The 131,466-nt window shown below is 36.5% G+C and overlaps 2 protein-coding genes across 3 annotated transcripts; one reads left to right on the top strand and one right to left on the bottom strand.

The window, feature by feature from the left end:
* The first annotated feature begins 17 nt into the window (after window positions 1-17).
* On the top strand, window positions 18-4,518 carry LOC116177136. 2 transcript variants are annotated; one of them, XM_031496028.1, is made up of 3 exons: window positions 18-255; window positions 321-1,652; window positions 3,463-4,518. In XM_031496028.1, the coding sequence occupies exon 2, from the start codon at window positions 388-390 to the stop codon at window positions 1,645-1,647; it is 1,260 nt and encodes a 419-aa protein (XP_031351888.1). In that variant the 5' UTR covers window positions 18-255; window positions 321-387; the 3' UTR covers window positions 1,648-1,652; window positions 3,463-4,518. The 2 variants fall into 2 exon arrangements, with proteins under 2 accessions (XP_031351888.1, XP_031351880.1); XM_031496020.1 differs by having other exon boundaries at window positions 18-263.
* An 8,206-nt stretch (window positions 4,519-12,724) lies between these two features.
* On the bottom strand, window positions 12,725-69,811 carry LOC116159505 (probable JmjC domain-containing histone demethylation protein 2C). Its single transcript, XM_031472484.1, has 3 exons — window positions 69,618-69,811; window positions 43,066-43,179; window positions 12,725-12,950 (listed from the first exon to the last, which is right to left on the bottom strand). The coding sequence occupies exons 2-3, from the start codon at window positions 43,165-43,167 to the stop codon at window positions 12,732-12,734; spliced, it is 321 nt and encodes a 106-aa protein (XP_031328344.1). The 5' UTR covers window positions 43,168-43,179; window positions 69,618-69,811; the 3' UTR covers window positions 12,725-12,731.
* Window positions 69,812-131,466: the final 61,655 nt, after the last annotated feature.

Below are 131,466 nucleotides of genomic sequence, written 5' to 3'. Positions count from 1 at the left end.
ATTATATTTCGACATCCAATCCGAAGACATTGTATAGAATACCATGTAGTTCGCTTGCTCGAACTCATATCACGAGTATTTAAAGAAAGGTTTCACAAAAAGGAAACAAAAATAGAAGTTCGACCCTGCCGCCGAGCCGCCACTGAGTTAACCTTGCGTTTCGTTCCTCGCGCCAGGCGTCAGGTGATTCATTCTTCGCTTTCTCGTGCTCGTGTTCACATTCACATCGTTGTCTTGCGTTTTTCGACGATTTTGGTATCTGAGTATAACTAAATGATTTTATTTTAGCGGTTTTTATTAACCATAGGTATTTTTTTTAGGCTTGTGCATGTTTTTGGCGTTGTCGACCATAGGCCTTTTTCGCCCGTATGTAATTTTTTACTACACATGGGCAAGTCCAACAAGCGGCATCGCTCTAGGAGCAGGGGGACGTCAAAAAGCGACCTACGAAAACGCCTTCGTAGGCTTGAGAGACTTTTAGAGGATAAGGAAAATGTGGAAAATGTGGACGGCGGCCATGACAGGCAGTCTCGGCCTCCTTTTCGAGCTATTAATAGAAGATCGGATTCCCGGTCTAAACGCGACTGCTCTGATTGCAGTTACAGCAGCGTTGAAAGCTTAAGCATTGCTGATGTTCCATCAACAAGTAGGCATCTTAGACGAAGACGTTCTTTGTCTGCTGAGGCTTCGTTAAGCCTTTCGCCTGCTCCTTCTTTAAGGGCAGGTGACAAATCCCAGACTTCTTTAAGTCTTTCTCCTCACTGTGAGGCTGAGGACCTACACGGAGCGGATGGTAGACCAAAGCCTAGAGCTCCTTTGAACTCGACTAACGGCCCTGAGACCGAATTGGAAGAAAATGTACTCATCATCGACGACGGCTCTTTAGCCCTTGATGATTTTGGAGACGTTTTAGGAAATGATTGCCCTAGTACTCCAGTTAAGGCGGACTGTTTACATGAGGCACTTTCCTCAAGGTGGAACTACATTGTAACAAATGGCCTTTCGCAGGAAAATTTACTTTCCTTAACTCAACGTTATGCAGTCCCGGAGAACTGTCCGACACTTAACTCACCTAAGCTAAATCCCGAAGTTTTAGCAATTTTGGCCAACGATCGGGTGGCTCGGGACAATTTTAATAAAAGTATCCAAACGAAACTCGCAACGGTTTTGGGAGCTATGGGAAAGTCTTTGACAGCTTTGCTGAATGACAATCCTATTCCAAAAAAGTTACGTGATGAAATTGTAGCCCCTTTGGGTGATGCTAGTCGTTTACTGGCGCACACCTTTCACGACATCTCTGACTCTAGGCGTAATTTGATTTTACCAACCCTTAACAAAAACATTAGGGAGGTTCTAGGGAGAACTAAACCAGGAGATTTCCTTTTTGGATCAGATGTTTCAGAGAGCGTCAGGGAAGCTAAGTCTCTACAGAACGCAGGAAAGGAATTAAAGGCGGCTACTCCTTTGCAATTCTCAGCTTCATACAGAGGTGGTAGGAACTCTGGGCGAATTCGTTTGAAGCCTGTGTTCACATCAGCGAAAGACCAGCGTTCTTTAAACCGTTACGGCCCGACTCGTCAAAAGGGACAGTCGAGATCATTCCGAGGCCAGCAGTCCCATCAGAAGCAGGGGAAATACAGACGATAGAGCAGGTAAGCCCAATTGGTGGTAGGCTCTCACTTTTCTATGACAAATGGTGTTTGATTACTTCAAATCCCGTAATACTGAAATGGATTAAAGGCTATGCCTTGCCATTTTGTAGTTCACCTAGTCTAGAGCAAGTACCCCCAACAAAGACCTGGACGACTAAAGACACTGCTATGCATGAGGCAATTAAGTCTTTACTCAATTTAAATGCGATAAGCAAGTGCAGTCCTTGTCCAGGGCATTTTATTTCTAATATCTTTTTGGCTGATAAATCTGATGGCGGTAAACGATTCATACTTAATTTAAAACATCTTAATTCCTTTTTACAAACATCTCATTTTAAAATGGAAGACATTCGAACGGCCTTAAGGCTTGTCAAAAAAGGGTGTTGGTTCACAACTATTGATATTAAAGATGCCTACTTCCATATAGCCATTGACCCAAAATTTAGAAAGTTCTTGAGGTTTCAATTTAATCACGATCTGTATGAATTTGCATGTTTGCCTTTTGGGTTGGCTTCAGCCCCTTATGTGTTCACAAAACTAATGAGACCTGTTACACAATGGCTTCGATCTAAAAACATTATTTGTGTGTGTTATCTGGATGACTTTCTGTTATTCAATTCTTCGTATGAAGGCTCCTTACATGACACTAAGGTAACCGTAAATTTTTTGAAGTCTTTAGGGTTTTCTATAAACGTTATGAAAAGTCATTTGAACCCCAGTCAAACCATTAGATTTCTGGGGTTTTTATTAGACTCAGAACTATTGAAAATCTCTTTACCTGCAGAAAAGAGGGAAAAAATAAAGATTTGGAGTAAAACTCTCCGGTCTAAGTCTCAATGCAAAATTCGTGATCTGGCGCAGTATATAGGATACCTGGTCTCTGTTTGCCAAGGCGTCAAGTACGGGTGGGCTCATGTTAAGCTCTTTGAACGCCACAAGTGTCTAGCACTAGCAAAAATTAATGGGGATTTTTCAGGTCTAATGGTACTGCATATGGATTTGCAACAGGATTTTTCGTGGTGGATCAATTCAATTGATTCCTCATATAATGATATTAGAAAAGATCAGTTCGTTCTCGAAATTTTTACTGATGCTTCGCTTACAGGGTGGGGCGCGTGCTGTGGGTCAGATAAGATTCGAGGGTGGTGGAGCCCAGAGGAAAGAATAAGACATATTAATTATTTAGAACTTTTGGCAATTTTTTTTTGGGCCTTAAAAGCTTTGCTTCTTCGGCCACCAATTGTAACATATTAATAAGATGCGACAACACTACTGCTTTGTCCTATGTAAATAAAATGGGTAGTGTCCATCACCCAAAGTTTTCGGCTCTTGCAAGGGAAATTTGGGATTGGTGCGAGGTACGCAACTTGTGGATTCTCGCCTCCTACATTAGTTCTTCGGATAATTGGATTGCGGACCGAGAATCTAGAAGCTTACCCCCTGAAACGGAATGGAGTCTCTCTAAGGAGGCATTCGATTTGGTAACTCGCCAGTTTGGAGTGCCAGAAATAGATTTATTTGCCTCCAGAGTTAATAACAAATGTGATCGGTATGTCTCCTGGCAGAAAGACCCTTTTGCTTTTAAGATTGACAGTTTTACTTTTTCGTGGGAAAAAATGTTTTTCTACGCCTTCCCACCCTTTGCTTTAATTTTAAGAGTCTTACAAAAAATAGTAGATGATGAGGCGGAAGGGATCGTTATAGTCCCTAAATGGCAAAACCAAGCTTGGTTCCCACTTTTTTCTAATTTAATTATTGAAGGACCTATCTTTTTTAAACCTACTAAATTTTCTTTGTTTAATCCTTACAGCACCGATCCACACCCACTGGCGGACAGGCTTACACTTCTAGCAGCGAAGCTATCAGGGAAGCGTTCAAATTAAAACACTTACCAGCGAAAGTTGTTCAAACAATTCTCAGTTCCTTATCAGCGGCAACAATTCGGCAGTATGGAGTAACATACAAGCTCTGGTGGCCTTTCTGTGAGAAGAAAAGTATCTCTCCGTATGATGGGACTCCAGCTCTCGTAATGGATTTTTTACAACACCTGTTTGACATAGGGAAAAATTCTTACGGGTCATTTAATTCACACCGCTCCGCCTTGGCTCTGATTTTGTCAACGGACTTAGCGGGCCATCCCGTTTTGTCTCGGTTTTTGAAAGGGATATCTAAGCTTCGGCCTCAAAAACCGAGATACAATGTCACCTGGGATCCGCAATTAGTTCTAAATTTTTTAGAACAGAGAGAGTCATCCACGCTTCAAGCTTTGTCAGAGAAGCTAATCACCTTATTAGCTCTCTCCACCGCACACAGGATGCAAACGTTTTCGCTGATACGCCTACGTAATATTTTAGAATCAAGTACTGGATTCCAAATTTTGATCGAGGACCAAATTAAGACTTCAGGCCCAGGAAGAAAGCAACCTTGCTTAAACTTGCCCTTCTTCGTCGAAAACCCCAGACTCTGTGTTGCGACAACTTTGAAGAGGTATTTAGCGGCCACAAAAGAACATCGCACATCGAATATGGACTTTTTATTTATTACTTTTAAGAAGCCACACAGAACTGCCAGCAGGCAAACTTTAAGTAGATGGGTGAAAGACACTTTAGATGCAGCGGGTGTGAACACTCTCATTTTCAAAGCCCATTCTACACGCCATGCCTCAACATCTAAAGCTTGGCAGTTAGGAGTACCAATAGAAGTAATTCAACAAACTGCGGGCTGGACAGAAAATTCAAAAGTGTTCTGTAATTTTTACAATCGACCACTATCACAATCAAATACTTTTGCGACAACCATTCTTAGTTCTAAGTAGACGTAACATTTCTTTTATATTAAGGGGGATTAAATGTGCATTATTTCTTTGTGTGGAATTTTTAGTTGAATGCTGAAAAACAAAGCATCTTTAAACAACTACATGGTATTCTATACAATGTCTTCGGATTGGATGTCGAAATATAATTAGACGATCAAACTAACTTACCTGTGAAGTTCGATCGTAATTATATGAGACATCCAATCCGAAGACATTCAAAACCCACCCTCCCAGGCCCTAGGTTTTTCAGCATCACTATTAATCTTTAAACGGAATGAATCACCTGACGCCTGGCGCGAGGAACGAAACGCAAGGTTAACTCAGTGGCGGCTCGGCGGCAGGGTCGAACTTCTATTTTTGTTTCCTTTTTGTGAAACCTTTCTTTAAATACTCGTGATATGAGTTCGAGCAAGCGAACTACATGGTATTCTATACAATGTCTTCGGATTGGATGTCTCATATAATTACGATCGAACTTCACAGGTAAGTTAGTTTGATCGTCTATTAAAAATGGCAAGGTGATTTCTTTTAATGGGCTACTAAATTTTTTGTAGCGAGGCAAACTTTAATAAATTAGTGTTCAAATATTTGTAAATTTTTTTTTGTTACAGCTATAAGGAACATAGAATTAATCATCTTTCAATTTGATATCAAGTCATTCAAATTTAATTATTCTTTATTAAGTCTCCAACTCGAGTCTATATACTTTTTGAGCCGACAGTAGTGTACCATACCTCCTTAGCACGCTCCTTAGTAAAAAATGAAACAATATTAAGGCAATCTGCGAATCTGGTAGTATCTGACATTATTTTGGCTGGATGTAATCTTAATTTTGTTGGCATGTCAGGCGTACCTACATCGTGTAATTCAGTAAGACGACGCGACGTTAATGTTTGTTTGATTGGTCTCGAATTCGCGTAGGTATTTTCAGTTAAAATTGTATTGATTACAAAATTGCTCGTGTTTACCTATAAATCAGTAATTACGCGTGACGATACACAATACTGACCTAGTGCATGATATCCAAACTCCAATTTAACATTTGGTAAACCTAAACCGCACAAAAAATGTGTCTACAGGGATAATTACACTTTGCGGAATTCTTGACCATAACTGGTACAGTTCAAATTCGATGTCAGTAATGTGATGATGAAATAACTCTAATAACTGTTTATAAGGCCGACATTCCATTCTACGGGCAGTTGCGTATTCACAACCTGTTCAAAATGTCTGTTCAACTTGACCCTATGAAATTTTATATCCTCAGGTGATTCAGTGTAATAGGCTTGGCAAAAGGAGCAACGTAATCTGGCTCGTATAATGGGCGGACAACATTTCACTTTTATACGAGAAAAAAATCCGGAATGCTGCTTTAATTCGCCTCGGGCTAGTGATATGTTCTGTAATTATTTATTGAGTTTGAAGTCCGGGGGACCTTCGGGGGTTTATTTTTGTTTCACTTTTTTGCTTTAATTTCGTTTTTTTTCGCAATTAACACCCGAGAATTTCTTGAATAAATCCAGGTAGCTAGGTTGAAAATAACGGCGACTATAAACCAATCACGAGTTTCTGTTTCCTCAGTAAATTAAATTGAGACAATCTAATCATGATCTGTGAACGACATGAGAATCATCTACGGGGTTTTCTGTTTTTATTTTTCTAGGGAATTTTAATTGCGGCGTTGGAACATGCACATTGCACAATTAGGGTTAACAAAAGCGCTTCGTGAACTATAAGTTGGAACGATTGTGGAAGGGGAGGCTTGCTGTTAATGGACCAGGTTCGCCTCTACTCAGGAAAATTTTGAAAATAAAATGTTTGCAGAGCGGTTCGGTTAGTATAGTACTCGTACATACTAAACTGCCAAGAAGTTATAGTTAAGCACTATTTACATACAGTGAATTTTTTTTAAATGCGAACATAGGAGTTTGTATGCAATGTAATTTCCCTATGTTCGATTTTAAAAAAAACACATCAATCTATTGAGTAGTTCAAATGAGTAGTAGATACAATTGACAGCTGTCACATTTTTAAAAATACCGTCGCCCAATTTAATTACGAAATCGGTTAGGTTATTGCTTAGAATGTCAAGGAGGACACTTCGAACATTTATTGTAATTGTTTGCGTTATTTATTTTCTTATTTTCTTCATTTATGTATTGAATAAAGCAAATTAGTAGAATACCAGGTGCACATGGCATACAAATAATTAAATGTTGGTTCACAATGAATTGTGATGTCAGCGCGTGCCATGTGAAGTCAAGTTATCGTAAGTTTATGAAAAATTTATCCTAAAGTTGCTATGGCCTCACATGGCTTATTTAAAAAAATCTTACCGAGTGCTCTTCATCATAAAGACTATGAATTGCTGTTCATAGTCACACAATTTGCGCGTTTTGGGAATGTGAACCGCGCACATCTCATAGATTGATGTGTTTTTTTTAAAATCGAACATAGGGAAATTACAATGCATGCAAACTCCTATGTTCGCATTTTAAAAAAACTCACTGTATATGTGGTATTATGATAACACCAAAAAGGTAATTTACTTTTTATTACTACACTTCCATTCGCAACTTACTGCCATAGTGTGCAAGTAGGAATTGACACGCAACCAAAAAGTGCAACTTGTATACTGACACACAACTTGACTTTCACTAAACGCGATTTACCCAAGACACCGCCTGCTCAATTGTCGACCAAATAATCTCCAACTTCAAGTAGAAGATGATCAGTAACAAGAGAAATTAAAGCAGGCCATCTTAATTCGTGGGACGCCAGTAGGTGGAATAAATTGCACAAGTTCGGATTTGTGTTGCAATTAACTTTCTAACACCGATGTTCTGCATACGAATCACAAATGATTCTAGTGAACCAATTATATCGTCAGTGCGCTCAAATATACAAATACTTGCTTCAATAATGCAAAAGTATTAGGATGTGTTATCCGCATTAATCAACCGATTTTCTTTAAACTATGGCTCGCAGTATTGTACCATTTAAAATTTGGAATAAATAAATTAGATAAAGGAGTCTTGTCGTCCTTTAGAAGTCGAACTGTCGTGGTTTGGAAAATAGGCATTATTTTATAGCAGATGTTGAATTGACATTGTAATGGGTTTAAGGTTTGAATGAGCTAGGCGCTTTTTCCGTGAGGATAGATAAAGAGTGAGAAGTGAAACAGATGATTATGCAGTCTAATGACTCCTGTCATTCTTATTTCAAATGTTCAGAACATATGACAATGCTGTTTCTATGGAAACAACCGCGGCGGCAGCTTGCTATTTTTGACAGAATTGTCAGAAGGTTTACAATGATTTATATGGCTTCTGCTATAAAATAAAGTGTTGTATTATACACGACGATAAAGGGAAACTAACCACTCAATGGGTAAAATATCCCTTTATCGTCTTGTATAATAAATAGGTAAGTAATTGAAGTGTGTTATTTATAATCTAAAACTTGCCCAAAGAGCAAGAAGAATGTAGGATAAACAACATTTTAAATCGTAGGGAATGAATACTACCTGTTATTGAAGGTAAAATGTATTCTATTATAAAACGCTGTTTCCTCTAAAAAATGTCCCTCGCGTGAAGTTGGCCGTGGAAAATTGACCAATCGAAGATGTACCTTCTTCAAAATTCAATGTTAATCTGGTTACGAAAAGAAAAGAGAATCCTTTGCGCAAACAACGGTAGTTACAAGCGAGAAAGGATACCCGTTCAAAATTCAAAATAGTTCGGCATGGACTTTTTGGACACCAGAAAAGCGACTGCAAATTTTAACTGTACTGAAAGTGTGTAATTTAGTACTTGGAATAATCCGTACTAATGTAATGTCCCATATATAAGCAAACAAGTATAGATGTTTTTGCGATGATCTCGTGAAGTTGAAACAGATTGGTTGTTTAAAATGGGATAGGGAAAATTGGAAGCAAATTATCGTGTATTGAGATACGAGTACATAAAAGATAATGAAGATTCACAGATAATTTCTCGTGAGGTTGACCATGATCCTTCAGAACCGAATATTCCGAAATTGAGGTCTACTGAATACGTTGATTGATTTTGAAGGTGTCAGTTTTTCCTCAAAGACCTTCAGATCCAAAATTTTATCACGATTAATTTTTTTTCCTAGCCAGATAGAGGAGCACAGTATCTGCCATTTTTGGTCAAAAGGTGGCGTCAAATTTAAAGTAAAAAAGAATAATCATCCAGTAGTTTGATGTTGCAAAGAAAACGTTTCGTGGTAATGCTCGCGTGACCGATGAAGAAGAAATAGTGAACAGAGTAATGGAATAGCATTGGATAAAACGTCGGTCGTCGAGGGCTGCAATGGGGGGGGGCTCTGGTGAAAACCAAGACAGAAGAACAAATTGTCAGGGGAAGCTAGAACGGGTCAAAGGGAGCGAACAAGTTATGCCCCGGAGACTACCATCCAAGTCGCATCATTGAAGCACAAACATATGCGACGCACGGTACTTGTGGATGATCGTTAGGTACTTCAAGAACTCCGAACTGTTCAAGAAAATGGCCGTCATTTACGTCCGATTAAAAACTGGAAAATAAAAGAGAGAAGGAAAACCTGGGAAGAGGTAACTCGATACGGTCTAGTTTTAAAGGGGTAGTGGTTTCAGTGGGATACGTTACGGGTAGAAGATGGATTTCTTAAGAGGATTCTAAAAAATGATGATGGCACGACCACAACTGTGCAGCTAGTGACACCGGAGAGCAAAAGTACCGTGTGTGCTATTTTGGTTGAGACCCCAGTGTATCTCAGCTGTTTTTAAAGATAGATACTAGCGGTTTTCGCCACCCTGTGTCACTTTTTTTGAAACTTTTAAAACACAAACAAAATCCCAATCTAGCTACATTTGTTTCTGAGATAAAGGTGAAAAAACGAAAAGTTTGACTTTTTGGGATCATATCTTGCATACCCATTTAAGATAGAAAAAAGGTAAAAATTGAGAAAATACGAACCGCATTCGCATTTGAAGCTGCGCGACGCGGCTTGGTAATTTGTCATGCAACTTTGTTTCACAAAAACACAATTTTTGGCATTGGAAATGCTTATGTTTTGTATATAGGTATGAAATTACCAGTTTCGTTCCAACAGAAAAGAGAGCGATGTCGCATCAAATGATGATTGTACCGTACTCGGCCGCAATCGGTAGGTTAAAGAAAAGTCGCGGATACTGTCGATTCGGTATATTACTTAGTAGTGCGGAATTGTTTTGTTAATTCTCGCACATCTCCTTTAGTAGGATTATTATTACGACCATGGTATGAGGCTTATTATTCAAAAAGTTTACGTGAGCCCGGGTGAATATGGGTTATTTGTGTTCTGGCGTTATACGGTTATCATTCCTAATGTCTCCGATACTTGCATGGATTGCGAAATCTGTGAATTTTTAAGTGCGAAATCATTTTTGGTCTTTGCCTTTTGACCCCCCAAAATTGAGTTGCTCTTTACTATTTCTTCGGGATAATGGCAATTCTTTTAAAGTGACTACTTCTTATCGTTCAGTATCCACCGTATGCTTTGGATGGGAGCAAAATCATCTCATGCTCACGCCGGTACGTTCGAGTAATGAGGAAGGCGTGCTCGGCACTATTAAAGCGCATTTAAGGAACTATAGCATTAACATCGTCGACGTGTCTGAGACATAGAAAAAAGCTACTATTGTACAAGCTGTATTCTTTGTAAGGTACCCTTATTCATTCTTGTAGCAAGCTGGGAATATACGGGGTAAATTTTTAAAAGGTAAGGTAAAGGGTAACGCTTCGCCTAAATCCAATGATCCCAATATTGGGCATGGTACCGAGAGTTTCGTCACGTTTAGTGCAAAAACAGTGACTCAATTTAGCTCTACACATATTTCACCCTCGTACCTCTGTCCTCTATCAATATGGGTGAAAGAGGATGCGCACATTTGAAAGCCCGAAAAGCACTAATTCATAATCGCACAGCTTAATCCTAATTAAAAGCAGTAGGGATACGAAAAGGAAGGAATTTCAACTCCTTCTGTTTCGAACTTTTAGAGGTAAGTATATAAAAACTAGATGACCTCGAGCCGCCATTTTCTTTCAATGTGGGAACGAAAATATTTTGTTAGAGTTATTCGAGTTAAAAATCGCCATAATCACAAAATGTTCCTTTACATACAATTAAACATTTGCGCTGTTATGATAGAATTTATATGTATTTTCTCCGAAAATATACATGTAGGTACAGAACTATTCTCATTGTCATTCTTCATGCTTCTATCTACCTAAACTATCCGCCTTTGAAGAATAACGTGCTTATAATAACTGAAATGAATCTAATCTTCAGTTATTTCAATCACTCCAATTCGGGAAAATAGAGTTCCTCAATTAACGTGCTTCTGCTTATAGTTTTTAAGTTAATATACAGTGAGTTTTTTTAAAATGCGAACATAGGAGTTTGCATGCAATGTAATTTCCCTATGTTCGATTAAAAAAAAAACACATCAATCTATGAGATGTGCGCGGTTCACATTCCCAAATCGCGCAACTTGTGTGACTATGAACAGCAATTCTATAGTCTTTATGATGAAGACCACTTTAAAGAAGCCATGGGAGGCCATAGCAACTTTAGGATACATTTTTCTTAAACTTACGATAACTTGACTTCACATGGCACGCGCTGACATCACAATTCATTGTGAACCAACATTTAATTATTTGTATGCCATGTGCACCTGGTATTGTACTAATTTGATCTATTCAATACATAAATGAGGAAAATAAGAAAATAAATACCGAAAACAATTACAATAAATGTTCGAAGTGTCCTCCTTGACATTCTAAGCCATAACTTAATCGATTTCGTAATTAAATTGGACGGCGGTATTTTTAAAAATGTGACAGCTGTCAATTGTATCTACTACTCATTTGAACTACTCAATAGATTGATGTGTTTTTTTTTAAATCGAACATAGGGAAATTACATTGCATGCAAACTCCTATGTACGCATTTAAAAAAAATTCACTGTATAGTAATAGGCTAGGGGCTCCTCACACCAGTCACCAATCAATAGCATCATTTAATTCCACCCTAATTTCCTTATTTAACCGGCAATAATAATTTTAAAGGATTCCGTGGACGGGTAATAACCCACCCACCCTGTATACGAATCAGAACAGGATCGACTTAACAAATAGTTGATTCAAATCACGGATCTGAATTCTCAGATATTTGGTATCACGGATCCTTTTGAATCTTAATGACTCCTAACCTTGGGTTCGAGTCCTCCTTTCAAATCACTACGGGATGATCTTCAATCCATCCTCAGCTTCCTTTCTGAAATGAGCAGGGAGGAAAATAGCAATTTTCGTCAGTCGGTGAATAATTTCAACTTACTATAATCGCAATAATGTCACCAACGTGAATAGTTCTGGTAGTTTAGTTTAGACCGAACAGGTTCACAGCATGTTTGCAACTTACCTGTTATTTTAGTTCCAGTTTGTACTGAAATTTTGATTTCCTGTCGCTAAAAACCAGTGTACACGGTTATTTTTAGGAGTATCTAAGATCGCATGGCTATGATAATCTGTTATCTTAAATTTATGAAAATGGGTGCTCAAGATTGATTGGTGGCATCAAATGGATAACACAGGGCGTAACAATTAAGTATTTAAACTCAATTAGGTGATAGAAGGGAGCCAACACAAACTGTTTTTTTTAAATAAACTGGAGATCTAAAATATTTGGCCTAAAATTTTAAAGTTTCTTCTTTGATGCTACCAAATAGAATAATGAATGAATCGCCCTTTACTCATTACTCAGTATGCAACATATAAAGTGACAGAGCTGAGCACTTCATTTCATTGTTGAATCAGTAAGAAATAAAGATTCTTACTGTAAGGTTGAATCAACCGAAGTGTTAAGTTCGTTGCCCAATGTTAACGGCTTTCAAAAAAATGCCTAAATTGTTAAATTTATTCATCTGACCCGTAAAACCCATCAAAAATGTGCACATTGCTACAACAAATTTTGGTATGCCTGGATAATAAATTTATTACAGAAAAATTCGTTAAGCCGCTTGTGAGCAAGAGGCGAAAAGTGCACTTTCAAATTTGTTTTTTCGATTTTAATAGCCCTGATGGGCATTACAAACGTGAAATAATTTTTAATTTCTAATCGAATGACACCAATACCAAGTCTGTAAGTGGTGTAGTTCGGGAGCCTTTGTGACTTAGACAGACAGACAGATAGACATACATAAGGAGCGCAAAAGTGCACTAAAAAATACTCACACGAGTTGCTTCGTTATATCCGATTATTACAGCCGTGTACCACTGGGTTGTTCCTTCCGCTCGATAAACCTCCACTCGATATCCAACCAAGACGCTTGGTGTAGTAAGCAAAATCCTTTGTCCGTCTTGCTGCTCGTGCCAACATCTAACGGCCGCCTTCACCTCGGGATACTCTTTCACGCCAGGAATAGTCGGATCCCAATCCTTAAAAAAACAGAGAATTTGATTTAATCGAATTGTGTAAATACCAAGCGAGATTTTGTTGGAAAATGGAACAGTAGTTAATTATGCGCAAATGGCAAAATACTTGAACTCGTATTCAGAATTATAATGCTGACCGCTTTGCCATTAATTAACGTTATTTTCTGTAAACAAAAAGGAGTTGAACAATGCATAATTGAGAATATAAATAAAACTGGTATGTAATCATTGAACGGCCATATATAGATTTAAAACTCCATTATTGGAGAAAACGAGTTTCAGGTTCTACTCGCTTGACAGTTAGAGCGATGTTCACGAGGTTACGTGTCAGAATCCAGTCCAATAATGTGCATTGTCTAAGACAAGATCTTATTACGAAGAAATGCTTAAATACGAAATGTGGAGGCGAAGGAGAAAACTGACATTTCTATAAGATGTTACGTAGGATAAAAATAAGGTGAACGAACAATTTGGCAGAAAAGGAAAATTTGAATTTCGATGGCCTTTCTCATAAATATGTATTAAATTTGCAAATCGTTAAACGCACTTATTTGCATAGGTGTTTACGGTTTGGGTTTTCTAAAGGAGTAGGTAACTTTTAATGAGTTATAACTTCCGTACTTTAATTAAATACATATTTATGGGTAGCTTATATTCATTTTATTCATTCCCATTGTATTCCGTAACTGTTAGCTTACATTATGACTTTCTATGGTTTTTTTCGTACGTTAGTATGAATCACTAAATAGGTACTGTAATTGCATAACTGATAACTGACCTAAGATCAAACCAAAAAATTACTTTTTCTTTCAATGGCCGGAATAAGAATGTTTCTGCAAAAGAGTGGACGATTACGCAACGTTTTTTTTGCAAAATGTGTTACACGGTTGAAATTCAATGCGTTCTAAACTAAAGAAGAGCATGGAAAAAGTAAGGTCGCTAGAAAGACTTAAAACAGCGGTATTGTAATTGCTTTTAGCGCATTTGAATTAAAAAAATGTCCTATTGTTTGCGTTTTGTCTGTCCGTCCATCGTTCCGTCTCTCCGTCCGTCTGGACCCACTTCTGCGGTAAACATCGATAAATATTGCATAACGCAACCATTTACTATGCTATGCGTGGGATATTTGGATTGGCCACCCAAAGGGGAAGGGTGAGAGAGAATGTGTCAGATAATAGAATAATAGCACATAACAGAATTTGGTTAATGTCACATTAACAAATGCTAAAGTAAACGTACTAATAAAATGATCTGCATGGTAAGACATGTCGCATCACTACGTGAAATAATACACTGACCTATGTGGGAGACTGGGAGTAACAAAATTGTAATTAGCTTAATTCTTTTCCAGCTACGAACCTACATTCATAACATAATTAAGGTCATGTCTCGCGGCCCTTACAGACGTATATACTGAATACATTGCACGCTATTTTAAATAAGTGAACGTTTGATGATATGATAATGTAACATTTGCAAGACCCACGCCTGTAATTTGCAAAACGTCGAGACTTCCTTAATACAACTTATATTAGATTAGCATTAGAACCTGGAAAGACAAATTCTGACACCTTAAATATACCTATACATACGTAACAAACGCTCTTTATTTTCATCGATTTATTCAATTTAAACTTTTAGCTAACTTTGAATTATGGAATTTAAGGGCAGTTGATTGTGTTTTGTTGTTTATCGTTTCCCACAATCGGGACAGAGTTGCCTTGATAATAATTTCTTTTATTGAAACCTAAACCTAATTAATTTACAGTGTTTTTGCAGGCAATTTCAATATCTACTCATTGACCTACAGATTTAATTAAATTAACCGCAAATAGTACTTTTGGATTTCTTTGAATTACACTATACCTGTGACTATACTATACAAAACCAACAAGATACATTGTAAGACGACGCTAACTGCAGACAACATTTTCGTGAAACCATCCGCACTCTCCCATTTTCACAGCAAAAGTTTCCCCCATTAAAGAAAGGCGCCCTTATTTTTCGATCGCCACCTCGAGCGTTCATTTACCCTCGGTATGTTTTAAGGTAAGAATTTATGCGACGTTAGCTATGCCTAAAAAATCCCCCCTTGATTCTTGTCTTAACACGAAACAAAAACATCTTCATAATTTATTTATTTATTTATTTATTTATTATCCCTCTCTTAGTTTTGGGCCCTCAACAGGCATGCGCCCAATTACAGAGTGACCCGCATAATGCTATTTAGAGGTGCCTCTGCAGAAGGTCTTAAGTTGGTCTATTTCTCCGGTATTTACCTTACGAATTAGGAAAACTGCAGAAAAACCTAATTCGGAGTAGCCGGTAGAATGCTCGGAACTGGTCTAAGGTAATTTACATCTCCGCCACAGATGAAAAATTCACCTCAACCCAGGTTCGAACACCCGACCTCCGGATTTATAACCCAACGCTCTTACCACTGAGCCATAAAGCCGGTTTAATCAGAAAGAAGTGCGGCGCCGAACTTCACCCGTTACTCCTTCACTCCTATTGCCGTTCCCAAGCTTCAACACAAATTATAGAACTCGAAACTGCCTTTCAGTTTTTGAAATCTCATTGTAGTAATTTTGATGTTCACTTGACGTTCATTATTCTCATAAGTCCAAAACAGAACAGTATTGAAATTGGGGAAAAATGGCAGACCTTTTCCGCGGGCGAAATCCAGGGGGTTGAAAGTGGTGAAAGTGGTGGAATTTTGGCAATTTGAGACAAAACTATTAATTTTAGACGAAGATGTTCAATTTAAACATTAAGGGAAATGAAAAATAAACAACTTTTTTGACACACCCTCAAATTTTTTTCTATTTTTATTTTTCTGAAAAAGTAGGGGTCTGAAATGTGAGGAAACATACCTTGTTTTGTGATAAAAAGGAGGTCATTTTTTGGACCCGTAAAAACGAGGCGTTTCCGAGATATGCATACACGATTTTCGAAAAAACCACGTATTTTTCATCAAGGGGATAAATTTTTTTCATTGTACAGAGTTGCGCGGGGTAGCAAAATTTTCGTAAAGGCATATTTCAATAAACAAAAATGAAAATATCATTCTAATAGAAAAATTTCGAAAAAATCGCCAAAAACTGGAATAGTATATTAAGATACAAGTGTATAATCAAGTCTTTAAAGCACGACGCAAAGCGGAGTGCCTTTAACGTTGCAAGTGCTTTAAAGACCAATTATACACGTGTATCTTATAGTATTTTTTATTATACCTGCAGTATAATTTAAAAATAGGAAATACAATTGTCATATAGACGTTATACACGAATACATGTCTAATTAAGTGGGCTGGGTGTTCGTAATTTCACGATTGCCATGGAAATGTCACTTGACGTTTGCTTATAAAAATCAATCGTCTTTGTGAATTAAACGATTTCCGTTGAAAAAGATAATACACCGTCCATTAAATCGATTGTTGTAAAATCTAAACAAACGTTGGTAGGTGTAAAATCCAACTCCAGTAAAGCCTATTATAAAGAATATGAAAAGTCCATGGATGAATAGGAAGTTACTTACGAATACAGTCTTAAATGCATCCATAATGCTGGCATATATGAAGGAAATGTCAAAGGTATTTAAATCTTCTATATTTTGGTGCATTCATTCAAAACTTTAAAGCAATGCTGCGATTAAAAAGTGGAACAGATTTGGAAGCATACCCTAAATTACGCGCGTTTGTGAAAGCTTCAACCAAAGGATAGGTACAAAAGCCAAAGAAATGTTCTGCATTTACAGAAAGCGACCTAAGAGGATTTTTTATTTCATCCAGATGACAGTTTCAAAAGTCATACTTGAAGTATCGTTACTTAGCAACTTTAAAGCACGTGTGTTTTAAAGGCCCTTTTTCGCACGCATTTGAGTGTTTAAAACGGAGATTGTGATTCAGGTATAATAAAAAACAGTATTATGACATACACGGCTTTCGACGTGATAATTAACTTTGTTTACACCTAAATCAACGTGTTGATTCCCCGCTAATAGCGCTAATACAGATTTTTCGAAAGCTAAAATATTTTATTTTGTTTTCTTATGCAATATTTTAATAAAAACATCTTTATTTTTTTGATTAAATTTTTTTAAAGCTCGGTTAAACAAACATAAAGTTGGGTATTTTAGGGCTTAGTAAAATGAAGGTTTAAAATTTCGAATATTCCGATCAGTTCCGAAGGTATTCCGAAATTAACTCTATTCGTTTTGTATTTTTTTCTGACCCTGTCGGACCCTGTTTGAAAAGATTAAAAAAATATCACTTCCTCATAGGCACTTTACAAGATGGTGCCCAACGATATTCACTGTGACGTTTCGTGTTTGAGAAACCATCATCAACAAAAAAACTTGGAAGCTCCACCTCATCACTGCGGTCAACAAGGCCACCCGGCTTTAAAGGAAGGAAATGGGGACTACATCTCCGCCTCTCCTTCTGGCTATACACCACTGTAATTGGGCCTATCCTGCCTACCATGCGGTAGTATACTGGTCCGTAGCAGAAGCAAACGTAGCCCAGATTCAACTAAACAAGTTGTAACGAATAACCTGTCTGACCATTACTGGAACAATGGGTACTACACTCACAGGCGCCATGGAGGTCTTGCTGGGCCTCCTCACTCTTCACTTAGTGGTGAAGAAGGATGCAGCAAGGGGAGCAATCGGATTGCTCCGCAGGTGGGAGGAATACACAAAGGTGCAGAGAGTTGTAGAACAATTAAACATCCCTGAGTACATATACATGATTTCAGGCTACATGACTACGACAAGCGCTTTAAAGTGGTGATCCGAGACAGAACAGTCCAAAATTTGAGAAAGGAGCCTTATGCTGGTACACAGATGGCTCCAAGTCGAAGGAAGGAGTGGGAAGAGGAATAATAATAATAATAATAATAATAATAATACTTTATTATCCTGGCCGAGACCAGCTGTAAGCTGTTTTTTATATAGGGGGGTCGAATTACGCTCTAACCAGGTGCGCAGGGATTATTGCGACCAAAGGGCTACTGGGTGCCTGCATTTACATCTGATCGGATAATCAGGCAGTTCTCAAGGCTCTAGCAGAGTTGCTCATGGAATGCCACACAAACATGGAAGGAAGAGTTTTTAGTATGGATGCCAGGCCATGAGGGGTAGCCGGTAACGGGGAGGCTGATCGCCTCGCTAATGCCGGTAACAAACACCTCCAAATCGGATCAGAAGCCCTGCTAGCAAGTCTACCTGGTGGAGCGATAAGTAGCCAGGTCAGAAAAGGGTGGAGTGTATCAGTTTTCAGGAGACGAAATCCAGTTCGTTGCTAGCACTCAGCAGAAGCAAACTATGGTGATACGTGTACATAGGATTGGTCACTGGACACTTCCCCTTGAGATATCAACTCAATAAAATTGGGGTAGCTGAAAATAACACATGTCGCCTCTGTTTCGAGAAAGAAGAGGCAGCGAATACATCATCTGCTGGTGTGAGGCTGTCTCCGGACAGAGATCACAAGGCCTGGGTAGGGCGGTAATAGCATCTCGGCAGATTACGGAGTTGCAGGCGGAAAGGATCCTCAGGTTTTGCAACAAACTGCCTCTCTCGGAGTAAGACACTGGTGTACGCACAATAGATCGAAGGGTCAAAGTGCGTAGGCATGACTTTTCTAATTTAACCGACTGTGTATCTGTTATGGTTTCCGATCTCCCCATGTTTACTGATCAATGATCATTTATAGAGGTGCATGAAATTATTCTTTATTTATGTTAATCTTTGCTAAAAAATGCCCCTTAGAGGTGAGTAGAGAGAAAAAAAATGCAGAGAAGTACGAGTAGAAATTTCGAGTGTGAATATCTGAAGAACGGAGTATTGATTTAGAGTCAGTGGTATAGAATTCGACAGGACGGATCCTTCGATGACCATAAAAGTTCAAATGATTTGAGTGTTTTTAAAGAAATTTGCTACGTTTATCTCACGGTTCGGCAAGATCGGTTTTTTTTGGAGGAGTTTTTCGAAAGAAATTCCCTTTACGTGATGGGTTTTGTCCGTCTTTCTGTCCGTCTGTTCCTCAGCTAATTCCCGAACGAAAAGAGACTGCGATTTCAAACTTTGGTCAATCGACTTTCTACGAATTCAAGGATCAGTGCTATTAAATTAGAAGTCGTGATTTCGTATGCGAGCTGAATGACAAAAAATTCCTCTACGGAAAATTGTATGCGATCCTTCATATCTTGTTTATTTGTGTTTTTTTCTTGCTCAGTGTGTACATAATTTATTAATTTGTAAATGATGTTATTCTATTTTTCCATTCATGCTTCATGTTTCGTGGAATTCAAGATAACATTTACTGGATATTTAGATACAGTACTTTCGCACGTAAACATTTGACCGCCATCCTTTCGTAACGTGTGATGAAGAATTGTTTTTTAAGTGCTCGAGATAAGAGTATATTTTTTTATCAAGATAAGGAACGCACCTGCCGACTGCCGACACTGTACTGTTAATTGTGAGAATTGAACATTTTTTGTTTTATCATGGCACACTTGGGTTCGAGAAAGAACGTTTTTTTACAAACTGGCGTTTCGACTTGGTTTTTCTCTGAAATTTTCTTATGTAATGTGTGGTTTTGTTTATATCAGTGGAAAATTTGTAATTTTGACCACTCAGAGGTATAATTTGTTTAGGGGGGTGCCATTTGAAATTTTTAAAAAATATGACATTTAGCGAAGGTCAATCAAAAATTTTATTTCTCGATAAAGTACCTAAAAAAAATTATGTGATTGTGGAAGAGGTCTTGCCTGTGCCTCAACCCCAAAAATTAGTCGCCTGCGCGATTTAGTTTCTCTCAACAAAATTTCAAAAAACTGTCAAATTTTGACGAAAAAAGGTTATAACAGCGAAATCGTTAAATTTAGGTGTATAACATGTTACATAAAAAAAGAAGTACTTTGTAAGGACTCTCCAAATCAATAATAAAATACGAGTTTGATACGCCACTGGAATACAGCACGCTCCTGGTGATCAAAAATATCTTAGAAACATGCCGACCGTAATTGCCCACAAATTTGCTGTAAGACTTTTTTCGGTATGTTTTATGGTAAAGGAGTTATGATCCGAGGGATCTTAGGTGCTACACCCTGCACATATACCATTATATTGTCAATATCTTATATCGTCATCGTCCATCAAATCCAAAAAATGCCCTCCATTACAACGCTTTTTAATACAATTACAATAAAATGTCTATAACGCAAATCCTTTTACTTGTTTACATAAAAAGTAAGGTTAGGTTAGCAATTGCACATAACTTGTAAAAGCTAGGTATGTATAAGGTACCTTTCATTGTATACGTAACGCCAAAGTACTGAGTATATGTATGGCATTACGTACACGTAAGTTGAATTTACTATAACCATTGAATAAGTATAACCTATGATTCTACTTATTCTATGCTATTATAACTCTCTAGAAAGTGATGCTCATCTCCGTTGCGTTTAGGTTTAGCAAAGACGGATCTACGTACAAGCAGAACAAGCACGTGCTTTAGTACATGTTACTCTTGAAGTAACGTTTACGGAAACTTCTGTAAACTTCTGTGCAGGGTCTCTATCTCGTGCTTGGGGACCCCACAACTGTAAATCCGGCCCTGAGGTTTTGATAGAACAGAAGTGTTGCTTATATTTAAATATGGAAAGTGTTCACTCCTCAAATGAATAAATTACTTGAACCAACGCGTACGCAATTATTCGATAAATTGGAGCGCCGATTATTATCAAAAATGTAGGACGACCGCACTAAACGAAATGAAGAAATCGATAAAGAAGAGGAAGATAACTCGTAAAACAAAAGAAATAATGGAAGGAATTTTGATTTCCGCCGTAACATTCCTGAATGGTTTTCGGATCGTTAGGCACAAACGACGAAAAATTCACAAACTTCGATAAGAACTAATGGCTTCGTTCGTCGTGATTCACAAAACAGCCAAAGCCGAAAAGTAATTACGTAATTTAATTAAGACGACCTAGTTAATTTGTGGAAGTTCAAATTTTACTCTCGCCCAAAAAGTTGCGTCATCAGATAAAACGTCCGAAGGAGGGAAGTTCTATATATCCTTTAAAATAAATTTATTCTCTCGAAGAACTGATCGGCATCGGAATGCTAATACGATTACGAAAGTTTTAACCGGTAAAATGAAGTTTTCTCGTTACAAGTTTGCGAAGAAGTTGTTTCTCGGGAAATTTGTTTGGAAAAAGTTTTTTAAAGACTATTTTATAGATGAAACGTTATTAATTTATATAAATATGCCGTACGAAAGTTATATTAATATAAAGAAACTTGTTTACAACTAATTACGATGAAATTCAAATAGCTGGTACGCCACCTTAAATCTCAAATAAATACGAGCCTTTTGATCCTCGTAATTCTTCAATTAAATATGAATTAGACCGTTTACGGCGTACTTGCTTTTTCGGAGTTCGTAATGAATGATTTCAAAGCTTTTCATGCGTTAATTTGCTTTTGATGTTAAGGAATTTCAGAACATTTTCGGTAATCAAATACGGCAGTGTTATTACAAACAAAATTTTTAATGGCCAATTAATATACGCAACACATAATTTCAAATTTGATTGATGTTTTAGTTGAGTAATGTGCCTACCAGTCGAATCTTTGCTTGTTAGGTATACCTTTTACGAAAAAGTTAAATTTATCTTTATCTTTATTATTTTCACAAATTCGAAGTAAAAAATCGAATTCGTCATTGCCTGAACAAACCATCGTTACTTTTACGGTATGAAACACGAAGAGAAAATCAAATTAATCAAAAATTTCAAAAGATTTTACAGAATTGTTGATAGAAAAAACATGGCAAAAAAACTCAAAAAGAATAGAATTAATGAAAAGAGAAAGAAGGTTAACCATTAGTCGTGGGAACAAAAAAAATTACAAATTATCAAATATATTTTATGGGACACCTAATAACTAAAAAACATAAACCGATACAACGAAATATCGAAGGATCCTCAGTGTTACCATCACTTTTTTTAATGATATTTATGTTAATGTTACAAAATACATATTATAGGTATATGCAGTGCGGTTTAATAATAAAAATGCCTTAAATTCATGTCATGGGTGCATGAATAATGATTTTGACATATTTTGATCAAAATCCACGTGGCTTCACAAAAAGAATTTAGTATCTTTAAACACATGTTCTACCCTTTATAGTATTCTAATGCAAGGTCTCATCGAAATAAATTGGTTTGTACAAACTATAACTTTCCCGTGCGACTCTTTTTCGAGATCAGTGAGCGACGGGGCTTGAGGGGTGGTGGGTTAAAAATTAATGTTATCTCTCATTGTATTCTAATTAAAGGTCTCAACGAAAGGAAGCGTTTTCTATCAACTACTGCCCTTCTTTCTGTCCTCATATCAAAGTACGGGGTGTAGGGGGAGGGGTCCGGTAATTCTAATACCTTGTAGAAGGGTATTACGGAAAGAAATCTAAGAAAATTGCGCAGAAAAATGAAAAATTGCAGTTGGCGCGCCGCAATTGTTTAACAGCTGCATCGATAGGATAAGGTGGTTTATTTATGGTCGATCGGCATCTATCCATCAATTTATTCATTTCTTAGTGCACAGTCCAATCCATAGGAACGTTTATTGGGTTTTTAGTTGCTTCGGTGACTTTTTTGAAAAGTTTTGGTTCAAAAAGAAAACAGGGATCGCATTAATGCACCACAATCGCACCATTCAAAATAACAGCGAATTGATGACTTATAAATCCATTGATTCCGTTACTATAAGCAACATGATAAGTCAAATATCCAACAGAATTTCTAAATTCGCTAGAATCGCTCGGATGACCACCACACAATCTGCAATTAATTTTTTTTTTTAACATGATCCATCGTTCCTCTAAATGGGGTTGAGTGATATCAAAGATTAAGAAAATCGGATCTCAAAGCCTTACCCATACATTTATTGTTGTACTATTAAAATACGACTATAGTTTCAGCGATAATCGCCATCATGAGGTGAACTATAAACTAATGAAACTTACAAAATTGATCTAGATTACGAGCCGATTACTTACATTAATTATTATTGATGGAAGGTGTTGTTGTAAAGGTTAAACATTGAAGACGGGTTGAAAATAAAAACAATAGAAGGTGTTGACCTTACATTTTTTGAAATTTTTGACCTACGAAAGATAAAGTTATAGCACAGCTATAATTTACTTACGCATTGAAGAAGGAAACTTAAATTTTACGGCACAGCCAAATATTTAAATGCACCATTTAAGGGCTCTAAAACCGAAGAGGGTAGCCTAATTAAAGACAACCAATCGGACGTTGAATTTTTTTTTAAATTTTTTTCAATGTAAAATTAAAAAAAAAATAAAATTCCAAAATTCAGAAAAAAATGTAAATTTCAAAAATTCAAATTCAACGTCCAGTTGTCTTTAATTAGGCCACCCTCTTCGGTTTTAGAGCCCTTAAATGGTGCATTTAAATATTTGTCTGTGGCGTAAAATTACTAGGTATATATAACTCCGTCAATAATAATTAATGTAAGTAATCAGCTCGTAATCTAGATCAATTTTGTAAGTTTAATTAATTTATAGTTCACCTGATGATGGCGATTATCGCCGAAACTATAGTCGTCTTTTAGCAGTACAACAATAAATGTATGGGGAAGGCTTTGAGATCCGCTTTTATTAATCTTTGACTGCAATTAAAAATTAGAAGGAAAGTATTAAATCGAAGACCTTTTCATTCCACGCATCTGTATGATTTCAAACTACATGCCATTGGACTTCAAAGAGTTCCAGATGCGGCTTGCAATTTGCAAGGTCGGTAAATTCCTTCTTATTATCATATTTTAAATATTTTGACATTTATGAATTTTCAGATTCGTGTTTTCTCAACTATTATGAATTTTTATTGTGACTTTTGTTAAATTTACTGATTTTTTTTATTCCTTGGCATACTTGTGGGTAGTTTTTTAAAGTTTTTCTCGATTTAAAATTTTTTTTTTTCAATTGTTTGAATTTTTTCAAATTGGTCGATTCAAAGTTTAAAAATTATCAAGTCCAAAAAGGTTTATTACTCGGAATCGTCTCGACTAACTTCCATATCTACAATCTTGATTCAAACCTGCGGATCTTACATTTCCCAAGATCTCAGGAAATCCGGATTCGGTGATAATTCTTTGTTGTAGTTAATTTTCGTTGGGGACCTTGTTGTATATTTGTTATTAATCTACTTCTCTTAAACGATGTTTATGTACCTACTTATCACTAGTGGCTTTTAAAAACGTCTAAAAAAGTAAATGTCTTAAGATGGCAAACTTTTTAACGTAATGATAATTGTTACAATATCTCCTAGACAATCATTTATGAAAATTATTCACTGGGAAATTCAAACCCAGCAGCTGATTGTCAAAATAGGACGCGGTGATCATATCAAAACCATTTACAGTTCAAGGATGATCATATGAGGAGGCGATAAAACTTCCCCTTCTTCTCTGAGAGGCGCTAAAAAAGCCAATATTTAAATAGCGTATATTTAGACATCTGTGATTCTTGGTAATACCACTTCGTAGTTAACACCTTTTCATTTCTATAGGAAAGTCCCCTTCACATTCTCCCACTAAATGAGGCAACGTTGTGCATCCTACCTGCCTAATTGGGACCATCTGAATGAAATGATTCATAATAAATTATGCAAACGTTTTATGCGCAACAACCCGTAAATCTTCGGGACAAGCTTATTAAGGTTAAGTAAAAGTAGTCGAGATGTAAGCTGCAGGTATGAAAATGAATCACACTAGCCGGTACTGGGTTACCTACAAGACCACAATAATATGATCCACCGGAGATACTTGTAAATGGTCAATAACATTCCATATACGTATTCATTTCCTGCTCAAATTTCATTTCGTGTGATTAAGTTAACATGCGCGTGTAATAAAGATAGAGTTTGGTAAACATGGAGGTGTAAATAAATAAATACCACAAAAACTTGTTTGTATGCTATTACCATAGCAGGTATAACGGTACTTGATCAATAGCAACAATTGCCAAATTCGATGGTTATTATATTACCAAGAGGAAATTTTTGTTCCACGTACGTGTGATTTATTGGAGGTACCTAAAGAATATGGATTGGCAATTTAAGATCATCTTACATCGAGTTTAGCATGTTAATAAAGTAATAAAAAATAGTAATTGATGTTGCCATATAAATTGAATGGACTGAATGAATGACCTCCATATAATATACAGTGGATGTCTAATAATTTACATTCAATGAAGAACTAAATGACTTGGTTTTTCTTTAGGAATTTGACCAGCTAATTTTTTTGATGTCTCTCTGGAGGTAACACTTTTTGAACATTATTTACAGTCTAAAAGGGCCTACTCGGAAACCTAATTAAAGACGTGTCGTGTCGCCTTGGCCCGACAGGTACCTATGTATTAAGAAAATGGAGAAAAAAGAAAAGGAGAAAGGGAGTAACCAGCAGCCCGCTCATTATAGTTGACTGCTAATGAAAAAGTAAAGAAGAAATGCAAATTTTAGACTTTTGGAGACGTAGCTTCCAAACACATTTTATTTAAAAAAATACTTTTTTGTCGCTTCTACCCCCCAATTTTTTTGACATGTCAATGAGGTTGCATTCTGTATATAAGAGTAAATTGGTCAGTAAGCTTGAGACCAGTTTTACTAATTTTTACCAAAGTAAATACTGTTGTGTAAGATGTAACGTCAGTACCATATCAGGGGGGGGGGGGGGGTATTTCTACCAACCATATAGTCCAGGAAGCAGCGACATTTTTTGTGCACTCATTTCCTTAAAGTTGATATTCTGCCATTTTATTGTTTTGATACTACAAATAAACAAAACGGTGGTCTACCGCATCGGTGCAAAAGGGTGTATGCAATTCGGTTGATAACTAACGGAAATGTTAAAAGGGCCTTCCTTATTTTTTCGCCTACTTGCCAATCCCTCACAATCATGGAATGACGTCGAGAATATTCTTGCCATTACGACAGATGAGGGCCGCATTTTTTTAAATTCAGTTGTAGAAAACAACTTAAGGGTTAGTAAACGAATATCTTAGTATTTCAAAGCGATTTGGTACATATTTTTTAAATTTAATTGTACCGCTACAGTCTAGTGCTTTTCCAGTACACCACGGGGCAGTAGCAGAGAAACAGATTTAAATAGTTGAGGCGACACGAAACCCTTAGGTCGCTTACTCTTGTCACGTGTTTATTTTGTTCATCTTGCACATAAAAATGGCTACCTCAACTGTTTTCTGGCAGCTTATATTGCGATCACTTTCTGTTTCTAGAATGAATGAAATGTAGGCCGCAATATAAAAGCAAAGAAAAATTTTAAAATAGCTTCGTTTTATATAATACGAGCCACACAATGCGGTTCTAAGAAACCACTAATAGAAACAAGATAGGCTTGCCAAAGGATCTTACACGGTGATAAAATACATATATATGTATCCAGCCAGAGAGATACCGTTACTAACTTTCTTCAGTGTAACAGTTGTTATGAAATAGGCTAATTCATGGCCGTTGACCCATACCGGCTAAGATTGTGGGTGCTTGTTCATGTCGTCGTTGATGTTAATCATAAAGAACATTAGAATGTCTTTTTCTACACGGAATGATTAATTCAATAGGCATAATTCAGAAGCTCCCTTTATTTCTACTCGACAAGCTAATTATCTTTGTAGTGCTTTGGTAAGTTCAAGTAATCGGATCTATTATGTTCACAAAACGTGTACGAAAACCTGCCCCTGTCTACTAATTAGTTATAATTTTGTTAGATTTCACATAGGATTTAATATACTTACATATTTATCAGGTCAATGGCTATTATATGTTCATAGTAAGAGTGTTGAAAAAGCAGTGAAGATGCGATTATTAAAGTGAAGAAGCACACGAACTTGAAATGAAATCAGTTTTTTCTAAAGTGTGTGTTACGTGAACTGTGACCTGAATATAATGAACAATACTTGCAGCTTGAAAAATCCCCGAGCATACGAGAGAAGCAAAGCAACCGAACAGAGTTTTGGTGTAAATGTATGGACGGGAACAAACTTATTTGGTCCAGTTTTTTTCCACAGAGATGAAATGGAGAAATGTTTGCGATTTTCTTAGTGAAACCTTTGTGAATCACCGCGGTGCAATTCCAACAGCTACAGTAAACAATTCTTGGATACAGTTCTTCGGGCATCTTTCTATGGAGTTTTATAAAGGGTTACGTTTTTCGAACAACAGGGATGAACTTGTCCAACGGGTTTGTCATGTTGCCGCTAATAACTACAGAAATTTTGCAATGTGTGTCAGGGAATATCGTCAAGAGAGCTAGGCCTTGTGTTGGTAGAGGTTGGTGGCAGTTTCTTCAAATTTCTACTTTCTGCATTTTGTTTGATCGTCACAGTATTTGTTGCTGCCTACCCACGATTTGTTAAATGAAACATTAAGATAATTTATTTAACTACAACATGTTTGTAAAATACAGTAAAGAAACAGCGGTCCTACGTTTAAAAATTGTTTATTAACACAACTGTAAAACTGTCAAATTGAAAACCAAAGCTCATAAACTACATAATTACAAAACAAATCGCACTACACCGCCTGTTCTTATAATATTTTGAAAAAAGAAATTACACAGAAGAGAAGACAATTTTTCGAAAAATTTTAATGTAGATCAATTAAAATATTTAGAATTGGGTACACACAAGGGTTTTTATGTGGAGTGGTGAAACGATTGAAGAAGCGCTGCAACCATATTTTTCTTTTAACGTTAGAGGCTATTAAACGACACGCTCACAACACCTATCCAAGAGCGACTACAAAATGCATACTTTCCAACTGTTGTTCAATTTCAAATTTCGCGATTCCCAAACTGAGCCAAAATGACTGCTATTCGCGTTACTTTAGTAATCTAGGGACTTGACTCTTATTTAAATTCTTACGCCATCTAGGTATTTTCTTTGTAATGTAGCGTTATATGGCAACGCCACAATCCTGCATCAAACCACAGCCGTCTATAATTACAAGGCATGCTGAGAAGTTTGGCAACGTTGTTCGAAAGTCAATCGGTGGGCCGATATAAGTTTTAATTTTTCCTCTCTACTGTGTTTCGCCTTGGTGGTTTTAATACAGAAAAAAGATACTTAGGCAGCTTACAAATTGTACATATATTTTATATATTTACAAAAATGGATAATAACATTTTTATTTGACGTTAAAATTCGGAACGCTGTAAATTGGTAACTGCATTATAATGTGTTTTCCATCGAGATCTCCGAAATTGGTGAACTTCTGTCGAAAGAGGTCGAGGTGAAGCACACGCTCGGGGCACTTAATTTCGGCAAAAGGACAGTAAATCACTGTGCATCAGCGAGATTTTGTCAACGACCACGTGCGATTCGGAATGGCAGATTTTAAGCAAGTCGCTACTACAGGGGGTCTAGATACGAAGCTTTTGAAGAGGGGAGCCCCGTAGACTTCAAATTCCCGTACCGTAAACTCCTGGGAATAAGTAGGAAGGTTTGACATGTCCGTGCTAGAATATCTGACATACCAACTAATAAAATAATTATTGTATTCTTTCACGATAAACACTTACCGTACTTACGTACCACGTAGTGTGTAGGTCATATTTGAGCTTGTACAGGTACTTTGAACAAATACAAGTGCTTGTAAAGGGTCCAGTAAGGAATAGCCTGCTTTAGAGGTTATGACAACAAATCGATATACTCGTATTTCGTTTTACAACTTACCTGAATAATAATTTCTGTTCATTCCGTCCGGAGTAACACAAATTGTCGCAATTTCGCTATGTTAAAACAGGTAAATAGAAATATTACACCCAAAACACATATAAAATACACCTGAAATCTGCCAAGTTGAATTAGGAAATCGGCCTACCATGCAGTGTTGCCATAATTCTCAGCACGGCTTGTAATAGGGTAGATGACAAATTTTTTAAAACCGGTTATATTATAACTGTTTGTATACCTCCACTATAACTTTAAAATATGATATTACAGCAAAATAAACCATATTATTGCAAATTTATGCAATTTGAATTGTAGGTTTTTATTTTAGCGCCAAAACGCTGTTTTGTGTCATGGCGGTGTCTGTGACGTCACAGTCCTGACAATTATAAACACATAACCCCAGCGTAAATAGTTTAAAAGATTTCGTGATGAATTATAACTACTATAAGTGGTGCCCTACCATGATGGATACATAGACATGTGGCGCAGCTAAGTATCCCAGGCGGGTGATTGCTATGACTCCATGGATAAAGTCTAATCCATGCTACCCGACCCGATTCCAGTAAATCCGGTTCAAAGGATGCTGTATCATTCAAATGCTTCATAGAGTAGAGGAATCCAAAAGGATTCTCGACGATTGCTCATTAAACGTAATATAGAAAACTATATTAACATGAGTAGCACATTTTTCACGTACGTTTACTCCTGAGGTGTGCGGTAGACGGCATTTTGAACAACTTTCGATTCCGATTCGGCCATTTGCCGATACAGGAGTAGAGTTTCGAATAATCGGACTCGATCATGACTTGTTACACGTGATAAAGGAGACTTTATCGACACTAGTACTCCGGGTTGTGGAAAGCGTTAGGGACTGACCACTCCAGTCCACTTAATAGGGTTTGGACTCTGAGGATGTGTAAAAGTAGCTTAATGGTAGAGCCAAGAGAATAATTTGTGGGTATTATTTTCCGGGGAAATTTTTCATGGTTCTACTGGAGCAGCAATTGAAATCCGAAGGGATATATAAGTGTTAGCTGCATTTCGCAATTATATGAAGACTACTACTACTGCTGGAAGTATATTAAATTAGACACCAAATAAATTGTTTATATCCGTACCCAAAAAAGAAGCCATACGGAAAAAGTGGCTACAACTTGCATGTCGAGACCCAGCGTATTCAATAAAAATAACACTATTTTTGTGAGGACCACTTTGATGTAAGCTTTATTTTGTATTCACAAAAACCCCCATATGGGATGGCAAGTTGGGGTCGGTTTCTTCGTCGAAAACTAAAGAAACTGCATGCAGCTTTGCGTGAACCTTATGTTCTGGGCAAATTTTGACTTAACTGTGCATAAGTTGTAATCACGCTTAAGAGTCTTCTGTACGACTGCACCCAATGTAAATTTCCATAAGAGCGCCCGCCATAAAAACTCAAGTTGTTTTTCCAAAAAAAAATTTACTACTTTATAAATTTAGACCTTTATCTACAAAACGTTAGTAATGTAAAAAAGTTGCGCTTACGTAGAGACCTAGCTTACTGAATCATCTTCATATGATAGCTTCGATGATCTAAAAACAAAGCATCTGTATACATTTCTCTTAAGTAACTACATTTCTTGCAAAAAATCTAAGTTTAACTTAAAAACCTACAAAACTTGTATGGCAGTTTTACTATTTCTAAATTCTAATGAGGAAAAATCTTTGTTGGGTGCGAGAAATATTTCCAACATCATTACATCAATTTTTGGCAGATTTGCTGCTATCAGCTCTTGTATACTTTCCATTCTTATCTGGTTTAAAAAACTAAACTTTAGGATAATATAATCACTATAAAATTGAACAAGCACTAAATTAAAAGACGTAGACAAACGCTATAAACGCACAGAGGATCGCTGCTTGAACCGCCAATTAGGATAATGACGTCACGCGCTCTGATTGGCGTTTGATATCACATGACAAATGTCGTTATTTTTTAATTTTATTTTTACTAAAATATAATAATTTCTGGTGTACATTAGCAAATAAAGTTATTTTGCGAGACCCTGGAACCTTACTCTATCTTATGAAACAAAAATTTGTTTATTCTTTTTCCACTGTCATGTACCCCTATTATAGACGGTTGTGTGCCGTACCCACGAACTTATAAATTAAGATGGACTGCTAATGCTGAATAGACAAATGACACCTACATGGGGGCAGCTATCATGTGCACTCTCGTGGCGCGAAATTCAAATCAACTAATAAACAAGCATTAATCTCACGTTTTCTAAATAAATTACTGTGACACGTCATTTTCCTTGGCTGCAATAGTCTCAAAACTTGAGCACTAGGAAAATTCCCCTAGAAAATAACTAGAATGTGCATATCATGGCGGCGCCCATGCTAGGGCCATTTCTACCTCTATGCAACTGTTTTGTTAAGCAGTCCATCTTAATTTATAAGTTCGTGGCCGTACCAGTCGGTACCAGGCACCTGGACACACCCCACCATGAAAACTGGGTATAAAAGGGTGTGCATCGATGTGAGAAATTCAGTCTGCTTTTGCTGTTAATAGTGAAGCAACTCTTCCAAGACTATTGCTGCTAATAGTGTAGTCTTGGATATCTAATCTACTGCTGTTAATAGTGTAGGTAGACGTCGCTCCGATAACGTGGCAATTCTATTGCTGTTAATAGTCTAGGAACGCCATCCTCCTCGACCGAATGACATCACTTTCTGCGTCAATGAAGAAGGAACGCACGCATAGAAAGAACACGTTATTGCCATATTCAGTCAAACCGTTATGTTTAAATTGTAATTAGTTTTCTTGTTTCATGTTGTATTCGTTTGTTGATTGTTATTAATTAGTGGATTGTTAATACTTCGGCATTCCCTAAAGTAATCCACTAGTTTAGATGTAAGTGGCTCCTGTAGTACAGTTGTTCCAAATGTTATGTTAATTTTTTTATTACTTTAGTTCTTTAGTTTGCCGATAGAGGCCATTCTAGTATTATATGTTTTAGGCAGATTTCCACCTACCTATTGTATTGGTACCAGTATATTTATAGGTGTATAGATTTATAGATATCACCTCCAAGAAACACTCTTGAAAAACTCACTTTCGTAATTATGAACCGGCATTACCTAGACCTACACAATACGTGAATGACATCGCACTTTTACTTGGACCCGCCATCTTACTAGGATTGGTATTGGCGCGCGTTAATTCCAAACTGCAAGTATTTACGAAACCTTGAAAATTATTACTCTTGTGAATTGCTCCGATACATCTGATTTTACTTACATTACCTGTGTCGCTACGAAGAATATACTTATCGAATCCCGATTTTGCCTAGGTTACTTTTTGGTTACTATGAAGATTAATTCTCTTGGTTTGATTACATTGTATCTGTCAGTTAGCTATGTTATTTGCTGTTGTTTTGTAAATTAGTTTTTGAAGTTACCGAGCTTTTGTCCAAAATCAATATCTATAATGTTTAGTTACGTTATTTGTTTGACTTCGAAGAATTTGTTCATGCTACCTGATTTTCATTTTAATTAGGTAATTAGATTACATTGGTGTCATAGACATTTAGTTATTTGTGCATCGTGAACTACTTTTCTCGAATGTACTTTGACATGTTTTGATCAAAATCCATAAGGTCGCCAAAAATAGATCAAATTCGTGTTTTGGTCATTGAGGTAATGCTCTTGGTCTTTTTCCCAACGATCTTGGTGCATAAATAACGATTTTGACATGTTTTGATCAAAATCCATGTGGTCGCCAAAAATAGATCAAATTAATATCTTGGCCATTGAGATAATGCCTCTAGTCTTTTTCCCAACGATCTTGGTGCATAAATAACGATTTTGACATATTTTGATCAAAATCAATGTGACCTTAGAAAAATAATTTAACATCTTTGAATCACACATACGCGGTTATCAAATGTGCACGTGATGTACTTTTTCAGCATTCAATTCATGTGTAAAAAATAATTTTTGGTACATTTTGCTTTAAAACTTTTGACCTATATCACAGAGAACAGCTATATTGAATTTTTACACATCTAAGAGTCATAGGCAATAATCTAGCGAATGTCCGAACTCGATACATGACTTATAGAATGAAATATGTTGATTTCTATTATACAGGGTGACAATTTGAAAACTTACCACCCCCCATATCTTAGTAAATAAACGAGATATTTAAAAAAATCAAAATCCGTTTCGGTAATTTGGAGGGGGAATCACAATGACATAGTTGGCGACGCACCCCCTCAAACCCCCTGCGCCCCAGCCACCCCAACTTTTAAATCTTAAATAGTGACCCCCCATGTGTGATACGTTGTTGGAAAGCTCTGAAAAAATGCTTTCCAACCATACCAAATAGCATTACATTTAGGTTAGTAATTATCGTGCAAATCAAAAAGTAAACTAATATGATACATTTGAAATCTGTCGTATTTAAAACGCAACCGGCGAACATAGACGAACCAAAGAGCATACTACACTAGATAGACAGCGCTGTATAAATTTTAGACTCTCATAATTCGTCCCGCCAAATAAGTCGACTGCGTCCTCCAGCGGCTATGTTTTTATGAGAATAGTACAAACTACCTGGCGGGGTAAGAAGACGCGCGAAATGGCAAAGCACAGTTATTTTTAGAATAAAGGGCTATTGTATGGGATATCGGTGTCATTCTTAAGCGCAACCTTGTGTGGGTGTTATAGATGTTTTTATCTGGTTACCTTACTGTAAATTAAAATACCGAATATTCACATCTTGTTTTAAATTAAATTTTTTATCGTAACACAACGAAGTGAGGTAAAGCTTATGTGCTCGTGTTTCCGTCTGTCCGCCCGTCCGTCCATCCGTTCCATCGAGATCTCGGCCCCTGGGCCACCTAGAGACTTCGGGTTTACGCTAATTGATAGCCGTTATGGTCTATATTTGCCCATTTCGATCAGTTTCGTATTTTCCATATTTTGCGCAGACTGTGCAATGCCAACTTTCATACTTATGGAGATATTTCTTTGAAATTTTAACCACAGACGCTTCTAGTTCCGACTCACTTTAGCTGGACACAATTTTATTATGTAGGAGGCTAAGCGGGATATCTTGTTTATCCCAATCATAAAATGCTTAATTACAACAAATCTAAATTAGATAAATGTGTGGTTACAATGTAAATATGCCTGGATAAGTAGGTGCATATTATCACAGATTTATAGTATGTTTAAATCTGTGATATTATATTTGAAGATTTGCTAAAGTATCGTAGATACGTGAAACTAAAAGTTTTCAGAAATTATGCTAAGAACAAAGACGCTTTTGCAATTATTAATTTAATCCGAAAATCTGGAAAATGTATTGGTTAGCGCTGGTTAAAAAAAAGCAAAGGGAATATTGTGTACAACTTTCAAATTATTTCTTTCATTGTAACGTCCTGACTAATAGAATCTACCCCGTCTTGAATGACGCCCACTTACAAATGTAATTTTATCCCAATGATAGTGAGGAGTGTGCAGTAGGTCATGTTTATGTGTCTCGTGTTTAGACAATAATCACTCTTTGTATTTATGATATGATTCGAACTCGTACGAAGACGGCTTCGGATGAATCAGTTACGTTCTTAACTTTGAAAGCCCCCTATAAATATTTGTATGGAACTACTTAAACGCGAAACAACTCTTGCATATACGCTGGCTATCTAGTGTAGTATGATCTTTGGACGAACTAAGACAGAGAATAATTCAAGAATGTCGAAATATTGCAAAACCAACATTTGAAAAGGTTCGACAAGAGTTTGAGAATAGATTATAACTGGCGATCAAAAATGAGTTGCTGTCAAGTCGGCTTTGGAAGTTCAAGTTAAATACGATTTTCCATGTTTATTTTTTGATTTGCACGATCATTACTAACCTAAATGTAATGCTATTTGGTATGGTTGGAAAGCATTTTTTCAGAGCTTTCCAACGACGTATCACACATGGGGGGTCACTATTTAAGATTTAAAAGTTGGGGTGGCTTGGGCGCAGGGGGTTGGAGAGGGTGCGTCGCCAACTATGTCATTGTGATTCCCCCTCCGAATTACCGAAACGGATTTTGATTTTTTTAAATATCTCGTTTATTTACTAAGATATGAGGGGTGGTAAGTTTTCAAATTGTCACCCTGTATATTGAGCCCGCAGTTTTTCCTGTTCCCGATTCATTCGAAGTCCTATAAATAACTTTTGTTCCTGTTTGAACCAGCTTCCTGAAAATTAATAACGTCCGTCCTTAATGTCCAAAGTACCCGTACGCCAAATTCAGCGCAATCGGCCACTTTCAAAAAGAGTTAGAGCACACACGGACGGACGGACGGACGACAATACAAAACTATAAAGGATCTAAGGATCCTTAATAATATACTGGGCGCACAAAAAAAATATCGGCAACTAAAGGAGTGTCAGCGTGTGTTTTATCTGGCGTAAATTCGAAGGAACCGTTTCTTGAGCAGTTGAGTACGTTGTCAACGGAGAAGTCACCCAGCTTAGCTAACAGCTTTAGAATAAAATTCGAAGAATGCTTGCAATTATATTTACAAACGCGTTATCCAACTTTCATTCCACAACAAAACATCCGTTTCGTTTATGCGGGAAACACCGAAGCTATTAATAACACACAACGTCCTGTACATTTTAACACCAATAAATTAATGGCGATAAAAACGAACGTATATGAATGAATTAAGTTGAATAAGGTTATGAAAATATGATTGCCTACACCATATCTACAGCTGTCTATTTGGAATTATAACGAGCAAACCGCAAACAACCGTTATAGGAATTTATGCACGAATGTGTTCAAATGACTTCTTTACATGTTTCCTGCAGATTATTAACATGATGGAGACATGTAATGACTCAATAATTTTAGAAAAAAATCCGCCGTGCAGGAAATTGTTTTTGAATAAATTGCTTCGGAGCGCCAGTTTATTTTTAATATTACAAATGTACAGTTAACCGATTAAGTTTGGCTCGACACAAATTCATTACGATGACGTGATGTTCTTGTTCAATAGTAGATACCGGTTATCCATTCCATTGGATTCTTTTCAATACCTTCACGGGCTTCTTTTATCGGCAGGAAAATGTTGAAAAACAAGTTGTAAAAAAATAATCCCACGCTTTTCCATTAGTGCCGTTTGTTTGGTATGTACAAAAAATCGCGCACTTTGATTATCTCGTACAAAAGGAAACGGCCTTATTAGAAATTCGCTGAACGATTAAATAATTTATTATTCACAAATCTGCTCGACGTTGTGACTATAAATTGTTCATAACGGGGTTAAGAGCAACTGAGTATGTGCGTTGTGTTGTCATAGATCAGATAACTTGCAGAATAAGGAGAGACCGACTTGCCAAGCCAAAAACGAGGTCAGGTCTGCGCCATATCGAGCGCGGCCATTCCCACGAAGAAGGCGGTGCAGTATTCGCATCCATCACACTCCGACTCCATAGAATCTTTATTGCCGGTGACTAGTCTGCGGATACCAGCGTCATTTTTTTTTGGTTGAAAGATGTATAGCCAGGAAGCTATTACCTCTATCTAAAGGCGACTGACGCGGTCTCATAAGAAGTGGCTTTACCGGATTTAGTGAAAGGTCAAACCGGTTAGACTACCTACACGGCTACACGTATAGGAAATCTCACACGATATGATTATTGCCATTAGAAGTAATTAATCATTTCGGGTTATAATCACATTTTTCAATAAATAATTTTTCCTTAACGGGAAGGTTACGTTACGCATGTGAAAGTTCCACTTCCTCCAAATCAATTCTTGATGTTGGGTTCAGATTCTTTGTTTTTAAGTTAGAAGTTTTTTTGTAACGCGTGCTATTCGCCCACAATTTTTACGAATAGTCTGACAAGATGATTATTGTCACGCTCGGTGTGACCTTTAAATCCAAATGAGTTCTAACCTAACCACAAGAGACCCCATTATTATTGATTCACTTAACTGTACTATTTATAAAACATTTACCCTCACGTTCCTGTACAAATTGTGATACTCGTGCAACAGACAAGAAATGCGTAGGTAGTCGAAGTAAATCTGAAAGCTATTATAAAGATAGATATTTCGCCGTTTCAGAAACTCCAAAATTGCGATTGAATGCGACACGAATGTGTCAGATTTAGGTAGCGCCTAAGACTATCCTTAATAGTACGGGAAGTGAGGTTTTGCTCTGGCAATTTTTTCAAAATGAATCGATTAACATGAAATTTGAACAGTAGGGAATAGCGACTTTGTGTTTCAATGGTAGAGCGTTGGGCTATAAAGCCGGAGGTCGGGTGTTCGAACCTAGGCTCAGGTAAGAATTTTTCATCTGTGGCAGAAATGGGAATTACCTTAAACCAGTTTCGAACATTCTGCCGGCTACTCCGAATTAGGTTTTCTTGCAGTTTTCCTAGTTCGTAAGGTAAATAGCGGAGTAGTGACCTTCTGCGGAGGCACCTCTAAAAACGAGTCTAAAAAGCAATATGCGGATCACTCTGTAATAGGACCCAGAACAAGAAAGAGATTTAAATAAATAAAATAAATAGCCTATGGTTCATAATATATATCATGCCAAAGGGCGCTTTCGCCATGGGGATAGTTGATGAATTGTTTATTGCAATTTGACCACAGGAATAGATGGAGAAATTAATTCTAAGCAACACATGTTCTATTACATCTTTTTTGTGAAGTTAGTATTTTTCGAGTTAATCGCAATCGAAGGTATCTGTTGATAAAGGCCGATTTTCACATAAGCGGCGCGTCACAGCGCAGTATTTGCTGCTTCCTGAAGTTTGGGTGTTTTTATATGGCGTAATTCACACAATACCACCGCGGTGCGGCAGCAGCTGTTTATTTCAATAATTTTGTTTTTATTTCCAATTAATGTGTTTCGGAATAAATTTTTTTTTAATTAATACAATATATATGCTTTGGAAATAATTACCATAAAACAATTTTTATTATTGTCAATCAATTAATTGGGATTGGGCGTTTGTTAAATCCATTGTACGACATAGATCTTCAATGTCAGATTTTTCTCTTCGTATCTAAGATTTATTTCAGGTATTGATAAAAATTTGCTTAATGAATTATTTGGAATTTCGGAAGTTGATCGAAGCCACTGAGTCTCCCAAATTATTAATTTCGATCAATATTAGGATTTTTATTTTACGCTGTTACATCCAGCATGTGTGCTATGTAAAACGTGAAGTATCGCTTACAGTCTTACCGTACACATAGAACAACCTCAATACACCACGCCGTAGCCTTACTGCGAAAAGAATACCGGTTGAACAAGTATAGTGGACTGAAAGAGTGAAGAATGGGATTGTATTAAGAAAAGTGCAAATAAATGGTTTGGGAGCTTTTTTGGGGAGACGAATGTGGAACTGAAATTAACATTTACTTATATAGCAAAGAAAAAGGAATCAGTAGGTATATAATATTTAATGGAAAGAATGGGTCAAATCCGCTTTGATTCTTTATCGCCGTTGACTAATCCTGTATTGACTTGATGGTCCTTGAATCTTGATATCGCTCTAGAAACTTCGCTACAATACTACTAATGGCCGTTTGCATCGACGAATTTAAGCGGAGCTTAACTTAAGCGTAGTCCATTGTCTCAATAATCGTTGCCATGGACTCCGCTTTTTTTGTCGGTGCAAACAGCCATAAGAGTCCTAAGCCCTTGTTTCCGAAGACTGGTGACTGAGTAATTTGTGAAGAATATGAAGAATCATAAGATGCCCCAAATGTCTAAACGTTACACTATTTCAAAAACCCTGGAGACCATTTAAAAGCAGTAGGTACTTAGACTATGAATACGAAGATGACAACGAATACTCCAGAGCCCCTATAATTCCAAAAATTATTCACATTCCAAAAATCCTGTGGCTACTGAGAAATCTAAAAACTCCAAAAACCTTGAAGACACAAAATTGGAAACGCTGAGAAACTGAAGGACTCATGACTCAAAGAACTTTGGCTATCCGAAAAATTCTTAAATTAGAAAAATCCTCGAGGTCGTAAAGCAAGGGAAATCATATTTAACTTGAACTTCCAAAGGCGACTCAATGTGAATTCTTTTTTGATCGCCCGTTAGAAACAACGCAAATGTGTCTTTGTTCATAAGCTTTCAGTCGTTGATTTCCAGATTTGAACTATATCGTTTTATATGTATACTTGAAACAGTTTTTTTTACTAAGCACTTGTTTTTCCATAGAGATACGATCAAGTCACCAAGGTCAATTTACAGGTAAAGTAGCTCTGTTTATAAGATTCTAGGCAGATCTAGCCAGATTTTAATTATATCACTTTGTTCCATTTTTAATATCTACATACTCGTAGTTCACTAGTATATTAAGAAACAAGTGTCTTTAAGTCTTTAAAGCATGTGCAACGTACGGGAGCACCTTTAAACGTTACATGTGCTTTAAATACTATGAAATCATATTGACGTAATACTCGAATACTTATCTTATAAAGTGAACCGATTATGAATGACTTCGGTTGAAAAAGATTATACACCGGTATGCGGTAAATTCGCCCCGGAAGACTCGCCCCGGTAAATTCGCCCCCGGAATATTCGCCCCCAAGTAAATTCGCCCCCGGAATATTCGCCCCAAGTAAATTCGCCCCCAACAAATTCGCCCCCGGAATATTCGCCCCCGTAGCATTCGCCTCATAACATTTATTACCACTCGGAAGTAATGTTGGTTTAAATTAATTAAATAAATATTTGCAAAAATTACGATATTTGGAACTCAATACGGCGAGACTGACAATTCGAAATTGTTCATATTCAATCGTCTCTCACCTGTTAAAGGCTGATTCAACGGTTCAACGTCAACCGTATGTTTACAATACATTTTACAACAAATTGCGTTTACAAAGGAGTCTAATTACTCAGCCATTTATGGATGTATTGAAAGGTTTTTGGCATCAATGTACAAACAAAGGATGATTCTTTCTTTAGACTTACATTTCAAAATTGGTCCAGATTTGATGTAAATTTGTGTTGAAAAACACCAACATTGATGAAGTTTGCTGAAGTATCAAATCATAATTAAAATAATCTAAAAAAATCTAACTCCAAACATCCCACTTCTTTAAAATATAAAAAAAAGTTTGCTTACATATTTATTAGTTAAGTAGCAATTAGTCTGCTACGGTACTCTTGTACTCGTTCCAAATTCAGCCCGTCGGATCAGCCTTAAATTTGAGAATTTTTGTAAAAAATGTGCAAATGCCATAAAAGTTTTAAAATGTCCAAAGTATCCACTTGAGATCAAAAAATGTTGAACGTTGACCATTTACCAAAAATTTAGACCTTAAAAAGACAATGAATTTAGTATATACTTTGTGTCCTACTATTATGTATAAAAATGACATTACAGACACGTTTTTATTACTGATGCCATAAGAGTTCCTTTTTTGCTGTTGTCAGTTTGATTTTCAGATTTTTGTATTACGAAAGGTGAAATATTGTGTTTGATTTACAATAAAATAAACTCTTCGTCTATTAGGATTGTCATATTTAAAATCTTAGAAAATCGTGCACAAAATTTTGTTTTAAAGTAAATCTAACTACCTACTTAATTAAAAAATAATACAAAACTTACCAGCACCACGTGAAACCGATCTTCTTCAATACTCAAAACTATTTTTTTACACGGGTTTATACCAAACTCAAAATCCGTGTTCAAGCCAAGTATTGATCCGAAAGTTAAAAAAAGGCCGTAGAATCGTTAACCAAAAATCAAAGTTCGTATTCGCGCCAAATTATAACAAGTAGGAACATAAAAAGTTTCAAAACAAATACACCACCAATGACCAAACGAGCCATCAAACGTTCTGTTAGGAAGAAATTAAGAAGCTAACAACTCAGTCGATCAAAAATGTCATTTAAATTAGATTATATATTACCTTCTTTTGTAATACAAGAGTTAAGGTGGATTTTCCATATGTCATGTCTGAAATAATAGAAGTCATTAAATCATTGTGAATATAGGATTTATTTCCTTTGGATGTCAAATCCTTTGCAAATTACCCTTACTTTATTCAACCTTATCTTAATTACCTATTCATATTTTAGTTAACAGGTATTTGAGTGCTATTATTCTACCCCCTTTATGTAGGTATACACAGTTATTACAAAAAAAATTAAAATTAAACAAAATTCATTTTATGAACTGCTGGCCCTGTTACCTCCGAGGATTAATAAATCTTATGGGGCGAATCCTACGGGAGCGGAATCGCAGGGGGCGAATCTTCCAGAAGCGAATTTGTCGGGGACGAACTTGCCGGGGCGAATTTTCCGGGGCGAATCTTTCTGTGGCGAATCTTTCTGGGGCGAATCTTACGCAGGCGAATAGTCCGGGCGCGAATTTACTTGGGGGCGAATTTTCCGGGGCGAATTTTCTGGGGCGAATCTTACGGAGGCGAATAGTCCGGGGGCGAATTTACTTGGGGGCGAGTTTTCTTGGGGGCGAATATTCCGGAGGCGAATTTTCAGGGGCGAATTTACCGGGGCGAATTTTCGGGGGCGAATCATCCTACAATCTATACACCGTCTATTCAGTGGCTTGTTGCAAAAGCAGAAGAAAAGTTGGTACCATGCAAAATCCAAATGAAAATCCGGTTACGTGACTTAAATAAGCCCCCCAGGTACGATCATGAAATTAATAAAAATGGCTAAAGAGCATCTTAATTAAGCATATTCAATGGCTAAAGAGCATCTTAATTAAGCATATTCAACAAAAAACATTTGCGGGAGAAGTCCTAAATTTTTCACAATCTTACTTAAAAGTTTACTTCATTTCATCGAAATGTGCGATTATCTTACTCCAAATTTCATGATTGCTTTTAAGTTGGTACACAGTAACATTCCTGAGTGCCAACTTAATTTCTGAAGAGGTTATGTTATTTTTACACGATTTAATAAACGTTAAAAAATGATGTACATGATGATACATGTGTTTCTAATTATACCATAATAGCAGTAAGTAGTTCTCTATATAGTTTACATCACTCATACTCATGTGTACATTATTTACAGGTGGGCAGCAATTTTCGAGTTTGCACTTAATTTTTTCATTTGTGTAAAGGGCCCCACACGGTACCATTGATCAGTCGTTTCAGACCGATCGAAAGGACGAATCGATAATGTATGTTAAGGTCGTTAACGCTTTACTTAAACAATCGTAAGTTACATAAATTACGTTTGCGAGTTGGGGAGAGTTTCTTTTGTTGAGTGGGGACGTTTTTAACGCGTCCTTTCGAAGCTGTGATTATCAAAGCTATTGGTCATTGACGAAGTTTATAAAATTTTGTGGTGGTCCTTTAAAATACTGGAATCAAGGGGAAAAACTCGGCTGGTTTCGTGACGGTTAAAGAGCGTGTAATGTGTTTACGCTAAATTCTCGGGCAGTCAGCCATATTTGTTTGGTTGAAGGCGCAGTTCGTAATTTTTTATAATACATTTGTGCAGAAGCAAGTTCACCAAAGTGGTGTAAGAAGTTTAACTGTTGCTCGATTACGCAAAAAGTTAAAAGTTTCTACCGTCCGAACAGTAACCGAAAATTTGATATCTTATTGATCAAGGCAAGGAATTTTTTATGTGGCTTCTTCATTAGCGGATCCGTAAAATAATGTGCCATTTGTGTTAAGTACTTAAGTACTTAAAACTCACAATACCGTGCAATTTTGGCGCGGTGCTATTCGCTACTTAGCAGCACTCGATCTTTTGGACGATATTAGATAAGGCCTCTGCGTTAGTATGAATCAAATGTCATATCAAACTAATTTAAACATTTCAACTAAACCGGGCTCATTGACTAACCCGTATGTGTGTGTAACTTCCGAGATTGATCTCTAATTCCCAGATAGTTCGAATATTCAGATGAATGCGTAAATTTACAGCTACTTACATCTGCAAATTAATAAAAAATGTATGGTCTTCCGCTTTCGTAGTGTTTTGGTGTTGACTGTAGGTTGTTTTACTTTAACGTCCATGAATTGTATATTGCAATAGATAAAAAAATAGAACACACTACAAACTTAAAATTGACGTCAAAATCCAGCCTTTGTCGTTTTCAAACACGGCTCATGTACCTATATGATGTATACGCTCACTGTCAGTAAAATGAAACTTTACGACAGACTGCTTTGCAATAAATTCCCTAAGAAAATCATTGCATTTCAGGTACGGTTGTGAGAAATTACATACTGAAAATGGAAGGCACTACTTCACAGGTTGCACAGGGAATAGTAATATTTTAATAGTAAGAGTAACTTACCTTGTATTGCTTCAGCTGCTTGTAATCTCTAAAGGCTAGTTCTTTATCAAATAAAAATTCTATTGGCTGTAAGTGGAGTGGAACGTCTACGGTGGAAACCATCGCAACAAATGTCTGAAAAAGAAAAAAATGAGTTAGTGTAAATCATTTGTAGTCAGAGATCGATTACATCTGCATCCCATACAGCAAAACTAATGTGCTTCATATCTGTTTGCACTTTGCGAAGGTAATATCTGAGAAAGCATTTATTATGCAATGGTCACGTTTGCTTATTTATATATTTAGTTTTACCGATTCCACGAGTAAGTACTTATTATATTATCACAGTCACATTAATACTTTATTCTGGGACATTGAATAGATCTTAAAAATTAAATTCAAAAACCGTAAATACAATATTACTAATATTAGGCATTTGATCGTCTTAATAATATAATATAATATGTGTGTTATAAACACTAGGTATACTGACTACTAAGACTGATATAATTAGTAATGTGAATTGTGAAACGTAAATCCAAGTAATAAAAAATCCAATAAATGAAAAAAGATCACACATTGGCGGGTAATTTATCCGTATAAATAATTAACTTTACATACTATGCACTGGCAATAATAATAAGACAGGTGAACCATTCAAGAAATTGAAGGTAGTAATATTGGTATTTTGTGTTGTGGAAAATACCTATTCATCAAAGATTGATTGTGAACTTTCACTTCTGATAAATTTACTAGTAGCGTAACTATTTACACACTCCATTTTTTTTATTTTTAAGTTAAAAATGGAGGCTTTATTTGCGACACACTATTTTGGATGCCTACATTCAATATTGAATGAGCAAGACTATTTTTAAAGTTTACGTCTCATATCGCCAGCTGTCGAGTTCAATATTCTGTTGGAACAGGTGACTTTGAAGTAAATTTTTTTGGAATTAACGAAGCAATTCTTTCAAAGCCATTTCCCTTATATCTCGAAAAATTAAAGTGATTTCCGTAGAAAAAAGGAGGTTTAGTTGTGAAGCTTACGTTTCAATTCAATCTCAATTAGGCAAATTGCCAACGTAAAGGGACTATATGTAAATTTGTAAAAAAAGTAACGTATGGGCGAAAATTCATTGAATTTGAACAATCCTTGCCAATGACGCACGACAAAGAAAATATAGTAACTTGTTTGGCTCCAACGATGCTATTTTGAGAATTTCATTCAATAAAATAGAATCAACCTTCCGAATATCGGGAACTTTTTAAATCGAATACCCGGTGGGGTCAATTCAATTCAACCCCAGTGTTTATTTTACTTATAGTGAGGCTTACCATAATTGTGTGGCACTAAACCGGGACAGAGCCACTAGTAAACACAATCAAGTATAAATAGTACACAACTCTTACTTAAAGCGCATTTTTCTTAACGGAAATAGCTTTTGTTTTGACATCACCAATGGATATATTTCTTGCAGACGTCTCAATCGCTCTTTGTGAGTACCCTCTTCCGACAATCCGTTCTTGAGGTATACCTACTGCAAAAAATTCCAGGACTCTAGGACCATTCCCCTAGAAGTAATTCGAAACGGCAGAAGTGGGTAAAATGCAAAATGCGCTAAAAATAAAAATTGTAGGTAAAAAATGTTTTATTCAAACAACCATTTACACTCATTTATCATACCAATCGTACTTTGCGTTTTACTTTTGTTAACAAATTATTATGTTGCTTAATTTTTTCATAAAAATCACTACAATTTTTTCATAAAAATCACTACATGTAACACGGTTATTGTGTCGAGGGGAAATATTTCGTCAATATATCTAGAATTTTACGGTAATTTTGTATTTGCATGTTCACGAGTAAGTAATTCAAGAACAAGCCCAGTTTTGAAGGCACACTTCAGAGAAAGAACAAAAAGAAGGTACAAGTTCTTACGAAATATTTGGAGTTTGCATTGGAAAAATAGTGACCATACGAAATGAAATGATGAGTACTTTATACGACGTTTTGTCAGCAATTATAAATTTTATATTGAATGGTAATTAGGTCATATATTTTCTGTTTTTTTAATAGAAACACTCCATCAAACCGGTGGATTGCAAATTAATTTCGACATCACCTTTGAAGTGGATTTGATCAATTTAATTAGCGTGAAAATGCAAGAAGCAGACAGTACAAACCCATAATAAAGTCGTTCAATTTATCCAAATGAGACTGCAATTATGTCTAAAGGTGAAAATCAAAGGTAATTAGAACTGCTTTCCTGTTACTTTTTACTAAGAGAGTCAATACGCAGCTTTTTTTCGCGCGCTGTTAATAAAGTTCAATCAATTCAATATGACTAACTAGGAATGTAATCAAAATTGATCGCAATTTATATGTGCATACATCAGCGCCAATAAAAAAAAACTTTCATAACTTAAAATATGCGGCACATGTGATGATCAGAATACCTGATTAACTTCGTCAGTAGGAATTTCTCTGATGAAAGATCATTAGCATTTCCCAACCGGTTTAAAAGTTTACTTCCTTTGTGAATGTCAGATTAGATTTAGTTCATTAATTAAGTTTTTGTTGTTTTTAAAATTAGTCCGCTTCAAAACCATACCTAATTAGGATCTGATTACTAATGAGTGATGTAAGAGGTGAAACGTTTAGAGAACAACATTCGCGACTTTAGGCCTCTATCATTATTTATTATTAGTAATTTGCATTTATTACTCAGGTAAAAATTGCAATTGAATTGACACGAGATAAAGATTAGAATATAATTATTGAATAAGTAGGTGTGCACGAATATATTAATTTTATATACGCCGTTGTCCCCAATAAAAGTTCTAATTGGAACTGGATCTAATCATTTCGCTCATTTTGCAAATAGGTATACAGGTTGAACATTTCTTCTTCAAAACATGATTTTTTAAAGGAAACTTTGTATGATATCCAAAATTATAAAAAGGTTGCTACCAATCTACATAGGTACTTTAAATTTCTGGTCGGTGGCGTACTTCTGCATGGCATTTTTTTTATGGCAACTACTTTTTCTATTATATTTGTTAACACATTTATTCATTCATTATTTTCATTTTTGTAGATGTTAAACATACAATTATTCACATTATTCAATATTATATTGGAGAAAGAAAAGTGCTTGTACCTCCGAGATCCAGAAATTTTCTGGTAGAAGACCTTGGTGGTGTAGGGTTCGACAATAAAAGTGCAGCAATCGTCGAAGATGACACAGTAAATGTTGGGACATTTTTTGCAGTGGTTCCCTCATCTTGGAGTATAGTACAGACGTCAGACATGTTTTTACAAAATAGAAGCCATCAAACGTGTGAAACCGACATCCAACCTACGGATTCTTTTGAAAAAATTTTTTTCTACAATTTTTTACACACTGGTACATAACTTTACTCGCTTTAATCTAGATTGCGATAGACAATATGATATTACGACCGTGATGTCTGGTAGTCACAAAGTGCAAATTTAAAAAAAAATTGAAAATTCGGAGAAACCTAGCTAGAATCCACGATTTAAAAAAGTATAAACATTCTAAAGATTGACGGAGCTGCATAATATAAAACTCAAAAATCAAAAACTTCAATAGATCCAATTTCAAAATTTTGTACCTATTTTAAAGTTTGAATGTTGAAAAGTTCTGCAGAAAACTGATTGATTGGGAATGGTCCTAAAAAGCAGGGGCGTATGATCCAAGCGAATGCCTTATGGCATCACTCATTGTTTTAGGTATCTCGAGTTGGTGCACGTTTTCAAATGATTAAGGTTGCTAACACTCAGATCGCCTAACTGGATTTTTACTGAAGAATACTGATTGAAGTCTTCAATTTTGGTGGTAGAACTTATCATGTACCACGAACTATCTCTGTAAACAGTCTAAACGTTGGGTCAATTGTTTTTTATGGAAATGGGTATTACGTATACCAAAATATCACCGTCCTTCGATTGTCCATTGGGCGGAATAAGATTATAAATTCGTTCGCTGCATTTCTTATTAAATAGCGGAAGTTTTAGATCCTGTTTTAGATAGATTGAGCCTGCTTTTCTGAAATGGTAATATCTACCTTTTCGTTTGGATGTATCGGTAACGAGATCTTCTCATAACTTTCGCTAGTTTTTCACTATCTTTTTACGGTTTTCCTGTCTTGGCTAACATATTCACTTCGTGTGTCCAAAGAGGGTACTACAAAACTTAATCATTCAAAAAATCACAATTTCAAATACTGAAAAATTAAAAACATCAATCAAAAATTTCTAATAAACGTTCCAAGTGTTAACCTCCAGATTCGAAAAGATTCCTAGGAATTCGGAAGGAATCTAAGGAAACTTTTTTAAAGAAAATTTTTGTAGGGAATGGTAACTTCTGACAAGATGAAATTTATGAATGAATTTATACCTTGGGCTAAAAAAACCCATTTGTTCTTTTTTAGTATCCCGGGAGGTTTTCAGAAATCCACATGCCATGAAGCTGGCTGTTATCGCTATACGCTTGCTTTTGTATCAATTTTTAATTTAATGATCGTCCAGTGAAGTCTTTACGTGTGCGCGGCCTTTCTCATTTTGTTTACCATCTGCATCTCATTATATAAATCAAACGCTGTTTGCATATTCGATGCACACGTTCCGAAGTAAATTTGTGTAGCTCCGTAATTAGAAATTCTCCGCTAGTTCTCTAAACGATGCATTTTTGTACAAAATGACCAATAAATTTGCTAATTGGAAGTTTAAATCTAAAAATTGAAGGACGAACTGATCTATAATTTCGTGAAGTGACCCAAATTTCTCCATCACTGTATCGTCGACGTTTAATCGATTGGAAAATGTTCAACAAGAACAACAGAAAAGTATTAGACTTTTGTGATCTAGTTAGGCTGTCGCTATGATTTGGGTGGCCTTATTTGATTAATGTTCAAGTGTTAAATTGACCGTTATGACCTAGAACCTTTCCAAACAAAAGGACCAAACGAGAGACTGAGAATATTTCAGCATATGTCAACTATAAATATTCCTCTTGCCTTTCCTTCGTTCCGCGAACCCTCGTAACCTGCGTATCGTTTCCCAGTTCACGTGTTTTAGAAACGCCACATAATCCGACTATATATTGAATTACAAAGGTTAAAAGAAATTCTGCAACCATCCGTCTCCGTAATTGATTTGGACGTCTAAATACAATTTAACAATTTTGGTTTCTAATTAGCAATTCAAATTTGTGTTTATAGTAATCGTCCAATTACATAGTCGCCCATGCAGAGTAATCGTCGATTAAATAACAAAGTTTGGGAAAGCCGAAACAATGTACAATAAAAAAAAAGTACGCACTCATTCGTCTATCCCAATTTCCATTAATTGGTATTTAAATTTTACCTGTCATTGTTTGGAAGGTCATGATTTAGGATCAAAACAAAAGTCGTGAACAACACACCCGTCACGACTGCTCGAGCGGAGAGAATGTGGGTTGAAAATGATTTATTTGTGTGCATGATTCATAAAATTAATTTCCAATAAACAAAGCTTAACATGAAGTTTTCCTCGATTTTTATTTGTCATAATTCAGATCTATTTTTATTCATTGTAAATATGACAGGTAAGGTAATTGTAAAACCACAAATAATGCTGATGGCAGTCGGAAGCTATTGCTAAATTTCATAGGGATCTACCAAGAAATAGTTATCGTGCACATTTTTTTTCAACAAAACAAAACTACCCTTTTGACATCTCCGTTAGTTATGAACCGAATGCATGAAATTCAATATGCGCATAGCTTTAGCCATATAAAACACAATTCCAAAAGTTGAACCTAATCGATCAGCATTCATAGTGCCCTTTGCGCATCTCGACCATTTACAGACCGAATTGCAAACTTTCTTATTTATGGAGGGATTTAAATAAAATTCGATACATAGGCACTTGGAATAAAACCAAATTTTACGCCAGTTTCAAAATTTCGTTTTGCGCATGCGCAGTGCCAACTTTCTGATTTATAAGGGGATTTAAATGAAATTTGGTACATAACCACTTGGAATAAAAGAAAATTTAACATCAGTTTCAAAATTTGGTTTTGCGCATGCGCAGCTTATTTATGGAGGCATTCAAATGAAATTTCATACATATACACTGTAAATAAAAGCAAAACTAGCATCAGGTTTAAAATTTGGTTTTGCACATGCTATAGCCATACCCAGGAGCTCGTTTGCTATATTTGTTTAATTTATTTTAAGGCTGATATATCTGAACAACAGCAGTAAACTTGTTCACTCGAACTAACTTCACCTGGGTTATTCACTTCATCGAAATTTTAAATTTTTTGTGAATCGTTGAGCTGGAGATTTGGTATTCTTTCACGGATCTACCTGATATCTGCTTTCTTTAAATTCTTTCGATATGCTATATGCCTACGGTACTCTTTTACGTTCTGACACTAAAAGAGTACCTCGAGTTTACCAGAGAATACTAAGGATTACCACAAGAGAATATCAATATCCGTTTCAAAATATCACGGAATAGCACTATGCGTAAAACGACTCGATTCCACTTGAAAGCAAGAAAATGTACCTGGGGGCTTCTTGAAAGTAAATTGGTTTGTGCGTTTTATTTGCTCTGTGTATCAAGCGTTGCTGAGCTGTTATTTATTAGCAGAGTTTATCATGTGTGGACTCATCTAGCTAGAGGAAAGTAACCGTTTCCTTTAGAATTCAGTTTACATAAAGTCTCCTCCAGCGGCTCCAGCTGAGTTGAATGCATTAGTAAGATTTGTAAATTGTTAGTGAAAGGGGATAAGAATAACCAATCATTATTTGGCCAAGAAAGCGTTAAGTTAGTATACCGCGTGATACAAAATAACTGCAGACAGATTGAATTGGGAGTTAAAATTGTTGTATTTTTTTTTAATGCATTACCGGTTATAGTTTTTATTTCATACTATCTAGTAATCGCCGCTTTCCCAGACTGATTTGAGTCTGGTAAATCGTATTTTACCAGACTGAAAATTTTTACCAGACTGGAAATTTTGCCTAGCAACCGAACTGACATCCATCTAAACGTATGCATTGATATTTGTCAAACTACTGTCAGATCAAACAAATCAAGTGATCGACTTTTGCTTTTATTTTAATGTGTACCTACAACATTCTAATCAAAATGGTATTTTAATAGAAATAGAGCAGTATGAAATAATAGTTATTTATCGTATAAGTGTGTTATATTACAAATAAGTCACGCGAGAAAAAAGTAAGCCCACGAGGCCGTCAGGCCGAGTGGGGTTATTTTCTCAAGTGACTTATTTGTAATTAACACACGTGCATCATACAAAACTTTATCCAACACCTCCTCAAGCTGGTTTAAAACGTGGAAATCTTAAAAACTGCGTGTTCCGCGAAAAGCTAGGGTGCATGGAATACAAAAGCAATAATTCGTTGCTATGGGGAATAATAAACAACAAAAAATTTAGTCAGAAAATTTTCTGAATAATGGCAGATTTGCAAGAACCCCTTTTTGTTCCTGAAGAAGTAATGAAACAGGCTGAGGCAGCATGTCTTAGTTTGCTGCCAAGAAAATCTAAATACAATTACGACAAAGAGTTCCGCCAGTTTGAAGAATAATTAATAAAAGAATGTTCCTGTACTTTATCTTGCTAGTGAGTTATTTTACGTCCATAACTCATTAGTGGGTTATATTATACCTTACTCGTTTAATTTCGTCATGATAATGACTGGATAACATAGAGGTGTTGGATAATAGTTATTTATGTATTAAGGGCATAATAGCAATGTTTATATTCTCGAGGGCGACGAGTTAAAAGCTCGAGGGCCTATGGCCCGAGAGCTTTTTAGTCGCCCGAGAGTATAAACATCAGTTTATGCCCGTGGTACATACACAATTTTATGTTTTACAAATAGTTTTCTTCGTCAAAATTCGTTTACAAAATAATTCATTATGTTTGATCGAGTATGCGTGGTTCGAATTTGTTAATGTGATTGAAACCATCCAAACGTCAAACGTAATTTTAAATAATTCAATTCATCGTGAATGAGGAAGAAGTTCCAGAAACTATACGAAATAAAGCCAATCTTGTGGTTTAGTAAATATTGACAATCAATAATTGACGTTTCTAATTTTCAATGACCTGCAAATATTGTTTGTTTTGTCATTAAGTATAAATGAGTTACTATGGTGCTACTTAATGCCCTAGGGCATAAAGTGGTACTTTATGCCCGCGTATCACAGATATAAAATGTGCTATTATAGGTTAGTAAGACATAAAATGTTTTACATTACTTGTATGTCAAATCAGCTTACGTTACTCGTTTCGAAATTCCTGCCTCAGCTACGCTTCGGCAGTAAACATCTCACTCGTTAACGTAAACCTTGATTTACCATACTCATATGTAAATAACTATTCCCCAATACACAAATCACAGTAACAACAATCCATTGGCGACAAATTTTCCACTTTCCAGGAAATTTGTCCGACAGGTCTTGCACGATTAGGGCGTTGTGCGCGGGTGCACCATCCTGTTGAAACCAACAGTTTCCAACTTTTGTTTTTTGTGTCGTAAATCGTTGTATTCGTAATAAAAAATGATACTCAATACAGTATGCACTTTTTTTCCGGGTCATATAAAAAATAAAGTTGATGATGATTTCTCCGAAACGAAACATTGCATGGAAAATTTCTTAACGCCGTCTTGTAGAGATCAAAAAGTAGATTTTGTATTTATTTTTAATAGTTTATGACAGAAGTGCGACAATTTTAATTTTATCAATCATGAAAAAGTCCATTCTTCTAGAAAATTTGTTTTAAAAAATTTCCGGTATACTGAGCCGGAATAATTCTTGTGAGAAAGTATCATTACCTTAAAACAAAATTTAGTACGAGCGGGTATTTTCAGTTCTGATTTTGTAACTACCCATTACAAATTTCCAGCACTAGTAATATGGGCCTCATCTGTCCAAATAATATTTCTGTAGAAGAATGGATCTCGTCGAAATTGTTGAAGATACCAATGAAAAAATTCGATTCTTCGCTAAAAATCAGTCAGCAACAGTTGTTCTTTACGTAGGTACGATATAAGGCCTGAATTTGTGTTTTTTGCACTATATACTGTAAGTAATGGCAAACGGTCACTAAATCATCCACATAAACATCTGTTCAGCTAGCTAAAAAAAAACTAAAACTACATCACAATTCTTGACTATGTTGACTATAAAATTTCCCAAAGCACATCCAGCATGTCCTATAACAAAAATCTCGATAAAGATTTAAATTTTGTTAATACGAGAAACAGCTAACGCTAACATAATCCTGGGCACGAAAAGAAAATGTATCATGAGAACTCTTATACCCCGCGCCGTAATTTGGGCTGATTATTTACACACGACATAAATTTATCGACAAAAATCAATGAATAAAGCTGTAAGAACGATGTGCACTCAGAGCCTATAACAAAGTACCACGCACGTGCGATCGATTGAAACAAATTCAAATTAAAAGAAAATAATCCTAACATTCTGTCATAACTGAGATTTTCTGTAATTGACGCACAAAACACAAACTGGTTTTGTTGTAATTTTAAATGCCAAAGTGACTTTTTGGTGGTGGATAACCTCACTTTATCGGGTATTTGAAAAATGCTAACCAAAAAGCTTAATTATAAAGCCCCGTTTTTCGTCTGCTACGCGTATTTATTTCCGTCTTTCAACTTTTCGATACTGTTTCTTTCTCACTCTGTTAACATTATCCAATCAAATACACTACAAAAGGCGGCCGGCTCGCCTTCTCGCGTAAGTTCAATATGCGTCTTCGATCAACTGACCCCTGTGTTTACAATAAATCAAAACAAAACAAGGCGATTATCCCTAGATATCCCGGATTCGGTTTCGATTTGGCGTGTTAGTTACTACGGTTTCAAGAACACCAACAGTTACTTCCTCCGAATCACTAATCAAATAATATTTGCGCCTCGGCTTCTCAAATGCTTCATAATTGGTCAAATCTCATAAAAATCGATTTATGAGGTTGACGTCTCTCTGGGTATTGATTGAAATATGCCTCAGATGTATAGTATCTGAATTGTTATTATGCTGATTAGAACACTACTCTATGTATAGAAAGCGATATTTTCGCATTTACGAGAAAAAATACATAATGTGACCGTGATGCTGTCTAGTACCACGGTCCGTATGTCTAGTACAACATTTGTAAACCGCCAACTACGATGATAATATGGTTATGGTTAAAGAAAAAAAAATGCGTTTTTGATTCAATCACAATAGAATAAAACGGTTTTACTACGATATGGACTTTCGGATTTTGAAATTTGTTTCTACCTCAAGACATTGGTATGATTGATATTTTATACCACATTTTTTGTTTCAGGTATATTTGCTGTCGAAGTTGAAAGTTGTCCTTCCTTTCTGGGAAATATGCCGTGTTTGTTATAGCTAAAACATTCGAAACCGTTCGCGAGCACTTGGAGAAAACCCGCTGGACCTAGCCCCTCCACCATTGTGAATCAATTTAAGAATGGTATCCAATTTATGAGCTATTTAGGAGCTTTTCATATCGCAAGCTTAAAATTTTAGAGCTCGCTTTAATCACTAGGAATCGAACATTTCTTATGGGGTGGCCGAGTCTACTTGGACTCAGCCGCCCCACTGATCAGAATTACTTTTTTCAAATTAAATTTTCTACTGGAATTACGAGCTATTTAAGAGCTTTAATTTACAAGTAATTTCGATTTTTGAGCGCCACTCTTAAAAGGGCAAATAGATGTAATCGATGGGGCGGCCAGCTCCACTTGGACGTAGCCCCTCCTCTGTTATCTTTTACTTATTACAAATTAATTTTTATGCATGAATTACGAGCTATTTAAGTGCTTTCATTTACAAGCAAATTCGATTTTTGAGCGCCACGCTTAAAAAGGCAAATAGATATAATCGATGGGTCGGCCAGTTCCACTTGTGACTGTGTCACAGCTTCCTAGTGCGTTTAGTACTTGTGTGCATCCAAGGAAAAGTCCTGAATCGACTACATATGAGTCTAATTCTGAAATCAGTGCTTTGTTGTATGTTACTCTAAAGATTTTCCTTTTAGTAAGGTTTTCTGTTAATATAATTGAGCAACTGCCGTCAGGATTGCGTATACCTCGGCTTGGAGCAAGTTTGCTTTTTATAATAATAATAATGGCCTTTATTCACATTCCGTTCAAAAAAAAACAGAATAAACTAAAATAATTTTGTCCTAGATTCTGAACCCCTGTCAATTGCTTCCGTACACTCCACAGCCGGTGCCCTCCGTAGTTTTTCAGCCATTTGTGTAATACACGATTCCATTCAGCTTTACCTTACTAGTATTATCCTGCCTACCATCCGTATCGAGCGGGGATTATCATCTTAAACAGTTTTTTTTTATCACAAACTGTTTTGGTTATCCTCTCAGTTATCCTACCGACGTATTTCATCAAAGATTAAGTGAATGCACCCTTGACGATTCCTCCTCTCCATTAACTCTCAGCCAGTACGTCCGTCTGAATGCCTCTGCCATAATTACCAGGTGTAGTGGCGGTCAGTTCATATAGTCTCCATAGCTACTGCCCGGGACGTTATCATTGTCCGCGTAATTCTAAGGCAAGCTGTACGCTGCAGCTTGATCAGTATCTGTATGTTCTTCTGGCTGAAGGTCTGATTCTACCACACCAGTGACGCATACGTAACGTAATAACTGGTATAATTATTTTAGTGTATATCCAGGGACCTTGTGACGTTGTTTTCGCTATTTTTTCCATTTGTAATTTGAAGTTAGGCGCTTGGCCGAACGTGATGCCCAAGTATTTACCTTCTCTCAGTACCTGTGCTCTACATTACAACGTCCTTTAGGTTTGTCGGCCCTTTTGTACGTGAGAAAAGCTAATGAGGTTTGTTTCTGTTGAATTAACAGACAAGCCCTCATCTTCGATGACTGAACTGTCTCCTCAAATCCCCTACGTACTACAATCACTATATCATCGGTAAAGGCAACACTGTGGTGTAGCCTGCATCATTTATTCTCCAGCATTTTGGCTTTCGATCCTTTTGGGGATCTTCTCAGGTTCCACTTGAGGATCGAGGCGTGTGCCCTTACGGTCTTCGTTTCGAAGAATCAAAATCTCGCCCCCCCCCCCACCTGGAGCTGCCCTCGCTAGCTCTGACCTCAAGCAGTTCACCGATACCATGGATTGCGCATGTGATCAGCAGCGCTCTCCCTTGTGGCGACATTCCGTAAATTGGGGAAAAGCGTCGACTATGTCAAGGATCCAGGCTTTGATTCGCCATATGTCCTCTTACCGAGAGCCTCATTTACTAGCTTCCGGTGCGCCGCTCCGGAGAGTTTTTTAGGCTCTTTAATATCGGTGCTCTCGGAGTAGTTTGTTGTGTTTTCTGTTTTTTCTTGGGCCATAAGAGTGCCACGAGTATGGGGGAAAGAAATGTCCACACGCGTCGAGCCCCCTGCACACGAGGCGACTTAATACTACGATGTGGCGCCCGGTGCTCCGAAGTTGGAGCCAGTAGTTGCTGATCATCTATTGAGCCACGCATCTACTTCGGCCCTCTAGGTTACGATACAAAAAGAAACGCTTCTGGATTCCGTAATAGATCAAAAGAAGAGATAAATTAGTCCGATTATAGCTACTGATGAGAAAACATTCAAGACTACCCCAAGTTTTCACTTTTTAGTTTTTACACAAACAAATGCACACAAAACTCACAGAGAGTACGTGCTGATGCAACTAACCGGTAGCTTAGAGGTAAGGCTACTGTGAAATGGACCTGGCCGCCCTCAACGATTGAATATTTGACATATTGAGGGTGGAGGTCCAAAATTAGGCTTACTTATTAAATGAAAACTTTTCAACAGCTCGTAATTCATGGACCTAGATTAATTTGTAATAAATAAAGAAAAGCAGATCAGGGGTACGCCAGAATAGACCTGGCCGCTCCCAGAATGACATCTATTTGCTCTTTTTAAGAGTGACGCTCTTAAATTGCAATTACTGGCCGCCCCATCGATTATATATATTTGCTCTTTTAAGGGTGGCGCTCAAAAATCGAATTTGCTTGTAAATGAAAGCTCTTAAATAGCTCGTAATTCATGCATAAAAATTAATTTGAAATAAGTAAACGATAACAGAGGAGGGGCTACGTCCAAGTGGAGCTGGCCGCCCCATAGATTATATCTATTTGCTCTTTTAAGGGTGGCGCTCAAAAATCGAAATTACTTGTAAATGAAAGCTCAAATAGCTCGTAATTCCAGTACAAAATTTAATTTGAAAAAACTAATTCTAATCAGTGGGGGGGCTGAGTCCAAGTAGACTCGGCCACCCCATAAGAAATGTTCGATTCCTAGTGATTAAAGCGAGCTCTAAAATTTTAAGCTTGCGATATGAAAAGCTCCTAAATAGCTCCTAAATTGGATACAATTCTTAAATTGATTCACAATGGTGGGGGGGCTAGGTCCAGCGGGGTCTTGGAGAACACTCTCGAAAGATTGTTGTTTGTTATTTAAGCAAATCGAATTGTGTTTCGAATTGGTTCCAACATCGATGCGTTCGTGTTATGTTATATAAATTGTGATAAATAATAATTATCTACTGTTATAAATTAATCTATTTCAAGACTGTTTAGATTTATTGTTAGTTAATTGTAAATAAATAAATCACGTATTTAAGTTTCTATAGTTGTGTATTTGTTCCTAAAAAACATAGAGTGAATTAAATTCGACTTAAAAACCGGCAATTCCTCACCATTTAATCGATGCTCTATCTTCCTTAGTTGCATCGGCAAGAACTCTCCGTTTATGGAGCTTATTAGCATATTATGTTTTGCCATTTTTATAAGCTTGCATCTGTCGACATTTATTTTATAAGATTCTTGTGGAAATGGTGCTGTAAAATCGATAGTGATCACATTCTCTGATAACACGTTTCTGTTGTATTTTTTTTCAGCATTGAATAAATAAGCAGTTAACCTCCATTGTAGTAATTACTTATTATAAATGATTTGGTTCTTCTGCCCGTAATTCTTAAAAAAAGAAAATGGGGCTCTGTGCGCGCAATCCAAAACGACACCGTCCCTTTTTCATCTCTCTCAAAAGCAAAAGATTATGTAGGTACTTTGCTTATGGGATTAGGATTACGTTGGCCACGAACTCTTCTAACGGGAATCAAGATCTCGGTTTCATTGTACGACTTAATCCGCTTTAGTAATGCCCCAGTTGTACTAACAATGAATTTAAATTAAATTAACATCAATCTAACACTTTCCAAGCACGCTTGTTGACATGAACGGACAATACAATTATAAATCCAGTTTATAACTATAATTGAAAAAAATGACGTGAGCTCTTTTAAAAACAATTATAAAACACGCAAATGGAAGCGAGTCCAATAACGAAATGTCATTTCGAAAGCGTATTCCAATCTATTTATATGTTATGGCTTCTACGAAATATCTAAAATGTTAGTAATTACTTATTAAACACTGTAGGGGTCATGACTTTAAAGACAGATAGATACATCAGGGTTAAATTCTTCATGACACTATCTGGTAGTACAAAATCAGTCTAAATATTTAATTGGACGATACACTCAGTGGGTCGTAATGTACCAGTTAAGTTTTATTGGTAAATATAAGAATGTGGGTCACATTACCAAATTATCGCCTTTTAAGTGACTTGTCTTTAAAATCACTTGAGTAACCTACTAGGTATGCCGACTGTTATCAAAATATTATTATTATCAAAATTATTGAAGTGCTAAAACACAAAAACCAAATTAGTAGATGCGAGGAAACGTTATCGGCACATGAAACACAAATAACGCTATCGAGTGTAATTACGTCATTGCATTAAAGCAGATAACCCGTTTGTTAATTTAGACGAATTTAGAATATCACCAGCTTTGCGTAGCGTCACGTAAAAAGCAAACAGCAATGTTTGCATTCGTAATTGCCATATAAAATGTAAAGCATGTAAGATTAGTTACATTGATGGAATGAATAATTCACAACAAAACTTTTTTGTCCAATACAATGTAACCTTGGTCAAGGTTAACGGGGTGTTGCTAAATGCTAATGAGCATTTTTGATACACGTTTAACTGGCCTGGCATGCATACATCATTTTAATATTAACATCGTTGTTTCAAGTTTCATTTGGAGAACTTCCATAAGGTAATTAACTTGTCATTTTAGAGGTTTCGAGTACTTAGGACACCTGCCTTCATGCCTATTAATTGTTTTGGCATGATCACAGATAAAATTTTATCTGTGCCATGATGGAAAGCACTGGTACAGAATCAATTTTGTCCGCAGTACCAGAGGATGTTTCCACCAAACTCTACGGCGAAAGTACAGACGATAAATGCTGCTGGCGCCTGTTTCCTTTTTCCGAAAATGTTCCACAAAGTTTTCTAAAGTTTCTGAATGTTCCACTCGCTTTCTGTTCGAAATTACAAATTCTTATACTTAAAATGGGCACAATTAGAGGAGAGCTCGGGGGAGCTAAGCATTCTCAAAAACCTAAATAGCCCCCCCCCCCCCCGCCATAATTCCAACATGATCACGCATTTACACAAAAGCACGTTTCAAAGCAAATATATTTTTTCTATTTCGGTGTCACAATGATGATTTTGTACAACTGTTTTCGGCCGAAAACAGTTGTACAAAGACAGTGATTATAGTCGTTTTTTTTTTGGTAACTCATCTCTTAAGTTGGTAGTTACTAGTTAGTACAAGTAGGTACTTCGTTGGGTACTTGCATGTTTGAACTTCAAAATGTCAGTCTTACTACGCTGCCAACCTAAAACTTAATGGCATAAAAAGTGTTCCCAACATAAAACATGTTAGTTCTAATGTTCCCTATAGTTTCTGATAATGATTTTTTTAATTAAATTAAAGCACCGAAATAGAAAAAATAGTATGAAAAACGCGTGTTACAATGCTTTATTGTAATACTCCTATCTTGCGGACACTCGTGGCTACGCTTCGCGTCGCCACTCGTGCCACAAGATAGTCGTATTACAATAGGTCGCATTGTAACACTTGTCTTTCAATATACTATTTTAATGCTCTACAAATATTTGCATCATTTAATTAATGTATAATGAGATGTTCACTGAAAATACAAACAACTGACGGAATAAACCTTTCTTTCCTTCTCTTAGATGTAAACAAACTTTTTTGACCACGAAAAATATAGCCGCTGCGCCGCACGAAAGTTTGCTTCAACGCGCAGATTTGCCCTTGATCGGATATTTATTAGTTCTCCTCTTTCCTAATCTAAGCCTATTCGCGATTCAGATTAACACTAAAGGGGCTGGGGTAATTTGTCGCGGTAAAAAACGTGCAACAACGGTTCCCTACCCGATAGCTCAGTTGTTGCAGGTCGAAGGACGAAGGCGGCTATGGTTACTTACTCTAGGGCGCCACAAGCTTTATAAATCGGAAAATCCTCCTAAGGTTGAAAAAGGGGAAATACAACAAAATAAGAACAAGTAAAAAGGTTTTCGCCCTATAGCGAGTAACTCAACGCATTTTCCATGCATTGATCAGTAGCTACTTCACAAAAGGCAATAGCTACCTGCGCTATGTTTGTCTTTCTATGGTTAAAATTTCAAAGCAATATCTCCATAAATAAGAAAGTTGGCATTGCGCAATCTTGCAATTAAAATATAGGGTGTTCCATAAACAAGTACGAGTATAAGTATAACCGCAAGTGCCATCCAATTGAAAATATTTCAGATAAATCCATTTTATTGTCGATCAACCGGCAAATCCGCGATGAGCGAGGGAACACTGCCGCTAACTGCGATGTGCAAATTTCTTTAGCTGACAGTGACATAAACCACCAAACAAAAAGGGTATAAAAGGCGTGTATCGGTAGCAAAAAGGCAGCAAGGCAGTCTGCTTCAGTTCCTCATAGCGAAGAAGACTCTCCCTACCTACGTTCTCCATAGCGTAGGTACCCATTTCCTACCACTCATCATAGCGTAGGTTCCAGAGTTCCTACTATTATTCCTCATAGCGTAGAACTCCATCACCTGGGATCATCTTCATTGACAGGTACATTTGACATAGAGTTGTCACAGTGTAAATAGCGTGACAGTTCTGCTGATGGAAAGATTATCAAAGAGTTTCCATGTCGTATTCGCGAGCAACAATTCATTTTTTGAGATTTGAAAAAAAAATGAAAAAATGAAAAATATATTTATTAATCCACTTTAAACGAACAAGACAGTACAGGATTAAGTATTACACTTATGTGATAGAACCAAATCATATTTAATGAAAACAAATACTTTAACAAAAAATCATTTATAGAATCCAGTACTGCCACTTTAATATCGCCTATAAAAACAATCTGGGACCAATAAATTCATTGTCCCAAGGTCGAAACCTGTTCGGAGCATTTTTTTACAATGATTCTATAATTTGTGAGCTTGGAGTGGAGTGGCTGGCCGGTCACACAACAAGAGCGATAACTTAACATGTCCCTGCAACTAATTTCAGACTAACTTATACAGGGTGATTCCTATAGTACCTGCCACCGTTTGGGAGCGTGTAGGTGGTGCGTAGGGGAGTATTTTGATATAGGACACTTGGGGTCGGAAATCTAAAATAAGGGCGCCAGAACCAAATTTATCTTCTGGAATTTCACGCCTGTATGTAGGCAACCCAACCGACCGACGTTTCGCGCGGAGCGATGCAGAGCGAGTTAGCGCGAGGAAGCGACATGGGAGGGAAGGAGGGAAAACGACAGTCAAAAGCAATAACGTTTACAAGTGTTCAACGTGGCCACCGTTGTTCTCAATGCACTTCCTACATCTAGCCAACTATTATTATACTATTGCCATAGTGTTTATTCACTTGATACGCGTCGTTGCAGACGGGATTTCGTGGGTTTAAACAAAATTCTGATCAAGTGTCAGCCACACATCGCCGCCTGAGATCGCTCCGTGTGCACCGCCGGCCGGTTGGGTTGCCTACCTACAGGCGCGAAATTCCAGAAGGTAAATTTGGCTCTGGCACCCTTATTTTAGATTTCCGACCCCAAGTGTCCTATATCAAAATACTCCCCTACGCACCACCTACACGCTCCCAAACGGTGGCAGGTACTATAGGAATCACCCTGTATATACCAACATATTAGAAATTTATAATAAAAAATATAATAAAATAATAAGACTAATTTACTAACATACATTATCAAAGAACCTGCTAACGTCATTTTCTAGTAGGAAACTCTTCAAATCTCTCAGATATTTATTTCTATTCCTTATTTCTTGTATTTCTCTAGGCAAATAATTAAAAAATGTTGGGGCTAAATATAAGTAAAACTTTTTGAATGTCGTCGAATTTGGTCTGGGGATTGGTGCATTAATATTTCTAAGAACTCGTGGTTTAGTCAAGCTAAATTCATTTCCACTTCTCACAAAAAATATCTTAAGGACTTTAAAAATGTATAAATTTCGTATTGGTAAAACTTTTGTAAATTTAAATAGCCCATCCGTGTGTTCGAAGCGTTGCCTATTGCATATAATTCTAATAAAGCATTTCTGAAGTATAATTAAAGGTTTTATATTTGTGTAATAGCATCCTCCCCATATCGCCAAACCATAATTCGAGCTTTGAGTTAACTAAAGCGTAATAAATGGTCCGCATCAAGTCTGTGTTACATAGGGGTTTCAACATGTACATAATTCTAATATACTTAATTAACTTAGATTTTACAAAGTCTATATGCTGTTTCCAACTTAAACTGGAATCTACATTTAAGCCTTTTTACTTTTATTTGTTACTCAGTTGTAAACGTTGATTAACAAGACAAAACGCAAACGGGTAAACGTCATGTTTAAACGCTACTGACTTGTAAAACTGACAGCAGACCTGTAAAAATTTTACAAGTTAGTAATCTAGTAATTTCATTGGCCAGAATTAATGCGAAGTCTCTGTTACATGGATCACATGATATTTTAGACATTTCTTCAAGATCAATTTAAGAACTAATTATTTACGTTTACAAATGAGTAACAAATAAAATATTGTACATTATACGCCAGGTAATAGTTTTTACTGGCTCTAGGAGATGACAAGCTCGCCTAACGGCTCGCTAGTCAACTTCTCCTATCGCCAGTAAAAACTCACTTACCTAGCTAATAATGTAAAATACTATAACTTGCCCCACCTCGGGGCACAAACATTCGTGGGACGTACAGTTTATTTCATGATACTTTAGAGGAGATGTAAAAGTATATTGCCTTTGTAAGGTAAAAATCATGTACTTGGTTTTGGGACTCATGCTCATAAAATTATCAGCTTTGTAAAACAAGGCTGTATCGTCAGCATATGCCACCCAGTTTCCTTTGAAGTTTCCATTGCACAAACTGTTGACATAAATCAAGAAGAGTGGGCCAGAGAGTACCGAACCTTGCGGTATACCATGTGGCAGTGCCGCCGGTTCGCTGATCTGCCCCTCGACCTTGGTTGATTGGGAGCGACCAGTGAGATAGGAAGTGAACCACTGGTAGGCAACACCGCGCACGCCTGCCTTGTCCAGCCGCGACATAAGCACCGAGTGGTCCACCGTGTCGAACGCTTTCATAACATCTACAAAAAGCCCTGCACAGTACATGCCCTCGTTAATACCATTATATACTTGCTCCATATATGTTAATAATGCATCTTCCGTGCTTAATTTGTTTCTGAATCCAAATTGGCGGGAACTAAAATAATTTTGATTTCCTAGGAATTTTACAAGCCTTACTTTAATAATTTTTTCTAGGATCTTTGAAAATATTGACAACAAAGCTATCGGTCTATAATTGTTAGGTGATAAACGGTCTGCTTTCTTGTATAGGGGGATCACAATAGCATGTTTAAAGTCGGCCGGGAATTCCCCGGAGCTTATGCTTTTGTTAAATAGATATTCGAGGTGGTCTAAAATACTTTCCTTGATATTCTTTACTAATACTGGGGTGATATTATCATATCCTGGAGCTTTACGGTTATCGAGAGAATTTATTATTTGTTTTATTTCAGCCTTATCGGTAGGATAAAGAAATAGAGAGTGTCTATTTTGGTTATGCAAAAAACTATTTTGCAACAATTTTTCTATATCGCCGTTCATGTCTGTCTTATCTTTGACAATATTTTGTCTTAGATCATCTGCTATCGTACAGAAGAAGTTATTCAGTGAACACGCTACTTGTTTTGGACAATTGATTATTGAATTATCATTATCTCTGAGATTTATTGTAATATTTTTCTTAACATTTTCACCTGTTAGTTCTTTTACAGTACGCCATTGACGTTTGGGATCGTTTTTATTACACTCAAACATGGTTTTATAAAACAGGGTTTTTGTTTCTTTTATTTTACTTGCAACATTGTTCCTAAAAATGTTGTATTCAGATATCAACACATTATTATTTGGCGATTTAAAAACCCTTTTGTACAAGGAGTTTTTCTTACTCACCATATTTAGTAATTCTTCGTTCATCCAAGGTTTTCACCCTTACCGACTCCATTATCGTCTGCAACTCTCAAACGTTGCTGCCAAAAGAGGGTACCCTGGGACTTGCCGCCGCGGCCAGCCTTTCCAATGCCCTACTTGTAAATTGGACTATGCCAAGTTTACAAGATCACAGACAATTTCATATACAGCATGCTAGAGATAATAGTCCAGTCATATTAGTGTTTCACCTCGGAATGGAAGATAATGAGCTATAAACTTCTGTAAACCTTTATTTTGTCATTCTGAAAGTTGTCTCAAAAGCCACATAAAATCTCGTGTCCGCGTCTTAAGATATTCAAGGTCAAAGGTCTCAAAAATCGTTTTTTTGCAAATATCTCGTTTCCTATGGTTTTAATGCCATTTGTACCTATTATAAAAAGTGTAGGGAATAAAATTATCTACAACTTTTACCCCAAACATTTTTCTATATACTCAACGGTTTTTGAGATAACAAACGGGGAGCGCGCGGCGCATAGTGGATTACAGTGTAATTCAAGGTCAACCGTAAGTCCAAGTAGGTAATACGCCGTATAAAGATTATAAATCGTTAAAAAATATATAATTATAAATAATTTTCATTGTTTATTAATTAATCATGATAATATTGTGATGTTCTATTGCATTGCATTCATTTACTTGCAGTTTTTAAGTTCCAATTTTTCAAATCTTATAATTAGTAATATTTGAGTATTAATTTTCTTCTTCATCATCATCACCGTCGAAAATTTGCAATTCAATACTATTATCGTTGTCCAAGGACATTTGTTTCCAGATCTTCCAGAATTTCGGGGTCAAATGCACTGTCTTCATCGAGATCACTTTGATAGGGTGAAGCATTAAGGCACGCTGCTTGTACATTACATTGGCCGCAAGCTATAGAACATTGCAACCCCGATTTCCTGCATCCACAGCGTGAACTTGTACCATTCTTGCAGTTGCAAAATATTGTGTTAAGCAATTCATCTGGACTTCCGGTTGACCTTGAACTACACGGTAAACCACTAAACGCCGCGCGATCACCGTCCTTTTTCTCAAAAACCGTTGAGTATATACAAAAATGTTTGAGGTAAAAGTTGTAGATAATTTTATTCCCTACACTTTTTATAATAAGTATAAATGGCATTAAAACCATAGGAAATGAGATATTTGCAAAAAACGATTTTTGAGACCTTTGACCTTGAATATCTTAAGACGCGGACACGAGATTTTATGTGACTTTTGAGACAACTTTCAGAATGACAAAATAAAGGTTTGCAGCTTATTATCTCTCATTCCGAGGTTGGCCTTATTTTTTGCCTTAAATGACTGGACTATAAGTCTAAATATTGAATCACGAATCGTTTCCATTTTTTTGTATATCACGCACAGCAAACTTCTTTTCAAATATGTTAAAAAAAACGCACGCATTGCAATTTAAAAACAAGAGTTACATCGATTTGCGGTTAAACAGGAAGTGACACCGGAAGTTTCAATATGCGATCGGATATGATCGTAAAGTCATACTTAAAATTATATTATGACACATTTTTTGTAGCTCGCCAAATAAAAGAGATATTGATGTGACCCTCTTTCACGAACTTATAAATTAAGATGGACTTTTAATGCTGAATTGACAAATGACACCTACACGGGGGCAGCCATGATGTGCACTCACTTGGCGCGAAATTCAAATCAACTAATAAACAACCATTAACCTCAGGTTTTCTAACCTTGGTATGCACCGACAAAATTAAGCGGAGCTTAGTTTAAGCGTTGCTTAAAATCCATGGCAACCATTGTCTCAATAATCGTTGCCATGAATTATAAGCTACGCTAAGCCTCGCTTAGATTTGCTCGATCAATGAATTTTTTCGCCGCGTGTAGTGACGTCACTGGCGGACCCAGACGCACCGCATGCTTTGATTTTTCGATTTGTGCACCACTTTCATTTGTATTTTATATTATGTAAGATTTTAAGAGCTCCTGGAAATTTTTGTTGCAATACACTTATACACACAGTTATAACGCTAATGCAAAAACGTTGACAACTTAGCAAATTATAACTGTCAATTATGACAAGCAGGTCCGTTGGTGACGTCACATATGAATTAAACACGGGCAACATTACAAGTATAGGGATCGAGCAATCCTTATATTATATAGCATCCTTGGGTACATACGGCCATAAATAAATTACTGTGACACATGTCATTTTCCAAGGCTGCAATAGTTTCAAAACTTGAGCAATAGGAAAATTCTCCTAGAAAATAACTAAAACGTGCACATCATGGCCGCGCCCATGCTAGGCCCATTTCTACCTCTATGCAACTGTTTGATCAGCATTCAGCAGTCTATCTTTATTTATAAGCTCGTGCCCTCTCTCGAACCCATCCAGAAACTTTTCTAGTAACCCTCTTGATATGAATTTATAGTTTATACCCAGTGGGGATAGTTCAGATTCGCACTGCACTTCACAATAAACTGCCCCTTTTGATATCTATTTCTAAAGATTTAAAGCAAAATAACTAAATAGCCAAGTTTGAAGTTTGATCAGATTGAGTTTTATAATCAAGTATCATGAATCTACTAGCAAGCAAAACCAATAAAAACACTAAACACATTTTGTGCTTAAGTAATTATTATTGTCACTAAATTATTGTTTTTGATAGATGATTGTAGTGTAGCACAACCCTAATGGTCGTTTATATTGTATTATATCGCCGTTTTAGCTGTCACGGATGATAAATGAACCAAAATCTACATTACTCGGAAGGAAATCGCGTTCGTAATTATCAATCAATCCCGTGACCAGTTTTTGTTATTCGCCGAAATTTAACTAATCGTCTATCGCTATGACATTCGTTGTCTCACTTTTTGTATGATATCCTGTAACTTCCGCCGCCGTCAATGTAATACTAATTCTGTTAGCCATGTAATTATTAAATTTAGAAATGTTCAATTTCGTCAAAAATTTTTTTTCCTATGTAATTGTAGACAACATTTATAGCAACTGTTTAAAAAATGAATACAGGGTACTTAAAATACACAAGTTGGAAAGTGCTCTATGCGCTGGCGCGTTTTTGTGTAACGGAACGAGGTTTTATTAGCAAACGCATTTTATGCTACAGTTTCATTATGAAGGAAACTTTCTGTGCTGAATTATAATCTGCATGCAAAGAATTGTGACACAAAGCTAATACTTCAAACCCATGATACTAAGTTGTAGTAGCATGCTTCAAACTTCAAACCCAAGCATCATACGATGATTCCTTCGAGAGTCATACTTTAAAAACCTTTGCAGCCGACCGACCGACCGAACAGCCAAAGCAAGAACGATCAATCCCTTGGAGAAATTCTCTGCAATATTCTATTTTCCTCTTGTAGGTACACTCCTTGAACACTTCCTTGTCACATCGCCAGTAGATATGTTTCGTCCACACGTGCCAATCGTGCCAGATGATTCCTTTTTTATTTTATTTTATTTTATTATCCCTCTCTTGTTTTGGGCCCTCAACAGGCATGCGCCCAATTACAGAGTGACCCGCATACTGCTATTTAGAGGTGCCTCTGCAGAAGGTCTTAAGATGGTCTATACTACTCCGGTATTTACCTTACGAATTAGGAAAACTGCAGGAAAACCTAATTCGGAGTAGCCGGTAGAATGCTTGGAACTGGTCTAAGGTAATTTCCATCTCCGCCACAGATGAAAAATTCACCTCAACCCAGGTTCGAACACCCGACCTCCGGATTTATAACCCAATACTCTTTTCCGATACCGATTTCGAGACATTCGGACTTACCAATTTTGACAACGCCATTGGTTATGTCTCTTGTAGTTGAATCGCTCTTTGTGAGTACTCTCCCCTGACTCTTCAGGTATGACGAGCCAAGGAGGAAGACCGGTGAGTGTAAATTAATTCCTTTCGTTGAAATCTTAGAAGTACCATGGCGCATATAACAAGTTTCTAACACAACCCCATCACCAACCACTCTCTGATCTTGAGAAGGAGTTGCGGGTTTATAGTATAGAAATAAATTTCTTCCGACGAGACCATTCATTACAATTAGAATGGTTGAACGTGTTTACCCTTCCCTTCCCATTTGCAAAAGTTTTACTTACCACCACTAGAGGCATGCGTAAAATCAATGACAATGACAATCATTGGTCGTTGTATGTAAAAGTTAACCAGTATGTACGTATTAAATTTGAAGGCTGCGTATACACACCTTCAAGGTGTAGAGTGAGATAGACTACCTATTGCAAAAAATTCCGGACGGACGGACAAAACGCGAACAATAGCACATTTTTTTAAATATTAAAATAATGTTTTAAAAATAATTTTAAAATGCTCAAAAGTTCAACTGATGATTAAGGCTCGATCCTCTTTAATAAAATTGATATCATTGTTATTGCAAATAGACCTAGACCACCAACAATACAGATTCCAGTTTTACATAGCTTGTTAATTTATTGTTAGACCATGATAATACAATACAGGGCCGTGTTCTTAAATATGATGTGCGTGGAAGGGGCTAAGTGTTTGACTTATCTTATGACTAAACGTTTATATGAACATCGGTCCGTAAAAGCTTCGTTACCGATCTACAGGGTGTTATAATTTTAGGATTTTTTAAGTTTTTCTTTATATTTCCTGCGGTTTTTGAGATATTTAGCTCAAATTTACAATATAAGTGACTCTGAAGGGCTTACATAATTGATCGTGTCAATGGTAGTGAGAATCCACAGGATGGTGATTTTTAGGCGTCATGTTCCATTTTCACCCCTTCAATTTTTTTTCAGTGCGCCGTTGGTAGATTGTAAAATAAGAAATCAATTCTCTACTTTATTTTGAAACTTTTTGCTCTCTTGTAATTTTTTCGTATTTGCGACCGTTATCGAAAAAAAAATAAAAATAATAATCACATAGGTGTAGTTAGATTTTTAATGTGTTAATTTTTCTGTCAATTCTTGTTCATATTTTCTTAATTTTTTGTATAGTATGCTGCTCTTATTTTGTCCTATAATTGCTTTTATTTCAGACATTTAACGAAACTCCTTTGCAATGACTTTTGGAAGTTTCCTGGTAAATGGAAAATACGTCCTATAGGTATTCTGGCGTTGTGCGCAGGTGCACCATCCCGTTGAAACCAACAGTCTTCAGCATATGTTTTTTTATGTGTGGTACATGGTTGTATTCATAATAAAAAATGCTACTCAATGCAGTATGTTTTTTTTACGGACCATATAAAAAAAATAAAGTTAATGATGATTTCTCCGAAATTAAAAATCTCTCAACGGTGTTGGTTTTTAAAAAAGACGTAGAATTTTATGTCGGATTAGAATTTGGAACCAAATACAAGTTATTATATTTTTAAAAAATGTAATTTCATATTATAAAAAATAAAGTTGATGAAGATTTCTCCGGAACGAAACGTTGTATTTCTATACAATGTTTCGTTCCGGAGAAAAAACCTCTCAACACTGTCTTGTAGAGCTCAAAAAGTGGCAATGAGAAAATGTTTAAAAAAATTTTTTTTGTATCTGCAAATAACAGAAGAAAATAAAAACGAAATCGGCAAATTACGGTTTTTCTGGCACATCTTCGGAAGTAATTGGAATTTTCTGGTTTTCTTTAAAGCATGATAATAAATTAATAACCCTTTAATTGCGAATCTTTTCTCTATTTTGACCATCGTCTATGGTTTCGGAGTCAATGATAGACATAGGACACAGTGTATGTATATGGTAAGTTTTTCCTCCTTAATAGTGGAACAGTGCAGCTTACGCCCCTCCAAACGGGAAGTGAAATGCTATTTCTTTAAAAGGTAGTAGAAAAAAACATTTTACATCGATTCTTCTTTTAGAGCAAGTCACAAATTTCAAAAGCCTACCTATAAAACTTTTAACTCAAGCCTAAAAAACCACTGCTCTTTGACTGAAGGCGGTCAGACATTGTTATGGAAGATCAATAGTTTAAGAAACGGAAGCGCTAGAAAAGTTTTACATTTACATATAAATACTTACAAGTGCAGGCCATAACACTTGAGCCTGTGACGTTGCGAAAGGATCGGTGCGATCGCCCCAGGACAATCCTTGTTCAACAAGAAATAGGTGAAAAAGGCCTTCTTTGTACACACTGATCCATTCTCTTCTATGCCATTCCACATCGTCATATTCAACCAAAACCTGCAAATACGAAAAATGATAGAAAAGGTCAACATACATCGAGGTTTACAGTCTAGCTAGAACACTCCTTAAACATCATGAGCGTGACCTTCATTGAATCGAACGGCGCGGCGCGGCGTTCACGTTTCTTACGCAACATTATGGCGATAAGAAAAGAATGCCCAGTCCGTTAGCGGTTAGGGAATAAGATCTTTATTACTTTCAGAAATAATTGCGCAATTATAAAACATCGCGTGCTTAAATATTTTGCGTGTAAAATCTGATCGATGCGAGCCGGGTTACTTCCATGAATAAACGTGCACACACAATCTTAGTCCCAAAGAAGAATGCCCGAAATAGGTACTACCTACAACTATATTCTGTTTAAATTGGAGTCGACCAAACAATGAAAAATGGGAGAGGTAATTAAATGCATATTTATTCGTTCACGGTTGACTGTCCTCAGCTTATCGAATATGGTAGCGAACCTTGAACGTTCGTAATTTGTACAACCATTGATCCTCACTTGGCAGCCACTTTTCTCAATTTGATAATCGTAAATTAGACGATGGCGACGAAGTGGGAGATAATTTGGTGGTGACCTTGATTTGCGCCGCGTCTCTTTTACAAAAACGAACGTGGGTTTGATCGATTTTCTAAATTAGAGATGCCGCTCAGGTTTTCCCATTTCTAATTACGTATTCCATTCGTAAACTTCAACCACGCCATGATTATGCAAGGGTAATGCAACGTGAATAAATTCTTATCTACATTTACATATGTCAATAGTCTGGAATGATTTCATTAAAAGAAACATCGAGAACCAATTACATGCTTCAGAGAGACTGAAAGTTAATCTTTCTATAGAATAAACAATGCGTAATCCCAAATAGCAATTTAATGCTAATTTCGGAATTATTTTTAGATGTATTTCTTACTTTCCAATTTTGCGGTCGTAATTTGTACATTGCAGAATCTGACAGGTCACAGGTACTGAAAATTCTGCTCTCTATGAACAAGAACAACGGAGAAAGATCTCGCCAAAAAGCGTCCTCCCTTGATGTTTTGGCAATTGCCATTACACAACTGAATGCGTATCTAATTATATGCATATCATTTACTATGTATTAATAATAATAATAATAATAATAATAATAATAATAATAATAATAATAAATGATTTTTGTTTTGGTTTGTTTTCCTCTTTCCTGATAGCGTTGGCTTATTGTGCCCATGTGTGATTTTTTTTTTTTTTTAGGACCCTACATAACTTCACCAGACACAGACACAGACACTGATCGTTACTTGATTTTAATCCGTGCGATTAGTTAACCAGGCTAGACCTGAGTTCTCACAAGAAACACCGACCATAATAATAATAATAATAATAATAAGGCTCCGGGAATCGATCATATACACAACTACTGGTATAAACAATTCACATCACTACACCAACAACTAACGAAACATATTAACCAAATAATCCAGGAACCGCATACACTACCAAATTTTCTAACACAAGGTAAAACATACATTATACCAAAAAATGAGAACACCCTAGATCCGGCAAACTATAGACCAATCACTTGTCTACCAACATTATACAAGATTATATCATCACTTATTACACTCAAAATAGACAAACACATATCACATCACAACATTTTGACAGAGGAACAGAAGGGGTGCAGGAAGAATAGTCAGGGTTGCAAAGAACAGGTAATAATAGACAGTACAGTTATGAAATATGCAGAAACACATAGAAGGAATATAATAACATGCTACATTGATTACCAAAAAGCGTTTGACTCGATACCGCACAGTTGGTTACTCAAAATTCTTGAAATCTACAAAATAGACCATGTCATACAAAACTTTCTGCGAATAACGATGAAAACATGGAGAACAACGCTACACCTGACAACAGAACAAGGACAAATACAAACGAACACGATCAAAATCAGTAGGGAATATTTCAGGGTGATTCCCTCAGTGCACTCTGGTTTTGCTTATGTCTCAACCCACTTTCAAACAGCCTCAACGTTGACAACGCTTTACTTGGTTTTAAAATTAAACACCAAAACAAAATACAACATATTATTAATCATCTATTGTACATGGATGACATTAAACTGTATGCACAAAATCTCACACAAATGAAAGCGCTTTTAAAGACCACGGAAGGATTTACAAACGACACTGGTATGCAATTCGGTATAAATAAATGTAAGATGCTTCACGTAGAAAAGGGAAAACACAAACAATACGATGTAACCGAAACGCTTAATAATGAGATACTAAGAAACATGGAACCACATGAGACATATAAATACCTAGGGTTTGAGCAAAACACAAGTATAAATCATTCATATTTTAAAACACAGCTCAAAAAGAATTATCGGCACAGATTAAACAACATCCTCAAATCCAGGTTGAACTCTAAAAACACTTCTAAGGCTATAAACACCTACGCCATACCACTCCTTACCTACTCATTCGGCATCATTAAGTGGTCAAACACTGACCTAAAGGAACTGAACCGAATAACAAGAACGAGATTGACGCAACACAGAAAACTTCATCCAAATTCATCTATAGAAAGGCAGACGATCAGCAGAAAAGAAGGTGGGAGGGGACTCGTTGACATTGAGACACTTCACCACACGCTAATACAGAACCTAAGGACATACTTTTACAGAAAACAGACACCCATTCATCAAGCCATAATTAAAATAGACCAAAACTTCACACCGCTCAACCTAACACAAGAAAACGTAGACGAGACACTTGACATAACAACGTCAGAACAAAAAAAGATCAAGTGGTCAGAAAAAATACTGCACGGTCAACACTTTGCACTAGTACAAGACATTCATATTGACAAAACACTAACGTACTCCTGGTTAACAGCGGGGAAATTATTTCCCGAAACAGAAGCCTTTATTATGGCAATACAAGACAGAGTAATAGCAACAAGAAATTACAGAAAGTACATCATAAAAGAACTTATCGACACAGATAAATGTAGAAAATGCCATGCATATCAAGAAACAATTGAACATATTACAGGAGGGTGTAAAGTAATTGCAGGCACCGACTACACGAATAGAGACAACACAGCAGCAAAAATCATACACCAAGAACTCGCACTAAAACACCAACTGATTCAAACACGCACACCATACTACAAGTATACACCGTTAAACATACTACATAGAAAACAACGAATACAAATTATACTGGGACAGGACATTACATACGGACAAGACAATCGCACATAACAGACCGGACATTACACTAATTAATAAAACCGCACACACAACACAGTTAATAGACATAGCCATCCCAAACGACGCTAATCTCATACACAAAGAGCAAGAAAAGATCATAAAGTATACTCCACTAGCAATAGAACTCAAAGAACTCTGGAAGCAAGAACAAGTAACAATAGTACCGGTCCTACTCTCAGTCACAGGACTCACAACAAAAACATTTACACATTACTTACAAGCACTACAGCTCAGCACACATATACACACAAACATACAGAAGGCCATATTACTAAACACGGCAAATATGGTCAGAAAGTTTCTCAACCAATGACACTAAAAGCCACACATTACCACATGATGACTTGGTTAAGACCCGTCTCATGTGAAGCATACCACCATGAGTGAGTAAAAAACGACGATAATAATAATAATAATAATAATATATTTACCCAACAGCATAAGACCAATAACAGGGCAAAACCTTCATAAGCTATAACATGCTAACCATAATGCTTAAGAATGTATTAATTAGACATTGAAATATAAAGTCTAAGCCATTGTTTATACAGGAAATTTTACTAAAATGTTTTCGAAATTTTTTTTGGAATGTCACCACGAACGTTGCCGAATGCGGATTTAATTAATTTAGGACTTATTTTAAAACGGAAAGCGTTGAGAACGGTCTCAAAAATTCGAGAAGAGCTTTAAAATCGGTTTCGGGAACGTTAAAGATTGATTACTCAATTCTTGCAGGGAGAAAGAATTTTAAAAACAACTCCGTTTGCCGTAATGTTGGTTGCCTATACTTATATACCCATCTATTATTACTATATTACTATTATTACCGCAGACTTATTATTTGTGCGTGAGGGTGTCCTCTACTGCACAGGCTTGCCTTAGAGGTCCTAAGTTTTTTGTCTAGTATAGCAAAAAATTTATTAGTTAGTTTGTCAATTAGATGGTTCATTACTGTTAATTTTATTTGGTGTGAATTCAACTACTCTGCTGCTGTACTTGAGCAAAAATAAAAAAAATTCTTATTCTTATTCTTATATGCCTAGACATGGTTTTACCACCCGCACGTTAGTACGGAACAGCCACAATATTAACATTAATTAATATGACAGTCAGATTTTTTCTTATAAGAAGTTGCATGCATAAAATTAGGCACCCTTCAGAAGAGATTTTATCTTTTAAAGGTAGACATAGGGAAAAACAATATCAGTGTATAACACTTTCTTCGAATACGTGACACAAAACTTCTTCTTAACTTGTACTCGACTATTAAATTTAACATGTAGTTAAAATCCCTTAATTCACTACCAAACGTTCTTCAATAAACTTATAATTACACAGACTGACTGTCTTTAGTACATCCGAAAAGCACGGCTCCAACACACTTATTGGAGCCATTGGGTCCGATTCTACCTAACGGTCAAAACACAGCCGGCGGTGGCGGAGGAAAGGCCAAAGGCGAACGGCAAAAAGCCACGGTGCACGTTAAACATTTCCTCTTCTATGTAACACCTTTCCCCCTCCTGTCTCATCTCCGATTCCATTTCCTAATTTTAAAATAAACAAAATTCACCTGTTTACCTGTTTACAAAAGTAGTTAAACTTTAGCGATAAGCGCAACTCTTATCGTAAAGACAGACAATCTTAAAATTAAATAAACTTTTCCAAACACCTAATACAATTCTAACACGTCTATTATCTTTCCTTAGCGTAACTTTCCAAGAAAATGAACAAGTTTTTTTTTTAACTTTTCCTATGTACCTATCCATATTGATAGCATCTTTACAAAAAGAGTGAAATTGTTGACTTTATTGAATTTTATGCAATACTAAAATTTTAATTTTTCGATTCCACTTTTTTCGTTTAAATTGAATGACGGTAGAATAGTTTTATTTGACCAACATCATGTTCTCCACCGTGTACATGTTTTCTTAGATAAATCGTTGATCTTCAGTCGAGGTTCGCTACATGAAAAGCTGGCACGATAAGTGTAAGAAGAACGCGAAGGAAAAATATTTGTGATCATTCTTTTTATTTTCTACAAAAAAGTTTGAAAACCCCGAAATGTATGCATGCGCATTACTTCAGAACGATTGCACCAAAGTAGATAATTCTTTTTTGTTGTGTTTCGTATTATCAGAAGGTTTCTATTTTCCAAAAAATTGTATGGAAAGACGAAATCTTTTTTAATTCTTTTCCACAAGTTTAAGTCACTATATAACTAATAGATGGCGCCAAAACTAGATTTATTTTTTTTAATTTTTTTATTTTGCCTTTATTTTTTAGTGGGCGGAGTTTCAACAAAGGCTGCTCTACCAACCAACCCAACCCACTATACATTTACAAATATCCATGCCCGAACCCGGATTCGAACCAGGGAACCTTAGCACCACAGTTCAGCTAACTGCACCACACGGACCGGCTACTACCGCTCTAGAAGAATCCTTAAAAGAATAATAATTACATGGATACAAAGTGTATAATGTGTATGAATTTTGTGGAAAAATGAACTAGTTATAGACCTCTAGTGTATTCTAAGGAAAAAACATTAATTAATCAATCAATTAATTAATTCATTATTTAATGAAACAGACCCTATACCTACCGATGATTGAGAAATCATATGCAACAATGTTTCGAGTTTTGTTCCTATACAGAAAAAGTGCATTCAATTTAATGAACTTTTGACCATTTTTATAAAGGCCCAACTATGAATTTCAGTCGCGTCTCTTGATCCCAATTTTCAAAAACATTTGTATTGGATTCGATGATATTTTCATGTTAAAAAATTCCGGGGTACCAAATTTGGTTGATACCAAAATCTTTCTTGACACCCCCGTTTAAAGGTGCACAATCTATTTTTTATTATACATAATACACTGAAATACACTGAAAATTGAGTGTCAAGGACAAAGGTGCAGTTTCAGAGGCTTGTGCCAGTCCGTTGTTTGATGAATGGTCAGTGTACTAGCAGCACTTGAATCCCGCTTGAAGACACCTTTTTAAGATAATTTGCCATCACTTTGCCTTGGCAGTTGAAAAACAAATTTCTGCCAACTGACTTTCTTTTGTTAGGTCATTTATGATTTATGAATCACTTTGTACCCAACCATAAATATACACAAACGAAAAAGGTTACAACTCGGTATAATTACCATAAATGTTGACATTTCGAATTTCACATAAATAAATTTGCGTGATCGATCAACATAACCGGAAGTTGAAGGCCATTTCATAAACATAATTAGTTCGATTAGTGTTCGTGACAGGTCATACTTTTAATGCAAACGACTCCAGTGACTATAGCTACTAGTCGATGAACTTTGGAAAACACGCCGGAAGCATCTACTTAACTGACAATAAATAAACATTGATAGTAATACTTATCTACAAAGTAATGGCATTTATATTTAGACGGTAAACCTACGAGCAATTATTTCCACTTTTGGGTACCGTTGAGTCATAACGTGTAATTATTTCATTTATTATTCTGAGAACTGGTTTGCATGAAAGAAGGAACCGTTTTTTATTGCATAATTAGATCGTTTACATTGAAGTGTCGTATTTTCGGTGTTAAATTGCACAGGATACATAAATGACCTTCAACGCGTGAGACATGCAGACGCCAATCGCCTATAAAAAATTTATGTATGACACGCTCTAAAATAAATGGAGAAGTACCGAAACTAAAAATATTTTGATCGCCGTTGGTCCTTGCCAAGAAAAACAAGCAGAAGCGTTCGTTTTCGTATCTTGGCAACGGCGACGACGCTATTATTCGGACATGAGAAATTGTTTTTATACCGTGAGTAATGGCAGCACTTTTTATCGCTTCGTTCCCAAACGTTATTATAATTCCACCAGTGCAAAAATACACAAAAAATTCGTCTGAGTTTGGCATACGTAAATCGCTAGGCTTTAAATTACGTCATTCGAAAAATGAGATTCCTTGAAGGTTGAAATAACAAAAGCGATAAGGAATGGATTGATATATCCCCTTTAAACGTAAACGACAACATCCAGGTAGTACATCTATTTGTAAACAGAGGAATTAACATAATTACGGACGCAAACCGAAGCTTCAGCGGAATAGAGGCCGCTAGAAGCCGGCGACGACACCGAATTCATGATGGCTTCCCGCACGAAACTCCGCCCTCACGCGACCCACTCTACCCCTTCCAATGTTAACACGTGCGTCTCTGCTTTCTCGTTGCTATGGTAATTCGACAACGCGGCCATCTTTACACGCCAATTTATAGGGCTTTGACACGTGCACAAAAACGATTACAGTTAAAGGAAAGTGCTTACTGCTTAGTACCAATTCGAAAACTGAACCCTTAATGAATTTGAACCGACACCCTTCGATTACACTTATTTTAATTAATCCGCTTTTATTCTTTGCGGAGACGCATAGGTATTCCCCACTTCCATGCACCCACAACAGTTTTTTCTACACCATCTAGACAAAAAGAAGGTTGAATTCTGGCTAGGTATTCAAGGTATCTATTAGGAAAGTAAAATTATCGGAGAACCGCAACATAAAATGCACAAGTTTTTCATTTTCTTGGATTTCGAAATAAAATCGGAAGTACATCGAAGCGACCGACGATTCCACCGTTTTTAATTTAGGTAATAGGTAGGTATTATTATTAGTTGTACTTCCATAATGACATTCGAGCTCAACAATGCGAACAACAAGCGTTATTAACGGGAGGGTGAAATCATATAAATATTCAACGGTGAAATCAGTTTTATGCGAGAGAAAGTTGCTGAAACCAAAATAACAAGAGCTCTAAATGAACCGATTTAAGAGGTCATTTGTCGTACCTATACCTAGCTTCTGTTCATTTCCTTTAGCGATGGCTTTTCTTTTCTTCAATATTATTGTAAATCGCGCTCTGATGTGGATGATTAAAGAAAACAATAAAAAGACAAGGACGTTTGTTGAATAATAATGAACCATTATAGTGCTGTATAATTTGCTAAGATTTAAGAATCACGCGGCAAAAAACTGTTGCTTGTAAGTGTTTGAGTAGTATTGCTAAAAATAGAACAAATAAACAACGCTCTTCATGCCGCGCCACTCATTTTTAAATTGATAGCTTCGATTATGTAATAAATAAACACAAATGAGCCAACTGTCAGCCTACAGGGTGTCCCATTTTCAAGTCAGTCATTTACGACTTGACCAACCATTAGCTTAATCATTACTTAATATACCTATACCTACAATAATATACCTAGGTATACAAGGTGTTATACATACCGCATCCGCATGTAAAAAAAAATTGGGTGATAGAGGGGATCAAAGCACTTTTTCCAAATAAAAAGAGGGCCCAACGTGTTTCGTTTGGGAGCCGCTCCCAAAGAAGTGGTGAAATTTGGATTTCTTCTTTATAATTTTTTTCACAGCAACCATAGCGAATATCTCAAAAACGCTTTGTCTGGGAAAAGTATACCCACAAAGGCAAAACTGAACTGGGCCCTTATAACGCAACCATTTATTTAGTATCAGCTAATCCGGTTTCAAAAAATGCGCTTTATCTTCACAATTTATACTTGTTTTGTAGACCTTACCATTGATTATATAATAATCAATGACCTTACGTTTAAAATGCGATTTAATTTATTGTCATGTTGAGGTATGATATGCTTTTAATTTACCATGCGCTAGAATATTCGTTTACTTATATATTTGCTCTACAATACGAATAAAAATATGCTTATTCTACGTTTGTTAAGACTGTATAAGAAACGTTGAAAATATCTAGACAAATAACCGTTTTTTAAAGTTAAACTGATAAACGCGTACCTATGTAAAACCATTTTAAATTGTTACTTGAATATAGGGTTATTCACGAGGTTCTTTACTTCCTCGATAATATGAATTAAAAATTAAGTTGCTAAATTAGATGTACTTTACTAATGAAATTGGTATAAGGAACGCGTATTTTAGACGATATTCAATAAAGTAAACATTTTTTAAATGGAACGTCCCGTATATAAACATGTACTTATTTTATACTTTACAACATTAGGTTCTTTTGTTTCTTTAAGTTTAAAGTATCGGTCACCTGCGTTTTACAAAATTGTTGTAGTAAACTTAAAAAATGTAATGGCTTGTATTTCCTTTAACCTTTGAATATAAAATATAATTCAAAGCTTTAACTTCAATTTGCTGGTGGCTAAGTATTAATTTTTTTAATTCACAATTTCATTTTTTTGCTAAGATATAGCAGGGTATTTCATTCAAAAAAGAACACTTTACTGAATACCCAAAGCGCAATTTTTTTCTGATTCAATAATTGCAATCATGAGAAAAAAACACCTCATATTTCCTGATTTAATCAACTTCGCAGATGAAATAATAACAAACTTAGCAATACCGCAGATTTTACTTTGAACACATTGTATATAAGCTGCATCTGGTGGAAAGACAATACAATCCATAAAACCTTTTATTAGCGCTAAGAATTGCAATTGATGTGACACAAAGCTAATGATTCAAACCGGAGCATTCTACAATGATTCCTTCGAGAGTTATATTCATACTTAAAAAACATTCGCGACCGACCGCCCGACCAAACAGCCAAAAAGCTTAATATCTCTTTTATTTGGCGATACGAAAAATTTGTTAAATATGATTTTATAAACTATAAACTTCCGGTATCACTTCCGCAAAATCGATGCGCTTTTGCTTTTCAAATGTAATACTTACCTAAGTATATTTTTTACGATATTTAAAAAGAGTAATCAATACAACATAAAATATGCGTATGGTTGATATACAAAAAATAGAGAAATTCATTATTCACTATTTAGAAAATTTATGCAATCTGGCGTGCCGTGTGCTGTAAAGATGCAGGGTGCGCGTTGCATTACAAAGGGAGGACGTATCGTGGAAAAGTAAATGTTAAAACGAAACATTGAACAAGTTATTGTAGGTTTTTTTGACACAGCATGCTAGAATTAATACATTTTCTAAATATTGAATCACGAAAGATGTCAACATTAACAAAAAAATCAAAAACTGAATAGGTTTCAGGGCAGAGGTTAACAAATGACATCAAACCAACTAAACATATACAGTGTTCCATTTAAAAAAAATCAGTTATAACTTTTTAGACAACATATTCAGACATACTTCTTTGTCAGTTTGGCGAATATCTACTAGAATTTAAATTCGAACATGGCGTCGGTAATACAGTAATCTGTATTAATATTCCCAATAATATAACGACCAAATTTAGTTTAGCCTTACAGTTTTGTAATTCGATGACAGAATATTGTATTTAATTTGGTATTAGTATTTGATTATTGAATGTAGCTATTCTGCATTTTTTTTCTTATTTAATTTAATTCCTAGTTTAGTATTTAAATTGCCAGGGGATACCCTAGTAAATAAATGACAAGGGTTAAAAAAATTCTGTTTGAATACCAATTCCTTATTGCTGCAGCAGTGAGTTTTTCAAGGAACGCTTCGTGAATGTTGATAATCACTGCTGCTGTTATCCAATAAAGCGATTAATACATACATACGGTTACTGGAGTCAGTGGCGTACCGTCGGGGGGTGTTTTAGGTGTTCAAACACCCCCCAGACGCCCGGACAACAAAAGGTAAATTTCATAGCGCAGTGCGCCAGGCGGTTAAGTTAAGGCTCTTTAACGAGAATAATCTGGATGCACAAGTATTTCCAAATGTATATATGTTAGGCGCAAAGACCGAAAACGGCCATTGAGCGAAAAAAACCGCCACAACGCGTTTTGGGTAATGCCAATTGACCACGTAGCGTTCATTAGGTTTTTTTCGCTTTGTGGGCGTTTCAAAATAGCCACTACGCGTTCTGAACAATCTAACTGTAACATTACGAGAATTCGCGTTGTGGCTGTTAACTGTTTTCAACCACAACGTCCACATCACGTTCTAAAAAATAGTAAATATTCAGAACCCATTGTGGGAAATCGTCGGGAAGCACACAGGGGTTTGTCAGCTGCAATTGCAAGCGATACTGCAACGACAAAAAGTGCAAGTGCAAATCCAAAGACGTGAAATGTAACTCAAAATGCCACTCCAACAGCTCTTGCAAAAATAAATAAAGAACACTTACGCAAGGAAGAGATAGTATCAAAAAATCGTATGTAGCTCTCTGTAAGTTGTGGTTCCTAAGCTAATAAAGTTTCCTCCCGTTTCACAAAAACTACCCAGAATGTTTAATAATCACGTCGTAGCTATTGGAAAAACTAGTCACAATGGGTTCTACATATTTGATATTTTTAGAACGCGTTGTGGTTGAAAACAGTTAAGAGCCGCAACACGAATTCGCGTAATGGTACAGTTAGATTATTCAGAACGCGAGGTGGCTGTTTTTAAACGCCCACAAACCGAAAAAAACGTCAAGAACGCTTCGTGGTCAAGTGAAATCACCCAAAACGCGTTGTGGCCGTTTTTTTCGCTCAATGGCCGTTTTCGGTCTTTGCGCCTAACATATACACTACTTAAAATATTTGTCACAATCCCAGTCACTACGGCTCCTACAGAAAGATCATTTTCGACTCTTCGTCGTTTGAAGACATATCTGCGCAGCACAACTGGCGAGGATAGACTTAATGGACTGGCATTGTTAAATATTCATAGAGAAGTTTCACTAACAGTTGAGGAGGTTATTGATCATCTAGCATTGTCGAAAAGAAGGTTATATTTTACTCTTTGATTTATGTTTGACTGTTTTTGTAATTTTTGTGGAATAAATTTTTTTTTCTTAAATCTCATTAGTTTATTATGACTTTATGAGTCCATGTTTCGTCTGTTTTGATGAAGTAGGTATTTGGGTAAATATATTTACAATGATACACAAAAAAGATGTGCAAAGTTATGTTTCTCAATAATGATCACACAAAATCACCCCCCACGCAAATTTTCACGGTACGCCACTGACTGGAGTTACTTTGCAAAGTGGATCGATTATTTTATAGGAATAAAAAATACTGTTAATTAAACCGGAAGTTTACGTAGCATTTAGATAACTGTTAAACTTTACTTTTGCCAATAGTCGATTATATTCGCACTTGTCCTGAGTGAACGGTATTTTGTTTGTTATTCCGAAATTTACGATATCCCTAAACCCGTAATTCCGGATTCCGCATATAATACCTACTGGGTAGTAAACGAGTAACCTTCAGAAACGTCAGGGATTTTAGAAAAATTAATTACGACATTCATTCTATAAACACAAAAACCATAATAAAAACAACAACCTTTATTTTGATGAGTAGCTCTTTATTATATGTCAAGGTCAAGGTCGATAATACTACTACATCGTAGTAGAAACGGAATGACGGATAACGTAAGTTTATTTACATTCCACTAGCACGTGAAGCGGAATGAATTGCCTAGCCGTTGTTGATATTGATAATTGTCCACCGCAAGTTCCCTGTAACATGGCGATGTCTAACGGCAACATGACCTATGCTAACTTTATACGATTTTAGTCGCTATCATATTACATTTCATGTTTTTATTTTTCTTTGTGTTCGAACAAGGTCGCGCGTCAAAGGTCCAAGGTCTACAAGTGGATTCCGCAACCCATCAACCAAATTATTTGTTGAAAGACAGTTTTGACTATAAGTATTTGCAAAAAATTAAAACAAACATCCACCCGTAGTTCCGAACGTTCTAAAATGGTGGATGTAGAAGTTTCGATATACCTACGAAAAAACTTTTCTCAATTTCGATATGGTCCAAGAATTTAGCGATTTCGACCAGAGCTTGGCCAGAGCCTCCTCAGCCAGAGAACGGGAATGTAAGGATAGGTAAATTTAGGGATGAAGGAATAGGATGCTGAGGGGTAAAATTACTGCTCCAGCATTCGCCTCGTCTAAGGAAACCCCTCGAGCTGAATTCGAATCCAGTAAACCCATAATCTCTAGAATAGCTGCAGTCTGTAGATCCACAGCACCAGGCGGACGATACAACTAAACGCCGGCGCCGCTAGAGCAGTAAAGACACATCTCATATTCATATCACTTAATACAATAAGTCCATAAGTACAAAGATGAAAAACAAGATCGAAGTGTTTGAGAAAAGAGGGCCACCTCGTATCTCTTTTATTTGGTGAATACGAAAAATTTGTCAAATATAATTTTATAATATGTGACATTACATTCTATCCGATCATATATTAAAACTTTTGGTATCTCTTCCTGTCTAACCGGAATTCGTGTGCTGTCAGGATGCGTGGAATCAGTTATACACGGGTTGATTGTATCGCGCAGAAGTAAATTTTCAAAACGAAACATTGAACAAGTTGATGTAGGACTTTTCTGTGTGATAGTGATATATTCCACGGTGTGGTATTTCTAGTTTTCTAAATATTGAAGCACGAATTTCTTCATTTTCTTGTGTATGAACCATATGCATATTTTACGTTGTATGTATACAGCAAATTGAGCGGTATTTTCAAACACTAAAAAAACATAGGCATTGCAATTGAAAAACAAAAGTTGCATCAACCTCCGCCCCGGTTAAACTGGAACTAATGCTGATGCCGGAAGGTTGAGTACGCGATTGGATAGATCGTAATTTCTCATACAAAATTATATTTGACAAATTTTTCGTATCTCGCCAAATAAAAGAGATAGAGCCTCTAATCTCGAACGCACCGTATACATAGGTATATTACTTTTTTGAAAATAAAATTGCCTTTCTCCAACGAACGTCTGCGTTTACAAAATTACTTCAACGAGCAGGACAGTATTTTGGTATTTTCTTAATAAAATTCGTAAATTGATTTTGATCAGCTGTTCTGCTAAACATCGACCCAAACAAACCATGATATTAACTGATCATAATATTAAACATTTCTCACATTTTCTTTTAATAGTTGCAATTTATTAGATAGTAACAGAGGAAGGACGTGGAACACTTAAAAAAGTTCTGTGAATGGATAATACTACATACTTATGTGAACTTATTTACTGAAATTTGACCCTACTTTCCTTCTAACTAATCCTCCATGACATGTTCCGTGCCTATTTGATTGAGCTTTCTGTCTATAACTCCGAAATTGCTAACACCATAACTTGAGAGTTCCTAATTCTGTTTTCGGCAATCGATAGTTTGGGTCTATGGCTCAATGAATTCGTAGATTAACAAACTGGGAGTACCAAATATACAAAAATTACGATATATCCACCATTTTTTTTCGTAACACATTTAGTATAAATTTAATGCCTTATATGACATTATATGATAACGCCAAAATTTTTAGAAAGATATCAAACTCGTTTATGCACGAGGTACAGACGGACGGACAAAACCGTCACATAAGAGAAATTTCTTTCAAAAAATTCCTCTAAAACACTTGAAAAGTCTATTATTCTAGTTTCATGTAGTCACCGTGCAAGCAATATTTTACTCTACTCACCCCAAGGCACCGGGTAACGTGTCGAAAGTCACCCTGATTCTCACAAGTCTAGTTCTAAAAATAGATCAGTGGTTTTTCGCCTGCCGCTGTGTACAGATCGAGCTTCACTGTTTCTGTGTAATCTGTGCTTTTTGAAATTTGAACCGTACTGTATTTCAATATTTTTCATTGTATTTATACTTAGTGCGTTTGCCTTAGACCTGTAATTTTAATAATAATTTTCTGAAGAAATAATAGAAATAGAAATGAAGATGTTTTTCGATAACCCGAAATACAGTAAGTAGAGGGCCCCCTACAAATAGTAGCCCAGGGCCCCCTGAGGGTCCGCCCCTGACTACACGCAGTATCTCTCTTTCGCGATCAGGGGATTGCATTGTACAGTATCAGTTGTCAGTGAGTATTTTATATCCCGTATTTTTGGAACAGATCGTCGTTGCTTTGAAAGTGTCGATAATAAGGATATCTTCACCGAACTTCTCCAGTAGGCGGGATTTCATTGTTCTTGAATAATCGATCTGATATTCACCCTTGCTGCAACTCTTCAATTCATCGGGTAAAAATTAATATTCACTGTATATAATAATAATAATAATAATAATAATAATAATAAAGCAACAATATTACACAATTCCTCAATTACATAATGTCATGTTGGAACACTACGTTAACACTTACACTAAACGACACAAAACTTATTACTGACCCAATACAAATTAAAAGAGGCATTTTTCAAGGCGATTCTTTAAGTCCGCTTTGGTTTTGTCTTGCTCTTAATCCACTTTCATATTTGTTAAACACTACTAACTTTGGGTACAATATTAACACAACCACGAAATACATCACAACATTACACACCTGTTTTACATGGACGATCTTAAATTATACTCTTCCACATGCATAAAACTTAATCACCTTCTACACATTACCGAAACATTCTCACGTGACATACAAATGGACTTTGGAATCGATAAATGTAAAACACAACACATCACAGCTGGAAAAAGACAACTTTTAGATTATGAGCTAGAACAGGGTAATTTAATAAATTCCATGGACGAGAATGAAACTTATAAGTATCTTGGTTTTCAGCAAAACACACACATTAAACATACGAGTATAAAACAAACACTTATCACACAATACCTACAAAGAGTACGCAGTATACTTACAACAAAATTACACGGTAGAAATACAATCAAAGCTATTAACACTTATGCCATACCAGTGCTTACATACTCTTTCGGGATTATACGTTGGACAAATACAGATTTAGAACAAATACAGAGAAACACACGTACACTATTAACAAAACACCATATACATCACCCTCACTCCTCCACTATACGACTTTACCTTCCTCGTTCGGAAGGAGGTAGAGGACTTACAGATATAAAACTATTACACCAAACACAAATACACCATTTACGACAATACTTTTATAACAAATCAGATACTTCAGTCTTACACAAAACAGTAACATATGCAGACAAATCTTACACACCACTTAACCTACACGAAACTAATGTACTCCCACCCACATCCAAACTTACATACATCACAAATAACATACAGACATGGAACCAAAAGCCTTTACATGGACGATTTCCACAAGAGGTTGGCCAGGATTGTGTTGACTCTATAGCAACGCACAGTTGGTTGTCTGAATGTGATGTCTTCCCGGAGACTGAGGGTTTCATGTTAGCAATACAAGACCAGGTCATTAACACACGCAACTATAAAAAACACATACATAAAGATAAAACAGTGACAAATGATTCTTGTCGACTTTGTTCACAAACATCAGAAACAATCCAACATATAATATCGGCATGCACACGACTTGCACAAACTGAATACAAACATCGACACGATCAGGTAGCTAAAATCATACATCAAAAATTAGCACTTAAACACAATCTCATAACAGATACGACACCATACTACAAATACACGCCACAGATCATACTCGAAAACAACACACACAAATTATATTGGGACAGGACACTACTCACAGACAAAACTATCCACAATAATAGACCAGACATTACACTTATAGATAAAACACAAAAATCCATTTGTATTATAGACATTGCCATCCCCAACACTAACAACTTAACTAAAACACATGCAGAAAAACACCGCAAATACACCGATATAGCTATCGAGCTTAAGACGCAATGGAGAATGAAATCTACTGTTATAGTTCCCATTATTCTTAGTGCTACTGGAGTTATACCAAAGACAATACACCACAATTTACAACTATTAGGTTTAGACAAAAACACATACAAACATTTACAAAAAGCAGTCATTATCAACACATGCCATATTGTTCGTAAATTTCTAAACATAACACAAGATACTACATACAGGAATGATCCACAACGTATACATGTAAACAACAGTACTCGCTCACAACACGGTACACAACATACTGTAATATCTCCACCTCTAACCCAAACAAACACACAAATACAACTTACCGAACAAACAAGCACAACAAATGATACAACATATACTACAATCAGAGATTCACCTCTGAAGCAAACCACATTATCACCACCCATTAGTATTCAACCCAAACGCAAAAGCCTAAACAGCACTTTAGACTCACAACATGACACACAACATACTGTAATATTTCCAAACTTAACTCAACCAATCACACAAACACAACTTCCTGAACAAACAAACGCAATAAATACAAGTAACGCAACACGCACTACAAAGACGCCCTCACCCACACGGCCTAGCACAGCTAAAAAACACAATACTCTTTCTTCTCAGAAACACACCACGTTATCACAAACACCCACTCGTACTCAACCCAAACGCAACAACCTTAACAGCACTACAGGCTCACAAAATACTGTAATGTCTCCACCAATAACCCATGCAACAACAGAAATACAACTTCAAGAACAAAGAAACACCATAAATACAAGTAACGCAACATGCACTACAAAGACAGGTCCATCCAATAAAGTTACACGCCCTAGCACATTTAAAAAACACATAACTCCTTCTTCACAGAAACACACCACATTTTCACAACCCACTCGTATTCAACCGAAACGCAAAAACCTTAACAGAACTACAGGCTCACAACATACTAAAATATCTCCAGCAAAAACCCAAGCAACCTCTCAAATACAACCTCAGGAACAAAGAAACACCATAAATACAACTAACGCAACATACACTACAAAGACAGGTCCACCCAATAAAATTACACGCCCTAGCACATTTAAAAAACACAAAACTCCTTGTTCACAGAAACACACCACATTTTCACAACCCACTCGTATTCAACCGCAACGCAAAAACCTTAACAGAACTACAGGCTCACAACATACTAAAATAACTCCACCAAAAACCCAAGCAACTTCACAAATACAACCTCAAGAACAAAGAAACATCATAAATACAAGTAACGCAACATGCACTACAAAGACAGGTCCACCCAATAGAGTTACACGCCCTAGCACAATTAAAAAACACATAACTCCTTCTTCACCGAATCACACCACATTATCACAACCCACTCGTATTCAACCGCAACGCAAAAACCTTAACAGAACTACAGGCTCACAACATACTAAAATATCTCCACCAAAAACCCAAGCAACTTCACAAATACAACCTCAAGAACAAAGAAACATCATAAACACAAGTAACGCAACATGCACTACAAAGACAGGTCCATCCAATAAAGTTACACGCCCTAGCACAGTTAAAAAACACAATACTCCTTCTTCTCAGAAACAACCCACTCGTATACAACCGAAGCGCAAAAACCTTAACAGCACCACAGGCTCACAAAATACTGCAATATCTCCACCAAAAACCCAAGCAACCTCACAAATACGACCTCAGGAGGAAAGAAACACCATAAATACAATTAAAAAACACAACACTCCTTCTTCACATAAACACACCACGTTATCACAACCCACTCGTATTCAACCCAAACGCAAAGCCAAAGAAACACTTACACAATAAACTCCATTTAATAAAATTACAGGAATTATTATAATGATTTTGTTTTGTTTTGTTTTGTTTTCCTCTTTCCTGATAGCGTTGGCTATTGTGCCCACCAATAGGTATGTTGGTAAGTACGAATTACATACTATCCCTAGATGTCCAATGTACGTGTGTGATATTTTTTTTTTATTTTATTTTTTTTTTATTTTTTTTTCTTATTTTTTTATTTTTTTTAAGGACCCTACATAACTTCACAAGACACAGACACTAATCGTTACTTGATTTTAATCCGTGCGATTAGTTAACCAGGCTAGACCTGAGTTCTCACAAGATACACCGATAATAATAATAATAATAATAATATATATTACGTGCTTTGCAAAACAAAATAATACTTGCACTAGTCAAAAACAACAAACATCAATACATTGAAGATTACATCTAATTACTAATTAAATTAAGGTAGGTATAGTAATCTTAAGGAGTTCCTCAACAGAGTAGAGCCTTTTCCTTAAGGAATTTCTTAACCTTCAGTTTAAAACTCGGAAATGCTAACTCTTTTACATCATTTGGCAGATGATTGAAACATTTTAAGCCAATAATTTCTGTTCCGTCCTGAGACTTGGTAAGTCTACGGAACGGCACCGGTAACAACATCCTACCTCTAGTTGTATAATTATGTGGTATTTCTTGCTGAAATCTATTAATATTTTGTTTTATATAACATACACACACTAAGATAAACACACATGGAAAAGTAAGTATTCCTAATTTAACAAAACATGGACGACAGTCTTCACGATATCCTAAATTAGTGATTACTCTAATAGCACGACGTTGTAATTTGAAAATGTATTTAGCATGTGAAGAATTGCCCCACACCAAAACAGCGTAAGACATCACGCTATGAAATAGTGCATAGGAATTACGTAAAACAAACTGGGATACATTTTTTTGTAAGCGACGTAAAGCAAAAAGGTTTCTATTGAGTTTAGCAGAGATATTATTAACATGCGACCGGAATGACAATTTTTCGTCGAGATATACACCTAGAAATTTTACATATTCTGGATTCACAATGTCGTGGTGTTTTAAAGTTAGTAACAATGATTCCGTTTTAGTAGGGTTTATACATAACTTATTCAGAGCACACCAATCGTTTATGGAATCTAGACTACACTTGGATTCAAGTAGCAGGTTTTGAACATTGTTACTTTCCATTATCAACGTAGCATCGTCAGCATATAATAAACAACATGCATTAGGAGGAATGCTATTTGGCAGATCATTTATGTATATAATGAAAAGAAGTGGTCCAAGAATGCTTCCTTGAGGTACTCCTCTAACTAAAGGGAGACATTTGGAGTTACTGCCGTTGATACGAACACATTGATGTCTATTGCTTAGGTAGCATTTTATTAACGAAACGCTGTTCGTGTCAAACCTATAGAGATCCAATTTTCGAATAAGTGAATCATGGCATACGCAATCAAACGCGCGAGTTAAATCGATAAAACTGGCATTCATGAAATGACCATTCTCAAAAGAAGATAGTGCTTTAGTTACCAAATATAATATGGCGTCAGTAGTACCCATTTTAGTTCTAAATCCATACTGATTAGTGTGAAATAAACCATGACTCTCAAAGTAGTTTGTAATTCGTTTGTACATAACTTTTTCGAACACCTTCGAAAAAACAGGTAAAATTGAAATTGGGCGGTAATTCTTGATCTCACCAGGATCGCCTTTCTTAAAAACAGGTGTTACTACAGCGGTTTTGAGAATATCCGGAAAAATTCCACTAGCAAATGACGCATTGATTAATTTGACTAACGGCGACACATACAGGCTAATGTTACGTTTAATAAGGTTCACACTTACACCAAATATGTCTTTAGCGTTACTGTTTTTTTAGTGTAGCCAAAATTTCTCTGATCTCGATGGGGAACGTTGGAGTGAATACAGATGATGATTGCGGAATGGTGCTTAAAGCTGTATACGTGGCACTACCCAATTTCGTCGGCGGTAAACTGTTGAGAAGGTCATTAGTGACATTGACAAAGTACGTATTAAAATCGTCGGCAGTTATATTGTGTTTGCAAGACTTATTCGACTCCCTAAACGAATTCACAATGTTCCACATTGTTCCTACTGGATTGTGTAGCCAAAATTTCTCTGATCTCGATGGGGAACGTTGGAGTGAATACAGATGATGATTGCGGAATGGTGCTTAAAGCTGTATACGTGGCACTACCCAATTTCGTCGGCGGTAAACTGTTGAGAAGGTCATTAGTGACATTGACAAAGTACGTATTAAAATCGTCGGCAGTTATATTGTGTTTGCAAGACTTATTCGACTCCCTAAACGAATTCACAATGTTCCACATTGTTCCTACTGGATTGGAAGACCTTTCAATGGCTTTGCTGTTTGCAAGGACTTTTGCCATAGATATTTCTTTCCTATATATGGAGGTTATATGACGTTTTATGTATAGCAGATTGGCAGTCCTATATTTAGAAAATAGTTCACCTATAAGTCGAACTTTGTCTCTTAAAAGTCTTAAATGGTCATTAAACCAAACTATGTTTCTGTCTCTAGCGCGGCTCCTAACTGATTTCAGGGGAAATGCAATTTTGAAAGCATCGTAGAAACTGTTAAAATAAATATTAAATTTATAATTTATGTCGAGGTTATTATTATCCAAGTAGTCCCAGCAACACTCACTTAATATCCCGAACAAAACGGCACTACCGTGTTTGGTAAGTGGGCGATACACTCGCGTGATACTTGAGTTGTCCAAAAAAGTCTGTGGTATGGTGACGCATTGTCCAAGGTGGTCGGAGAACCCTGTAAGGACAGCACTAGATTTAAAACTATTTAATGATGAGTTTATGAACACATTGTCTAGGCAGTTGTCTTTACGTGTTGGATACGAAACAGTTGGTACAAAACCAAAGGATATCAATATATCACACAACTTTTTAGCGTTAATGTCATTTGTGTTAAAATGAACATTAAAGTCACCAGAAATCATGACATTGGTATAGTTCTGTAAGGCTTCTAATATTTCTTCCAAATTACATAGGAAGGTTTCGAAATCCCCTGAAGGTGACCGGTAGAGGGTAACAACTACTATATTAAGGTTGCTGCAAATCACTCCGCAAGCTTCACAGTGCATTTCGATCGACATTTCATTAACTGCCACCAGAGGTTTGAAATTTAAAGCGGTGTTACCCAGAATCATAACTCCACCATGCAACATGTTGACTCTGTAGTAAGCCGAATATAGTTCAAATTCCCCGATGCGTAAACTGCTTACAGAGTCGCGTTGAGAAATCCAATGTTCACATAAACAGATGACATCGAAATTATATTTATCAATTACAAACGCTTCAAGTAACTCGAATTTATTTTTTAAACTTTGAATATTTAAGTGAAACAGCGTGAAATTAGTCGTTAGGTTTTCTCGATGGGTTTCTGGAGCCGCCATAAAAAATTATTTATACAGATACCAGAAGACCAATTGGACGATGTTAAGACTTTATCTTTGAATTCGGGTAACACTGAAACCTTGAATGACGAGTATGAATCAGGATACTTGGAAGTTAGTTTTTCAACGTAGGTATCAACAATATCAATATTGACTAAGTGATTCTTGATATCGTCAGCCGTGGTTCTTGGATGTAGACGAGAGACGTGAAAATTCATCCTTTTAACCACCCCTTGTAGTGATGCGTTACTCGAGCCTGTACCAGTGGTTAGTGTAGTTCTTTTTCGGTTTTTTCTGCTGGTTCCCTCCTGCCACTCTGAATGTTCAGTAGACCCAGACGGAGCGCTAGATTTTAGTGTGCTGTTAGAGGTGAGATCACTGTTTAAGTTTATTATTTTATTTAATGTCTCCTGTTGAGGTTTAATAGGTTGAGATTTAGATACCGTTGTTGGCGTTTCCTTTATGGGGACCTTTACCGGTTGAGGGCTGTTGTTAGCTTTAATTGCTGCGCCTTTTACTTTAGCTGCGTAGTTAGACGCCAATTTAGCCGAGACCGCTTTGTTATTGTTTTTCTCTGACTTGAGCAAATCAAAGTGTTTCAGTAAAGTGTTATTTTGTTGTTTAATTATGTTTAATTCAGTTATCAAAGGCATTACAATGGTATTATTAAACTGTTCGAGAGCCGCGGTAACGGCTCTATTTATTAAATAATCAATTTCAGTTCGATCGACCTTATCAACGGTATTTACTTCTAACGCAGAAGGCAAGGTCGTCTGATTAGAGTTTTCCGTAGGTAAACAAAGTTTACACACCCAATTGTTAAGCATTCCGTTTCGGTTTAATTCATTATATTTATCAATAGACATACCCGCACACCCTAGATGGAATAGGCTACCACAGGTACCTTTACAGGCAATCGAGTCTTCATATCTATTGACAGTTCTTGTACATACACATGTTGGCATATCTTGAATTATTCGCAATATCTGTAGCACAAAACATAAACACGTCTGTACGATTGAACAAGTGTCCGTTAATGGGGCGACAAATTACGGATCTATACAGTGTGTCCCAGATCGCGTGGGATTCCTTGGGTAACTTTCTTATTATTAAATATAGAGAATTGTTAAATGGGCAATATTTTTTTAGTTTTAGATGCTTTTAAAATTCCCTTGTGAAAGTTCAAAATGACGAGTAGGTTGGACGTAATGTAAAAAAAACTGAAATCGGTCATTTCCTTGAATGTTTTATCTCATTGAAAGTATACGAGATACAAAAAAAAAGTTTTATATAAAAGTTACTGTCTTTGACATGCTTATTATAGGTAATTTATAACAAAAATTGAAGATGGCTACTTTTAAGGAACAATTACCAACTTTCTAAAGTTAAATAGAATTTTTTAATTCTCTTTTCAACGAGCCATCATAGCATAAGATTGAAAATAAGATACCAGTTATATCAACGGTTTTTATATTTTAATGAAGTAGCCTTGATGAATTAAACAACAAAACAAAATCTATTCGAGGCAACAAAACAATGAAAATAATTACATCGGGTGTTCAAAATATCAGGAACGCACTCATGGGAGGGGGAGGAAGGGAGGGTTGAGATGTCAATGTAGATAGCAATATTCACGTAGACAACAACGACGAAGAGAATGGGGAGAGAAGACAAAACCCTAAAAAAATATGCGACGTAAAAATAATGCTACGTCATCATCTGGTACATATCTCACGGCGTAAATCACATAAATAAGCTAATGCGTATTCGATGGCGTAAGCCAACCATGACTACGCCAGAAAGACCGAAAATCCCCAAAGAAAATTATAATCCCCAATACAAATCCCTTTTCAGGTGAAAGAAAGGAACATTCAGGTGACCTCTAGAGGAAGAACAAGAAAACTATGAAGTGAAAACCTTATCAACAAAATGAACTACAACGAACTTGCACGAGAAATACACAGATGGCATAACGGCCACTAAATGGAATATAAAATTTAAAAAAACGTCACAAGGTGAAATGAAAGCTTATTTGGGTTACTGCTTTTTAAAATAATTTACGTTGTGTCAATGAAAATTGACCGGATAACAAATACCTGGCAGTAGTTACCACTGTCGGATAGAATTAAATTTACTTGAAACTAAATGAAAAATCAGAGGTTGCAAGCTCTTAAAGCAAGGGGGTTAATCCAGGAAAAGACGGTTTTTATTAAAACCCAGAATTTCGTTCAAAGGGAATTGAGGACTCTATGAATTGTTTATGAATGGCTTTCATTTCTAAAATTCTATTACAAAAATAGAGGATCTTGTAAGTAGTCTATTGAAAAGAAATGGGCGGAGTTTAGGATGAGGATGATTTTTGGTTAAGATTATTAGTTTGACCCGCGTCCAAAGAAAGATAATCTTTGCATGTAAATTTATAAACGTCTGAACGAGGGAAATCTTGCTGGGTCGCACGATTGGTACCCCTGCTTACGAGTTCTCACTGGTAACTGATGATGGAAGCTGGTAGCGTTGCTAGAAAACCACTGAGACCAAACGTTAGTGGTAAAAAGATGTTTAACGATAAAATGACACACCATATCATCATTCTAATTTTTTAATTAATTTAATTCTAATCTAATTTTCCACTCATCTAGTTTCCTGATACATTTTGTAATCAAGTTATAAGTAATACTACTTCAAACCGTGCAGAGAAATTCCTAACATGGGGCAGTAATCTGATTTACTTGTTTGTTTTTAAAACTGTTGCCGACAGTTTATTCTATTATTTGCGGGCACGATAAAATTTACTCCAAACAATACTTGCAACGTTCATATTCCTTCCGCGAACTTTTGTTATTCAATATACGACTTCTAATGTTTTTCAACTGTGACGACAGATTCTCCACTAGAAAAGTTAAACTTAATAACAGTAAAAGTTTCTCCTAATCTTTTTCCGTTATTACAATCGATTATTAATTAAGTTAATATCCATAACACAATTGATATGGTTTGCGAATTTTCAGTGGGCACGTGTTTTATCTAAAGCCAACGACCGCAGCTAAAAAAGGCGATTAATTTCCCTTGTGTTCTCTTAAATTAGAAATTGGTTATATTCACTATTCACGTGTGCATTTCGCTCTTTTTTTACCGTATCAATATAATTATCTCGTACAGATACAACCATAGCAAAACAATAAAGTAGCAACAACCCAATTATAATTTAACCTATTATAGCATATGATCACCATTGCAAATACGCTAAATAAACAAACATTTTGATAAAATTTTACATCTGAACCGAATTTCTAACCGTGCAGTCGGGAGTATTATGTGCAAATGGTTTATTAATCATGCACCGTTGGGGATAATTGAATGAAATATATTTCTACATTTAGTAATGTTTTTGTTACGGCACAGTTACAATATTGCTATAGCAAACTACGGTGATCTATTCTGATTAATACACGCGTTATTTACTTACTTAAAAGATGTGTTCATTAACTATAATATGATTCGTGGAACGCAATTGTGAGCTCAACAAAATAAGCTCCGATAAGCAGATAAGCAGAGTGCTATCTTGACCCCATCGATTCCACTTAAATTGCAATAAAATAGTACATTATATATCAAGGTAGAGAAGTACAGTATTATTGCCTGAGCACCAAGATTACATCTCGAGGCGCTTGCGCCGAGGGGTGTAAGGTGCGAAGGCAATAATAGACTTCTCTACCGTGGTATATATACTATTTTTTTCACTACTAGCACTTGAAGTCCTCTAAATTAACATATTATATTGATAAGTAACGGTTGGACAGAATTAATTTAACATGTCAATCAAGTACGTGGAAGTACAAGTCAAACAGGCCGTATTTTGTTCTGTCATTGAGATTTTTCAAAGAGTAATTTCGTTCGAATTTTTTCAAAATGTGATAATTTTAGGTATGTAATTTCTCTGGAAATGGCGATGGTGGCAATTATTCATTTTAGAGAACTTGTCCAAACGTTTATTGAGCGAAATTTCGGGTTGTGTTTTCTAAAAGTGACAGCGTGACAGTTCTCATTATTGACTACTAGTTAATAATAAACATTATTAACCACTTTGAACAAATGCCGAGAAAGCCTACTTTACAAGTGGAAAAAAGGTTAATAATCATGTCATCAGACGCTAGTAGTGAAAAAAATATATTAATTGGATTAACGAATATTGGAGGTGGGATGCGCTCAATTAAGTAAGTATAATTAAATTAACGATTGAAAATGAATTCAGGAAACCCGTCCGATTGGGCTGGGCGGTATCTCAAAAGACGCGCTCTTAAAAAACTTGATTTTTGACACCGATCCCGTATTTTTAAGACGTAATTAAAAATTTTCGAAAGTTATCGAAGGAATAAGCGTACGGGATGGGAATTCCAGTTGTGCCTACCCAAAGAAAGGGCACTACGAATTGCTTGTCGTAAGTAAGATAAGGTATCTAACTCAATCCATGGCGCTCATCCGCCCTTGTTTACCTGTTGCAGTGTTCAGCTGGACCGCTGTGGATTCCGTGTCGCTTTTATGAACTTTTATTTGAATCCGGATTTAAAACGCCGTTTGTATCCAACCTTTACTTTTGTTTTTGTTGACTTGACAAGATAATTACCCATTAGCACGTATCGGATACGTAGAAGTGCCGCGCTGGTACAAAAAGGAAACCTTGAATCCGAATTTAATTATTTAATTTAACTTAATTATTCCAGTTTTGAACTCTGTTTGTTTACACGATCTATAGAAACTGCTGATTATATTGAATTTCACATTCAGTCTGTAATGAATACATTCAACTTCGTTCGTTGACTAAAACATATACTTGAGAAGTGATCGAATATAAACAAGGAAATGTAACTCTGTTCGGATATTGAAGGAACAGTTTGCCTTGCAGCCGTCTGCAAGGATTGAGGGGCCTGATGTAATTTACCGGTTCATCTGCCGTATAAAGTACATGCTTACTGTGATAAATATAATGCAAGAGAAAAACTGGTGTGCCATCGTTCGCTTGAAAACGCATCTTCAGCATTTATAATTAGCTACTCGTCCCATGAATGTTGATAATTTAAGAATGTGCAATTAACAAATAATTATGTGCTGTTTATGATGCCCTGCAAACATTTACGTTAGTTTGTAGCGGTACGATGTCTTGTTGCTCAGTGCTGTGTATCACTAATGAGTAACATGAAACTACAGTCGAAATAAACCGATATAACTTCTCGTTTGCAAAGGAAAGTTTACTAATGAGTGCGGTTAATTTTAAATCAGTATATCCGGATACATTTCTAAACGTACGGTACGTAGGTAAAGATTGATGTACCCAGATTAGAGCTTAGAGCACTTAATTAATGAGAAAAACTTTACCAATGTCTTTGGTTTGACTTCACTTATCGTTCTTTAAAAAAATACACAAATTGGTTCGCGGGATAAACTCCCGTAAATCGATCCCTTCAGGAATATTAGAATGACTTTAAGTGTAAATTCCTTGTACAAAATCCTTAAAACTGGTCGATTCATATTTTGATACAATATAGGAAATTCAATTAACTGACATTATTTAATTGATGAGGTGAAATATTCGCCCGTTGACAGCTGATTTACTACTTTGGAAAGGTAGCAGCAAGTTGGAAAATTAGATGTGCCTTTTTTACAAAACAATCGGACCTCTTGTATCTCCAGGTAAAAGTCTGAAAGTGAATATCGAAAGATGGTTGACGAATTTGAATTCAGAACAAACCCGTGCTTCAGGTTTCACAAATTTTATTAGTTCTAATTTGGTTTATTGACTGGAATGGTTACCAATGTTCCGCAGTAACAAAATGTTCAAAATTACACTTAAAACTTACGGTTTTCACAGCCAACAAAAGCACGAATTAATTGTCTTGAACTTTTTTACCGGTTGCCCTTTTAATCATAATGTTATTACCACCATCGTGTAAACAAATTAGGCGGACTACTTGGATTAATAAACTGGTTAGTCCAGCAACCTTGTCGCCTGGAAGGGAGTCAAATCCGGTAGTTCTGATCGAAAAAATCGCGAAATGTTCGAATTTATTTCAGATTTTGGCGATTTTAAAAGAACTAGTTTTGAATGATACCTACGCAATACATTTCACTCGGCCAACACTAGCAGAAGTTCCTGGAACTATACCAGTTAAACCTCCGAGCGATGTAGTTACAATCACCCCGACAGAGTGCGGTACCCTTTCTTCAGCCGTGCAAACTATTACTGTATAAACAGCTAGGTAACACTGTTTCACAGGTTGCGTATCCACAAAGGATCGAATGAATACTTGCGAGAGTTCTTTACATACTAGCTCTCACCAATCCCAATGTCAATATTCACGGAAGAGGAAATAAGAAAGGACACAAAATCCACTGGTATTTCCCTTTTTAATATCGCATCATAAAACGTAGTAATAAAATCGATAATATAACGAAAGGGTTAAAATTCATTCAGAATGACAAACTACTGCTGAAGTTGCGAAGTTCGAAAAAATGATACATTTTTAAAAGGCTGTATCTCGGAAATTATTGGGTCTTTGGATTATTGGTTGGGCCAACATCCTAAAGAAGGCAGAAAAATTGGAACTACTGGATTTGAAGCAAGGTCTGAAGTATAAGGGTACTGGACTAAGTTTTTTAACGTAACGTGCCAGTTCAAATATAACACAATGAAACGTGTTGTACCTTGGACCCCAACGCTTTCGTGGTAACAATTTATTTAAATGCGAGCACTTTAATCCGATCGTGCAATGACCAGTATTAAATATTCTCCTAAGATATTTGCACTGTGTCCGTCGGCACTCGTAGGTATCGGTGAATTTAACCCAAGGTTACAAACTTGTACATCGAACCAGTTTAGCATTGTAACGTATCCGGAATTTAAACTGGTACATACAATTAAAACTAAAAGTAAAACCCTAAAACAAATCAAAGATAACACTCCCTTCATAAAATACATACCTCTTAAATAAGAGGGCTAATTGTAGATGAAGCAGCAATTGTCGATTGAAAATGGTAGTACACAAATATCAGCCGAACCTAAAGAAAGGTACACTTCAATTACCTGAAATAATAATAATTTATTGAACCCTTTGTTGCCATTCATACAATGTAAAGGTATGTCAGTAACTATTGTATAACAAATAAAAAATGATTACATCTATAATAAGCGTAAGGCGTCAAATACAAATGGCGGTACTTACGATAAGAAAGAAAAAACGCAATTAAATCCTCACTATTGGAGGTGAATCCGTCCTAATTACTTTCGTTTCGGCAGAAATACTATACATTCATGATGGGAATTAAATTTCCATGCACTCTAACTAACGATTTTGACTGTTTCGAGTCAAACGAAGTGTAAATTGATATAGTTCTGGACAGAAAGGAAGTGAAAATCGACACGCACTGCGCGGTAAAATTGCGTTGCTAAATTCCAACAATAAAGGGAGCTCAGCCATCTATTCAAAACTTATGAGGGCCTTTCAACAAGTAAATATACCGTGAACAATAATAATGGAGAAAATAAATCGTTACAAGCTGCCAAGACATATCAGCTGCGAGGTCAGTTTACTTGGCCTCATGGAGATAGGTATGTCAATTCTTCTAAATTGAGTGCCGAATAGTTCATAGCATTTGGAAGGTTTTACCGCTGCCATCTTTTCGAACTAATCAGCTGTAACTTCACGACAGTGAGCCGCTATTTTGGTGAAGAGTTATCTTTGCTAAAATATATGTGAAATTTATGTTTTTTAACCGAAATTAAGTAATCCAAAACGTTGTATTGTGTAGTTTTTGAGTTCCTTTTACTTTGTATATGTGATCGAGTATTAATTACCCGAAGTCAATCCCTCTTGCTTAAGTATCTAATTTCACTTCTTACTCGAGATTTTCGTTGAAGAGATTTATTTGTCCTAACGTCATTTTGTTCGGATTTAGAGTACTCTATCCTAGTCTATTTCCAGGTTAATGTGTGCTTTAAGGAATATAGGATGGGTATGGCTTTCGTATAACTATCTTATTTGGCCATGTTACTGTTAAATACGCAATATAGTATTTATGGGGATGTATCTAATGTAGTTAATTAATAATTGGTCAAGCCTAAAACAAATTTTAATAATTTTTGCATTTTATAAATAATCTAAAAAAATACTATTATTAAGGTTAGATATGAAAACGTTAATTCAGGTCAGTTTACTGCAATCAGAGTATAAAACATTTCGAATTATCAAACCAGTCACAACCGTACGTAACTTTATTACAAATATCTACTAAATTCCACATACAATGGGACGCGGCGTAATGGGTTAACGGGCTGCGAGGCACGTCATTACGATGCCCTCAAGCGACATTAACCTAACAATTCGGTACGGTTATTTAATTTTTAAATGAAGTTACGCATATGAAAACTGATCCCTACCCCAAGAAATCGGACACTAGCATTAGTTTATCGCATCTAAACATCGCATATCGGGGGCCCGAGACTCAAATCCGCATTCACACATCGCAGTGGTGGTGCTCGAGGGAAATCTCATTCCAATAACTGCACGACTGGATCAAGTTGCTAACCGCAGGCGAAGGTTACAGGTAAGTCGTGGCTCAACAAATCTAGTTGCCCCTTTGATGACCTTTTAAGTTTTCTTACAACACCCGTATATTATATTTATGTACCTATTTATATAAACTTTAGGGTTTACACGTCGGCCATTCTGAAAATCTAATAAAACATAAAAGCGACCTATTATATAACCACTCGGCGATCGTTCCCAAAGCGTTTTTCTATAAAGTGTCTATCTGCTTTGTTATTTATGACCATCCCCAGCATTCTATAAAACCAACCTTTGTCAAAAAGAGATTTCGAAATCACCTTATTTTACAGAAAACTTAAATTTGTGTTCACGTGATGCCAAATGAGTAGGTATCCCCAATTTCATTTTAACTACCTCTTAACGAGTAAGGACCTTATTCGCGGTAAGAACATTTAAACGATATTAAAACTTTCAATTTTCTTTTATAAAAAGCTGATTAATGTTTAAAATGCACCGAAGTTAAAAACACAATTGGTTACGCATTCTTAAAAAGGTAATATTTTTTCGTCTGGGAAAGCACTTTTATAAAGGAAAACGTTTCAAATTACACAAACTTTTTTTAAGGGTGCCGTAAATACGGTTTACAGACGGGTGACAAACGATCGCAAAAATCCATACATTTGCTTTAAATGAAAAATATTTGAAGTTTGAACTGAAAGGGTACGTAATCGGCAGGGCTGTATTTGTGATAGCGCGACAAAGGCATTTTATGCAGGATCAAAGAAAGATTGCGAAGACGAAGTCAGATACAACATACGACCGCTTTCCAAAGGAGAGATTGACATTACGACATGACCATAAAGAAAGACCGATCGTGATATGGGTAACACCGCATTTGTGTGTAAAAATATTGTAAAGAACTAGACGATGTGGCGTTCAAGGAATGGACCTAAGCGTGTAGGGATCATCATAGAAGGTATAACAGGATCAGAATCTTACATATGTATAAATCAAGACCACGATATGTACGTGCAGGTGACCGCGCGGACTGCGGTCTTGAGAAGTGGAACCGATCAATAGTGCCCTACGTCCCAGAAGGGCTCGCCACGACTCCCGGGAGCCGATAAACAATCACCTGAACCCCTGTCATCGACTTATTGTCCAACAGGTATTAATATGGACACCTATAATGAGTTCCGTAGTTATTCGATTAACCATTCGAAGGAATAAAAGCGACGCCTCACTCTACGTGCCATTCAAAGTTCCGAAAGTAAGTTCTGCAGTCTCATGAAATCAACCCTTTTACGCGCGCATTTGTGGTATTGTCATTCTGTATCGTAGATTATTGCTAGACACAATTCACTTTCGTTATTTTCGATATCTTTTAATTTAATCAACATTAATCAAGAGCTTATTTGACGAGTTGATGATGAACCTCAAGTGGATGAAGACATGAAGCATAGGACAGGAATTAGGTATAGAAGATTCGGGATTAAGGACCTGGAAATTTTCGTGCTTATGATGCCTTTGTCGCTATTTGTGGCCCTTTCTGACTACCATATTTTGCATCTACAAGACTAGGATCTTTATAGACGGACAAAGAGGCACCTGCCTTTCAGCAGCAGCGGATCGAAATCATTTTGCAACCAGGGGAAACTCACTGCCTGGTGCCTTCTTCTAAACCTTTAAAACTTTCAGTGACGCGACTAGGTCGACGCGACTCGAGTCGCGAGACTTGACCGCTAGTGTGCGGGCGCCCTTACCGACAGTCCCGTCCGGGAGTGTGAGAGGGCTCAGATTACATCCGCTTTAATTTACATTATTAAACTCATCATGAAATAAAGTCAACGAACTTGCAGGTTTTGAATTGACTGGGAAGACCAAGAAACCGTTTAGGATTGGTAGTAAGAAAGGCACTAACCAATGAGAAATTAAACATCGCCATTTTGAAGATAATTCGCCATTTGTGCCTGTAAAAAATTTCAATAATTAAAAAGGCGATAGTTTAGTTCAGAAAAAATAGATTGAATCACCTAGCAAGCGAGGAGAGGTCGCAAGACATTATTAAAAAGGGGAAGTTAAATGAACATTTTCGGTGAATAGGTTGAGTTTAGTTGAGTGCTCGAATTAAATTTTTCGAATAACAAGAACAGTTCGGAAAAAGTTAGTTGCAATGTAATATTTTGCGTCGAGTGAAGAAGTTGCGTTTTAATATACTCAAAGTATTAATGTTGTGGTAAACCGAAAAGTAAACTTAAAACTCCTTAAGTGTAAAGTTGCAAACCTAAATAAATAAAGACATTTTTTGAATACGGTATAAAAAACTTTCGTTCGTATGTATGATCCACTAAAATAATGAGAGATTCTATAAAACCCTGTCGAGTGGCGAAATTGTAACTAAAACTGTCGATATTTTCAATTATAAACTTATTGCAATCGGTCTCATTGTGAGAGAGTCTTTGAAATCATCTTTTTGTGTAGGTGTTCACTGAGGATTTTCTCCCATTATAGTAAATAGTGACAAAGTTCATTAAACGGAGTGTGCGCAAAGCACGTCCTTGGTAGTTCTATTTACCGGTAAACCGGAAACAAAATGAAGCACCGAAATCGAGCCCATCTGGTTGACGCAATTTAATTAACGCACGGGTTTTAGTACTAATAACAAGAGATGCAGGTGGACAATTTTGGTGCAGATTATTTTCGGCGTAAGTTGGAGCGCTTTCCTTTGAAAGTGACGTTATGAAGGCTTGTTGTAATTGGCACATTATTTCTAAAAACTGGAAGGGGTTTTTTGTTTGGTTGGGGAGGTGTTCCATTAAATACTGTCAAAAACGAAAAAAAGGGACTAGTTCGCGACGGTTGGAAGAGAGTGTATGTAACTTTACGTTATTTATTCAGACTGTCCGCCCGATTTGATTGAAGACGTTGTTCCTCATTCTCGTAATATTTCTGTGAGAAGTTTAAGGCGTTTTCTGGAAAAGTTAGTTAAGTGGGGCCAATCAATTAATTGTGTCTTTATTCGAATCCATTGTCCGACCCGCATAGAATCTTTAAGACAGGTTTTTCTTTTCATATCCAAGATTTATTTCAGCTATTGGTAACAATTTGCTTGATATATTATTTGGAATTTCGGAAGATGAGTTTCCAAATTATGAATTTCAGTAAATATTGAGGTTTTTCTTTGTAGCAGATAGCTGATGAGCAATTCATGCGCAAATGAAAATGCACATGGAAGTACTAAGTATTGATTAGCCGACGACCAGCAATAATTCATTTTACTTTGTACAGTTTTAGTGCAAAATTTCCAACCTTTGTTACACGAAGGGAGCTTTCAAACTTTTTTAATGTAAGAGCCCATTACATTTTTGTCGTTACGTAGAATTCATTCCTATTAGCTGAATTACATCCTTTAGTTTTAGTTTTGTTATACGAACTTACTGTTAAATTATAAATTAGTTTCTCGAAATTACATTACATTATTTTACTCTTGCCCATATCCGTTGTTCTATCGAGTGTTAATTACGATTTTTAGTATTCGTACACTCGAGTGGTATCAAACGTTAAGTTGTTCTCGCATGCCGTGCTGACAATACTCCTCTCTTTTGTTTTTGTGTTGGTAACTGATTGCAGATCTTATGGTAACAGCACCCTTCTGAGCTCAGAAAGGCTGCTGTAAAAGTTCAAACGTAAGATTTTCTTCGATACCGGGAGCTAACTTTTGTGCATAATGACTTTTGAGTCAAATTGTAATTAATATATTTTCTTGACAGTCATTTAACAATTTAGCTTCGTGGAAGACAACATTCTAATAAAAAATTAGATGGAATTTTAATAGAAAAAAGGACAGTATGAAACGTTTTACATTGTTTTTATGGTAATCAGTTGCGTTGCTTGTTTCGAAATTCTATCAGTAGTGAACATCTCACTCATTATAGAAGAATGTTGCTGATAATAAAGCAATCAATACCAACCATGTCACTGCAAACTACCTACTCTACTACTACTAATAAAAATAACGCTTTAATTTCCGTATGCCGAAATAGGTTTTTCTGTTCCTTAAATTTGAACTGTATTAAAAGAACACGCAAACATTTCCCCGTTTGGACATAATCTAAAAGATTATAAAAGAAAAACTTTGATAAACGAAATGCTATTTTTAAATTTTATCGGTTTAACTTGGCAACGGGGATATTGTTGCATAAAAGGTCGCGGATGAGAGGGTGACAGATTTCGCACCGAGAAATTGTCAGACAAGGGTGGACGTAAAACCGCAAACCTAAGTCTCCGGGGATTACTTAGATTCCAGTACTCAGTGTCAGAATTCAATCAGGGTGTCCCGTGTCGTCTCACAACCCCCGAGCTTTCAGCTATATGTCAATGTTGCACATCTCAAATGACTCGTGATGTTTTAAATTCGTAATATCGTCATCTACCAATTTCAACGTATAAACGGTTTATATGGGCGAGGAATTACGTTTTCGTCGACTTGTCCAATATTCTTCTATTAGTCCTTTACTGGCATTTCGCTTGTTATTAGATCCAAAAGCTTCTTTCTACTTTATTGCTTTTATTTTACTATAAAATCTACCATTAATGGCAAGGAAATTAAGATGGCTCCCCGCTGATTTTAAACTTTTGATTGCAGTTAAATGCAGTAGCCGCACCTACTTCAAAGGGCACTTTACTCAAAGGCGCCTTTCGTGGTCACACCGGCGATACCTCATTTTCGTTTTTTTATGATCTTAAATTAGCGTACTTTCACGTGTCCGTATAAGTAGTGATAAAAACTCTATTTAAGGCATGCACGAACGAATCCGGCTATTTTTAAAGGGACGGTCGATAAAGAAATGACGCATTCTGTGGTATTTTTATTATGTTCCGTGACCACAACTTCAATTAGATAGGGACTTTTAAGTACAGTCGAGAATTTCAAATCGGCAATAATTATGGTTTGTTACAAATTTGGGAAAGAGAGCGGTATTTTTACATTCACTTTTTATTTTCTCAATCTATTTGAATTCGCGTTTTGCACAATGCTTGTATTTTCTTTGTCGCCGAGGATATCTTTTGAATAGTAATTTTGTCATATCCAAAATTACTGTAGTTTTATGCTCAAAAATTCGTGAGCCGGATTCATAATATTCCGCTTGGAATACAATTATTTGGACGAAGCTAATATTTCTGTTCGTTTCGTAACTCTACCAATCCGAGTTACTTTGTAAATATTTATAAGGTATGGACGTTAGCCCGGTTGAAAGAAACCATCGAGCCTTATTGTGTGTGAACCTGTTTTTGTTTGTAGGAATAAAAATCATTATTTCAGTCTTCAAAACACCGAAAATGAAGGTGATACAATTAAGAGGATCCTGCTACTGCGAATTACCTACCAAACTACGATAGAGCGTATTTCGGCACACACGCATTCAACAGCTTTATGCTCAAAAATTAAAATCACCATGAATTATCGAATTCATGGTGATTTCAATTTTTGAGCATAAAACTGTCGAATATGTTAACATTTGGGGAGGAAAGTGAAATAGTCCGAATAATTTTATTCTGGAAAATTAATGCTTAAATTTTGTAATTCAAAGCATTCGTTGCTTACCTTTTTAGTGTCCTGTATTGTGAGGCAGAGGAAACTAACGTTTTGAGTTTATTGACATTCTTCTAGACGTTCATTTTATTATCCTACTCCCTATTGACTCTTTGGGACGGCTACAATTAGGACTGAGACGCAATTACTGTGACGATCATCTTAACTATTCTGCAAAACCCTGGTCCTGGATTTACCGGTAACATCTTTAACTAAAGTGGGAATCCAAACATCAAACTTCGTTCGGCACATCCACTGTGGGAGGATAACCTTAAGATGAACTGTTTCCTTGATCTACATTATTTTTCCTGGGATTGGGAAACCTTTTTTCCCCCCCCCCCCCCGTCTGTAGAACGGGGGGAGTTTGGGACTCTGAGTAGTTTACCTTCTTCCATAAGGTTCTTGTCGCTCGTGACCGCAGATTATCACTGCAATGTCCAAGTCAGAGATTGTTTTTCTCAGATTCTTTTTCTAAAATGTCAAAAAATCTCACACATAAATTGTGAGTGCTAACTCTTTGAAAGTCTAGCCTAGGGTGCCCAAAATCCCCTTACAATTCGGTCTTCAGAGTTTTATTTCGAAATTGCACACTTATCGAAAACGTATCGCTCTTATTTCCAAACATACTTTCATTCACGTTCGCTAGGAAGCGGTATATGCTAATAATAATAATAATAATAATAATAATCATATGCACATCTTTGGAAGTACAAATAAAGCTCAACACTCTCCTAGAATTCACACCGTTCAACCTTCGAAGCACGACCATGCCAATTGTTTCGCCACCGTATCGACTGAATTCCGTAAAGTAAACCGCACTCCAGGCTCACTAGTTTTATCTCAAAAACGCACACTTTCACGAAAACGTATCGCTCTTATTTCCAGAGATACTTTCATTCACGTTCGCTACGAAGCGGTATATGTGTAAATTTTGTGGAACAAACTTAAAATTCGAAAATACTTTTTGAAAACGGAAAAGCGACCACCTGTTACTCTCGTCAAGACTAAAGCTACAAACAGTAAATAATAGGAACAATTCAAAACACCTTCCCAATTAAGTCATTAAAATTATAAACATTGTTGCGCAACAGTAGCGTCCATCTAGTGGTGGTGTGTTTAACACCGCCAATAACACGAGCAAAATCAAAGATTCCCGAAGAAAACCCACCAAAGAACTCGCTAAAAGGACGCCGCGACATGGTGGCAAGGGGTGAAAAAGACGATATCCATTTGGGACTAAGCCATAGCCCTCCTCGAACGGACTTCGCAACGTGGATTTCGACAAACACTTATCCCAACTTAGGGAAGTTTTCGGAAGGATGCTAAAATCCAGGCGTACAAAGTGCCACTTCGCCCGAGAAAGCATGAAATATCTCGGCCATTACCTTACGCCTTAAGCTGAAAACGCTCCTAACCTCAGATCCCATCCTGAGACAGTTAGATCCAACCGCATCTTTCACAATCCGCACAGACGCGAGCCAATAGGCCATAGGCGCGGTACTTGCCAAGGTGACAAAACTGAAGAAAAACCAGTCGAATACGCCAGCCGTCTCCTTACCGCAGCAGAACGAAACTACTCCACGACGGAATGGGAAGCCCTGGCCGTTGTATGGACTCTCCCTTAATTCCGAGGGTACATAGAGAGAAGCCGCATTACCGTGATCACCGACCACCAACCCTTAAAATGGTTATTGACTCTCAAGTCCCCTTCAGGACGGCCAGCAGGAAAGCAAAACCTCGTCGCCGAAAAGCACGGAGCAAACGCAAGACGACTGCCTCATCTGCACCATCTATAGCGAAACATAAGTAATTTAAAATAAAATAGAAATTTGGCTAAAATAAACTTTAATGTCTGTATTAGGTATACCTCAACAGATGACACTGCTAGTGTATATATTAACAAATAATTATTAGTAATCAGTAATAATTCAAATTCAAATATGTTTCTACATGTGGTCAACAGTATCTCATTTTCCTGGTGTCCTTGTTATTTGGAAATTTTGATGTATAATACTAGTATAAGCCGAGCATAGTCCAGCATAGCGAACTTAATTTTAATAATTAAGATAACTTGTGGAGTTCGACTTTTTGTATTTAGGTAAGTTCATAGTACTTTGTAATTTATGTAGCTACTTAAGTTAAGTGATACATTCATCTACGGCATGTGCTGATATTCGACTTTTTGTATTTAGAAAACTACCCAATTACGACTCTTCCCGATTACGACATAACACCCGATTTTTTACAAATAAATAAACCGACTACGATCAGTGAATCGTTTATATCTCCGCACTCGACCCCGGCGACCCGTTCTTTTAATCAATCCAAGGGAGCCATTCCGGTTTACATCTCTGTCGACGTTCCAACGAGATCAGCCAGTGAAATCCGAAAGGGCCAGTTAGAAGACCCGGAAGAATAATCGATCACTTCGACTAGTGATCGCGGCATTCTCCACTGGACTAAACTGAGAAAGGTTACTTTATGGCACAAGGTATCCTATACCGCTTCACCAATTTGCACTTTAACATTGAAATTGCCGTAGCTGATTACCTGAGTACAAAAAATAGCGTATACATATACTACAGGACTAAAGTGCGTCCTAATCCCTTGGGTCCTGCACCCTCGGGATTAAAACACACACTTTAGTCCCTCGGTATATAATATATACTATTATTATACTTGAATCACAATCTCCGTTTTAAACACTCAAATGCGTGCGAAAAAAAGGCCTTTAAAACACGCGTGCTTTAAAGTTGCTAAGTAATGAAACTTCAAGAATGACTTTTCAAACTGTCATCTGGGTGAAATAAAAAATCCTCTTAGGTCGCTTTCTGTAAATGCAGAACATTTCTTTGGCTTGTACCTATCCTTTGGTTGAAGCTTTCACAAAAGCGCGTAATTTAGGGTTAGCTTCCAAATCTGTTCCACTTTTTAATCGCAGCATTGTTTGAAGTTTTGAATGAATGCACCAAAAGACCGAAGATTTAAATACCTTTGACATTTCCATCATATATGCCAGCATTATCCTTGCATTTAAGACTTTATTCGTAAGTAACTTCCTATTCATCCATGGAAATCACTTTTCATATTCTTTATATTATATAATAGGCTTTACTGGATTTGGATTTTACACCTACCAACGTTTGTTTAGATTTAATGGACGGTGTATTATCTCTTCCAACGGAAATCGTTTTATTCACAAAGACGATGATTTTTATAAGCAAACATCAAGTGACATTTCCATGGCAATCGTGAAATTACGAACACCCAGCTTTGCGTCGTGCCATTAAAGTCGTTGCGCGTGCTTTAAAGACTTGATTATACACTTTTATTTGATTTTGTTTATAGGGTCCACAAGCCATTCCATAATTACATAGCAATATCTAACTCCCCCCTTTTTAAAATTGCGGGATTTTTAAGAACACTCGGTCTGATAGCGCAAACATAAATAATAAGTTCCAATCAATGCTCATATATATGGATGTGTAAGTCGAATTCTTTTCGTTCTAGTTGAAATGTCGTATCGGGAAAATAGTATGCAGTTTAAGATTCTGCTGCATAGAAAGAAAAACAAGTATTCTAGTTTGCACATTTACCCGAACGACGACAGGGTATTTTTCGTTCGTAAACCAGCATTGTCTAAATAAGCAACAACTGATCTGAACGACGCGACGCGACGGTTGGTTGAACTAGTTACTAGACTGTTATCTTCAGGTATGATTCCTGTAGAATCTGTTTTAGCTACACTATTAACTAGAGCTTGTCAAATGAGCACATTAAACTGTACTGAAATGTTTAAACGCAATATCATTGTATCTTTTGTGATATTATCGAGACTAGCTTAACGACCTTTTTAAAATACTATCACAATAACTTTTACAAGTAGCAAGGAAACGGTCGTGTTATGCAATTGGGGTGAGTTCTGATATTTGTACGTTCGTTGCTCGAGATTTTACACGCTATTATAAAACGTGTAGGCATCCAAAAAGAACTGTCAGTATGATGAACATTGTCAGTTACTAAATCTGCTACCTCACGTAAATATAATATTCATATTTTAAGGGTCGAGGCACAATGTGATGTGGGTGCTTACAATACTGAGTTGTAGGTAGTTTACACTAAAACGTATAGATGCAATAAGGAAATTAAAATCATGACGGCCGCAGGGATTGCTAATTTTGTTTTACAGAGGGTTGTTTTACATCGGAGAACCTTAATAATGTTGTTCTTATATAACCTTCTGCGTATAAGGGTGGATATCCTTCCAAAAACAAATAATGGGCATTATCAGATACTATACACATTGCGTGCGATTCTCTCAATTATTAAACTTGAGTTCCGATTATATCTATAATCTACCCACGTTGGATCCTATATGCCATAAAATAAATCACACACCACCAATATAAGTCGGGAACATCGATCTGTAATATTTCCTTGTCTTTGGGTTATGTCAATATATTGTCTGCGTAAAGCAATAAAGTTTTATAAGTCATTAATAGGAAGTTTGTTGTGCGGCGACGACGAATTATCTTACACATCCTTCCATACAACAATATGCAGAAACCCTCAGTTCCTGGCTATTTCCTCAAGTCGTTCACGTTAATCCAAGATACCACCAGGAAGTAACAGGAAGTACCAAGAGAGGCCTCATCAGTCACAGTCACTGCAAGCAAATTATTGTGGCAGACCCTTCCTGTCTGCTAGATTTACACCTGACCCCTTTTATAGCGGCAAAAATATCTGTAGAATCGATTCCCCTTTGGGAATGTGTTCATTTATCTTTTATTCGTCGCCTTGTCTATATCGAGTCCTCGTTGAAGATCTTTTACTCCATTAAAATTATGTGCCTTATTGAAATATTTCCCGATAATATAAAAGCAATAATATGAGGAATTTCGCGAGACGGAAGCTTAAGAAAACTCGTTGTTAAGTAAATTCGAATGCATCGGCATCGGCATACGAAAGAAGGAGATCAATTATAATAGGTACAAAGTAAGCCACAAGATTATTAATCTAGGCGTTCTTGCGTCATTTTGAGCGCTTGCTAGTTAAACGTTTAATTAAAGTCTATTTACTTATTACCGTGCGTAGATAATTATTTGGATATAGGAATAGGGATGAATTGTTAAGTAATTATTTGTTATAAAATTGTTAGTAAGCAACCTAGTCTTATTGAACTAGTAGATGATCGGTCTTTAATGTTAGAATAATAAAGACATAGAGTTCATCGTACCACATCCAGTAACCGAAATTAAGAAGACATATTAATGGAACTTGTAATGGACTTACACGTTCCCAATCAGACGGTCCCTTTTTAATTTACCTTATAGTCCAGGAAATCTATATTTTTAAAATGCAAAATTCATGGTAGTTCTGGACATAGGCTTGTTTTATCTTTTCCCACCAAACATTCCCCTTGTAACCCACCAAATAGGAAACATATAGCTTTTTTGGAAAAAAAACCGTCATTTTGTATAAATCAGAGAAAAACTATCTGGAAATTTGGAAAGTAGACAAAATTTGCGACAAAAATATTATATGATATTTTGACATAGGGCGAATGGGTAGGAATCTCAGAACATGCGCCTTGGTGTGTCGTACATCAGACAATAACTGCGTGGTTTTCACGGCCTTGCCTATTTATCGCTGCCTTTCATTTTCAATTTCTTGGTTCATCCCCTCCCCTGTTACACCTGTTACAACAGTCTTGACTCTTGTTAGTCAAGACTTCTACCCAGTGCGATGTGTCGTGTCAACAACTTAAGGACTGAACGTTTTGAAACAGAACACATCACCGGGGGTCTGGAATCCCCCCGGTATAGGACGATATTGTGGTAGACCGCCCGCTTTATATTCTGTGCCAAAATGTGTGCTACCCTTACCACTTATAACATTATTTTGGGGAAGAGTCTTAAGGACGTTTTGAACCAATACGCATCAACGGAGTGATGGAATGCCCCCAGTGCCGAAGGTTCTATGATGTATCTATCGCCGAAATGTCTAGTATTCTTACCACTTACACCATATAATGGTAGTTGTAGGGAAATGTACACTGAATCTCTCTTCTTTTTTCAAAGTCTATATTTTTTAAATATGTAGATGTGTTCTTCATTCTGAAAATAGGCGAGGAAAAGTTAGAGGTTGCGGGTTGACTTCCAGTAGTTGATAAATAAGAGATTGAGGGGGGGGGGGTTGAAACGAAAGATAAAGGGGCTGAAGGGAGAGCGATCATGAACGCTGTGGGTTGTTAAGCGAAGTTCTTAACTCGATTTGAGTCGCCAATGATTCTTCAAGGCACGCCAGCGCCCCCCCCCCCTACCTGGGTAGTACATCAAAATGTTTTAGTACGTTTTTGGGTGCAAACTTTATCTACATTTAGCGAAACAAAAAAATGATTTCTTAAAACAAAATTTGTTTATTATTTACAAGGTTTGAGGAGTAAGGGTGCAAGGAAAAAATTTTTTTTAAATATCTATCCGTCATAGCATTTAAAACGTGCATTTAGTTCAGAAAATGAAGTGTACAAAATCTCAATGAAAACAAAAGATATCCTGAGGTTCCTAATCGGCCTTGCAGTTTCTGTATAATTTAGCCGTTTCCCGCCTATTTGTAGCTGAGTTGTAGATAAGAATACCAGTCCAGAGACGCCAATAGGTGAGGGGGAAGGAATTTGTCTGTTTCCACGGACCTCGCTACAGTGTGTCAGTTGCTAAGTGGTAATAGACCTTTGCGCGCGTCATGTCTACTAGAAGTAAATATTTTTTGTGATCCTAAAGAACTAGACTTTCGTGTCTTACCTACGTACCGTGATGTAATGTTGTACTATTTATTCGTTCAACACGAGCTCAAAGAGAAGACATCTTCAAAAGATCTTTCGATTCGGGAACTACCTTTACGGCATCTAATAACACACCTTGATGGCGAGACAACCGGGCGACGTGGATTTAAAGGTGATATAGGTCAAAAACTCGAGAACTGCGAGAAACTTCCCGTTACTCAATTTCACCCTATTAAAAATAACCTTCCGGCAATGGATTGCAGTATTGCAGTTCAATGGTCGTAGCACAGATCAACAATACCTTCTCGAGATGGTACAAGGAATAGAAGCAGGGGTTATTTCTGCATCTTTAACGGCAAGGAATCCTGGAGAAATGTCTCATGCTAGGTGGCTTACAACTGCCAACCGGATTTTGAGGCTATGTACCGAAACCAAGGAACCAACTGCCAATTTGCAAATTCTTACCGAATATATCGTAAAGGTTTATACTCCGTTATGGTTCAACATAAAGCTTGTGTTGAAGGTGCAAAGCATTTTTATAGAATGGTGGAATTTTCTAGGTTTTTGCCAAAAAATGTATTGAAAATTATCGACCCAGTTATTGAGCGAAACGCTCCCAGAAAATAAACTACTTGCACTACTTACGGATGAAGACCTAACGTACAAAGAGCTTGGAATTAGGAGGGTTCTCAAAGAAAGAAAAAACTGCAAACCACAGGAATTCGTGTGTTCACAGTACCTTCAATAAACTTTAAAGCAACACACTATTCACAATTGATTTTCTGGGACAAGGTGAAATTATCAAAGTCACCTTTAACCAAAAATATGGAACTAGATTTAGGAAAGACAGTCAAGTTTGATTTTCCTTCTTTTCCTTGCCACACCCAAGCGGTGGAACGCTGCGTGCGCCTTGTGACTGAAGGATCCGCTGCTGTTTGTGGTCCTGAAAGTCGAGAAGGCTTCATCCAGGCTCGTATAAAATCACGAAATATTCTACCGACATTTGAAGCAAAAGCAGACTATTTCTTAAAGAAATAATTTCTGTGCTTTCACAATTACATTTGTATTACACTTTTGGTTTCGCTTATTGACTTAAATATCTAAGGACCTCATTTTTTAAATTATTTTTATGGTACCTAGTTCTAAATGCCAAACTATGTTTATTTGGAAAAAAAATATTAAAACCATATATCTTGGGATATTGTTTTATTTATAATTTTTGTCATTTAGGAATCTCACGATATTTTTGAATGTGACTCAGATCTTATATGCGCTCTTCAGACGTAAAAAGGAATATTTTATGTCCTATAACAGGCGGATTAATGAAAAAAAAATGTTTTTCGTTCCACCCTATTGAGGAGGGAGATTGCGGAGGAAGTTTTAGGTGGGAAGGCCCCTTTGCACTATAATCTAAATATAGGAGTTGGTCCACTGTCGAGTGTCCCTTCCTGCATCCGGCTTGATATTTACTTATTCGACCATCCTTCTCTAGCATACTCACTAATCGGAAGTTAATCATTCTCTCCATAATCTTGGGCAGGCACGATGTAAGGGAAATTGAGTGAAAATTTTCCGGTTTGGAATTGAATTTATTCTCCTTTGCCAGTGGTATGATTGTTGCAAGTTTCCACAACTCTGGATAGGTGTTTGCCTTCCATATGTTATTGTGACAGGGCTTTTTTGACTTCAGGTGGCAGATGCTTCAGCATGCTGATGGGTATTTAGTAGTACGAGACCCTTTAAAATTCATGCGTTATGTCAAGGTAGCGAAACCACGTTTCCGGTTTAACGAAGTTTCTTTCGGTGATGTGAGAGAAACAATTTCAAAAATGAGAAACAATAAGAGCAAGGACTGCTTTGGACTAAGTGCCGTAGTCATAAAAACAATTATTCACTACATCACTGTACCCCTTACGAAAATTATTAATGCGTGCATACGAACTAATACTTTTCCTAAGGTGCTAATAATTGCGTCAGTTGTTCCGATCCTGAAAAAGGGGAACNAATCAGTAACTACGTGAAGAATTGCATCGAGTGTCAAAGGTTTAAAGCCAGTAACCTTAAACCTGCGGGCCTACTTCAAACCCCCGCACCGGCTCAACGATTCGAGCAACTGGCTATCGACCTATTCGGCCCTCTCCCACCAAGCTCCCAGGACGAACGATGGATATTCATAATCGAAGACATCGCCTCCCGCTGGATAGAGCTCTTCGCTTTGAAGGTAGCCGACACCCAAACATGCGCCCGGACACTAATAAACGAAATCTTCATGCGATACGGAGTTCCTAGGCGAATCATAAGCGACAATGGGACCCAATTCATAAGCGCCGTCATGCAACATGTGACCTACTGCTTGGACATTAAACAGGTGCTAACCCCGGTGTACCACCCGCAGGCAAATCCCGTCGAGCGGAAGAACCGTGACCTGAAACCGCGCCTCGCCATTCTCGTCCAACAAAAGAATCCGAACTGGCCAGACGCGCTACCGGCCATCCGCTTTGCAATGAATTCAGCGAAAAGCCAAACCACAGGATACTCTGCCGCATACCTCACATTTGGCAGACACCTCAGGACCACCGACGATGCGTCCAGAGATCAGCGGGCGATAATCCTGAGCGAAAACTTTGTTCCTCAGATCACCCCATACCTGCTAAACCTCACGAACACAATAAGGCAATCCCAACTAATACAAGAGGAACAGCAGGATAAATCAAAGGAGTACGCCGACCTGAAGAGGCGCGAAGCCCCACTCTTCTCGCCCGGGGACCTAGTACTTGTGCAAACCCACCCTCTTAGTAACACCGCGAAAGGTGTATCCGCAAAATTGGCACCGAGACGAGATGGACCTTATCGTGTTTTACAACAAATATCTCACACCAGCTACGAGGTGGAAGACCCTGAAAGACCAGGCAACGCCCTCGGCAAGTACCACTCTTCTGCACTACAGCCCTACCACGGACCAGAGGAACAACCACCCTCCGGGTTAGTACGCCGCAGAGGAAGACCAAGGAAGAAGCAATAGTCCTGGCTCCATCGTCGGGACGCCTTAAGGAGCCAGAGGGGGAGTGTGTAACAAAACCCTCTGCGCCACCTACCCAACACCCACGCAAACAACACCTACACGCACCCGCGACTTAAGGTTGACCCAATCGCCACCCGCAAGAGGTCGCCAACGGGAAAGTGCTACCCTCTCGTACCAAGAACGACACCAGTATACCTCGCACACCAAACCAAGCAAGGCAAGAGTCAGGTAGCAAACCGTCCCTCTCTTACGCCGCGGTTTATTGTGACGCGCTGGCTGTTACTGATCCTGAAACCGTTCCGACGCGCTAACTAGCGAGCTGTCATTGACAGAACGTCGGCATTGCAGCACGTGTGAATGACAAGTACTTCAACCTATAGATTTTAAACCAAAATCGTAGCACATACCTATCGTACTATAGTTCTTATGTTCATTTGTTAAATTATTTATCTTCGTACCTAAAACCCCTGTAAATAAAGTCTGTGTAGTGATCAGTTAATTTAATCAACCCAGGTTAAACTCATCCAACAACAACTTATTTTCCGAAAACCAATTTGGATTTAGGAAAGGACACTCGACGATTGATGCCGTCCTTGCTCTTATTAATTCCATTCATAACAGTCTTGATCTTAAAGAATATCACATCACGACATTCCTAGACCTACAGAAAGCCTTCGATTGCGTCTCCCATGCTATCTTACTAAATAAATTACAATTTTACAATTTTGACGTCGACAGCAGAGATTTAGTTAAATCATATTTATCAGAACGACTCCAGTATGTAACCATTAATAACACCAAATCAGAGCCAACGACAATGCGACACGGGGTGCCTCAAGGATCAGTACTAGGTCCTGTTCTCTTTTTAATCTATATCAACGACCTCGCTTGTTTCATGAGCTCACACTGCAATATTATGCTGTTCGCTGACGACACTTCTCTGTCAGTTAGCTGTAGATCTTTTGAAAAGGCAACTTCTCTTAGCAGGGAGGTGCAAACGAAGGCCACAGAATGGTTCAATGCAAATCAATTATGTCTAAATAAGAACAAGTCTTTAAATTTTCACTGTGCAAGTTTTACGTAGGTATCCCTCACGTCACCGAAAGTTAAGTTTCTGGGTGTACATCTTGACTATAAACTAGCATGGCATAATCATGGGGATGAAATTTCTAAAAAAATAAATTCTGGTATTTACCTGTTACGTGCGGCCTCGGGTAGTCTATCTGCAAAAATTCTTAAAACAATATACTTCTCGTTAATTCAGCCTCATATTTCCTATGGAATATCGGTATGGGGACATTCCAGTATAGCCAATCGTATTTTCGGGCTACAAAGGAGAGCCATTAGGATCATTCATAACCTTAAATATAGAGAGCAATGCAAAGACGCTTTTGCATCGCTCCGTATATTAACATATCCTTGCTTGTATATACTGGAGTGCCTTCTGTACATAAAAGCAAACATTGTACACTTTGAGGTACACTCTACGTGCCATTACTATCAGACCCGTAATAGGGATAACGTAAGTCTACCTTTTGTGAGGCTGGACAGGACTACATTTTCGTGTAACTATTATTGCATACATTTATACAACGTCCTACCTTCTCAAATTAAACAACTGAACTTATCCCAATTTAAAGTAAGCCTTAAACAGTACTTGACTGCAAAAGCTTTTTACAGCATCAAGGAGTTTTTAACAAATGATTTTTCTGACTTCGGTGACTTCTCTGTGATTAAGCTGTGATATATAGTAATTGTAACCTGTAATATTGTTCGTCTCACATATTTTTTCTGTAATTGTTTTCGGTTGACGAGTGTAAAAAACTTTGAATGTTTTATTTACACAATATAAGTTATTATTATTATTATTATTAGTACCCTGGGACCGCATCTTTGGACCGCTCAAGCGCCATGTTACACGATTCTTGACTGTTACTTTGGCAGTTTAGAGGTACATACTCTAGTTTTTTTTAGCGTAACCCAACGAAGTTGAGGTAAAGCTTATGTGCTCGTGTTTCCGTCTGTCCGTCCGTCCGTCCGTTCCATCGAGATCTCAGCCCCTGGGCCACCTAGAGACTTTGGGTTTTCGCTAATTGATAGCTGTTATGGTTTATATTTGCCCATTTCGATCAGTTTCATTTAACTCCATATTTTGCGCAGACTGCGCAATGCCAACTTTCATATTTATGGAGATATTTCTTTGAAATTTTAACCACAGGCGCTTCTAGTAAAGGCAAACATTTCGCACATGGTAAAAATTATGTGGGCATGTGCAGTGACTGCACAGACTGCCCATAGCCAACTTTCTTAAATCTTATGTATGGTAATATTTCTTTGAAACTTTATTTTACTTATTTAACTCCTCACTTTCTCTGGACGTGGACGTGCTTCAATATGCAGATTCGACATTTTGTGTTCTACTAAGTATTTGCCTATGTGTACTGGTTCCTTAACGACTGTTCCATTTACGACTATATAAAAGTTACTGTCTTTGATACGCTGAAATTTAAAATTGATGTCAGAAAAAAATTCAAGATGGCTAATTTTGAGGAACATCTACCAACTTCTTGAAGTTAAATAGGCGCCATATTGGATTTTTAGAGTACTTAATAGACTTAATTCCCTCTTCAACGAGCTATCATAGAATAAGATTGAAAATAAGATAACAGTTATATTAACGGTTTTTATACTTTTATATACGGAAATCAGTTGGATATTTTTACTGGTAACAATTTTGACATATCACTTTAGCACTGAAAAGATCTAAATGGCGTTATAGAAGCGTACAGAAACTTATACGCATCGGGGTTTTATACTCGACAGGAAATAAGGCGGTTCATTGATCATTTTTGTATTAAAAGCTTTCCCCAAATTACATCAAACCACCTTTTACATTTTCAAAGTCTTAAAACGGTAGTTCGACCAAGAGTGAATTGTGCGACTTAACATAAGAAAGCAACAATAATGTGCACTTACTGCAATGCATCCCATCCAATTGAAAATGGATTACAGTTTTCCACGCTCCGTTCGCAAAGTTCGCAATTTTAAAACAATGTAACATTATAAAAGCAGCGGCGTAAATTACTGATCTGAAACAAATTAAAATATCCATAAATCACCGCACTTTGTGTATAAGTGAGTGCCAGTAAAGCTGATACCACCTCTTAAGACAGGCAATGCATCACCTTGAAGAGCTAATTATTAAAAGTTTGCGCCATCCGATAACGTCGTTATTAAACTGGGATTCTTTATTTAAAGTACGCTTAAAATCCTTTATAAATCACTTATTGATGATCACTACACAATGTATTGTTGTCGTTATTCTTCCTTTTTGCTACTGACTTTCAGTTCTTTGACGTTTATGTGTTGAATTAACGTTATTTATGTTTTATGATGCAATTTTTTTTTATCAGATTTATGTGTATATCTGCTCCGTTTTTTTGATCTGCTTTTTTGATATTTATAGACTTTTATTGCTTATGGAATTTTATTTCAGGTTGGGATTTAGAAAGTACATAAATAAATACGTTCTTTGCTTTTTTTTACGAAGATTGCCGGTATCGACAAATTTCTTTGTCTTATACTTGCAATGCCATAATAGGATAGATAAAGTTCATTCAATTTAAAACATCCCTGACATCAATACGAATAAAAATGGTAAAATGAAATTTATATGCTTTATCTCATTTTCTCCATTATACGGAACGTTCTATCCCAACGTCAGTTAGCTTTGAAATTGCGCAATTGAAATACTAAAATTGACCGCCAAGTGGGATAATACAACGTCTTTCCAACAATGCGAGAAATGTGACGGGTAATCATGATTTTGGAATCCTACAGCACATGTAAGCCAAGTCAGGCATAATATCCTTCAGTGAAGGGTGAGCGACGAGGTGTAGCAGGTGTTTGCGGATGTAGACCCAAAGCTCCCGAACCCCAGATATGTTTGGCCCGGACGAGGTCCCTCGCGTATTCAAAAACTTCGTGGCTATATGAAAGCCAACGAGAAGACCTCACTTAAAATTGAATTTTTAGCATTTCTCAGAAGTCCATATTCATACCAAACGGGAGCGTTATGACGGTTCGATGCTAATGTCGCTCTAAATAATGCTCTATTTTACATGTTTGCTTTGAAATAATAATAAATACACAAACACAATTGCGAATTGAGAGATACTAACTTGGAGTAAATCGAATGGTGACAGTATAAACATAAAATTAGAACTTAGATTCCTCTGCTAATTAGTACCTTTGCGAGGCTTTTGGGTCACCTGCCGGACGTTTACACAGGGTCTCTATTAGAGATGGAACCTAAGCTCTAACGCTCAAACCGTTTCAGATATAGACATGAAAATTAGAACATTTTGTATGGTTTCAGAGTGCGACCGCCATCTTGAGTTTTTAAAATAATAGTCATTAGAAAGCTTTTTTTTTCCATTTGATTTGTTATGTCTTAGGTAGGAGAGTATTATCAATCCACCTGCAGTTACCCCTTATTTTTGTCAATGAAATTCTAGTGATTCGAGCCTCGCTGTTAGACGACAAAAGGCAACGGTCGTTGGTTTTCTAATTCAACACAGTGGATTATCTCCTTGTATTAGGATGCCTTGGCGAACTCTTGCTGGACTACGCTTCAAGAAATAAAGGACAAGAAAAGTGGGAAAAATAGGTAAGATATCAAAACGCATTCATTTAACTTCAAATCAAGTTCGATAATCTGTCGGTTAAAAATGAACATATTGTATTCCATTGTCTTCATCTAAAATAAAGAGAGCAACTTGGACAAATTAAACAAATCGGGATAAAGCACGGCAACGTAGTCTTCAATGATAGGAAATGAAGTAGTAAGTAAGCAGCATGTGACACTTACGCGTTGATTTTTTTACATTGCACGCGTAGGGAAACAAAGTTGACGTTACAAAATGTCGGTTTCCTTTATCGTCGTTTTAAAATGTAATCTTGCAATTGAAATGCACGTATGTTCGGTCTCATATTTTAGAGAGCTTTTACGAAAATCCAAATTGCCGTTCTAAGAAGGCTCTTGAAGTTTATACAAATGCAGTTATTGCGACAGTACCTATCCAAGTCTCCAAAGACTTTATTGTATTCGATGAAACTCTCAGACGTTTCAGGCAATGCCTTCTATTTGCATGCGATTTTCATTTTTCGAAGCAACTGTTAGGGATTTGCTCCACGTGTATAGCTAGTTACGCATTTTTCGAGGTGTGAGGAGATTTTTTACCGATTCGTCTTAATCCGATCTGTGTTAACAAAATGTGTACTCTTCAAGTATGTTCTAAACGGACCCTGGTAATTGCTAACTGGTGTTTGGGTCAATGTAATTCTATTTAACAGGATGTTGATTATATTGCTTATAAACTTAAGAGTAATTTTGCACAAGTCTTGGCAGTTAGAATGTTTATATATCGCAATATTTAGAAGAGGCGTCCGTTTCCTCCTTGAGATAACTGCCTACCTATACATACGAATCCGAAAAGACCGATAATAACCGGAAACAAGGCGACGCCACTTGTGCCTAAAATCCCATAAGGCCGAATTCGCCTGAGCCCTTACCTAAGGTGGCTGCCTAGGACGCTCTACGATGACTTCATTATACCCCAGGCATTCTTAACAAGAAATATCACGGCAACCAAGGCCCCGCTTCCAACCAGGATAATGGATGACTTGGCAAGAAGGTTAGAAAAACTGTTTGGAAGTCCGGAGGTTTTGACATTAGAAGTACCGGAAAGCACGGCGCCTATCCTAAAGACAGCCCAGCATTATCAGAACATACGTCCCCAAGGGTAGAAATGTCCAACTTCGTCACGGATCAGCGATTTGCCGATCGTATCAACCCCGGAGAAGTCGAAAAAAAAACTGCTGTGGGAAAATAATGCCAGAAAATACACCTCGTTCCAAAAAACATAGGGAATTGGTATGCAGCCACTTCCACACTAAAGAAGTTGAAAGCAATGACCAACCTGAAAATGGACAGTCCATACGACCGAAATAGTTGCCTATGTTTTCACATTGCCAAACTTGCTGCAGAACAAAAAATGGAAGGCTTACTACCGAAAAGTTTTTTTAAATGACGCTACACTATAGATGAGGCCATACAAAGTACCTGCATTCCGGAAGAAGAAATTGATAGTTTTAGATTATCATTTTTTGGTAAAAAATGGTAAAACTATTTTGTTTAAATACCTGCTCAAGTGCTTACTTTTCCGCCACCCTCGGTTACCACAACCAGTTGTCTCCCAAACGTACATACTTAACCAAATCATATAAAACCAAGTGTACGGCTTGTGAGAAGAAACTTTTAATTCACCTTTCTTTAGCTCAAACTCCAACTAACCAAAACGTGCCCAGAACTTTTCCAGGTTTCCTCTACATAGCAACTCTGAGTGATCCAGAAATTGATGGTCAAAGGCCTGAGTACTTTGAGTTTGGCGTGGTTCAGTAATTCCTGCGTATATAACCTCGCTGACAACCCTTTTTTTTTATTAATGTTATAGGTTTAATTTACGTTACTTCATTCTTTTGTCGCTAGAGGTCACGCACTAATTCTATCCCTCTACTTCTTTAATTCTCTCTGGCGTTGTACTTGTTCCTTTAGAGAAGTAGTAGTGGTTGCTTGTAAATTTTTTTCAATACGCCATTATTATTATTATTATTTACTTTACTTATGTCTACCTGAAAAGGGCTTGTTTGTGTTCGGTATATCATGTTTCTTTGGAGTGTTTGTCTCTATTTAGTTATGTGCTGGGGTTGCTCTATTGAATACGCTTAGAGGATTTATATATTACAAGTACTTTTCGGTGTGAGATATATGAATAGATATGACTCGGCATCATGTAATTTTTTTAGTGCTTTGTCTCCTCTCCTCGTTCTCTCCTAAAACTCAAAAAAACTAATTTCCTCTTATGGTTTACTTTTCCTTCATTCTATTTCGAGATTATCTACTTTAGTATTTCGACATACATCGACGCAGAACCTGGATGACGTTGCACTTGTACATGGACCCGCCATTTAAGTTAAATTGACATTGAGCATTACGTGATACCTTTGAATATAATATTCAAAGGTGATACGTTTCTACTGACCTGCTTCGAAATATTGACTGAAGAAATAGTCCAGTCAACTTGTATTTTCTGATTACAAAAGGTCCGGTAGAAGATTTTATTATTCCGACTTGTTTAAATGGTAAACAGAGAGAAAAATCCAAGTTTGCCAATTCGACTGACGTCGGGAGAAATTTATGTGGTCAAAAATCTGCAAAAATTTCTGCTTTTTTTCGATTTTTCCCACATTTCTTTTAATTCTTAAAAATGCGCTAAAAATGTTATTATTTTTAAAAATTACTATAAACACGAAACTTTAAATTAGTGTATCTCCTAAACTATACACCTTAGGGGGCCAATTAAAATGTCAAATTGAAGGTACTTTTATACACTACAGTTTTGAATAATGAATGATTTTACCTAAGTATTACCGTTGGTGAGTTATTTTTAAAAAAACCGAAAAACGTCAGAAATTTTTGCAGATTTTTGACCACAGAAATTTCTCCCGACGTCAGCCGCATTGGCAAACTTGGATTTTTCTCTCTCTTTACTATTTAAACAAGTTTGAAAAATATAATCTTCGACCGGACCTTTTGTAACCATTTACCATTTTTACGTCTAATTTGACTCGACTAAAATAAGTTTTTCTGAATTATAACTGCAAGCATTAACGAAACCTTTTGTACATTATTTCTCTAGTGAATTGCTTCGATCCTTCTGACCTTCTGACGTACATAACTTTTACAGAGAATTTGTTCGTGTTAGTTTATTAAAATTTCGAAAGTTAGACTACTTTGTTGTAAAGGAATTCAGTTATTTGTGCATCGTTTGGTAGTAGTTTTCTTGAAGTTAACGTTGCGTTTATTCTTTTATATATCACCGATTTGTAGGCCCGGACAATCCGTTGTCCATCAAAATATGAGTTTGCTAGTTTAAACTCATTCGAATTAGTGCTTCCCATTAAGTGTTAATTACGGTTTGTAATATTCGAGTGTTAAACGTTTAGAGATTCCTATCGCAATATTTATGTTTTCACTTACCCTCTCGCTTTTTTGTTCGTGTTTTTATCTGTCACAGAAAAGGCAAAAAGCGCCCTTCTGAATTCAGATGACCGTTACGATCAAAGTTTAAAGGTAATATTTTTATTTTTCATCGTACCTTGATATAACGTTTCAGCACATTGGCTTTCGATACAGTCAAGTTGTAATTAATATTTTTATTTGAATAGTCATTTAACAGTTTAGCTTAACAGAAACCTATTTCGACATTTATCTCTTACTTCCAAACAACGAGTTAATCCCTTTTCGTAATTTATAGGTACACCGTCATTGCTTTTGCCTAGAACTGTTTCAGAAGTACCGCCGCAAGAAACATTTATATCTTTCAAGCTCAACAATGAACCTGTTGACCCGTTCTGCCACACACAAGTATATCATTTCGTTTCCGTCATTTGTTTTGTCACCGACTACCAGAAAATCCAAAGAATTTTGTGTAGCAAATTGTCCAAAATCATTCAATTTTCCGACATGTTTAAACAATCGTCACGTAATAACGGCCCCACTCCCAGAGAGTTAGCACCATTTTCGTTTCGAGGAGTACTTAATTAAACCTTTGAATGGTCGCCATACTTGTAGCAAATCACACCACAAAAAGTGTCATCATCTCCCGGTCTACAACGGACATGTCCGGGGATGCCCGCAAAACGTAATTTCAATGAATAAGGAATAGAAAAGGCGACATAATTTCTACGTGATACAGTGTCCTCTTACAAATACCAAATTTTGAAATTCTTAAACTTATTTTAAAAAAATAAAAAGCAATAAAAGTGTCTAAGGGTATAGTAAATGTCTGAGGATGGGAGCTAGGGTTGAAAATTAGACAGAAAAGCGCAACAAATGGTCATTAAATTTAAAACAAATCCTCAACCTACGTGACTTTATGAACACATCTCAAAATTAAGATTTACTGGAACAAAATGCCCTTCCAGTACCGGAGGAACATGCATGCAAATTCAGACTGCGTGACACATGAATAGTACGTGCTGCATAATTATTGGGCGCCAAATGTGGAGCAAACAGTTTGTTTTATATGGGACCCCTAGTATCCTCAAACAGCTATTGTCGTTCGAAGAATGTCGATTCGTTGTAGGTGGCAGAAATAAATAATGAGTAAAAATGTAGGTATATTCTTTCTATTATTAAACTGGATTCGGACCGAACCTCGACTTTTTTAATATTCCCACATAGTTTTCTCTTTTAAATGATCCCCACTAAACAACTGCATGCAGTTATGGCCAGTAACATGCAAGTGCATAGAGCTAAAGCATGTACCGCTGCAGGTAAATTGCATTTACCTGAAAAGTTGTATTTGTAGTCGGAAAATTCGATTGTTAAATGGCACGTTGATCAAATAAAAATGTATGAAATAAACCTTCTTTGTACATCATTTCAAACTACATATTGCACTAAAATATATATTAATACAACAAACGAAGTGTGAACCTTTCCCCTTGTTTCAGCGAAACACGAACGTCAAAAATTTTAACATGTTCCTCATAAATTATATATCCATACAGATACATGCGGAGAATGCAAGGTAGATTTCTATATTTAAATGGACGAGCAAAAGTATTTTCAATTTCGGGGTTTAATTAGTTTTAAAATCTGCAACCGCCGTAGAAATTTCGAAAGAGAAATACGAAGCACGTTTTCCTTGTTTTTTCATTTCTTTTTATGATATACATACTCGAATACATTAATTTTAAGGGTAGCTCAAAATTTATTCGAAATTTAGAATAATGCCTAAAGCAATTTAAGTGTAGGTATATTGCATAAAATAAAACATTTTTCTTTCCTAATGTTGCAAGTCCTCTAATGGCTTTCCTGTTGAACACAGCCAGTGTTTCCATTTCCACATGTTTCCCGACGTGTCAGAGTAGCAGTTCTTTTCGTTATTTATATTTTTGTAAAATCTGGAAAAGTGCTTGTAAGTGAAAAAATATGGCGTCATATTTTCTATTTAAATTACGTTACATTAAATTAGATTTAGGTGTAGGTACATCTTTAGATTTATTTTTGATATATTTGCGCACCTGAACAAAAACATAAGCTAAAGCGAGCGTTATAAATTCCGTCAGGTATGTTTATTTATTTTTCCTTCCAATTGAAGAAGTACTGGAACTAATATTTACCTTAGTAGTCGGACGTGTATAGTGGTCAAGATTCAATAAAGCGTTGAAAATCAAACGAGACCGGAGATTTAAGGCAACGAGCCAAGTTTCAATCAAACGCTCTGCACCAACACAATAGCTAGTAAATAATGAGAGAAATGGCTGCTAAATCACTACCTGAAACGTTACCAATTTAACTTACTTAAATTGTTTATTTACATTTCTGCTGTTTTAATTTAGAAAGGTCACATGCAGTGGTCATCTCTAAAAGATGCAAGTAACAAAACACAATAAAAGGATATCTGTTTTGTTTACACTACACTAATATAAAACCATCCGAAGCGTAACCAGTCTTTGTTGTGTACAACCCTATGGCGTTGTGAATAGTGAAGAAAACGAATTCATTTCCGTCACAATTGTACAATAGGACGGCGAAGAAATAACGGATAGCTTTGCACCATACCCCCAAAGGTGCATATGAAATATCTCGCGCCATTTATATCTTTTCGCTAGATGTCCATTACACTAGAAACGTAAAATGCAACCGTATTGCCAATATGATCAATCTAACTTATTTTATTGTCGTCACATACAGCAACTCCGTAAAAGCGGGGAATGGCAATTTTCTTCTGATTACAGTCCACACAAAATTATGCTCTTGCACGAATTACGTGATTTGATTAAAAATAAAAACTCTTGAAAAATTTCCTTTAAAACACGGCATCACTGAAACTGAGTACCATTAATAAATGCTATAACTGTGTGTGTTAGTTTAGACGGAAATTAATAGAGGCACAAATCGTTGCAAGGGCAAAAGGTTATACGAAATTGCTTGCTTGGGATTAAGACTTCCCAAAATTTTTAATAATACACCGGAAAATACGTGTCATTCATGCCTTCCTTCTCTTTGACAGTATATCTCTTCCAAGCCTTCGTTTTTGGGATGAGCATATTGCGAAAACGGAATGGCGGTATACAGGGTGTGACTTGCGTAACGCATGATAGGGATTTCAATGTAAAATTCATAACATGCGATTATTGGCTCCCCAAATTATTTTAGAGCAAACATGTATTAAGGTTTTTTGTTTTTTTACTTCAATCACCCGTATATTAGTTTTCAATTTTTTGCATAATAAAGACGGAAAATTGGAAAAATAAAACCCGCATCTAATCTGTGATGCCATGGAATTTTATAATACAAAAACTACGCCAATATCCGTCATGCCATGGAATGTCTGCTACGAGTCTGCTATAAAACAAATCAAATTCTATCAAAAAGTATTATATTTAGAACAGCGAATTCAACATAAAGAAATACCAAATGACGACTAAAAACGGTTTCCTAATTTAACAATTTACAATAAATGTTCAAATAAGTCACCATTAACTGCAAGACAGTAACCAAGTCGATCCTAAAATCCATTTCGAACTGCTGTAAATTGATAACTGAATATCTTTTTGTTTTAGAAAATTCCATGGCATCGCAGATTATTGAAAAAATGCGGGTTTTATTTTTCCAATTTTCCGTATTTATATGAAAAAAATTGGAAACTAGTACGGATGATCCGAGTAAAACAATTTTTTCTGCTTTAATACATTTTTGCGCTACAATAATTTGGGGAGCCAATAATCGCATGCTATGAATTTTACATTGAAATCCCTTTGATGCGTTACGCAAGTCACCACCCTGTATAGGGGAAAATGGAACCTATGGACGAAACGTATGTATTAGCTGCACCGGAAGCTACACTAATGCCCCACTGATGGGTGTCATTTTTTCCACGGTACTTCCGTTAAAGATAAATAATTGACCAGAAACCTGTATTTTGAAAATTGTGACAAATTATGCCTCCGACTAGCTTTTACTATTACTCTATTTCTCTGTACCCTCTTGGTTTACACAAGAATCTCTGGAAAGGACCCGACAAGTGTGATAAAATGTTTCTAGAGAGGTTTTGTGAATCATCTGTAAAGCTGGAAGCCTTGTAGTCCCATTTTGTGTTATTTCCCAATTTAATAAATCCAATTCCCAGAGATTAATAAAAACAGATAATGGCAATTAAAATTCCATGCGTTCTCAACTAACGCTTCAGCTGTTTAATTAAAATGAAGTGCACTCTGTTACAGCTCACAGAAGAAAGCGGAAGACGAAGAGAGCCGATAACCACGGCGTGGCAGCATGCGCGCTAAAATTGCGTGGTTGGAGGTTCAACAATAGATGGAACCATAAACATCCGATACAACTGAATACCGAACAATCCTCGAGATCTTCCCACATACATCATTTTTACAATACACCTTAAGGGGTTGTTCCTGTCCCACCACATCAGCATGGCTTGTAAAACAAATTTTTTGATTCGGCATTAGTTTTACTTATATTCAAGGTGCCTACATACAACATTTCATTTAAATATCTTAACAAATAAAAAAATTGAGATGGCGCAAATACAAAGTTGGAATGCGCATGCCCAATATTTTTTTTGGATCTGCCTGAGGTTTAAGGAATATTTACTAACACAGAAAACCGGAGACATTCATATGTTCTTTGTAACAAGAGTTATAAATGAAACCCTTTTTGGATGTTTGGCCGTTTTTGAGCTGTAACTTTTTAGCCCGTTGGTCTACGTAGCTGAAAAACAATAGCGACCTTTCTTATATCCTGAAGAACATGTATATCAATTTTCAAAGCGATCTGACGTTTCTACACAAAGTTATCGTGCACACGGGCAGACAGACGGACAGACAGACAGCAATACAAAATTATAAACGACCTCGAGAATCGCTAATAATTCATCGATGTAGAATTTTTTGGACATTTGAAAGCGCAAAAAAATAAAGCAGGTTTCATTTGAAAAAAATAAACTTTTTAAAGTTCGAAGTTATAAAAATTGACACCCTGTAGAAGGGCGATCAAAATTTAAATTATTATAATGTAGCGTTAAGTCAGTATTGTTGATTTTGCAAGACTTTTTGAAATGCAAGTCAACAGAGTCATAGGTACAGGGCCCTAAAGAAAAGCCGTCAAACGTCAAAAATTTTGAATAACTTGAAAACCTTTGGTACTGGGTATAGAGAAATGCAGAGTCAAACGACGTAGATTTTGATGTAAATTTACAAAATGCAATAAAATACAGGGTGTTCTATTTAAAATAAGAAAGTTGCTACTCACATCCGGTAAAATCAGAAGTGAAACGATCATGACAATATTTTCTTTCGATAGATCATGAAAAACAATGTTTGTTTGCAAATTTTCAGATACAAATTATATTAATGGGAGTCTTGCAGGCAACTTCCGTTTTAACAGAAGATTAATCTTGCAGGAAACTCACACTTTATCAGCAATTGCCGCTCCTTAACGACGCAATTAAAAAATAGCAACAACGTTCTGGTTTAGAATTTTTTTCAGTCAAAATAATGCGGGTAAAACTTTATTGTTACTAGATCAACCTTCACAAACGAAAATTTTAGCGTACGTAAACTGGTACGCAACCACTCGCGAATAATCGCAATTATGCGAAAATAAAAATCTCGCACACAAATAGTACATGCTAACAATTTGAAAGCCTAACCTCTTCTGTGGAAACCCCCTATATTCCCGTCTCGCTAGTCGTTTTATCGAAAATGTACACGTTGTTATCGCACTTATTTCCAGACGTTATTTCGTTCACATTCCCCAAGAAGCGGTACATGTGTAAATTTTCCTATGTTGAATGAAAGATAAATTTAAAAATAAAACTTTTGAAATTCTAAAGCTGCCACCCATTACACTGTGCCATCACTTGTGCGTGTAATTTACCAAGCTCCAGGTTATCGCATATTGTACCATTTGCTTGATGTAAAGCTTATACTCTGGACGAAGGTTTTATGTATACGGTCCACTTGTTGGCGTTCTCCGTTCCGCAGTCGTCTTTATTTCCTCTGATGATTTGCGAATTTGATTACTTTCGATTTTGTGCCTCCAATTGTCATGCATCTGTTTTTTTTAATGGTAAGTCTCCTATTTCGATACTCTTTCGGAAGAATGCGTATACGTCGAGCACAACGTTATCGATAACAAAACGGCTATATGTTCGTAATTGCTTCCAATATAATAAACGATAGATGAACTTGGGAGTGGACAATTAAGACCAAAAAGAATCTCATCATGTTCAACGAAGAGTATTTATCGTTTACCATTAGTTCTTTACTATCAGTGTTAATTAACAAGACGCAGGTAAAGCAAAAATACTTTCCGTAAGGATATTAAGTGTGTAAAAGTTTTTGTCCCAACTAATTCATTTAGTAGCAATTTGTTTCCTAAGCTAACCTTAATCTAAAAGGAGAACGTCTTCGAAGTTATCGCAAAAAATTTGTGTTGCGCTTAAATGTTCCCTAAACCTTTTCGGGCGTATAATGTTCGGGTTTACGTAGAAAAAGTCTTAGCCGTATTCTCTTTAAAGCGATAATGGTTTTTCTACATATAGGAAGGTCAGGATAAGTGGATAAACGTCTCCGTTGTCGCGTTGCGATGTCGTGTGGTAGAGATTGTAATAGGTGCAAAAGGAATGGGGTATATTGCCCCCAGCAGCATCTCTAGAGAACGTGTGATAGATTGCTTTAAGCCCGTACGAGAGAGACCAGGAAATGTTATAAAATATCAAGTATTTGACATCGAACGCAAATATCCGCGTTTAAGCCCTCACGCCCAGAAGATTCGTAATAATGGGATTTGTTTTAAGAAAATTAACACAAATCCTGATAATGAACTTAATTATGTTTGAAAGTTTAGTGCAGCAACACAACGTGTAATATCTAATTCGCTAACTTAAACTCATTTAACTCTCGGAACGTTTCGTACATTAACTTTCGTAAAAAAGTTTTTAGTTTGGGGAAACAAAAAGATAGCATATCTATGATTAATGCTTGCTCGCAAGTGCACGTAAACAAATTAAAGTACTTCAATAATTGAAAGTTACACGGGTTGTTTGGAGAGGGCTAAATAAATGAGAGTGATACAACTACAGCCTCTACCAGCAGCCGTGCAAGTTTATTAAAGAGATCGACGTGTTCTAAGAATGAAAACGGGATTTCTAATTACCGAAGTTGATATTTAGTCTAAATAAATGAGCAGGTAGTGACTGGATGTAACTTAATGAGGTTAAATAATACAAAGTTAGAAATCCAATTTAATTTAATTAACTTCTTTAGTTTTGATTACTTGATAGATTTTAGTCTGTGCTCAATACAGGGTGCTTTTTGGAAGCTTTAGTTAAATGTTTCTGGGAAAATGAAATAGGTAGGTGGTTGAAAATTTCTACTTAGGAGTTCCTCTGAATGCCGAATCGGTGTAAAATATTTCCAAAATGGTCGCAACTTAT

This window comes from Photinus pyralis, unplaced genomic scaffold (assembly GCF_008802855.1).
Source record: "Photinus pyralis isolate 1611_PpyrPB1 unplaced genomic scaffold, Ppyr1.3 Ppyr1.4_LG1, whole genome shotgun sequence".
Taxonomy (NCBI): Eukaryota; Metazoa; Arthropoda; class Insecta; order Coleoptera; family Lampyridae; genus Photinus; species Photinus pyralis.
This window is presented reverse-complemented; position numbering and strand designations above follow the sequence as displayed.

Bases quoted from the DNA above. Each gene is read 5' to 3' on its own strand.
- LOC116177136 (XM_031496028.1), top strand. From the start codon at position 388: ATGGGCAAGTCCAACAAGCGGCATCGCTCTAGGAGCAGGGGGACGTCA.
- LOC116159505 (XM_031472484.1), bottom strand. From the start codon at position 43,167: ATGGTTTCCACCGTAGACGTTCCACTCCACTTACAGCCAATAGAATTT. The intron at 12,951-43,065 runs GTAAGTTACTCT...TGTTTTTTTAAG, and splicing joins AGCAGCTGAAGCAATACAAG to GATTGGGATCCGACTATTCC.